Raw genomic sequence first — 144,179 nt, 5'->3', positions numbered from 1 at the left:
CAAAACACTCAGACATGTGAGTAAATTATTATTATCGGGTTTGGATCTGATATATCAGAAGATCAACTGTAAGATAAGTGTAACTCAGCACTATATCCAGCGCCACCACCCCATGATTGATGATCACTGTGGTTCTGGCTTGTGATAACGCCGGCGATAACAGCCGATCATTGCAACCAGTCAATCATTTCCAGTTCATTACAGGCCAATATTACTAGCGATTCTCCATTCTTAGTGATAGAAGTGGGTCCTGAGCAGGGTGCCTCCTCCATGTTATCCAAATGTCCTAACCGGCCTTGCAGACGGGTGTTCGTCCATTTTGTATTGTTTTCGCTTGTAATTTATGTTTTTCTTCTACCAAACAGGCAGCAAGAATCTTCCCCTTCTAAACCTGATGGAGACAAGCAGTGTTTCACTGCTAATTACAGCGAGTCCTCCCCATTGTCAGGTGTGTACAGGTCTATATGACATCCTATCACAGTTTGTGGTCAAAACATGTAATGTGAATGTGCACATAAAGGATCAGAAAATTACTACTTTTTTCTCCCTATAAAGCGATGAGCAGTTCATTCTGTAAAAATCTCCATTCTTTTATGCGTTAAAAGTTCTAAGGGGCCGTTCAGTCTTCTGCCAAACTGACTCAAATCCTGCGCCCACGGCCCCATATGGCCCATACTGACCCCTTTATGGCCTCATTGTTACACTGAGGTTTATGTAACTGATTATAAGGCAACACTGCGGCACATTACAAGTAATGTCATGGTAAGAAGGGACATAGCTCCTTGTCGAGACCCCACATGGCAGGTTTCATATTAATCAGTTCTCTGGGTAATCTAATTCTCACCCCTCTGCTGATGTTATGTATATGTGACATATTTCCCCCATTATGGGGCAATAATCGATTACCGGGGCTACAAGCCACGAGAATAACACCATCCTATAGAACCATACAAAGCTCATCTCTTAGGAGTTTATAATCAACATCTTTTTCTTGTTTTTTATTCGAATTTCCAGTTCAGGGGAAAAGAAAACCGAAAAAACAACAAAAACCAGAGAGAGAAGAAGAAGGGGAAAGGAGAAGAGGTGAGTGTGACAATAAGCCCCATGTTGTGTGGTGTCGGCCGTGGAGCAGATCTGTCAGTGGTGGGATTGTCACATGTATGATGGTGGACAATCCCCCCGTACCTGTGTATGGATGATTCCTCTGCCGTCCGGCCACAGTGACCGCACAGCCGTGTCCTCTGATATGGAGTCCTGTTACTGACATCAGTGTTACGTCTCTTCTCATAGGTTCTCTCTTCCGCCGGGTGATCTCATCCTGCCGGCGTGGACTATCCAGGGCTGCTCACTCCATCCGAGAAAGCTGCTTATTTGGTGTCTGTCACCGCGGCTCCATAAACATCGCGAGGGCAGAAAACCGCCACGTCTAGCACCCTGAGGAAAGTACAGCACATCCACCATCAATGCTGTACCTGTATGGAAGGACTGGCACCATCTACATGTGGCCTCCTGACCAGCAAGGAACATCTGCTGAAGAAGGAGGCTCCTCCAAGAACATCTCCTCGTCCTTCCATGCAATTCTTAATTTAAAAATAAAACTTTTAAATTGATTAATGTCCCTTTGTATTTAATAGAGTCCTCCTGACATTTATGGGGTGTCAGTTGTTTACGACATACATGTCTGATGGGTGGGCTCCAAACAGGAGAACATCTGTTCCATGTCTCCCAGTAATCCTCCAGACCTCGGCCAAAAGTGGAGGAGAGGACCAGTGATTCTGTTACACCTAAAAATGATGGTCAATGTAGGAAAAACATGTTCTGATCCATAGATTTTATCCATAGACTCGGACCCTTTTACCTAAATGTGGCTCGACCTAAGTTTTATGCACAGGAACCAATTGGATTCGGTGCTGGGCGTCCTGGGGAGCCCAGGGTCACATCCCCACTGTGACATAATAAGACCTTCTGTATTCTAGAGACCACCCTTCTCACCAGGGCTGTGGGGTCAGTAAGACAATCTCCACCTATAATAATGACTAATAGAAAATAATTGTGAATATTCAGCAATTTTTGCAGGAAAATCTTTAATATTACACAAGGTATCCCCTGATCCACCGCAGGGAGACAGCTGAGTTCATTTGTTCTAGGTATGTACAGCACCGTTGGTTCCAGCATTCAGATGAATACAATTTTGTTAGCAGTCCTCCAGCTCCCACTCCATGGTAGTGACTATGGTAGGGTCCTCTGGCAAGGTGGAAATGTTGCGGGAGCAACATCCCGAATCTGCCCCTCTCCTGTGCCCGTCCGGAGTGATGTTCCAGCCGGAAGCGCTGTTGCTGAGTGGGGGACGTGAACAATTGTATTTATTTTTAGTTTTTCATTAATTTTTATTCAAATAAGAATGGTAAAATGGGACAGTAAAAAAAGGAAGGAAAAGAGGGGAGAATTAAATACTCAGTGTGGACAGTACTATATAAAAAAAAATTCATAAAAGCACTATGAAATTAATCCCCAAGGATTTTATAACCCCAGTTGGGGGATTAAAATGTGCTACCTGGGGAACAGGCATCAATGTCACCCATCGCTGTATATGTATGAGAGTGCCATTGAAACAAGACGGAATTGGTATGCAGTTGTTAAAAATTAGCAAAAAAGAAGCAAGACAAAAATATATCTCATACCCTACCATAATTATATATAAATGTAAAGCAAAATTGCATAATAAATATAGGGTACTTAGTGAACTATTTTTGATCAAAAAAAGTATACAAGCCGTCCCACCAGCGGCAAGGTGACCCTAAATTGGGACGGTACCTATACTGCCTATATTAAAAACCTTACTGTATATCAAAGTTGAAGTAATGCATATAAAAGGGTAGACAAATAGGACCGGGTCCCAACTCCAGACCACCTAGGCCCGTGGTAAGCTACATATATACCAATCAGCTCAACAAAGGGCATGCCACACCCTTAAATTGCACAGAATGCAAACAAGTCAAAAAACCAAAAAAAAAATTGTTATATGCCTAACTCTAAAAAATGAATATTGTATATATATGTACATACAGTGGGGTAACTATAGTCTGATGGGCCCAGGACCGCGCCCCCCCCCACATCCTGAATAAATATATACAGTGGGTACGGAAAGTATTCAGACCCCTTTAAATGTTTCACTCTTTGTTTCATTGCAGCCATTTTGTAAATTCTAAAAAGTTCATTCTTTTTTCTCATTAAAGTACACTCTGCACCCCATCTTGACTGAAAAAAACAGAAATATAGAAATTTTTGCAAATTTATTAAAAAAGAAAAAAACTGAAATATCACAAGATCATAAGAATTCAGACCCTTTGCTCAGACACTCATATTTAAGTCTCACGCTGTCCATTACCTTGTGATCCTCCTTGAGATGGTTCTACTCCTTCATTGTGTCCAGCTGTGTTTAATTAAACTGATAGTGTGGCACCCCAGGGGTCTGGTTTCCACAGTAACAGCAATGTTATGTCTGAGAGCAGGTGGGAGGTCTCTTGGTCAGGAATCCTATGCATGCCACACCTCCTGCCCAGTCCTGGGAGGGGAAGAACTTCCCCTATATAAACCTGGGGCTGAGGCAGGGTTAGAGAGTTCAGAGGGAGAGTTCAGCCAGGAGGGCTGACAGGGAGCTGTGGCTCCGGCTGGGCCCAGCTCCTGGTCCATGCCAGGAGTAGAGAAGAAGTAGAGACAGAGAAGAGAAGCAGATATAGGAAAGAACATCAGGAGCTCTGTGGGAGCAGTGCTACAAGGAGTCAGGGGCTGGCAGCTGCAGAGCTCGCCCTGACTGAGAAGTTATCACCGGACCCGGAGTCCGAGGCTGTGGGGACTAACTCCTATCCAGCAGCAGAAACCGACTGGCAGGGGATTGCAGGTCCTCTGACCAAGAAACCCGAAGGCACGGTCACACGCGTGGGACCAGCACCGCCGTCGTGGAGCGGAAGCTACTAGAAGGCCCCGAGTCACCGGCCATACGGGTGAGCACCACACGGTACACTCAGGGACGTGGGCTACTTATACCCGCTTCTAGCAAGGTAGCCAGAAGAGTATCGTTAGTTTGGGAGGCCTACAACTCCGCCTGGCCAGGGGAGATCCCATCTGCTCAAGGACTGACCAGGCCCCAATCGCTAGCCAGTACTCCGGGAGGGTCTATCGTTGTCACCAGTAAAGACCCTGAACTACACCGTACCGTCTCTGAGTGGTTCCTGCTACCCCCATCATCCACGTCGGCTGCCCTGAGGCCATACCCCTCCCGTTGGGGGTTATACTATCACGCTACACAATCCTACCACCGGCCTCAGCGGTCTGCCCTGCAGCAGCAGCTCCTTAGCTGTACTCAACGGGTGGCGTAGTCGTCCAACATCTACCGCTAATACAGCGCCACTTAGTCTGACTCCCTGGGCACGGACCGGATCACCGCCACGAGACTACAACCCTCAAGAGATCCGGCTCCGGGTAAGCTCCCGCATGCACAACGCAGCGCGACACAGGTCCAGGGGCGCGTCAATAGGACTTGATTTGGAAAGGCACACACCTGTCTATATAAGACCTCACAGCTCACAGTGCATGTCATACCAAATGAGAATCATGAGCTCAAAGGAACTGCCCAAGGAGCTCAGAGACAGAATTGTGGAAAGGCACAGATCTGGCCAAGGTTACAAAATAATTTCTGCATTACTCAAGGTTCCTAAGAGCACAGTGGCCTCCCTAATCCTTAAATGGAAGAAGTTTGGGACCACCAGAAGTCTTCATAGACTTGGCCGTCCAGCCAAACTGAGCAATCGTGGGAGAAGAGCCTTGGTGAGAGAGGTAAAGAACAAACCCAAGATCACTGTGTCTGAGCTCCAGAGATGCAGTAGGGAGATGGGAGAAAGTTTTACAAAGTCAACTATCACTGCAGCCCTCCACCAGTTTGGCCTTTATGACAGAGTAGCCCGATGGAAGCCTCTCCTCAGTGCAAGACATATGAAAACACGCATAGAAGTTGCTCAAAAACACATGAAGGACTACCAGACTATGAGAAATAAGATTCTCTGGTCTGATGAGATGAAGATAGAACTTTTTGATAACTTTGGTGATAATTCTAAGCGGTATGGGTGGAGAAAACCAGGCACTGCTCATCACCTGCCCAATACAATCCCAACAGTGAAACATGGTGGTGGCAGCATCATGCTATGGGGGTGTTTTTCAGTTGCAGGGATAGGATGACTGGTTGCAATTGAAGGAAACATGAATGCGGCCAAGTACAGAGATATCCTGGATGAAAACCTCTTCCAGAGTGCTCTGGACCTCAGACTTGGCCGAAGGTTCACCTTTCAACAAGACAATGACCCTAATCACACAGCTAAAATAACAAAGGAGTGGCTTGAGAACAACTCTGTGACCATTCTTGACTGGCCCAGCCAGAGCCCTGACCTAAACCCAATTGAGCATCTCTGGAGAGACCTGAAAATGGCTGTCCACCAACGTTCACCATCCAACTTGACGGAACTGGAGAGGATCTGAAAGGAAGAATGACAGAGGATCCCCAAATCCAGGTGTGAAAAACTTGTTGCATCATTCCCAAGAAGATTCATGGCTGTACTAGCTCTAAAGGGGGCTTCTACTCAATACTGAGCAAAGGGTCTGAATACTTATGACCATGTGATATTTAAGTTTTTCTTTCCCCTCTTTCTTTATTTTATCTTTTAGACAATCTTTGATATGTGGCATCATGGCCTTATAGAACTGACTCTCGTTATTTCAATGAGAGGGATGCGATGATACCTGGTCTAGTGAAGGAGACAGTCAGGCAAATGTGCTGACTATGTGGGTCTGTGCGCCGGCCGGCTTTCCGTGTCCCAGTGACATGAGGTGTTGTGGCTATTCTGTAGCCCCCGCTTCTGTCACATGACGCGGATGCTGGCCGGCGTCCGGATCCCAATGGTGACGCACACGTCACTTCCGGTCCCGCGGTCTTTGTGTTCTAGCGGTGTGTGGCATCAGGGCTTATGCCCCGCCCCTCTGCTGTCACATGACGCGGATGCCGGCCGGCGTTCTACCTCCGCAATGACACTGTGCGTTTCAGCGGTGTGTGGCGTTAGGGCTTAAGCCCCGCCCCTCCGCTGTCACATGATGCGGATGTCGGCTGGCGTCCTGGTCTTCGCAGTGACGCTGATATCACTTCCGGTCTTTAAATGTGCCTGGCGCCAATATAAGCAAGTGACAGCGAGGCAGCAAACATGCCCCCTGACGAAGGGAACCACCAAAACGCGCGTCGGGGCTTCTCTGCTCCGCATGTGCCGACCTTAGACGGACCTCTAAATCTTTGACTATTCCCTGACTGTCTTCTGCTGAAGCTTGATATCTCTGGTATGTATATATAGTGACTTAGCAGGTCACTTATGGTTATATCTGGCATATGATAGGGAACGTACACTCAGCAGTATAGAACAGCATGGGTATTCTAGTCCAGTATAGGTGCTGTACTTGAAAATATGTATTGACATATCATCTATGTATGGTGTTACTCCTCAAATACTTAGATAGTCTATATCCGACTTAAATTGTACTGTTTGGTCCTGCATGTGTCCGCCATGTGGAGAGGGTTGTTGCGGGTTTCTATTCCTCATGTGTTTTCCACCCTGATTCCTGCTTTTGTCTGATCATCTATGTACTAATAAATTTTGATGCATATCTTTAAAACCATTGGCTCCTTTTTCGTTGCTTTGTGCGCACCCAATTCAAACGGTTTGCCTCAGTTTTGCAATAGGCATCAACCATAAATTGGTGTGTCAGCTTTCCTGCATTAAGGAACTGGTTAAAGTACCATCACGAATGGCAAAGTGGTATGAATACCATTGAAGTGGAGTCACATTTCCTCGACCAACTGTTTTTTTTAGTTCTGTAGTCCACCCAGAGTCCCCATAAGGGAAAAGCAAAGCGTAGCTCATTGGGTCACAGAGTCTACTCAGAATAGATATATTTTGTAAAATTCCACTTTTTGGATGAATGGTAATGTCACGGTTTTCTGGGGGTGCACCATCTGTGCTGTGGAAAATGGCAGCAATTTCCCCTCTGGCAGTTGGAGCATTGATTCTGCCGGGGTGCATAGTATTTACTTTTTCTCTCACGAAAGTCATGCTATATTCAATTGGCATTCGGTTTTCTAGATTTGCTTTTAGCATTTCTTCTTGTTCAAATTGCAACATATTTTTGTATTCTCTGGAGAAAGGATTGATATCTTCCAGAATTCTTTGTAGATTTTCCATAAGATTACGAATGCATCCACTGTTGGCTGGATTGTGCCGAATCCAGAATATATAACTGGGCGTATGTTGGTGATTCACCTTGGTTAGGGTGCAACGCAGATGTTGCATGGTAAATTTGCCCATGGATTCTGTAACAGAAAGGACCTGATCGCCTGTTAATTGATTGGTCAATTTGTGCGCCCATGGATGCAAAAGCGTTTGCACTATTGTATGATCTTATGTTTTCCATGAAATTCTTGGAGTTTGGTTCTGATCTCTTCATGCAATTAGTAATATAGGGATGCATTCACACTTCTTCCAGTTTGATGGTTCCACTATGACAACAGTTTGTTGCAATTTCATTTTGGAAATGGTTGGCATTACAAAATGAGCATTTGTTGTTCATTGGGCCAAGATAGCATGCCCCAATGTCGTCTTCATTGAAGTTTTCAGTAAGCAAAGCAGTGTTGCGAGATCTTCCGTTTTTACCCCAGCGGGCAGGTTGTTTAGTACGGGCTCCTCTGTGTCTCTCAGCATTGGCGCTGCGATGCTGCTGAAGCTCAGCGTCTGTCACACTCTCTGGGGCTGACCTATGCCTCTATGGGGCAGACCTACGCCTTTCTGGGGCAGACCTATGCCTCTCTGGAGCAGACCTACGCCTCTCTGGGGCAGACCTACGCCTCTCTGGGGCAGACCTATGCCTCTCTGGGGCAGACCTACGCCTCTCTGGGGCAGACCTATGCCTCTCTGGGGCAGACCTACGCCTCTCTGGGGCAGACCTACGCCTCTCTGGGGCAGACCTACGCCTCTCTGGGGTAGACCTATGCCTCTCTGGGGCAGACCTACGCCTCTCTGGGGCAGACCTACGCCTCTCTGGGGCAGACCTATGCCTCTCTGGGGCAGACCTATGCCTCTCTGGGGCAGACCTACGCCTCTCTGGGGCAGACCTATGCCTCTCTGGGGCAGACCTACGCCTCTCTGGGGCAGACCTATGCCTCTCTGGGGCAGACCTACGCCTCTCTGGGGCAGACCTATGCCTCTCTGGGGCAGACCTACGCCTCTCTGGGGCAGACCTATGCCTCTCTGGGGCAGACCTATGCCTCTCAGCGTCAGCGTTGCGCATCTGTTGAGGCTTTTTTGGGTGAGATTATGACGAGCAGCCTTTCTTCTGACAGTATTTTTTTCACGCTGCAATTTAAGGTGCTGTTTTTTACCCCTACTTCTACCAACCTTTTGAGCTTCAGCCCTTGTTGATTTTTTTGCCTGAGTTTCCGCCTCAGAAAGAACTTGCTGGCGTTTGGGGGCCATTATAATGGAATTACGGAACGAATAAGGTTGTAAACTTTAATTAAAATATTTAGCTCTGCTGACGTTTCATAAAGTGGCTGGATTGCTCCGCTGACGTAGTATATATATATATATTCAGCAGAAAGTGGCCGGATTGCTCCGCTGATGTAGTATATATATATATATTCAGTAGAAAGTGGCTGGATTGCTCCGCTGACGTATTATATATATTTATATTCAGTATAAAGTGGCTGGATAGCTCCGCTGACGTATTATATATATTTATATTCAGTATAAAGTGGCCGGATTGCTCTGCTGACGTATTATATATATTTATATTCAGTATAAAGTGGCCGGATTGCTCCGCTGACGTATTATATATATTCAGTAGAAAGTGGCTGGATTGCTCTGCTGACGTATTATATATATTTATATTCAGTATAAAGTGGCCGGATTGCTCCGCTGACGTATTATATATATTCAGTAGAAAGTGGCTGGATTGCTCCGCTGACGTATTATATATATTCAGAGGAAAGTGGCTGGATTGCTCCACTGACGTATTTTATGCAGGATTGCTCCGCTGACGTATTTTGTGCGGGATTGCTCCGCTGACGTATTTTGTGTAGGATTGCTCCGCTGAAGTTTTTTGTGCGGGATTGCTCCGCTGACGTATTTTGTGCGGGATTGCTCCGCTGACGTATTTTGTGCGGGATTGCTCCGCTGACGTTTTTCTGTGCGGGATTGGTCCGCTGACGTATTTTGTGCGGGATTTCTCCGCTGACGTATTTTGTGCGGGATTGCTCCGCTGACGTATTTTGTGCGGGATTGCTCCGCTGACGTTTTTATGTGCGGGATTGGTCCGCTGACGTATTTTGTGCGGGATTGCTCCGCTGACGTTTTTCTGTGCGGGATTGCTCCGCTGACTTATTTTGTGCGGGATTTCTCCGCTGAGGTTTTTTGTGCGGGATTTCTCCACTGATGTTTTTTGTGCGGGATTGCTCCACTGACGTATTTTATGCAGGATTGCTCCGCTGACGTATTTTGTGCGGGATTGCTCCGCTGACGTTTTTCTGTGCGGGATTGGTCCGCTGACGTATTTTGTGCGGGATTGCTCCGCTGACGTTTTTCTGTGCGGGATTGCTCCGCTGACTTATTTTGTGCGGGATTGCTCCGCTGACGTTTTTCTGTGCGGGATTGCTCCGCTGACGTATTTTGTGCGGGATTTCTCCGCTGACGTATTTTGTGCGGGATTGCTCCGCTGACGTATTTTGTGCGGGATTTCTCCGCTGACGATTTTCTGTGCGGGATTGCTCCGCTGACGTATTTTGTGCGGGATTTCTCCGCTGACGATTTTCTGTGCGGGATTGCTCCGCTGACGTATTTTGTGCGGGATTTCTCCGCTGACGTTTTTCTGTGCGGGATTGCTCCGCTGACGTATTTTGTGCGGGATTGCTCCGCTGACGTTTTTCTGTGCGGGATTGCTCCGCTGACGTATTTTGTGCGGGATTTCTCCGCTGACGTATTTTGTGCGGGATTGCTCCGCTGACGTTTTTCTGTGCGGGATTGGTCCGCTGACGTATTTTGTGCGGGATTGCTCCGCTGACGTTTTTCTGTGCGGGATTGCTCCGCTGACTTATTTTGTGCGGGATTTCTCCGCTGATGTTTTTTGTGCGGGATTGCTCCGCTGACGTTTTTTTGTGCGGGATTGCTCCGCTGACGTATTTTGTGCGGGATTCCTCCGCTGACGTATTTTGTGCGGGATTGCTCCGCTGACGTATTTTGTGCGGGATTGCTCCACTGACTTATTTTGTGCGGGATTTCTCCGCTGAAATATTTTGTGTGCGATTGCTCCGCTGACGTATTTTGTGCGGGATTGCTCCGCTGAAATATTTTGTGTGGGATTGCTCCGCTGACGTATTTTGTGCGGGATTGCTCCACTGACGTATTTTGTGTGGGATTGCTCCGCTGAAGTTTTTTGTGCGGGATTGCTCCGCTGACTTATTTTGTGCGGGATTGCTCCGCTGACGTATTTTGTGCGGGATTGCTCCACTGACGTATTTTGTGCGGGATTGCTCCGCTGACGTTTTTCTGTGCGGGATTGGTCCGCTGACGTATTCTGTGCGGGATTGCTCCGCTGACGTTTTTTGTGCGGGATTGCTCCGCTGAGGTTTTTTGTGCGGGATTTCTCCGCTGAGGTTTTTTGTGCGGGATTTCTCCGCTGACTTTTTTTGTGCGGGATTGCTCCGCTGATGTTTTTTGTGCGGGATTGATCCGCTGACGTTTTTTTGTGCGGGATTGCTCCGCTGACGTATTTTGTGGGGGATTGCTCCGCTGACGTATTTTGTGGGGGATTGCTCTACTGACGTATTTTGTGTGGGATTGCTCCGCTGAAGTTTTTTGTGCGGGAATGATCCGCTGACGTATTTTGTGCGGGATTGCTCCGCTGACGTATTTTGTGCGGGATTGCTCCGCTGACGTATTTTGTGCGGGATTGCTCCACTGACGTATTTTGTGCGGGATTGCTCCGCTGACGTTTTTCTGTGCGGGATTGCTCCGCTGACGTATTTTGTGCGGGATTGCTCCGCTGACGTATTCTGTGCGGGATTTGTCCGCTGACGTTTTTTGTGCGGGATTGCTCCGCTGACGTATTTTGTGCGGGATTGCTCCGCTGACGTTTTTCTGTGCGGGATTGCTCCGCTGACGTTTTTCTGTGCGGGATTACTCTGCTGACGTTTTTTGTGCGGGATTGCTCCGCTGACGTTTTTTGTGCGGGATTGATCCGCTGACGTTTTTTGTGCGGGATTGATCCGCTGACGTTTTTTTGTGCGGGATTGGTCCGCTGACTTATTTTGTGCGGGATTGCTCCACTGACAGATTTTGTGCGGGATTGCTCCGCTGATGTTTTTCGTGCGGGATTGCTCCGCTGACGTATTTTGTGCGGGATTGCTCCGCTGACGTATTTTGTGTGGGATTGCTCCGCTGACGTTTTTTGTGCGGGATTGCTCCGCTGACGTATTTTGTGCGGGATTGCTCCGCTGACGTATTTTGTGCGGGATTGCTCCGCTGACGTATTTTGTGTGGGATTGCTCCGCTGACGTTTTTTGTGCGGGATTGCTCCGCTGACGTATTTTGTGCGGGATTGCTCCACTGACAGATTTTGTGCGGGATTGCTCCGCTGACGTATTTTGTGCGGGATTGCTCCGCTGACGTATTTTGTGCGGGATTGCTCCGCTGACGTATTTTGTGCGGGATTGCTCCACTGACGTATTTTGTGCGGGATTGCTCCGCTGACGTTTTTCTGTGCGGGATTGCTCCGCTGACGTATTTTGTGCGGGATTGCTCCGCTGACGTATTTTGTGTGGGATTGCTCCGCTGACGTTTTTTGTGCGGGATTGCTCCGCTGACGTATTTTGTGCGGGATTGCCCCGCTGATGTTTTTCGTGCGGGATTGCTCCGCTGACGTATTTTGTGCGGGATTGCTCCGCTGACGTATTTTGTGCGGGATTGCTCCGCTGACGTATTTTGTGTGGGATTGCTCCACTGACGTTTTTTGTGCGGGATTGCTCCGCTGAAGTTTTTTGTGCGGGATTGCTCCGCTGAGGTTTTTTTGTGCGGGATTGCTCCTCTGAAGTTTTTTGTGCGGGATTGCTCCGCTGACGTATTTTGTGCGGGATTGCTCCACTGACGTATTTTGTGCGGGATTGCTCCACTGACAGATTTTGTGCGGGATTGCTCCGCTGAAGTTTTTTGTGCGGGAATGATCCGCTGACGTATTTTGTGCGGGATTGCTCCGCTGACGTATTTTGTGCGGGATTGCTCCGCTGACGTATTTTGTGCGGGATTGCTCCACTGACGTATTTTGTGCGGGATTGCTCCGCTGACGTTTTTCTGTGCGGGATTGCTCCGCTGACGTATTTTGTGCGGGATTGCTCCGCTGACGTATTCTGTGCGGGATTTGTCCGCTGACGTTTTTTGTGCGGGATTGCTCCGCTGACGTATTTTGTGCGGGATTGCTCCGCTGACGTTTTTCTGTGCGGGATTGCTCCGCTGACGTTTTTCTGTGCGGGATTACTCTGCTGACGTTTTTTGTGCGGGATTGCTCCGCTGACGTTTTTTGTGCGGGATTGATCCGCTGACGTTTTTTGTGCGGGATTGATCCGCTGACGTTTTTTTGTGCGGGATTGGTCCGCTGACTTATTTTGTGCGGGATTGCTCCACTGACAGATTTTGTGCGGGATTGCTCCGCTGATGTTTTTCGTGCGGGATTGCTCCGCTGACGTATTTTGTGCGGGATTGCTCCGCTGACGTATTTTGTGTGGGATTGCTCCGCTGACGTTTTTTGTGCGGGATTGCTCCGCTGACGTATTTTGTGCGGGATTGCTCCGCTGACGTATTTTGTGCGGGATTGCTCCGCTGACGTATTTTGTGTGGGATTGCTCCGCTGACGTTTTTTGTGCGGGATTGCTCCGCTGACGTATTTTGTGCGGGATTGCTCCACTGACAGATTTTGTGCGGGATTGCTCCGCTGACGTATTTTGTGCGGGATTGCTCCGCTGACGTATTTTGTGCGGGATTGCTCCGCTGACGTATTTTGTGCGGGATTGCTCCACTGACGTATTTTGTGCGGGATTGCTCCGCTGACGTTTTTCTGTGCGGGATTGCTCCGCTGACGTATTTTGTGCGGGATTGCTCCGCTGACGTATTTTGTGTGGGATTGCTCCGCTGACGTTTTTTGTGCGGGATTGCTCCGCTGACGTATTTTGTGCGGGATTGCCCCGCTGATGTTTTTCGTGCGGGATTGCTCCGCTGACGTATTTTGTGCGGGATTGCTCCGCTGACGTATTTTGTGCGGGATTGCTCCGCTGACGTATTTTGTGTGGGATTGCTCCACTGACGTTTTTTGTGCGGGATTGCTCCGCTGAAGTTTTTTGTGCGGGATTGCTCCGCTGAGGTTTTTTTGTGCGGGATTGCTCCTCTGAAGTTTTTTGTGCGGGATTGCTCCGCTGACGTATTTTGTGCGGGATTGCTCCACTGACGTATTTTGTGCGGGATTGCTCCACTGACAGATTTTGTGCGGGATTGCTCCGCTGATGTTTTTTGTGCGGGATTGCTCCGCTGACGTTTTTTGTGCGGGATTGCTCCGCTGACGTTTTTTGTGCGGGATTGCTCCGCTGACGTATTCTGTGCGAGATTGCTCCGCTGAGGTATTCTGTGTGGGATTGCTCCGCTGATGTTTTTTGTGCGGTATTGCTCCGCTGACGTTTTTTGTGCGGGATTGCTCCGCTGAAGTTTTTTGTGCGGGATTGCTCCGCTGAGGTTTTTTTGTGCGGGATTGCTCCTCTGAAGTTTTTTGTGCGGGATTGCTCCGCTGAGGTTTTTTGTACGGGATTTCTCCGCTGAGGTTTTTTTGTGCGGAATTGCTCCTCTGAAGTTTTTTGTGCGGGATTGATCCGTTGACGTATTTTGTGCGGGATTGCTCCGCTGACGTATTTTGTGCGGGATTGCTCCGCTGACGTATTTTGTGCGGGATTGCTCCACTGACGTATTTTGTGCGGGATTGCTGCGCTGAGGTTTTTTGTGCGGGATTGCTCCGCTGACGTATTTTGTGCAGGATTGCTCGCTGATGTTTTTTGTGCGGGATTGCTCCGCTGACGTTTTTTGTGCGGGATTTCTCCGCTGAAGTTTTTTGTGCGGGATTGCTCCGCTAAGGTTTTTTGTGCGGGATTGCTCCGCTGACGTATTTTGTGCGGGATTGCTCCGCTGACGTTTTTCTGTGCGGGATTGCTCCGCTGACGTTTTTCTGTGCGGGATTACTCTGCTGACGTATTTTGTGCGGGATTGCTCCGCTGAAGTTTTTTGTGCGGGATTGATCCGCTGACGTTTTTTGTGCGGGATTGATCCGCTGACGTTTTTTTGTGCGGGATTGCTCCGCTGACTTATTTTGTGCGGGATTGCTCCGCTGACGTATTTTGTGCGGGATTGCTCCACTGACAGATTTTGTGCGGGATTGCTCCGCTGATGTTTTTCGTGCGGGATTGCTCCGCTGACGTATTTTGTGCGGGATTGCTCCGCTGACGTATTTTGTGTGGGATTGCTCCGCTGAAGTTTTTTGTGCGGGATTGCTCCGCTGACGTATTTTGCGGGGGATTGCTCCGCTGACGTTTTTTGTGCGGGATTGCTCCGCTGACGTATTTTGTGTGGGATTGCTCCGCTGACGTTTTTTGTGCGGGATTGCTCCACTGACGTTTTTTGTGCGGGATTGCTCCGCTGAGGTTTTTTAGTGCGGGATTGCTCCTCTGAAGTTTTTTGTGCGGGATTGCTCCGCTGAGGTTTTTTGTGCGGGATTGCTCCGCTGACGTATTTTGTGCGGGATTGCTCCACTGACAGATTTTGTGCGGGATTGCTCCGCTGATGTTTTTTGTGCGGGATTGCTCCGCTGACGTATTTTGTGCGGGATTGCTCCGCTGACGTATTCTGTGCGGGATTGCTCCGCTGAGGTATTTTGTGCGGGATTGCTCCGCTGACGTATTTTGTGCGGGATTGCTCCGCTGACGTATTCTGTGCGAGATTGCTCCGCTGAGGTATTTTGTGTGGGATTGCTCCGCTGACGTTTTTTGTGCGGGATTGCTCCACTGACGTTTTTTGTGCGGGATTGCTCCGCTGAGGTTTTTTAGTGCGGGATTGCTCCTCTGAAGTTTTTTGTGCGGGATTGCTCCGCTGAGGTTTTTTGTGCGGGATTGCTCCGCTGACGTTTTTTGTGCGGGATTGCTCCACTGACAGATTTTGTGCGGGATTGCTCCGCTGATGTTTTTTGTGTGGGATTGCTCCGCTGACGTATTTTGTGCGGGATTGCTCCGCTGACGTATTCTGTGCGGGATTGCTCCGCTGAGGTATTTTGTGCGGGATTGCTCCGCTGACGTATTTTGTGCGGGATTGCTCCGCTGACGTATTCTGTGCGAGATTGCTCCGCTGAGGTATTTTGTGTGGGATTGCTCCGCTGACGTTTTTTGTGCGGGATTGCTCCGCTGAAGTTTTTTGTGCGGGATTGCTCCGCTGAGGTTTTTTTGTGCGGGATTGCTCCTCTGAAGTTTTTTGTGCGGGATTGCTCCGCTGAGGTTTTTTGTACGGGATTTCTCCGCTGAGGTTTTTTTGTGCGGAATTGCTCCTCTGAAGTTTTTTGTGCGGGATTGATCCGCTGACGTATTTTGTGCGGGATTGCTCCGCTGACGTATTTTGTGCGGGATTGCTCCGCTGACGTATTTTGTGCGGGATTGCTGCGCTGAGGTTTTTTGTGCGGGATTGCTCCGCTGACGTATTTTGTGCGGGATTGCTCCGCTGACGTTTTTTGTGCGGGATTTCTCCGCTGAAGTTTTTTGTGCGGGATTGCTCCGCTAAGGTTTTTTTGTGCGGGATTGCTCCGCTGAGGTTTTTTGTGCGGGATTGCTCCGCTGAGGTTTTTGTGCGGGATTGCTCTGCTGACGTATTTTGTGCGGAATTGCTCCGCTGAAGTTTTTTGTGCGGGATTGCTCCGCTGAAGTTTTTTGAGCGGGATTGCTCCGCTGAGGTTTTTTTGTGCGGGATTGCTCCACTGACGTATTTTGTGCGGGATTGCTCCGCTGACGTATTTTGTGCGGGATTGCTCCGCTGAGGTTTTTTGTGCAGGATTGCTCCGCTGACGTATTTTGTGCGGGATTGCTCCGCTGACGTATTTTGTGCGGGATTGCTCCGCTGACTGTGTTGGAGTACTCTGATAACTATTCTATATAGTATATATAGATATATATATTTGTATATAGTATCTTCTTTATATATATATAGATATATGTGTAATATATATATCTATATATACTACAAAATGTTTTTGTTTTTTTAAGCTAGAGACTGGAGGCGCTGTGTGACGCAGAAATCTTCTTTTTTTAAAATGGCGGCGAAGTGTGGGGGTGCGTTAGATATTTAAATGATTAGTGATGTCAGAAGAGGGCGGGGGAGAGCACTGACGCCGGATCAGCGCCTGCGCAGACCGCGGTTTCCGGCGCCATCTTGTTGAAGACACCCTTGCAATGTGTCTTCAATAAAACGGCGCCGGAAGTGCGCTATGCGCATGCGCCGGTACCGACGGTGGATCCCGGCCTTCTGCCTGAAGAGATGCCGTGGCAACTGACCTCCCGGATAGGTAAGTTGTTATGGTGCCGGAAATCGCGGTATGCGTTCAGTGCTTATGCGTACCGCGATTTCTGGCGCCACAATCCACATCCTCGTTTAGGATGGGGATGCGTGCCTCTGTGGGGGGTATAGACTCTGCAGGCGCGTCACGCATGCGCAGTCTATCGAGGCTTCGGACAGAGACACGCCTCTGCCGTTATATTATAGATACTGTTGTCCTGAGCTTGGGTTCTTGGTCAATGACATGACAATCTATAATATAATGGGAGATGCGTGTCTCTGTCTGATGCCTTTATAGACTGCGCATGCGCGACGCACAGTCTGGCTTCAGACAGAAGGCCGCATCCAGCTGTTACAGGTAAGAGGAGTGTGTATGGCGCCGGAGATCGCGGTATGCGTAGACACTGAATGCATACCGCGATCTCTGGTGCCATACTTACATACTTACCTGACCAGGAGGAGCGTTGCTCTTCGCCAGAGACCGGGGCAGGAGTGAGGCGTCGGATAGGCGCATGTGCATAGTGCTATCCGGTGCCATTTTACTGAAGACACATTTGCAGTTTGTCTTCAGCAAAATGGCACCGGACAGTGCGGTATGGGCATGCACGTACCCCGGCGCCACACTCCTCCCCCGGCCTCCGGCAGAACAGGGCACAGCAGCGCTGGAGCACAGGGAAGAAAGGTGAGTATAAGTGATTATTTTTTTGCATGTGTGTACAGCGTGAAAGGGATGAGGTGGCCAAACATACCATGACTGGGGGGTGAGGGGGCCACACATACCAGGATTGGGGGGTGAGGGGGCCACACATACCAGGATTGGGGGTGAGGGGGCCACACATACCAGGATTTGGGGGATGAGGGGTACCAAGCTTACCAGGATTGTGGGGTGAGGGGACCATACATACCAGAATTGGGAGGTGAGGGGACCATGTATACCAGGATAAAGGGGTACTACACAAAAAAGGATTGGGGAATGAGGGGTGCCATGCATACCAGAATGAGGGATGGGGTGCCATGTATACCAGGATTGGGGGGTGAGGGCACCACACATACCAGGATTGGGGGTGAGGGGTCCACATATACCAGGATTTGGGGAATGAGGGGTACCAAGCATACCAGGATTGTGGGGAGAGCGGACCATGCATACCAGGATTGGGAGGTGAGGGGAAAATGCATATCAGGATTGCGAGGTGAGGGAACCATACATACCCGGATTGGGGGGTGAAGGGACTATGCATATCAGGATTGGGAGGTGAGGGGACCATGTATACCAGCATTGGGGGGTGAGAGGACCATGCATACCAGTATTAGGGGATGAGGGGTGCCATGCATACCAGAATAGGGATGAGGGGTACCATGTGTACCAGGATAAGGATGAGGGGTGCAATGCATACTAGAATGAGGGATTGGTTGTCATGCATACCAGGTTTCTGGGATGAGGAGGCCATACATAGCAGAATTGGGATGAGGGGTGCCATGCACTCCAGGATGAGGGGTACCATACATACCAGAATAGAGATGAGGGGTACCATGCATAACAGGATGAGGGATGGAGTGCCATGCATACGAGGACGAGGGGTACCATACATACCAGGATAGTGATGAGGGGTACCATGTATACCAGGATTGGGGATGAGGGGCCCATGCTTACCAGGATAGGAATGAGGAGTGCCATGCATACCAGGATAGGGATGAGGAGTGCCTTGCATATCAGGATTGTGGATGACGGAGCCATGCATACCAGGATTGGGGATGAGGCGTAACATGAATACCAGGATTGGGGATGAGGAAACCATGCATACCAGGATTGGGGACGAGGGGTGCCATGCATACCAGGATTGGGGATGAGGGAGCCACGCATACCAGAATTGAGGATGAGAGGTGCTATGCATAATAGGATTGGGGATGAGGGGTGCCATGCATACAAGGATTGGGGATGATGGGTGCCTTGCATACCAGGATTGGGGATAAGGGAGCCATGTATACCAGGATTGGGGATGAGTGGTGCCATGCATAACATTATTGGGGATGAGGGGTGCCATGCATACCAGGATTGGGGATGAGGGAGCCATGCATACCAGGATTGGGGATGAGGGAGCCATGCATACCAGGACTGGGGATGAGTGGTGCCATGCATAACAGGATTGGGGATGAGGGGTGCCACACATACCAGGATTAGGGATGAGGGAGCCATGCATACCAGGATTGGGGATGAGGGAGCCATGCATACCAGGACTGGGGATGAGTGGTGCCATGCATAACAGGATTGGGGATGAGGGGTGCCACACATACCAGGATTAGGGATGAGGGAGCCATGCATACCAGGATTGGGGATGAGGGAGCCATGCATACCAGGATTGGGGATGATGGAGCCATGCATACCAGGATTGGGGATGAGGGAGCCACGCATACCAGGACTGGGGATGTGGGAGCCATGCATACCACGATTGGGGTTGAGGGGAGCCATGCATACCAGGATTGGGGAAGAGGGGGCCATGCAGACCAGGATTGGGGATGAGGGATGCCATGCTTACCAGGATTGAGGATGAAGGATGCTCTGCATACCAGGATTCGGATGAGGGGCCATGCATACCAGGATAGGGATGAGGAGTGCCATGCATACCAGGATGGGGGTGAGGGAGCCATGCATACCAGGATTGAGGATGATTGGTGCCATGCATAACAGGATTGGGGATTAGGGGTGCCATGCATACCAGGATTGGGGATGAGGGATGCCATGCATACCAGGATTGAGGATGAGGGAGCCATGCATACCAAATTGGGGATGAGTGTTGCCATGCATAACAGGATTGGGGTTGAGGGGTGCCATGCAAAACAGGATTGGGGATGAGGGGTGCCATGCATACCAGGATTGGGGGTGAGGGAAAATGCATATCAGGATTGCAAGGTGAGGGGACCATACATACCAGGATTGGGGGGTGAAGGGACTATGCATATCAGGATTGGGGGGTGAGGGGACCATGTATACCAGCATTGGGGGGTGAGAGGACCATGCATACCAGGATTGGGGGTTGAGGGGACCATGCATGCCAGGATTAGGGGATGAGGGGTGCCATGCATACCAGAATAGGAATGCGGGGTGCCATGCATACCAGGATGAGGGATGGGGTGCCATGTATACCAGGATGAGGGGTACCATGCATACCAGAATAGGGATGAGGGGTACCATGCATACCAGGATAAGGATGAGGGGTGCCATGCATACTAGGATGAGGGATTGGGTGTCATGCATACCAGGTTTCTGGGATGAGGAGGCCATACATAGCAGAATTGGGATGAGGGGTGCCATGCACACCAGGATGAGGGGTACCATGCATACCAGAATAGGGATGAGGGGTACCATGCATACCAGGATGAGTGATGGAGTGCCATGCATACGAGGATGAGGGGTGCAATACATACCAGGATAGTGATGAGGGGTACCATGTATACCAGGATTGGGAATGAGGGGCCCATGCTTACCAGGATAGGGATGAGGAGTGCCATGCATACCAAGATAGGGATGAGGAGTGCCTTGCATATCAGGATTGTGGATGACGAAGCCATGCATACCAGGATTGGGGATGAGGGGTACCATGAATACCAGAATTGGGGATGAGGGAGCCATGCATACCAGGATTGGGGTTGAGGGGTGCCATGCATACCAGGATTGGGGAAGAGGGGGCCATGCATACCAGGATTGGGGATGAGGGAGCCATGCATACCAGAATTGGGGGGTGAGGGATGCCATGCATACCAGGATTGAGGATGAAGGGTGCCATGCATACCAGGATTGGGGAAGAGAGGTGCCATGCATACCAGGATGAGGGATGGGGTGCCAGGCATACCAGGATGAGGGGTACCATGCATACCAGAATAGGGATGAGGGGTACCATGCATACCAGGATAAGGATGAGGGGTGCCATGCATACTAGGATGAGGGATTGGTTGTCATGCATACCAGGTTTCTGGGATGAGGAGGCCATACATAGCAGAATTGGGATGAGGGGTGCCATGCACACCAGGATGAGGGGTACCATGCATACCAGAATAGGGATGAGGGGTACCATGCATACCAGGATGAGTGATGGAGTGCCATGCATACGAGGATGAGGGGTGCAATACATACCAGGATAGTGATGAGGGGTACCATGTATACCAGGATTGGGAATGAGGGGCCCATGCTTACCAGGATAGGGATGAGGAGTGCCATGCATACCAAGATAGGGATGAGGAGTGCCTTGCATATCAGGATTGTGGATGACGGAGCCATGCATACCAGGATTGGGGATGAGGGGTACCATGAATACCAGAATTGGGGATGAGGGAGCCATGCATACCAGGATTGGGGTTGAGGGGTGCCATGCATACCAGGATTGGGGAAGAGGGGGCCATGCATACCAGGATTGGGGATGAGGGAGCCATGCATACCAGAATTGGGGGGTGAGGGATGCCATGCATACCAGGATTGGGGATGAAGGGTGCCATGCATACCAGGATTGGGGAAGAGAGGTGCCATGCATACCAGGATTAGGGATGAGGGATGGCATGCATACCAGGATGGGGGTGAGGGAGCCATGCATACCAGGATTGAGGATGAGTGGTGCCATGCATAACAGGATTGGGGATTAGGGGTGCCATGCATACCAGGATTGGGGATGAGGGAGCCATGCATACCAGGATTGGGGATGAGTGAGCCATGCATACCCAGGACTGGGGATGTGGGAGCCATGCATACCAGGATTGGGCATGAGGGTTGCCATGCATACCAGGATTGGGGAAGAGGGGGCCATGCATACCAGGATTGGGGATGAGGGAGCCATGCATACCAGGATTGGGGGGTGAGGGGTGCCATGCATACCAGGATTGGGGATGAAGGGTGCCATGCATAGCAGGATTGGGGATGAGGGGTGCCATGCATACCAGGATTGGGGATGAGGGATGCCATGCATACCAGGATTGGGGATGAGGGGTGCCATGCATACCAGGATTCGGATGAGGGGCCATGCATACCAGCATAGGGATGAGGAGTGCCATGCATACCAGGATGGGAGTGAGGGATGCCATGCATACCAGGATGTGGGTGAGGAGTGCCATGCATACCAGGATGTGGGTGAGGGGCCCATGCATGCAAGGATGAGGGATACCATACGTACCAGGATAAGGATGATAGATGGAGTACCCTGCATACCAGGATTGGGATGAGGAGTACCACACATACTAGGATTGGGGATGAGGGGTGCCACGCATACCAGGATTGGGGATGAGGGATGCCATGATTTCCAGGATTGGAGTTGAGGGGTGCCATGCATACCAGGATTGGGGGTGAGCGGTGCTATGCATACCAGGATTGGGGGTGAGGGGTGCCATGCATACCAGGATGAGGGATACCATACATACCAGGATAGGGATGAGGAGTACCACACATACCAGGAGTGGGAATGACGGGTGCCAGGCATACCACTATTGGGGATGAGGGGTGCCATGCCTTCCAGGATTGGGGGTGAAGGATGCCATACATTACAGGATGGGGGGTGAAGGGTGCCATCTATTACAGGATAGGGATGAAGGGTGCCATGCATACCAGGATAGGGATGAGGGGTGCCATGCATACCATGATAGGGATGAGGGGTGCCATGCATACCAGGATAGGGATGAGGGGTGCCATGCATTACAGGATAGGGATGAGGGGTGCCATGCATACCAAGATAGGGATGAGGGGTGCCATGCATACCAGGATAAAAAGGCGGGGACAGGATTGGGGCAGCACAAATACCAGGAGGGGTGCAGCACATACCAGCCTGGGAGACCATATACCAATAAAAATGCTCGCCACCCGGGAGTAGAACGGGTTCTATATCTAGTCTATAATATAACCTGCGATGCGTGTCTCTGTCTAAAGCCTCGATAGACTGTGCATGCGCGATGCGCAGTCTGGCTCCAAACAGAATCATACATCCAGCCGTTACAGATAAGAGGAGTATATGGCGCCGGAGATCGCGGTATGCGTAGAAACTGAACGCATCCCGCGATCTCCATACATACATACTTACCTGACTGGGGGAAGCGTTGCCACGGCGCCTCTTTTCGCCGAAGTCCGGGGCAGGAGTGAGGCATCGGATCGGCTCATGCGCATAGCGCTATCCGGCGCCATTTTACTGAAGACACATTTGCAGTGTGTCTTCAGCAAAATGGCGCCGGACAGCGCGGTGCTCCAGCGCCGCACTCCTCCCCAGGCCCCTGGCAAAACAGGACGCAGCAGCGCTGGAGCACAGAGAAGAAAGATGAGTATAACTGTTTATTTTTTTTGTATGTGTGTACAGAGTGAAAGGGATGAGGGGGCCACACATACCAGGATTGGTGGTGAGGGGACCATGCATTCCAGGATTGTGGGGCGAGGGGATCATGCATACCAGGATGAGGGGTACCACACATACCAGAATTGGGTGGTGAGGGGACCATGCATACCATGATTGGGGGGTGAGGGGTGCCACACATACCAGGATTGGGGGGTGAGGGGACCATGCATACCAGGATTGGGGGGTGATGGGTACCACACATACCAGGATTGGGGGGTGAGGGGACCATGCATGCCAGGATTGGTGGGTGAGGAAACCATACATACCAGTATTGGGAGGTGAGGGGTACCACACATACCAGGATTGGGGGGTGAGGGGACTATGCATACCAGGATGAGGGCTACCACACATACCATTATTGGGGGATGAGTGGCCCATGCATACCAGGATTGGGAGGTGAGGGGACCATGCATGCCAGGATTGGGGGTTGAGGGGACCATGCATACTAGGATTGGGGGGGTGAGGGGACCATGCAAACCAGGATTGGGGGGTGAGGGGACCATGCATACCAGGATTGGGGGGGTGAGGGGTGTCATGCATACCAGAATAGGGATGAGGGGTACCAAGCATGCTAGGATAGGAATGCGGGGTACCATGCATACCAGGATGAGGTATGGGGTGCCATGCGTACCAGGATGAGGGGTATCTTGCATACCAGGATAAGGATGAGGGGTACCATGCATTCTAGGATGAGGGATTGGGTGCCATGCATACCAGGTTTCTGGGATGAGGATGCCATACATACCTGAATTGGGATGAGGGGTACCAAGCACACCAGGATGAGGGGTACCATACATACCAGGAGAGGGATGAGGGGTACCATGTATGCCAGGATAGGGATAAGGTGTACCATGTATAACATTATTGGGGATGAGGGGCCCATGCATACCAGGATTGGGATGAAGAGTGGCATTCATACCAGGATTGGGAATGAGGGGTGCCATACATACCGGGATTGGGGATAAGGGGTGCCATGCATACCGGGATTGGGGATGAGGGGTGCCATGCATATCGGGATTGGGGATGAGGGGTGCCATGCATACCAGGATTGGGCATGAGGGGTGCCATGCATACCAGGATTGGGCATGAGGGGTGCCATGCATACCAGGATTGGGCATGAGGGGTGCGATGCATACTGGGATTGGGGTTGAGGGGTGCCATGCATACCAGGATTGGGTGGTGAGGGGTACTATGCATACCAGGATTGGGGTTGAGGGGTGCCATGCATACCAGGATAGGGGGATGAGGGGTACCATGCATACCAGGATTGGGGGATGAGGGTTGCCATGCATACCAGGATTGGGGGATGAGGGGGGCCATGCATACCAGGATTGGGGATGAGGGGTGCCATGCATACCAGGATTGGGGAAGAGGGGGGCCAGGCATACCAGGATTGGGGATAAGGGGGGCCATGCATACCAGGATTGGGCATGAGATGTGCCATGCATACCAGGATTGGGCATGAGGGGTGCGATGCATACCGGGATTGGGGTTGAGGGGTGCCATGCATACCAGGATTGGGGTGATGGGTGCCATGCATACCAGGATTGGGGGGTGAGGGGTACTATGCATACCAGGATTGGGGTTGAGGGGTGCCATGCATACCAGGATAGCTGGATGAGGGGTACCATGCATACCAGGATTGGGGGATGAGGATTGCCATGCATACCAGTATTGGGGTATGAGGGGGGCCATGCATAGCAGGATTGGGGATGAGGGGTGCCATGCACACCAGGATTGGGGATGAGGGGGGCCATGCATACCAGGATTGGGGATGAGGGGGCCATGCATGCCAGGATTGGGGATGAGGGGTGCCATGCATACCAGAATGGGGGATGAGGAGAGCCAGGCATACCAGGATTGGGGTAAGCGGTGTCATGCATACCAGGATTGGGGGTGAGGAGTGCCATGCATACCAGGATTGGGGATGAGGGGTGCCATGCATACCAGGATTGGGGTTGAGGTGTGCCATGCATACCAGGATAGGATCGTGGGGACAGGATGGGGGCAGCACAAATACCAGGAGGGGGGAACACATACTCATACGATATATGGGAGACCATATATCAATAAAAATGCTCGCCACCTGGGCTTAGAACGGGTTCAATAGCTAGTATAATAGATTGTTGAATGAATTCCACTTAAAATGTTGGAATTTCTTATATGTGTTATATAGTCATATCTGGTTGCTCTTGGCTTGAGCGCTGTTGCATATCTTTGGGATAGGTCCATACGAGTATGAATATTATTAGTGTATATTATTGATCCATTATTTAACCCTTACTTATATCACTACATAATGTTGACACTTCCACAATGTCCCCTATCACATGTGTGACATCTTCTGTCCTCAGGTTTTCTCCACTTTGCTTCTTCTGATCTTCATCTCTTGTGTCCATGGAAGAGAAGGGCAGGTCCCTGGCGCTGATGGCTGGGAGGCCCCTCTAGTGTCCGGCGGGGGATGTCTCTTCACACCGGACACCACATTTCCTCCACGTGTGAAGGTGGATATGAAGGTCGGCAGTCGGAGTTCTGCACAAGTAATGGCGGACAGTGTGAGGAGCCGCTCCATCTCTCCATGGGAATACAGGTAAATGTACATGGAGTAATGGCAGAAATAATAATAATGATATATAGGGGTCAGCAGGCCGGAGTATGGGGGACTAAACATGGTTACTGCTGTGTCCTGATTTCTCTCATCTCCTTCCACCAGCTCTAATGTGGACAATAACAGATTCCCTGCGGTCATCAGCGAGGCCCGATGTCTCCACCGCGGATGTTTGGACCCGGAGGGTCATGTGGACCTCAGCATGAACTCAGTCCCCATCAGACAGGAGATCCTGGTCCTGCGTGGTGAGATGAGAGGATGTGTCCCACCTATAGGCTGGAGAAGCAGCTGGTGACGGTGGGCTGCACCTGTGTCCGGCCCATCATCCAGTACCTGGAGTAACAGACGCCATTGTCACGGAGCCTCAGCTGTCATGTAGCGTCTTTGTTAGCCCTAGCGACCAATCAGAAATCACGTTTATTTTTCTTGTTTAAATTACAAATGTAAAAGCTGAATTCTAATCGGTTGCTATCGGCAACGAGAGTTCAAGGATTATTTATACAAATGTGGCACCCCAGGGGTCTGGTCTCCACAGTAATAGCAATGTTATGTCTGAGAGCAGGTGGGAGGTCTCTTGGTCAGGAATCCTATGCATGCCACACCTCCTGCCCAGTCCTGGGAGGGGAAGAACTTCCCCTATATAAAGCTGGGGCTGAGGCAGGGTTAGGGAGAAGAAGAGTTGAGAAGAAGAGAAGCAGCTATAGGAAAGAGAGATCAGGAGCTCTGTGGGAGCAGTGCTAAAAGGAATCAGGGGCTAGCAGCTGAAGAGCTCGCCCTGATTGAAGAGTTACCACCGGACCCGGAGTCCGAGGCTGTGGGGATTAACCCAGACCCAGCAGCAGAAACCGCCCGGCAGGGGATTTCAGGTCCTCTGGCCAAGAAACCCGAAGGCACGGTCACACGCATGGGACCAGCACCGCCGTCGTGGAGCGGAAGCCACTAGAAGGCCCCGAGTCACCGGCCATACGGGTGAGCACCACACGGTACACTCAGGGACGTGGGCTACCTTTACCCGCCTCTAGCAAGGAAGCCAGAAGAGTACAATTAGTTGGGGAGGCCTACAACTCTGCCTGGCCAAGGGGGATCCCATCTGCTCAAGGACTGACCAGGCCCCGACCGCTAGCCAGTACTCCGGGAGGGTCTATCTTTGTCACCAGTAAAGACCCTGAACTACACCGCATTGTCTCTGAGTGGTTCCTGCTACCCCCATCATCCACGTCGGCTGCCCTGAGGCCATACCCCTCCCGTTGGGGGTTATACCATCTACGCTGCACTATCCTACCACCGGCCTCAGCGGTCTGCCCTGCAGCGGCAGCTCCATAGCTGCATTCAACGGGTGGCGTAGTCGTGCTACATCTACTGCTAATATACCGCCACTTAGTCTGACTCCCTGGGCACGGACCGGGTCACCGCCACGAGACTACTACCCCCAACAGGCCCGGCTCCGGGTAGTCCCCGCGTGCGCAACGCTACACCAAGTAGGCCCAGGGGTGCGTCAACTTTTGGCGTAGTCGGCAGGATTACGTGCCCGCAACCACCGGGTACTGCGTGCCTGAAAAAGACTGTTTAAACTTACCAGTGGTGAAGATTCCCGCCATCCGTGGAGGTTTCCCGCCATCCGGCGCCATCTTCTACCTTCTTCCCGCCATCCGCGAAGTTTTCCCGCCATCCGGCGCCATCTTCTGCCTTCTTCCCGCCTTCCATGGAGTTTTCCCGCCGTTGGACGCCATCTTGAAGACGCCGCGCGGGAAGAAGAGGGGCGTGGACTCCGAAAGCGCGCGAGAACTGAAGCCCCGCCTCACGTCCGGACGTTGCGTAAGGTCCTGGAAGGAGCCCAGCAGACGCCGACGTCACAGGAGCGCGACGGAAGGTCCTCAACCCTGACGATCCACTGCGGAGCCGCGGCCTACGGAAGAGGATCATCGCAAGGTAGGCCACGGTCCACTAGGGGGGGAGAAAGATGTCGGATACGGAGGAGAGCTTCACTGCCTCAACCCCCGCCAGCGCCAGCGCTGCTGCAGTCATGCCTTTTACCATGCCCTATATCCCGGGAGCAGCCTGGCTACCCCAATACTCAGGAGAGTCACATACCCTGAATGACTTTAGAGAAAAGCTGGATAGCCTCTTCCAGGTGTACCCCCTCACAGAAGAGCAAAAAGTGAGCATCCTGGTGGCCCAACTAACCGGGGCAGCCCAAAGGGAGGTAAAGTCCTGGCCACCTGGGAGGAGGACTGTCGCGGGGATACTAACCCGGCTGAGGGACACCTTTGATACCCGCACCTCAGCCGAGATTAAGCTTAAATTCTATGGGTGCAAGCAGCGAGCACATGAGAGTATAAGGGACTATGCACTAAACCTACAAGAGGCCCTGAGAGCCATTAAGCAGACCGACCCCGACAGCGTGGGAAACGAGGACAGGCTGTTGACCGAACAATTTATAGAGGGACTATATTGCAATGTCCACCGAACCCAGTTGCGGGCCATAGCCTTACAGGATCCTCATCTGGACTTTGCACAGTTCAAGGACAGAGCCATCCGGGTGCTCCGAGAACCGGCACCGGGTGGCGTTGTGACCCACAGGCGCCCAGCTATCACTTACCACCAGGAGGCGGCGCCCTTGTCGGCAGGGCCTGTGGGGGCTGATGCGCAGGCTTTGAACAATGACCCGGCTCCAGACCTGCACCATCAGGTCCAAGAGCTAGCTAAAAGCGTTGCTGCGCTAACCCGAACTGTGCAGTCTTTACAGGTTTCCACTCCAGGGAAGATCCAGCTGGATCCGGACCGGAGGACATCCCGTGGCGTCGACCAAGGAGGACCCCACCGGCCAGAGGAAGACCCAGCGACCGATACAACGAGGACGGACAACCCATCTGCCGCCGCTGCAATCAACTCGGACATATGGCAAGGTACTGTCCTTTAAACTGGCACAACCTGGGGTAGAGGGCCAACCCCCAGGAAAAAGATCACCAGGCCCATCGAGCTGGCGCGACAAATATGTGGGAGGACGTCCAGTCTTGCCTGTGGTACTGGATGGCATTCCTATGAGTGCCCTACTGGACACCGGGTCACAGGTCACCACCATCCCGTACGTGCTCTTCAAGCAGTACTGGAATGACTTGGATATAACCCGCTATCCAGACGACGACTTGAGTATCATCGCCAGTAATGGTCAGCCCGTGCCACAGATCGGATTTAAAGAAATGACCATTAAAATCGGTAGAGTCGAACTGGCAGCACAGGGACTGATCATTGTAGACATTGACAAGCGCGAGAGTCACCCAAAGATAACTCTAGGAACTAATGTGATTGAAAATTGTCTTGCAGAGGTGATTTTCATTTTACAGCAGGTTGCCAAGAACGCCAGCTCCGGCCAGCAGCGAGTGCTCCAGAAAGAGATCCGGGCACTGATGCGACGGCAACAAGTGGAACTCTCCGGCGGTGAGATTGGTAGCGTAAGAATGTGTGACCCTTTCCCTATTGCCATACCCCCGAAAAGTGAAATGATGATTTGGTGCCGGGCAGCTATTGGTCTGAGAGGTAGAGATTACCAGGCCATGGTAGAGCCAGTCTACTCAGACAGTAGGCCCACCATTTTGACAGCCCGGGGGGTAGTTGATGTACGCCATGGGAGGGTACCCGTTCACATAATAAATATTGGGAAAAGGGAAGTATACCTGCCCCGGTATGCTACGCTAGCCAAATTATATACTATCAACCAAAATTCTATACAGTCTGTGGAACCCTTGCCTCCATCTCACCCGGAGGAAGGTAACGGCTCTACGAAAATAATGGAGGATTGGTGTCAGCAACTACATTTGGGTACTGACTCCACTCCCTCCCACCAGAAACAGGGAGTCTACCGGGTGGTTCAAGAGTACGAGAGAGTGTTTAGTAAACACCCGTTAGACTTCGGGCGAGTCAAGGGGGTAGAACACCACATCCCCACGGGAGACCATCCTCCCATAAAAGAGAGGTATCGGCCCGTACCCCCTGCACACTACCAACACGCCAAGGGGATGCTTAGAGACATGAAGGAGGCTGGGGTAATCAGGGATAGCTGTAGCCCCTGGGCAGCTCCACTAGTCTTGGTCAAAAAGAAAGACAACACCATGAGAATGTGTGTAGATTACCGGAAAATTAACCGTATCACACACAAAGATGCGTACCCCTTACCAAGAATAGAGGAGTCTTTGGCTGCTTTAAAATCTGCTAACTTCTTCTCCACCTTGGATCTCACTAGCGGGTACTGGCAGGTTCCTGTAGCAGAGGCGGATCGGGAGAAGACCGCATTCACCACCCCGATGCGACTTAGCGAGTTTACCTGCATGCCGTTTGGACTCTGCAACGCACCAGGAACCTTCCAGCGATTGATGGAGTGCTGTCTGGGACACCGGAACTTTGAGACGGTCCTGTTATACCTGGACGATATCATCGTCTACTCCAAGACCTACGAGGACCACCTGAAGCACCTGGCGGAAGTGTTTGAAGCTCTGGCAAGTTACGGCCTAAAGGTGAAACCTTCCAAGTGTCACCTCCTGAAGCCAAAGTTGCAGTACCTGGGACACGTGGTGAGTGCTGACGGAGTGGCTCCCGACCCTGATAAGATCACCGCAATTAAGGAATGGCCAAGCCCCTCCAGCGTAAAGGAAGTGAGGCAGTTCCTCGGGTTGGTAGGCTACTACCGAAGGTTCATTCCCGGTTTCACCAAAAAGGCAGCTCCTATGCAGGACCTTCTGATAGGCCAGTCCAGGAAGGCCAAGAACCAGAAGCCACCCTTCAGATGGGAGAAGCTGGAAGAAGGGTCCTTCCACCAGCTGAAGATGGCCCTCACGGGGGATGAAATCCTGGCGTACCCTGATTATAGCCAGCCATTTATCCTCTACACCGACGCCAGTAACATCGGGCTAGGAGCCGTACTGTCCCAGATCCAGCAGGGGAAGGAACGGGTAATTGCTTACGCCAGCCGAAAACTGCGACCCACCGAAAGAAACCCTGAGAATTACAGCTCATTTAAGCTAGAGTTCCTGGCAGTGGTGTGGGCAGTCACCGAACGCTTTAAGCACTACCTTGCTGCTTCCCGGTTCACCGTGTACACGGATAACAACCCGTTGACACACCTGGACACGGCAAGACTCGGTGCCCTAGAGCAGAGATGGATGGCCCGCTTGTCCAACTATGAGTTTACAATCAAATACCGGGCAGGACGCTCCAATACCAACGCGGACGCCCTGTCCAGGATGCCGAACCTACCGGACGTAGGGGAAGATTCAGAGGAACTGGAAGAAGTTGAACTCCCCGCGTTCCACCGTCATGGGACTATCCAGTATTCCCACCGTGTAAGGAGTAAGCAATCCGCTACGTTCAACCCATTACCTCATTACAACTGGGCGGAGACGCAAGACAGTGACCCTGCCGTCCGACTGGTAAAGGAGATGCTGACTCGGCCAGATGCACGCCTTGACCCAGACGTTCCGGAGGAAGCCAAGCAACTGTGGGCTGAGAAGAGTCGACTGTTCCTTTACAAGGGGAAGTTGTGCCGCAGAATGGTTAACTCCCGGACGCATGAACTAATCTGGCAAGTAGTGGTGCCAAGAAGAGACGCAGCTATGGTGATGGAGGCATACCACGACGGAGCTGGGCACTTCGGATGGAAGAAGCTGGAGTTCCTGCTGCGCGGGCGGTTCCATTGGGTAGGCATGAGAGGAACCATCGAGAGGTGGTGCAGAGACTGTGGCCCATGCAACCTAAGAAGGAGGGACCGTGCTAGCCAGAAGACTCCCCTGCAGTCCATCATCACCAGACAGCCGTTGGAACTGGTAGCCTTGGATCATGTAAAACTGACCCCAAGCAGAAGTGGCTACGTCTACGCGTTAACCATCGTGGATCACTACTCCCGGTTCTTGGTTGTCGTCCCCGTCAAGGACTTAACGGCTCAAACAGCAGCTAGAGCCTTCCAGCAGCACTTCTGCCGTCCGCACGGATACCCGGAGCAGGTGCTGACGGACCAGGGGCCTGCCTTTGAAGCGGAAGTCTTCCAGGAGTTCTGCACCCTGTATGGCTGCCGGAAGATAAGAACAACACCCTATCACCCGCAAACTAATGGACTTTGTGAGAAAATGAACCAGGTGGTGATAGATCTTCTGAAAACATTGCCCCTGGAAGAACGTAGTCTGTGGCCTGAAAAGCTGCCCGACCTGGTGGACCTATACAACCACATCCCTGTAGGTTCCACCAACTGTACCCCGGCTTACCTAATGAGGGCGAGACCTGGTAAGCTTCCTGTTGATCTGGAGATGGGAGTCCTGACACCCGAGGACACTTCACCAGAAGCAGACTGGGACACAGAGAGGCAGCAGCAGTACCGGAAAGTACAGGAGAGCGTGGAGCGAAGTCTCTGTCAAGCTAGGGAAAGACAGGAGAAAACTTACAACCAGTATGCTCCCGCTGTTCCCCTGGTGCCCGGAGAGCAGGTCTTGAAGAGGAAAAGACGGCTCCACAAGTTGGACGACCAGTGGGAGAAGGACCCGTACACCGTACTGCCCTCAAGCCACGACAACCCAAAGATCTGTACAATCAGTAAAGACGGAGGGGAAACCACGGCCATTGTATCCCGGGATCACCTGAAGAAGTGTCTTGAACAGCTACGGAACCCTGAAGAGGAACAAGAAGACCCTCGACCCGTAGAGGAAAGGGAAGATATGGTTAGTACTGTGCTCGGAGACTTCCCTCGGTCTTGGACTCAAGTCAATGGTGCTGTTGTGGTACCCGTCCTCACGTTCCTCCAACCAGCATCCCAAGTGCCTACGGAGACACAGGTGGAGCTGGAAGAACAGCCGGTCCAGGAGGCAGAAGACCCCACACAAGCAGACCAGGAGAATCAACCCTCTGCTTATAGTGAGCCTGCCATACCCCTAGTGAGCCAAAGAGTCCGTAGACGGCTGCCCAGTTTACCCTTGACAGCTCCTATACCCTGTAGCTCAGGACCAGTCAGCCAGCTCCGTAGGTCCACTAGGGTCACTAGAGGCCAGTTGCCCATACGGTGGAGGATCTAAATGTTCAAGCTATTTTATTAATGTTTATCTGTTTATTGTTGCTTGTGTATAATTATGTGTTTCTAGTTATTTATAGGAGTCTTTGGTGGATTTACCGGGAATCCTTTGTGCATATAGTTGGAGCGTAACCCAGGACGGACTGAAAGACTGTTAAGGACTCGGGGCAGGACAGACCCCTACCTGGTTACGTCTCCCTGTTTTTGGTGAAATGGACACCCTTGTTTTCCTCAAAAGTTACACCCGGTTGCGGACACGCCGTGACCATCCTAATGTTTTTCTTTATTGCGTTGTTTCTGTTTGTAATTTGTTATGTTACAAAAATATGTTTAGTCCCGGAGTACTAACTTTCACTAGGGGGGAATGTGGCACCCCAGGGGTCTGGTCTCCACAGTAATAGCAATGTTATGTCTGAGAGCAGGTGGGAGGTCTCTTGGTCAGGAATCCTATGCATGCCACACCTCCTGCCCAGTCCTGGGAGGGGAAGAACTTCCCCTATATAAAGCTGGGGCTGAGGCAGGGTTAGGGAGAAGAAGAGTTGAGAAGAAGAGAAGCAGCTATAGGAAAGAGAGATCAGGAGCTCTGTGGGAGCAGTGCTAAAAGGAATCAGGGGCTGGCAGCTGAAGAGCTCGCCCTGATTGAAGAGTTACCACCGGACCCGGAGTCCGAGGCTGTGGGGATTAACCCAGACCCAGCAGCAGAAACCGCCCGGCAGGGGATTTCAGGTCCTCTGGCCAAGAAACCCAAAGGCACGGTCACACGCGTGGGACCAGCACCGCCGTCGTGGAGCGGAAGCCACTAGAAGGCCCCGAGTCACCGGCCATACGGGTGAGCACCACACGGTACACTCGGGGACGTGGGCTACCTTTACCCGCCTCTAGCAAGGAAGCCAGAAGAGTACAATTAGTTGGGGAGGCCTACAACTCCGCCTGGCCAAGGGGGATCCCATCTGCTCAAGGACTGACCAGGCCCCGACCGCTAGCCAGTACTCCGGGAGGGTCTATCTTTGTCACCAGTAAAGACCCTGAACTACACCGCATTGTCTCTGAGTGGTTCCTGCTACCCCCATCATCCACGTCGGCTGCCCTGAGGCCATACCCCTCCCGTTGGGGTTTATACCATCTACGCTGCACTATCCTACCACCGGCCTCAGCGGTCTGCCCTGCAGCAGCAGCTCCATAGCTGCATTCAACGGGTGGCGTAGTCGTCCTACATCTACTGCTAATATACCGCCACTTAGTCTGACTCCCTGGGCACGGACCGGGTCACCGCCACGAGACTACTACCCCCAACAGGCCCGGCTCCGGGTAGTCCCCGCGTGCGCAACGCTACACCAAGTAGGCCCAGGGGTGCGTCACAAACAGTGTAGAGAATAATGAAAGTGTTGCCCGTAGCAACCAGTCAGATTCCAGCCATCGATTCCGCACTGCAAGAGGCAAAACGGCAGAAATCTGATTGGTCGTCAGGAGCAGCAGCGACAAGAACTTTGTTATTTTTATAAATCGCTGAGTAATATTATTATAAGACGTATTTCTTGTTTTATAATTGAAATTTTTATTATTATTTGTTGTATTTTTACATAAATGTTTCTCATATTTATACAAATATTTATTACAGAAAATCATTAAAACTATTAGTTAACCTTTGTGTTGTGAGTATATACTGTATATATAGTGGAAAGACAATCCTGGAATCATTTCTAGTTGTTAGAAGATCTTTTACAGTATTTTTTTTTACTTGGTTCCTTAAAATAAAAAATGAAACAAATTTGTAAATCTTGTGTAGTGTATACAGCTCTTATGCAGCCTATGTGTCTCCATGGTTACAGATTAGAATGCGCCTGATTCTTCACTTACTTTCTCTTTCCGGTGCTTTGAGGCTCTTGGAATACAAATATGGTGGTGATCGGAGAACGTAGGAGGAGATTTATTAGAACTAGTGTTTTTTTCACCAAGATTACAGAGGATCTGTCACTTGCTCAAAATTTGAGCTAAATATCTAAACATCCCTGAATTCTCCTGATTCCGACTCTTTTTTTCTGTTTCGTAATAAAAATTAGTAATAATTAACAAAATTTAGATTTTCTCAAATGTCAGGCAGGGTTATATTTGTAATAGAGACCCCCATCTTGGGAGATTGGGGGAGATGGTGAGGCGTGGGCTTCTGATCTTCATTCCCTGGACCCCCAGATAAAGATACTTCTTTTAGATCCTGAATCCGGATTTCTTATAAATACGTAATTATGATTTTTATTGTGTATACAGATATTAATAAATATATTTATAAATCCCCTCACTGATGAGAAGAGCCCGGTGCCCACAGCTCCCTCTTACATACAAGCACTGATGCTCACCCTATGGTTTTACCATCTTCACTGTTGCTAGGCAACTTCCTTATAAGGTGAGAAGCTCCATATAAGATTCCATCACAAGATTCCATGATGACATCACCGCTATTATGACATCAGAATTCACCACCACTACAGTTTCTTTCTTTTTTAATGGTATGATATGAGTGACGATGAATAAATAAATAAATCTTCCATCACTTTTTTATTTTCCTTCTTTTTTGCCGCTCACTGTAGACAAATTAACTTTATTCTGCAGGTTGATACAATTACACAGATATCCAGTTTATTTTGCTGTTTTACTCATTGACCCATAACTTTCATTTTTCTGTTTAGATTTGACCAGGAGCTCAATGGAACGAGCTTCAATATTTATGGGTAACAGTGCGCGGTACATGAGATGTTTTCATCATTTGTTTTTTTTTCTGAGGTGAGAAGAGCAAAAAAAATTGTCTGCAAGAATTGGTGGAATCTTAATTTTTTTTATAGACTAAAAGGATTTTCCGGCCGCTTCCTTCCACATTGGGAGGTGAGTGAGCTGCCGTCTGAGGAACCTACCAAGTCACAGGCATGATGGCGGCCACACTTACACCGTCCCATCATGTATCTGTAGATGTGATGTCATCAGCGCTGTTCACTTCCCAGTATGGAAGTACGCGGCGCTGAACAAACCCTTGAAGATCCCATAGGTCCCAGGTGCACTATGCCATACCGTGCTGCCGCAGACCTGCTGATTTCAGCACTGCAGCGCTGCCATACTCACCACATAATGCTGCCTGGCTGCTGGCTGCTGCGGAGAGCTGTGCACAGACCCCTATCTTGGGAAGCGGATGTGGGGGGAGGTGTGGGCCTCTGAGCTGCAGTCTCTGATCCACCAGTAAATATACTTCTTTTAGCATCTGAATCTGGATTTCTTATAGAAATGATATATTTTTTATTATGTAGAACAGATGTAAATGATTGAATTTAAAACATAAAAATCTCCCCGCTGGTCAGAGGAGTAAAGCCCCCACAGGTCTTTCCTCCATGCCTGCACCTGGTACTGATGCTCAGCCTGTGATGATGCTGCTTGTGTTGCTAGGCAACTAACTTTTATGGAGAGAAGCTCCATATAAGGTAACATCTCAACATTCCGTGATGATATCACTGCTATTATGACATCATAATGCACCAACAATACTTGTGCCAGTGTTTACAGCTACAGTGTCACTTTGACATTCCGGTGTCATTGTTGTTGGTGATTAACTACATAGCTAGTGATTTACTGACTGCGATTTGGATTTATTTGAAATGTCTGAAATTCCTTCAGACAATTTTCAGGTGCTAGCACTGCTGCAGGGGATTCTTACCACCTATGCCCCTGACATTGTGCTACCACTACCCGATGGCGTCCTCAGCTTCACTTACCGACTGGTTATGGAGCTAGTGAGAGACTGCCTGACCAAATACCAGCAAGGTCGTATGAGCTCAGCATATCTTGAGCATTTACAGAAGAACATCAGGACATTGGTGCAACAGGTAAGTAGCAGAAATCTGCACAAAACATATAAAAGTAATAATGATGGAATATAAGTTTATTTACATAAAATTGTTCTTTAGGCCGACAGTAATATAGTATACTGGCTATTGAACCCATTCTACGCCCGGGTGGGGAGCATTTTTACTGGTATATGGTCCCCTATCCTGGTTCATGATCCCCCATTCTGGTCCATGCTCCCCCATCCTCGTCCATGCTCCCCCATCCTCGTCCATGCTCCCCCATCCTGCTTCCTCATCCTGTTATGTGCTTCCCCCTTCCTGGTATATGCTTCCCCATCCTGGTATATGCTCCCCCATCCTGGTATATGCTCCCCTATCCTGTTATGTGCTACCCCATCCTGTTATGTGCTCCTCCATCCTGTTATGTGCTCCCCATCCTGTTGCGTGCTCTGCCATCCTGTTATGTGCTCCCCCATCCTGTTATGTGCTCCCCATCCTGTTGCGTGCTCTGCCATCCTGTTATGTGCTCCACCATCCTGCCCCCCCATCCTGTTATGTGCTCCCCCATCCTATTTTGTGCTGCCCCCATCCTGTTATGTGCTGCCCCCAACCTGTTATGTGCTTCCCCATCCTGTTATGTGCTCCCCATCCTGTTATGTGCTGCCCCTATCCTATGTGCTGCCCCCATCCTGTTAAGTGCTCCCCATCCTGTTATGTGCTCCCCCATCCTGTTAAGTGCTCCCCATCCTGTTATGTGCTCCCCCATCCTGTTATGTGCTCCCCCATCCTGTTATGTGCTCCCCATCCTGTTATGTGCTGCCCTTATCCTATGTGCTGCCCCCATCCTGTTATGTGCTCTTCCATCCTATTATGTGCACCCCATCCTGTTATGTGCTCCCCCATCCTGTTATGTGCTCCCCCATCCTGTTTTGTGCTCCCCCATCTTGCTCCCCCATCCTGTTATGTGCTACCCATCCTACTCACCTTTCCATCGCTCCCCGGAAGCGCGTCACCTGTGTTATTTTCCTGAAATGACAATCGGAATCTGGCTCCATTTTAGTGAAGACACATTTACCGCATGTATTCAACAAAAAGGCGCCAGAGTACTCGCGTGCGCATACAGCGCTGTCCAGTGTCATTTTATTGAAGACACACTGCAAATCTGCTTTCACTAAAATGGCGCCAGATAGCGCGCTATGCACAAGCGCCGATTCCGACGTTGCATTCCTCCCCCGGCCTAGGTATGCGTAGGCTCTGAACGCAGTATGCCTTCAGTGCCTACGCATACTGCGATCTCCAGTGCCATATACTCATCTTATCTGTCACCTGTAATGGCTGGATGCATTCTTCTGTCTGGGGCCAGACTGTGCAGGCGCAGTCTATAGAGGCTTCGGACAGACGGACACATCCCTGATTATATTATAGACAACTGGCACCAAGTCACCAGATATGTAGTAATTGTAGAGTAGATCGCAGGAGTAAAGTGGTGGCATAACCGGCCTCCTCCATGTTCTCTCATGATTTTCCGTTTCTATTTCTTTCCATCTTTATAGTCTGAAGAAAAATCCTCAAGTGGAGAATTGGCCTTTATTATACAACTGGCCCAAAATGTCCTGTATGTACTGGAGCGTCCGGCCGGCTCACTGGAGCGTCTGGTAAGGATCCATCACCTTCTATATCACACGTCCTGGTCTGATCTTCTCCAGATTAGCCGTCATACAGCAGAGGGGCAGATTTATGATGTCAGAGGTGCAGGATATTCTATGCCCGCCTGTCTCTACGGCTGCAGAGGTTGTGTTTCCGTCTCTGTCTCACTCCATCATCACAATCTTCCATCTTGTTAATGCTGCAGTTCTGATAATAGAAGTTATTAGAAAACAGCTGTAGATACAAGTCCCTTACAAATTCATGTGGATTTTCTGGAGGGAGCGGCCGTGTATGGTCCATCCAATACTGAGATTGTCCCGTAGATCCAGGTTTAGTTCTTCCTGCCTTTTGCATAGTCCGTCCAATACTGAGCTTATCCCCTAGGTCCTGGTTTAGTACTTCCTGACTTATGTACAGGTCGTCCCCTTGTCACAAACTAGATAAATCCTATAGGTTTGTTTGTAACCCAAATTTGTATATAAGTTAAAACAGGGTAAAAAAAAAACAATAATTTTTTGCTCGCTGCCCGCCACCCGGTCCTCCTTTTTCCATCATAGTGCACCACATTTCCAGCCTCTTCACTATGGAGCAGGACTTCCAGCCTCATCCTTATGACCTTATGATGAATAGTGACCTCTGGGTCCTGAATGCAGCCGGAAGTCCTAGACTATAGTAAAGAGACCAGAGAAACGGCACATGACAGTGGAAAGGACTGGAGGATGAATATTAGCTTTTTTTTCAACATCAACCCTTTGTATCTTGGAGTCATTTGTAAGTCAGAAGTTCATAAGTCGAGGATGGACTGTATACGGTAATTTAGTATTTGTGAAATGTTATATTAATTGCACATATTAAACCCATCAGGAAACATCAGAAGGTGACTCCGAAGAGGGGGAAAACCTGACTATCCCGGACCCTAATACCAGTCAGCAGGGGCTGAACACTGATCTGATGGAAGGTGAGCAATCATCTAATATTCTTACATTCACCTATCTGGATATTATAGGGAACGGCAGAGAACATGTAGATTTACTCTCCATCCTCTGTATGAGGCCGGTGACGGCTCCGGAGCCCCTTATAGACTATAATGGAGGGGGCGCAGGTAATTCTGCTTCTCTCCTCTGTGCTCTTCTCCATCATGTACAAGGAGGCTCCTAGGTCCCCGATCATGTAATTGTTCTAGGATGAATCAGATCCTGAACAATGGCCATTTATGGTCCAGAATATCCATCTATGGAGGAGCCATAAATATATACGTTGTGTGCAGAATCCCATATACCAGTATTACACCGTGTACAGAGCCCGTCTCATCTCCTTCTTAATATGGATGTTATATATTATGTACTGATATCGTCTAATATGAAAAGTTTCCTCATTATTATAGGAATATCTGTCCCGGCAATTACTGAAGGTGGAATATGTGAGACCCCCGAGGTCCAGGAATCTGTCAGTGTAAGTATCAGCGGAGACGTCTGTGTATGATCAGGTAACGGGGGTGAATTACACATATAATATTATCCCCCATATGACGAGGGGATATCCCTATTCTTCATGTAGATCAGATCTATTGTGTGTGATGGCGGCATTATTATTCCTGCCCCCGCTGTGTGATCTCCTGTCTCCTCCCCTGCAGTACAGTGATGTCTGTGTATGGGGGATATACCCTATATATAATGGTGTCTGTGGGGGTCCGGCATCCACTGATGTTATCTTTCTGCAGATTTTATGCTTTAATGCCATTTCTTATTATTTCTAGGCCTTGATCGGATCATTGAACCCAGGGAGAAATCCTTGTAAGAGCGACTACAAACAGATCAAACAGTTCAGCTGTGGAGCTTTTGGGTGAGCTTGATGTCGGCCTAATATATGTTTTCTAGGGCTCCTTATGACGATCCCTCTGTCTCTGTGCCCGTACAGTGTTACCATAGAGGAATTATTGGGGTCCACATCCCTGTTCTCTAGAGAAGAGCGGATCTGGCATAATTCACATTCGCCTCTTCATGCAGACTTTCCTGGGAAATGTGATTCACGAATTGAATGTCTTTTGTTATGGTCTGGGTTCTCTCCAGACCCCAGAGCCTAATAAATGTAAGATGTAAAAAGTGGACAATAGACTTATACTGACCTCACTGTTCACCTCTCCGACCCCTCTGCTTTTTACCAACATCCGTCCAGTCCTCACCACATCTTCAGATTGCCGCTGCTCACGCTGGGCCAGAACTTCTAGTTTTGAGGAGCTTCAGGAGGATTCTATGCAAGCTCATGAAGATTCCCAACTCCACGACACCGTGACCTTTCATGCGTTTGTGCAGAATCCTCCTAGACCTCCTCAATGCCAGAAGTCCTGTCTCAGCCTTAGACATGTTTGGACTTCTGCACTGGCAGCAGAGATTTGAAAGTGCGGACCAGGCAGTTGAGGCAGAGGGGCCGGAGAGGTGAGGATAAGAATGTGGTTTTTTTTTAACATTTTGAAGGCCTTTTAAGGCTTAGAAAATAGTGTCCACTTGCTCATCATTTTGCTGAATCCATGAGGAAGCAAATTACAAAATAAAATCGCCATTTTGGTGAATCCAGATCTTTGTAAAATATGAGTAGAATTCTATTTCACTGTAATTAATTCTCTCATCTCTTCTGTGCACATCTAATTGTCATTATTCAGTTCATTTACGATGGGGCATGGATGAGGACCTCCCAGTGGAGATCATCTATGTAGCGATGGCAGCTCATCTAGTATTCACCATTAGTACAGGAGATGTGATGAGGTCTATAGACAGACTGTTAGTAAGAATACATTATAAACCACCGATTTTCTTCCTCTACAGAACCGTCCACTTAGTGCGCCAAAAAGACTCCAAACAGTTATACGCCATGAAGAAACTGGACAAGCAGAAGCTGAAAGATCCAGTAAGACTTGAACGGGCCTTTCTAGAGAGGGACATCCTAACATTCGCAGATTGTCCCTTCGTGGCCTCCATGTTGTGCTCCTTTCCAACTACACGTCATCTGTGCATGGTCATGGAGTATGTACCAGGTAGGACATCTCCATCGTATCTATATCCAGCGCTGGTCTGCTCATCTCTAGGACCTTCTCCATAAGCAGAATGTGACCACATAGATGGTTACATGTCCACACTGCTTTTACTATAAGTTATCTGTTATCAACATGCCAGAAAAATGAATTTGTCTGTGAAGGTCTTCAGGGTATGTCCTCACTGAGCATGGCAGAAATCTCCACTATGGAGAAAGGAGGATTTGACTGAATTTTAACAGTTTGCACCATGTTTCCTCAAAAATAACACAGGGTCTATAGTTTTTTGCTGTGAGAGATGGGTTCGTTGTTTTTCAGGGGATGTCTTATTGTTTTCCTCATGCACAACAATCCACATTTATTCTTGAAAAAAATAAACATTTTTTCAAATATAACTATGTCATCAAACACACACACTGCACATACACACACTACATATTCACATGTACAGTTGTGCTCAAAAGTTTACATACCCCGCCAGAATTTTTCCTTTCTTGGCCTTGTTTCAGAGAATATGAATGATAACTTTTTCTCCACTCATGGTTATTGGTTGGGTGAAGCCATTTATTGTCAAACTACTGTGTTTTCTCTTTTTAAATCTTAATGACAACCAAAAACATCCAAATGACCCTGATCAAAAGTTCACATACCCCAGTTCTTAATACCGTGTATTGCCCCCTCTAACATCAATGACAGCTTGAAGTCTTTTGTGGATGAGGTTCTCTATTTTCTCAGATGGTAAAGCTGCCCATTCTTCTGGGCAAAAAGCCTCCAGTTCCTGTAAATTCCTGTGATGTCTTGCATGAAATACTTTCTTGAGATTTCCCCAGAGTGGCTCAATGATATTGAGGTCAGGAGACTGAGATGGCCACTCCAGAACCTTCACTTTGTTCTGCTGTAGCCAATGACAGGTCGACTTGGCCTTGTGTTTTGGATCGTTGTCATGTTGGAACGTCCAAGTACGTCCCATCCGCAGCTTCCGTGCTGATGAGTGCAAATTTGCCTCCAGTATTTGCTGAGTTTGACTATAAATGGCTTCGCCCAACCAATAACCATGAGTGGAGAAAAAGTTTATTTGTGATCATTCATATTCACTGAAACAAGGCCAAGAAAGAAAAATTCTGCCGGGGTATGTAAACTTTTGAGCACAACTGTATACACACAAACGCTGCACATACACACATCACATACATACACATGTATATACACACACAGCAAAGACATAGATACATATGTACATGCACACACAGCACATACATACACATGTTTATACACACATATACTGCACATACAGATGTATATACACACACAGCACATACATACACATGCCTATACACACACAGCACATACATAGATTTGTACATGCACACACAGCACATACATACACATGTATATACACACACAGCACATACATACACATGTATATACACACACAGCACATACATACACATGTTTATACACACATATACTGCACATACAGATGTATATACACACACAGCACATACATAGATACGTACATGCACACAGCACATACATACACATGCCTATACACACACAGCATAAATGATACACAGTAGCCTGCCTCCCCTTCAGTTCATCTAGACTCTCTTGTAGTTAAAGGACCTATGGTCACATCATGGTCACATGACCATGATGTCACCAAAGGTCCTTAAGCAGTCTTAACCTCGGAATAGAAATGTTGGGAGCCCCTAAAGAGTGCGGGCCCTGGGCAACTGCCAAGTCCCCCCCCTCTTAATGCTGGCCCTGACTGTAACTAGGGCTTATTTTTGGAGTAGGACTTATATTTCAAGCATACTCCAAAAATCCTGTAAAATCATGCTAGAGCTTATTTTCGGGGAACCACGGTAGATGAGCATTTCATAGAGAAATGAACCAGAGGCTCGTAGATGAAGCCCAGCTCTGTCTTTTTGTATAGGGTCGCTCTGCAGTATATAGTATACGCTCTACATTGTACAGTACATAAAGCAAAGCCACAAATGAGCAAAAGCTGTACAAATAAATGCAATAAAACAACCCCCTATATAAAAATATGAATCTTTATTAGTCCCATGGAATAAATAACTTAAACTAACAAGGTAACTCATAGAAAAAAGGGATACTAATACGGCCACAAAAGTATAGTGTCTTACAATAAATAAGCGAGATAAATCTATAAATCATAGAAGATGTCAGCAATCTCATAGGATGGGGTAGTATATATAATATATTCTTGTTGATGGTAATATCCAGCCATGAAGGAGAGTGGATAGCTATATTTAAGAAAAAAAGTATGAGTACCGCGCTGCAACAAGCGTTTCATACTCCGTCAGATTATATTACACCATACTATGAGACGGCTGACACCTTCTATCAATTATAGATTTATTTAGGTTATTTATTGTAATATACATAGTATAGCTTCACATTTTTATATGGGACGTTGTTTCCTTGCACTTATTTCTGCAGCTTTTGCACATTTGTGGTTTGGCTTCATAGACATTCAGCGCAGTCCTAGTTACTATTAGGGTATGCTCCATTGTTTTTCTTTTGCATTATTACACAGTATATCTCTATGTGTGACATCCTGCCCCAATGTCTCCGCTTATTTCTCATTCACACGCATCATGTGTAATTTACATTGTAACAAACCCTCTCCTGTCATATTTGCTTTCTCCTGTAGGAGGAGACTGTGGCAGTCTTATGAACATCTATGGACCTTTACCTGTCCCCTTGGCCCGAAAGTACATTGCAGAAACAGTCCTGGCTGTGGAATACCTGCACAGCTTTGGTGTGGTGCACCGAGACCTGAAGCCTGAGAAGTAAGTGCCCCCTCTAGGAGGAACAAAGTTAGAGATTGTCATAAAGTCTATGGGTTATTACTTGGGGCTGACACCGTCTGTTTTTTCACAGCCTCCTGGTATCGGCATCTGGTCATATTAAAGTCACGGACTTCGGACTTTCCAAACTCGGCCTCATGAGACCAACATCAGAAACCTACAAGGCTCCAACCGAGGACGTCACCAGAGAGTTCCGTGATGATGAGGTCGGCTTTACTTACAGGATCTTGTTCTTTACTCTTCTCATCTATTTCTTCTTCTCTGATATCTTCTCATCTAGAAAACGTTTTCCTCTGATGTTATTCGTCACAATTATTTTCTCAGCTCCTCATCTCCTTCTTCTGTTGCTTTCCAGATTGCTGGCTCCCCTGAATACATCGCCCCTGAAGTCATCTTACAGGAAGGCTATGGGCGGCCTGTGGACTGGTGGTCGGTAGGGATCATCCTACACGAATTTCTTCTATTCCGTGTACCATTTCATGGGGATTCCAAATATGACACTTACTGCAGTATATTAAGGGGTAAGTAAAATAATCTGGATGCGGTGTGGTGTCATTGTTATTTGCTTAGATTGGTTCTGTGGTTTAGTTACTTGTTGTGTTAATCCAAAAGATTTTTGTTTTAATAAAGTAAATGAAGAGGTTTTATTTTCTGTAACATTTTCTTTTAATATAACAGATGAGATAACTTGGACATTTGATAATCGCACTCCTCCACCTGATGCTCAGGACATCATCACTGAGCTGCTCAGAAAAGATCCGGCACATAGACTTGGGACAGGTAATGTATATAATAGTATTAATAATGAATTATTACACATCTGTGACCAGATAAATGATCACACCCCTGAGGATCAGCACTGAGGTTCTCTGCTTTATCTGCTTGTTCATTCCCTTTCTTCATGCTCTGACATTGAGCAACAAGTTTTCTTCACATCAGTTCTATTATGTCTTCAGTTCAGAGTAACATAAACTGTTCAGATATGGAGCTGTCTGTCTGATAATGTCTATATCACTTTTTATTGTCTTCCTTTCCCAGGAGGAGCTAAAGAGATCAAAATGCATCCATTCCTATGTGGCATAGACTTTGACAGTCTTCTAAGTATGGAGCCACATTTCATTCCTGACTTTGAGTCAGAAGAGGACACTGGCTACTTTGACCGTAAGTAGAATTAGACGTCATCTGTTGTGTGTCTTGTCTTTCATTATATGTGACAACCAGTCCCCATCATTATTAGTAATAAAATGGTGACTTTCCGTGACCGGGTCTTATACCAATAATCTCTAATAACACTTATACCTTGCAGCTCAATGTAGCAATTATGAACATATTGATTCAGATGAGGGAGACACAAGTGAGGACAATGTCTGGCCAGAAAGCCTGAACTTTATATCATCGTCTCAAAGGCTTTCTAAAGTAAGTGTGACCGGTAAGATCTATAAAACCTATAATTAAAATAAAGTTTAAATAGATATTTATTTTATTTTTCTCTATGTTTTAGCTCTGTTCCACCAATACCAGGGTGATGAACGATGAAGAACTGAAGCCACCTCCAGTGTATTCCCCAGAGAGTGCAAAACACTCAGACATGTGAGTAAATTATTATTATAGGGTTTGGATCTGATATATCAGAAGATCAACTGTAAGATAAGTGTAACTCAGCACTATATCCAGCGCCACCACCCCATGATTGATGATCACTGTGGTTCTGGCTTGTGATAACGCCGGCGATAACAGCCGATCATTGCAACCAGTCAATCATTTCCAACTCATTACAGGCCAATATTACTAGCGATTCTCCATTCTTAGTGATAGAAGTGGGTCCTGAGCAGGGTGCCTCCTCCATGTTATCCAAATGTCCTAACCGGCCTTGCAGACGGGTGTTCTTATTGTTTTTACTTGTAATTTATATGTTTTTCTTCTACCAAACAGGCAGCAAGAATCTTCCCCTTCCAAATCTGATGTAGACAAGCAGTGTTTTACTGCTAAGGACAGCGAGTCCTCCCCATTGTCAGGTGTGTACAGGTCTATATGACATCCTATTACAGCCTATGATCAAAACGTGTAATGTGAACGTGCACATAAAGTATCAGAAAATTACTACTTTTTTCTCCCTATAAAACAATGAGCAGTTCATTCTGTAAAAATCTTCATTCTTTTATGCGTTAAAAGTTATAAGGAGCCTTTTAGTCTTCTGCCAAACTGACCCGAATCCTGCGCCCACGGCCCCATATGGCCCATACTGACCCCTTTATGGCCTCAATGTTACGCTGAGGTTTATATAACTGATTATAAGGCAACACTGCGGCACATTACAAGTAATGTCATGTTAATAAGGGTCACCTGTGTATGGATGATTCCTCTGCCGTCCGGCCACAGTGACCGCACAGCCGTGTCCTCTGACATGGAGTCCTGTTACTGACATCAGTGTTACGTCTCTTCTCATAGGTTCTCTCTTCCGCCGGGTGATCTCATCCTGCCGGCGTGGACTATCCAGGGCTGCTCACTCCATCCGAGAAAGCTGCTTATTTGGTGTCTGTCACCGCGGCTCCATAAACATCGCGAGGGCAGAAAACCGCCACGTCTAGCGCCCTGAGGAAAGTACAGCACATCCACCATCAATGCTGTACCTGTATGGAAGGACTGGCACCATCTACATGTGGCCTCCTGACCAGCAAGGAACATCTGCTGAAGAAGGAGGTTCCTCCAAGAACATCTTCTCGTCCTTCCATGCAATTCTTAATTTAAAAATAAAACTTTCAAATTGATTAATGTCCCTTTGGATTTAATAGACATTTATGGGGCGTCAGTACTATACGTTATACATGTTTGATGGGTGGGCTCCAAACAGGAGAATATCTGTTACCTGTCTCCCATTAATCCTCTAAACCTCAACCAAAAGTGTAGGCGAGGACCAGTGATTCTGTTACACCTAAGAATGACGGTCAATGTAGAAAAAACATGTTCTGATCCATAGATTTTATCCATAGACTTGGACCTTTTTACCTAATATGGCTCTACATAAGTGTTATGCACAGGGACCAGTTGGATTCGGTGCTGGGCGTCCTGGGGAGCCCAGGGGTCACATCCCCACTGTCACATAACCTTCTGTATTCTAGTGATCACTTCTGAGACCACCCTTCTCACTAGGGCTGTGGGGTCAGTAAGACAATCTCCACCTGTAATAATGACTAATAACAAATTTATAACAGCAAATGATAAAGAATATTCAGCAACTTATGCAGGAAAATCATTTATATTACACAATATTAACAACATGGACGGTTTTACATTTTTCTACCTGGAGTAGGGGGCGGTACGTTCCTCTGATTTAGGTGCCTGGTGAATGGTGGGATCTACTTACATAGGACCTCCAGTGTTGATGACTGACCAGTTCATACACAATGCCCCCATAACAGTGTCAGCCACACAGTGCCTCCATAACATTGCCGTTTATGCCATGCTAGCCACATTGTGTGCCATTAGCGCTGTCTTGTCCATTCTGGGCATCACTTTAAGCTACAAGCCAGAGAAGATACATGGGAGCAGTCGATAGCGGGTGCTGACCCGGATCTCACAAGGTCTTCAGGGCAGAGAGTGTGGCACGGCCATCTACATACTGTGGAGCCCGGGCTGCATGTTGCGCTCACGTGGCCTAAATGTCCCTTAGCCCTGGTGCACATTATAGCTCCGGCTCCTCTTCCTCTCAATGACCCAGCGTTTTATATAATAACACAATACGGGCAATACATGAACCAGGAGACATGTCGGAGACCAAATAGATGACCCTGAAAGAGTCATAGCATAGACACACGTAAGTGAAGACATTGGTGGACTTTTTGGCAGTCATTGTCTTGAGTCCTGGATAAGTCTATAGGTCTGGACAATCCCTGCCATGTTCCCCAATCCTCACTTAAGCTTCAGGTTTATCCACGCGTCCTTTATTGGGTTGATTTGGTCAGTGACCCCACCACATTGTTGTTTTTCAGTCCATACTGTGTAGTTTTGGTTTTACAGTCTGAGTTCTCGCTTTGCTGGAAGATAAATCTGCTCACGAGTCGTCACCTGCAGAAGGTTTTCTCCAGGATTTCCCTGCTTTCCTCAGAACCCATTTTACTCCTTACCTTCACACGTCTTCCAGAGCCTGAGACAGAACATGATGCTGCCATATCCTTATTTTAGTATAAGGGTGATCAGTGATGTATCCAGAAGCTCGAGGGCCCAGATGCTAAATCTCCATCAGTTCCTCCAACTGACACAGGTCTTTAGTAGTAATAATCTAGACTCTTTACATATGGGACAAAGGGACCTTTTTGGCTCCCCTAGTCTCTAGGGCACGAAGGAGACAGTAAACCCTGCACTTATTATAGGCAAGCCCCTGGGAGAGGTGGGTTTTTGGTGGTGTGTAGTAATGGACTTACCAAAATCTTTCATCATAGCTTTTTTTATCAGAAAACTGGCGCAATCTGCTTTGAAATGTATTCAAAAAAATTGAGCAAAGAGGAGTTGTACAGAAATATTCCAAGTTTTAAAAATTTTTTTGGCAGTTTGAAGAAACTCCGCCAAATTGGGCAGAGCTAGAGAGGAGCCGGGACTGGATGGGACATAGCTATGTCCACCTGTCAAATTCTGCAAGAGCGTTGGCGTTTCTTCTGCCAGTAATGCTACTTCAGTCCGTGCACAACTTTAGTCTTAATATATCGGCCTCACAGTATTTTATAATGGCCAAAAAACTGATTTTCAGCCATGTCAGAAACTTTCAAGATAATTTATAGTCTCATCCGCCATCTTGTCCGTGTCTTGGAATCCTGAGAATGAGCGCTAGTCTGGGCAATCCAACAATCCCATACATAATGAGGGGTCTGCATACTTGACCTCCACTCCATTCATTATGGAGCCCACATTTGGGATTAGTGGGGTCTTTAGTGATTGGGCCCCAAGCGATCAGTAATTATCCCCTATGGATAAGTGATAACTCACCATCTTGTTCCAAACCTTTAAGGTGAAGGCCCATTTGCCCATCGCCTGTAGAGCGTCACACCGATTCCCTCATATTACGGAGCAGCAGACGTTCTGCCATATTAGATTTCTTTTTATGGAGGAACTTTCCCTAGAAACATTGTATTGGAATCTAAAGAAGAAAAGACGCCTCCATATGAACTTGAGGACACCTGAAGGAGCAGCATGGCCCTACACAATGAGAATATACGGCATGTGTCCTCTGATGATACCAGTATTTTCCACCATAACATGGACCTGTGTAATGGACAAGTAGCTACTACCAAACCCCAAAATCTATTGTAACCAGAGATAACACTATAAAAAAATTAAAGTTGCTTTTATTTTATTATTTAAATAAAAAATTCTTAAGAAATCTTATAAGTTGACAATCAGGCGTCCACCATCCATATTTCCACGTATTCAGTAATAGCTGATGGTTGGTGTGACACATGTGCAGCCCAGAGTCACCACCTCGCCCTCCAGTCTGTAGGAGAAGCTGCAGCCTTTCTGCTCCCGTCGTAGGACCATCACCTCCTGCTGGATGGGGAAGGAGATCAGGTCTGGACTTTCATGGCCATCAGCGTCTACACAAGCAAAAGTCAGACAATCGGCCTCGGCAATGACGACAGGGAACCTGTTGGGATCTGTGCAGAGACTGGGAATAAAAATACACAGTGAGAGAAGCTGTGTAACACCTGGTCCATGTCCGCGCTCCTTGTTCTCATCCTGCAGATTCTCGAGGCTTTTTCTTCAGTCTTCTATAAATCTCCAGTTTCTCCCTCCATACAAGGTTATTCCGGGTGATGTCAGAGCCGCGCCGCGCGCTCTCAGCTTCTCTCCTTCATGTTTAATTCCTAATAACTGCAGCTGCATCTCCCTCCTCCCCTGAAGTCTATTTGGGGACAGGGGAGATTTCTGAACGGTTACTGGGAGCTTGTAGGCAGGAAAAGAAGAACGAGAGGCGGCTAGAAGGTGGGAAGACGTTATTCTCCACTAAAGGGTTATAAAAACATCCCGACAAGCTATTCCCTGCTATTGTAACTCTACTGAAAAGATTATTTTCTTTCTATACTTTACTAGACGTCCTTCTATAGGAGACTCCGGGAATCTTCACCGGACTGTATCACTATTCAGCGCTGCTTGTAATGTGACAGGTTGTGATATTACCTGTATTCCCAGGGGGACAGAGAGCGGGTGGGACCGTCCTCCATCTGCACCGAGCCGTCCATAGAGCTGCTGTCAATCAGACTGGTGTCCACTGTCATACTGGTCGGCAGGCGCCGGTTCCTTCTTCCAGGACATCTCTGTCTGCCCTCTAGAGGGAGCTCTTCACCCCTAGATCCTTCCTGATCATGGGGCAAATCCTCCTCTGGTAGAAAGGCCGACGAGCTGAAGGAGACCAGGACGGCCGCCTGAGAGATAGGGAAAGATGGAGAGAACATGGAGAATGATTCACATCATTGCAAACAGAAGAGGGGAAACTTGTCTTGTGCAGATGACGTTTGCCTTGAAGGGGTTGTCCCCTTTCAGAATAGTGACTATCATGGGCTACAGTGGCTGTAACAAAACAAACTGAGTATTACTCCCCCTCCCTGGGTCTAACTCCAGCTCTCCGCTGCTGCCGGATCTCTGCTGATTGTCTGCAGCACTGACATCACATCGACAACTCTGCAGCCAATCATGGTTGTGTTCAGCTCACTGATTGGTTGCAATGCTGTCAACTTGATGTCAGCACTGCAGACAATCAGCACAGACCAGGCAGTGTCGGAAAGCTGGAGTTAGACCTGGGGAGGGTGAGCAATACTTGGTTTGTTTTCTTTTATATATATATATATATATATATATAAAACAATTTCTTACAACCCCTTTAACAAGGCTGAGTCTATTATCTACCTTTAGAGGGAGAATTACAAATATTATGTGTCCTGTCTCTTTAAGAAATGTAACGTCACCACTAGTGATGGGAGCAGCGGTAAATCAGTGAATAAATGAAATCTTCTCCATCTTTGTGTTATTACCCTTTGTGTTTCATCTCTCACCATCTTCAGGATCTCTGCTTGATGTCAGTGAATGAGGACGGTTCTGTTTCCATTCGGAGGCCGTAATCCTGCACATTGCTGCTCCTGCTCTCAGCGGATACATTGTATCCAGTCTAGAAAATGCTCCTGAGCACAATATATATCAGCCACAATCTAATAGCTTGTTACAATGTATCAGTCTGGGGTTTTGCTCACAGAGCATTGTCTGCACTGGATACAATTGTATCCGCTTCTCGACTAGATACAGACAGGTTTACTGCCTCTGAATGGAAACAGCAGTGTTCTCATTCACTGACAGCAAACTAATATCTTTAGGCTGTGTGCCCACGTAGCATTTTTCAAGCGTATATGCTGCGGAATTTCCGCAGCGTAAACGCTTGAAAAACGCATGTATATCCGCACCCCATGGTCCCCAATGGGATTCCGCAAGTTCTATGCACATGCTGCGGATTTTTCCGCAGTGTTTATGCCGCGTTCAAAAATCCGCAGCATGTCATTTAATTTTGCGTTTCCGCAAGCGGAATTGCCTTTGTCCAATGCATAAAAAACGCAAGGCAATTCCGCATGTGGAAAACGCGTGATAAACGCGCGAAAAATGCGCGATAAACGCGTGCGGAATTCCGCATGCGTTTTTCCGGGAGAGGACTTGCATTTATGCAGCAGAAATTTTCTGCTTCATAAATGCAACGTGGGCACATAGCCTTAAAATTGGGAGCAATTGAAACATAAAGGGTCCAGTTTATCATTTGCATTTTTTTTCTTTTTTTTGTCCTTTGGTTTTCAATGTGCCAAAGTCATCAAAATGGCCCAAACGTTTCATCAACTTTGCGCTAAAATCAAAAAATGCTTTTTACTTTAACCTGTCTTGCAACTTTTTAGCTTAAAAAGTTGAATGTTCTGCTAAAATGTTGCAAAATATGGGCAAGATTTTTTGAAAAGTCACAAATGATAAATCAGATGAAAACATCTGGAAACCCTAAACTCCGCAATGTAGCGAAAAAAAGAAGCGAACAAACAAAAAAAGGACGAAAACATAAAAAAGGGACTGAAACAAAAGGTGTAAATGTTAAGATGAATACGCCACAAACAAAAATAAAAGGTGCTGAACACCAAAAACTCGGCAAAAAACAGTCACCAAAGAATCGGCTCCAAAGTATAATAGAAAGATATAGAACTTTTCATTTATAAACTGTTTTATTAACCCCGAGCTGAAAAATCATTTTAAAATAACTATTTAGGATCAGAGTCCTGCCTTTCTCCTCTTCTGATTTCATAAAAGCATTCAATATAATCTTACCTCTTCATAGAAAAATTCCTTTAACTATTATTTTATCAAATACTTGCAAGTGCTATAAATCATGGAACTTTTTCCAGACTATTGGAATTAACATTTGAATTCTGGATATCATCTCCCTTACTGAACACAATAGTATAACATGGTCCCTATAATACTCACAAGCATAGGCGGATTATAATGAGGTCAATCCGGGCTACCGCCCGGGGCTGCCATGGGGCCCGGGGCTCCCAGGGGCCTGTGGCCGGATTGACCTCATTATAATGTGTGACAGGAGGGCCCGGGAGCCGGAAGATGGAATCTGCTCTGCTGTGTCCCGCGGCGCTGCGAGGATGACTCACCAGGTGCTGACTGTGTAAGTGCAGTAGAGGAGGCTCCGCCCACCTGCTCCGGCCTCCAGCAGAGCACAGAGACCGCTTACAGCATGGCCACTGCTCCCCCTGCCCCCTACCCGGGTCTGAATGTTACCTCTCCGCTCTCCCCCTCCTGCCCAGCAATTACACCGAGAACTCTGCAGTCGGGCCCCAAGAGGAGGGGAGGCTGCCCCACAGGGAAGATGAAAGAACAACCTGCATAATGTACAGAAAGGGTAAGTCCATGTGCAGTGTCTGTTATATATATTATATATATATATATATATATATATATGTGTGTATGTATGTATATGTGTGTGTGTATCTATCTATGTGTATGTATTTGTGGACCATCAGGGGGGCTCACTCTCTGTTGTGGCCCGGGCTGCTTCCCCCGTGCAGGACCGCTGGCACGTCACCTGACATGGCCGTGAGCTGTGTGGCTGTGTCTGGTATTAATGACACGGCTGGGGCGACACTGCGCCTATAATTGTGCTTGTGTATTGCCCCTGCCGCGCCATTACTACCAGACTCAACCGCACAGCGCACGGCCATGTCAGGTGAAGTGCTGGCAATCAAGCAGCGCTAGAGGTCCTACACAGATGCTGTAGAAGCAGCCCAGGCCCCAACGGCGAGTGGGCCCCTCTGAAAGCAGGGCCATGTCTGTGACACGCTGGTGGCCCTGCACTGAGACATGCCTGAGGAGCTGCTGGACAGGACAGTTTTATGTGTTTGTAAGATATGTACGTATGCCTGTATGCATGTGTCTGTGCGCATATCTTGCGTACCATGTGCATGTGTGCGCATATCTGCATATTGTGCGTGCGCACGTGTGCTGGCCCGGCCGCATCACAGCTAGAAGACACGGCCCTGTGCGCGGCAGTGTCTGCTAGCATGACGTCATGCAGTGCGCCCTGCACTGCTTCTTACCACCAGAGAGGAGCTGGACGACTGGAGCCGAGCAGGGGGACGGTGAGTGATGTGTCAGTGTGTGCCGATATCATTGTGTGATATGTCTCTTTATATGTATTTTTCTGTTTCAAATGTGTTTATGGCTATGTGCCCACCATGCAGAAATGCTGCAGATTTTTTCCGCTTCTCCCTGGCAGGAAAAACGCATGCGGATTGTACGTGCTTATTGTGCATGCGCTTTTCCCGCCAGGTAGAAGCGTTTGTCAAGCGTTTTTGCAGCATTCATGCATGCGGGTTATCAAGCACTTTCCTAGAGATTTCAGCATCACTTGGAAAGTGCTTGACAACTTGGTCACACTATATAAATCCATGCAACCGGCAACCGGCATATATAGTGTGACCAAGTAATAGTTATAAAAAAGAATGAGAATGGTAAAAAATAAAGATTATACTTACCTTCCGATGGCCCCCGGTCTCCTCAGCGGTGCGTCCGGTGTCTTCGGCGGATCACGGTGGTGTGAAAGGACCTTTCATGATGTCATTTAGTCATGTGACAGGTCACGCGACAGCCGATGTCAGCTGTCGTGTGACCTGTCACATGACTAAATGACATCATGGCAGGTCCTTTCACACCACCGCGACGCATACAACAGACCGGACGTATCGCTGAAGAGACCGGGGGCCAACGGAAGGTAAGTATAATCTTTATTTTATTTATTTTAAATTCTTTTTTTTACAGGTTCTATGGTACCCGGGTCTGGATGAGAGTCTCCTCTTCTCAAAACCCGGGTACCATCCGCACATTGAGTCGCTTAATATCCGCATGTGCACATGTAGTCATACGGATATTAAGCGATTCAATGCAAGTCAATGGCGGCAATTACACTGCATGTCCGCAAAATGAATGGACATGCTGCGGATTTTTCCGCAATGATAATCCGCATTATCATTAGGATTAGGATTATCATTAGGGACCATGGGGCACGTATTACCAAGAGTTTTTTCAGCGTTTTCGCTGCGGAAATTCCGTGGCAAAAACGCTTGAAAAACGCACAGTGGGAACGCAGCCTATGCGTGTATATATTTGTCTTTGTATATGTCTGTATATGTTTGTTTGTGTGTGTGCGGCCTCCTGCTGTATCTGGGGGGGGCGCCGTGCGGCCTCCGGCTGTATCTGGGGAGGAGCGCCGTGCGGCCTCCGGCTGTATCTGGGGGGGGAGCGCCGTGCGGCCTCCTGCTGTATCTGGGGGGGGAGCGCCGTGCGGCCTCCTGCTGTATCTGGGGGGGGGGCGCCGTGCGGCTTCCTGCTGTATCTGGGGGGGGGGCGCCGTGCGGCCTCCTGCTGTATCTGGGGGGGGGGCCGTGCGGTCTCCGGCTGTATCTGGGGGGGGGGCGCCGTGCGGCCTCCTGCTGTATCTGGGGGGGGGGCGCCGTGCGGCCTCCTGCTGTATCTGGGGGGAGGGGCCGTGCGGTCTCCGGCTGTATCTGGGGGGGGGGGGCGCCGTGCGGCCTCCTGCTGTATCGGGGGGGGGGCGCCGTGCGGCCTCCTGCTGTATCTGGGGGGTGGAGCGCCGTGCGGCCTCCTGCTGTATCTGGGGGGGGCGCCGGGCGGCCTCCTGCTGTATCTGGGGGGGGGGGGGGGGCGTGCGGTCTCCGGCTGTATCTCGATGGGCGCCTTGCAGCCTCCGGCTGTATCGGGGGAGCGCCGTGCTGCCTCCGGCTGTATCTGGGGGGGAGCGCCGTGCTGCCTCCGGCTGTATCTGGGGGGGGAGCGCCGTGCGGCCTCCGGCTGTATCTGGGGGGGGAGCGCCGTGCGGCCTCCGGCTGTATCTGGGGGGGGAGCGCCGTGCGGCCTCCGGCTGTATCTGGGGAGGAGCGCCGTGCGGCCTCCGGCTGTATCTGGGGGGGGAGCGCCGTGCGGCCTCCTGCTGTATCTGGGGGGGGAGCGCCGTGCGGCCTCCTGCTGTATCTGGGGGGGGGGGCGCCGTGCGGCCTCCTGCTGTATCTGCGGGGGGGGCGCCGTGCGGCCTCCTGCTGTATCTGGGGGGGGGGCCGTGCGGTCTCCGGCTGTATCTGGGGGGGGGCGCCGTGCGGCCTCCTGCTGTATCTGGGGGGGGGGGCGCCGTGCGGCCTCCTGCTGTATCTGGGGGGGGGGGCGCCGTGCGGCCTCCTGCTGTACCTGGGGGGGAGGGGCCGTGCGGTCTCCGGCTGTATCTGGGGGGGGGGCGCCGTGCGGCCTCCTGCTGTATCTGGGGGGGGGGCGCCGTGCGGCCTCCTGCTGTATCTGGGGGGGGGAGCGCCGTGCGGCCTCCTGCTGTATCTGGGGGGGGCGCCGGGCGGCCTCCTGCTGTATCTGGGGGGGGGGGGGCGTGCGGTCTCCGGCTGTATCTCGATGGGCGCCTTGCAGCCTCCGGCTGTATCGGGGGAGCGCCGTGCGGCCTCCTGCTGTATCTGGGGGGGCGCCGGGCGGCCTCCTGCTGTATCTGGGGGGGGGGGGGGCCGTGCGGTCTCCGGCTGTATCTCGATGGGCGCCTTGCAGCCTCCGGCTGTATCGGGGGAGCGCCGTGCGGCCTCCTGCTGTATCTGCGGGGAGGGGCCGTGCGGTCTCCTGCTGTATCTGCGGGGGAGCGCCGTGCGGCCTCCTGCTGTATCTGGGGGGGAGCGCCGTGCGGCCTCCTGCTGTGTATAGGAGGATTATGTGAAAGCTCATATTATACAGTATGAGACCCTACATACATAGGGGGATGTCAGCATACTTAATTGTGCTCAATATTAAGTCATACAATTAATATAAAAAAAAAATTATAATTAACCCCTTTCCAACCCTTGCCGTATTAGTACGCACATTTGCGTACCCCCGGTTCAGTGAGGTCTCCGGCGCTGAGCCCGCACTGAACCGAGCACATGTCAGCTGATTCTTACAGCTGACATGTGCCCGCAACAGCCGCGGGTGGAATCGCCATCCACCCGCGGCTGTTAACATGTTAAATGCCGCTGTCAATCTCCGACAGCGACATTAAACGCGCGCTTCTGGGTTGAGCGTCATAAGCCCCGCCCACCGGCGACCCCGTCACGTGATCGCGGGTAACCGATGGGCGTGCATGACAACCCAGGGTCTGCAGCAGACGCCTGTGGTTGTCATGATCTCGTCGCTATGAGCGCCACCTAGTGGTCGGCGCTCATAGCACAGGACCATTTCTGCTATATGCAGGGGATCTGCTGGTCCCCTGTATCTAGCAGAGACGATCAGACAACTGCTGCTTCTAGTCTCCTATGGAGACTATAGAAGCATGCAGTAAGTGAAAAAAAAATGTTTTTAAAAATATAAAAAAAATATAAAAGTTTAAATCACCCCCCTTTTACCCCATTCAAAATAAAATATAAAAAAAAAAAACCCACATACACATATTTGGTATCGCCGCGTTCAGAATCGCCCGATCTATCAATATAAAAAAAGAATTAATCCTATCGGTAAACGGTGTAACGAGAAAAAAATTCTAAACGCCAGAATTACGTTTTTTGGTCGCCGCAAAATTGAAATAAAATGCAATAACGGGCGATCAAAACATCGGATCTACCCCAAAATGTTATCAATAAAAACGTAAGCCCGACGCGCAAAAAATAAGCCCTCACCCAGCCCCAGATCCCGAAAAATGGAGACGCTACAGGTCTCGGAAAATGGCGCTATTTTTTTAAAAAAAAATTTACCAAATTTTTGAATTTTTTTTCACCACTTAAATATAAAATAACCTATACATGTTTGGTGTCTACGAATTTGTAATGATCTGGAGAATAAGAATGGCAAGTCAGTTTTAGCATTCAGTGAAAGTGGTAAAAAAATAAATAAAAAACAACTGTGGTATTGGACTTTTTTTGCAATTTTACTGCACTTGGAATTTTTTTACCGTTTTCCCGTACACGCTATGGTAAAACTAGTAATGGTGTTGAAAAGTACAACTTGTCCCGCAAAAAATAAGCCCTCAGACGGCCATATTGTCCAAAAAATAAAGACGCTATGGCTCTGGGAACAAGGGGAGCAAAAAACGAAAAAGCAAAAACGACAAAACCCAAGGTTGCGAAGGGGTTAATATATTAATATTGTGCAGAATTAATTTCACATGAACTATTACATGATCTATCAAAGGGGGATCATGTGACAAGTCACGTGATACATCAGGTGTGTGTGTGTGGGGGGGGCCCATGCCGTCTAAACTGCCCGGGGCCCTTGCTACTCTTAATCCACCCCTGCTCACAAGGATGAGAGATGTTCTTGTAAGGACCATCCTGCTTCTTCTGGTCGCTCTATATTCCGGTGGATCTCCTGTCTGATCCTTCCATCCCCGTCCCTCTCGCTATTTATACCACTTTTTGCTCCAGGTGGAGTCTCCATATCAGGAATCAGAGTTTTCCTAAAAGTTTCTGTAAGTTCCCGCAGTGTCTGTGACCGGTGAGGAATGGAGGCCGTCACTGTGGACTGTCCGACTCTGCCCTATAATGTCCGATTATAAAAGAGAGAAACCAGCGTCAGATCCCAGCACTTCCCTAAATCACGGCCATCGTTTATCTGAACTCTCCGCTTATCTGGGGCCTCAGAGATAATAACTCACAGCAGTGACGGACCTCGGGGTTTCCTAATATAACTATCCCCCCATCATTGCTTTCCTGTAATGTAACTATTAAAGATGATGAAATGTATTCGACTGGAATTCTCATTGAATTTTGAATTGTACAAAACTCCGTTTTCTCCAGAATATAAGTTTTATTGCATATTCAACATAACGACAGCCGGCTGCAGCCGCCATCTTGCTGAACCATAGAGGGCAAACGGTTACAATAGATTAAAGATATTACAATAGAGACCCCATAATGAGGAAGATTCAATTAGCAGAGAATAACTTTGCGGCAAATCAAATTTCCCTGTAAAATTCTCACATTTTGACAAATAGAAATCCTGGCAGATTCCATCATCTCTAGTAACTTTATATCAATGATTCATGAACTCTGCACTAAAGAAAAACATTTCCTTTATTTTTATTAAAACTTTTTTTTGCCTTTCTTCAGCACAATAAGTTGCACATTTTGCACCCCCCCCCCCGCCCAAAATAAAAAATAAACTAGCATACATAAAATCACTCAAGGGAGGAAGAGGAGAGAGGAGTGACGCGCCCCATGGGCCGTGGGGTACTCGGTAGCCGGGCCGGTCCTGTATTGTCACGGTGGCGGTGACCCGGTCCATGGCCCAGGGCGGTCAAATGAAGAACAGTGAAAGTCAATTTGGGAATAAAGAAAAGGGGAATAAAATTTGTGACGCCACCCGTGGTATGCGGCTATAGGGGGCGCCGCTGCGGTGCAGATCCTCTGGAGCTGATGGTGACGCAGCAGAGATAGTGCAGCTCTCCACCGGCAGAGCTCAGCTCCAGGGCAGGATATAGTGTTTGATGAGGTAGATGTTGGTGTAGTGCAAGGCAGGTGGTGCAGCAATTAGTCAAGGACACAGCGGGTGCAGTCTTCAGGTTTTACTCACAGTTGTCAAGATCCTCCAGGTTACAGCCGCCGAATTATAACCGCCCACGTCGTCCTGTGTCCTCCGGGGAAGTGATCCAGCAGACTCTCAGTTAATTTGGGTGCACTTGAATGGACCCCCTGTGTACCTCTACACAGGGACAGGGGCTGTGCTCTCCCTCAGGAGCAATCTTGCCCTTCCCTAATGAGGTGGTGTAGTGTTGGATGTGAGTGTGTGGGTCCCGGGTAGTGCTCCCTCCTTACCTGAGAGTGGGGTACCACACTTCTGGCTGAGATGCAGTACCCCTGTGGAGACTGAACCACCCGCAGGGGCGCCACAAGTGCATATCTGCAAAACTTTTGTAACTTTTCAGAAAGTCGTAAATGATGAACCAGAAGAAAACATCTGGAAAGGCAAAACCTCACCGGCAACGGAGAACATAAAAACCAACAGATGAAGAAATAAAACAGTGGAGATAAAAAAGGGCAAATGAAAAGATGAATATGGCACAAACAAAAAACAGACCCAAGGCAATGATGAATTGGCTTTATGGGCTTTCTGTTTAATTAGGTGGAAGCAGCAGGACTGTCAGGCTTTCTCCATGAGTCGGGGTGGAGCGGGGAAAGACCGCCGAGCATTCATACGATCATACATAAAGCACTGACACCCCTCATTTATGGTGTTTTATATATTGTTTCCCCAATTAATTATACCCAGAATTACCCCCGTCACACCACTCACACGCCTATAAGGCAGTCTACTACATCTGACATCCCCCGCAGTCCGCAGATGCCCCTCTGAGTATATGGAGTGACAGAACGTCTTCTGCTTCTCACACCTGTTATTACAAGTCCGCGCTCGGGTTTATGACTCTTCTTATCTTCATCAGGGAATATTATTTCTGTGTCCGCTCTGCAGGTTAATTAGTGATTAAGGGATTCCACAGCGGAGATGATCCGGACCTTTCCATTCTCCCAGTGTTTCCCATTACTAAAGATTAGGAAAAATAAATCATAAAAAATACACAAAGTTATTGAAGCCTGAATATCAGGTAATGAACTTTCCAGGAAAGGCCAGAAACAAGTGTGACCCTTATATAATGTGTCCTGGAGTCGGGGTCACAGCCCAGTCCAGCAGCAGAACCGCAGCAGAGCACATCCAGGAGAACAATGGCCGCACCATCCCTGGTAAGAGCAGCGGCCCCTCTCTGATCACCACATCTGGGGTCTATTAATGTTACATTGTTATTTACTAACAGAACAAACGCTACAATGAATCCAGAGCGTTATATATAATATACTGTAATATTACAGGACAGTGAGGTTTCTCCAATGTTCAAGAGGGAATGTTGTTAGAAAGGGTTTGTCGAATTGTGAGACGCATATTACTGCTTAAATATATTGTATTACTTATCATTACAACCAGTATAATACTCCAGAGCTGTATTCATAATTCTCTCCGATTAGTAATGTAATGTATGTACACAGTGACTGTACCAGCAGAATAGTGAGTGCAGCTCTGGAGTATAATACAGGATGTAACTCAGGATCAGTAATGTAATGTATGTACATAGTGACTGCACTGGCAGAATAGTGAGTGCAGCTCTGGAGTATAATACAGGATGTAACTCAGGATCAGTGCAGGATCAGTAATGTAATGTATGTACATAGTGACTGCACTGGCAGAATAGTGAGTGCAGCTCTGCAGTATAATACAGGATGTAAGTCAGGATCAGTGCAGGATCAGTAATGTAATGCATGTACACAGTGACTACACCAGCAGAATAGTGAGTGCAGCTCTGGGGTATAATACAGGATGTAACTCAGGATCAGTAATGTATGTACACAGTGACTGCACTGGCAGAATAGTGAGTGCAGCTCTGGAGTATAACACAGGATGTAACTCAGGATCAGTAATGTAATGTATGTACACAGTGACTGCACCAGCAGAATAGTGTGTGCAGCTCTGGAGTATAATACAGGATGTAACTCAGGATCAGTAATGTAGTGTATGTACCCAGTGACTACACCAGCAGAATAGTGAGTGCAGCTCTGGGGTATAATACAGGATGTAACTCAGGATCAGTAATGTAATGTATGTACACAGTGACTGCTCCAGCCGATTAGTGAGTGCAGCTCTGGAGTATAATACAGGATGTAACTCAGGATCAGTGCAGGATCAGTAATGTAATGTATGTACATAGTGACTGCACTGGCAGAATAGTGAGTGCAGCTCTGGGGTAAAATACAGGATGTAACTCAGGATCAGTAATATAATGTATGTACACAGTGACTGCAGCAGCAGAATAGTGAGTGTAGCTCTGGAGTATAATACAGGAAGTAACTCAGGATCAGTGCAGGATCAGTAATGTAATATATGAACACAGTGACTGCACCAGCAGAATAGTGAGTGCAGCTCTGGACTATAATACAGGATGTAACTCAGGATCAGTAATGTAATATATGTACACAGTGACTGCAGCAGCAGAATAGTGAGTGCAGCTCTGCAGTATAATACAGGATGTAACTCAGGATCAGTAATGTAATGTATGTACACAGTGACTGCACCAGCAGAATAGTGAGTGCAGCTCTGGAGTATAATACAGGATGTAACTCAGGATCAGTACAGGATCAGTAATGTAATGTATGTCCATAGTGACTGCACTGGCAGAATAGTGAGTGCAGCTCTGGAGTATAATACATGATGTAACTCAGGATCAGTGCAGGATCAGTAATGTAATATATGTGCACAGTGACTACACCAGCAGAATAGTGAGTGCAGCTCTGGGGTATAATACAGGATGTAACTCAGGATCAGTAATGTAATGTATGTACACAGTGACTGCACCAGCAGAATAGTGAGTGCAGCTCTGGAGTATAACACAGGATGTAACTCAGGATCAGTGCAGGATCAGTAATGTAATATATGTACACAGTGACTGCACAAGCAGAATAGTGAGTGCAGCTCTGGAGTATAATACAGGATGTAACTCAGGATCAGTAATGTAATGTATGTACATAGTGACTGCACTGGCAGAATAGTGAGTGCAGCTCCGGAGTATAATACAGGATGTATCTCAGGATCAGTACAGGATCAGTAATGTAATGTAATGTTTGTACACAGTGACTGCACCAGCAGAATAGTGAGTGCAGCTCTGGGGTAAGTATAATACAGGATGTAACTCAGGATCAGTAATGTAATGTATGTACACAGTGACTGCTCCAGCAGAATAGTGAGTGCAGCTCTGGAGTAAGTATAATACAGGATGTAACTCAGGATCAGTAATGTAATGTATGCACACAGTGACTCCACCAGCAGCATACTGGGTGCAGCTCTGATCAGCTGCTAGTCAGTGTGGTGATTGCGGGTGTGGTGGCTGCAGATCCTGCTGTGAGCTCCTGATCTCTGAGAAACCAACACCTCTCCACCTGGGGACCTGCTCTCTCTCTTTCCCAGGGAGGGAACGGGTTTCTGGGATGAGTGATGGAGCCAAGTCCCAGGCTTCTGCTTCCCGAACCAGGCCGGCGGGGGGCAGAAGAAACCAGCAACCGGCCTGCACATCAGAGGACTCGGGGGTGAGACGCTGCACCAGGAGTCGCAGCAATGTGGCTCCTACTCTCCCCGGGATTGTGGAGACCCCCAGAAGCCGCAAGGCTTCCAGCATGGAGGAAAAGCCTGACAGCGGCGTGCAAGATGGCGCTCCTTCCGGAGGAAAGCTGAGTGCTCACGGAGGTGAGGCCGACCTCCCTGAGGGGGAATGGGTGCTGCAGGGACCCCGGGAGTCTGTGTCCACCTATGCCTCCCGGGTCATGATCCGCCTCCGTGAGTATGAAGATGCCAGCAAGCTCATCAGGAGGCTCCGGGAGGAGCTGCGCTGCACAAGCGCCAAAGCTGTGGGGGCCTCCAAACCAAGGAAGGCAAAACTCCAAGCCGAGGTAAAAAGACTGAGCAGTGAAATTCAACGCCTGGAACTTAGGAAAGCCACCATCAGGGAGCAGAGTGGTCCTTTCAAAGAAAAACTTATAAATGAAGACCGCTTTAGAGAAATGGCTGATACCAGAGAGCAAAGGCAGATAGGGCTGCAGCCTGAGAGCCAGGTGGATGATGAGAGTGATGATGACCAGCAGCAAGCCCCACCTGGCAGCCTGCAAAGTCACCCGCAGGCCACGTGCAGCGAGCTCCCTGCAGGACAGGCGACAGTGACATCCGGTCGCAGTTCTGCCGGCTCTGGGGAGGACAGTGACAGCAGCGGCCAGGGAGGGGCGCTAATGGCGGAGATTAAGCTCCTGGAGTCCCCAGTGTGCCTCCAAAACTTCCATCTTGGTGACGATCTACCAGAAGAGGCACCTGGGGGCCACAAAAAGGCAAAGAAGACCAAGCCAAAGCTGCAGGAAGCGGTAAGATACGTATATGCCCCCCTCCCTGTACCCCCTGAGTCGGCGGCAGGCTCAGCTCGCTGTATAAGCCCCGTTGCCCAGCCCAGCCCGGGTTCTGCTGTGAATCCGGTGCAAAGGCGCGGGGAGATTACAGAGCGCGGTAGTGAGGCGCAGAGCTCCGTCTCTGCTTGTAGTAGTGGGGACGTAGCAGGAGGTGCATCAGCCGAGAGGCTGGACAGTGAGGGCGGCCCGGCGGCGGGCGTTCCATCAGGCCACGATGCTGTGGTGCGCTCCTCAGTGGGAGGGGGGAGCAGCCCGGTGTCGGGGGCAGCTCCGGTAGCCTCGGTGCCTCTGAATGCTGTTGCCGCTGATCACTTAGTTGAGAAGCGGCGGCAGTGTGAGGGGGCAGTTGGGGCTGAGCGTTCCGGTCCTCCCACGAAAGTGCTATTTTGTGTTGGCGTCGCTGGTCCGGAAGATCCTGATGCTAAAGATCAGCGGCGCCTAACTGCAGCTAGAGATCAGCTGCACATTATACCAAATGCCAAACAGCGGAAATTACCGACCGATGATGTGGAGGGCACACATAAGACCGGGGGTGAGGTCGCCTCCAGTTCTATGGAGGTGACTGAGTCCCTTGTGCCTGATGCGGAGGTCAAAAGGTCATCCACCATTGTTACTCGTCCAGCAGGAATGAATGTGGTGGTGAAGGTGAATGAGGATAATTCATTGTCTAGTGGTGTGGTTGCTGGTTTGGTGGAGGGTGAGATGGAGGTGGGTAATGGTGATACTGTTGGGGCTGATGTGGTCACTGGTCCGGTTGCCCCCCCGGGGGTGGAAACACCTGTCCAGAGTTATGCCAGTGTCACCTCCGGGGCAAATAGGGCATCCTCCTCGTCTCCGGGCTTTGGGGACGGCATGTTGCAAAGGCGCCTTCTGGAGGCTCTAAAGAAGGGGGAGAGATCACTAATGGTAGAGGGTCGAGAGGTTGATCTATCCTTCTGGATAGAGAGGCATGGCCTCGGGGCCTTCCGAGAGCAAAAAGGGGGAGAAACAGTGTGGTCCCTCCCAACAGCCGGGCCAGGCAGTGTGCGTAGGAATGTGGTCCGTCTTCGGTGGAGGGGCAGTGATGCATGTCCGCCAAGGTCTAAAGTTGTGGAGCTCCTGCTGAGGATGGGCTTCAAGGCGATTGACATCTACGCCTTGATACATCCCTATTCCATGCCTGAGTTTGATGTCAGCTTTGTTCGGCCGGAGGGGCTTGAGCTCTTCTGGGCGAATTATGAGTTGGCAAAAAATGAGCCCGGCTGGCGAGACTTTGCCATTCAGGCAGTGTCTCGCCAAAACCAGATCAAGAAAGTGACCGTGATGACTCGTAACGAGTCGTTTTCTTGCTATGACATCATGACGTGGCTTGGACGGTATGGAGAGGTGGTGGAGATGCCAAAGAAAAACCGCGACGAGTTTAGTATCTGGTCAGGGGCCTGGACGTTTATGGTAAAACTTAAGCGTTCAGGTGGTACGGTTGCCCACATTCCATCGTCTGCCTTCCTAGGTAGGGATCGTATCCTGGTCTTCTACCTGGGGCAACCGAAGCTCTGTCACAGGTGCGGCGACCCCACACACTTCAGTGCAAACTGCACCGTGCAGAAATGCGCGTTGTGTGGGGGTGTTGGCCATCTTGCCGCCTCTTGTGTGGAGATTAGGTGCCACCTTTGTGGTGAGTTAGGCCACCCATTCAGCCATTGTCCTCGCTCCTTTGCTAATGCAGTCGAGACCCCGGTGGGAGTAAGCCGTGAGGCCGATTCTGCTGGAGAGGGGACTAGCAGGGGTGGGGGAGCTGAGGGGCCAGGGAAGAAAAGCAATAAAAAGACGCCTGCCCAGCTGAGGCGTCTAGACAAGCGCAGACAGGAGACGGAGAGGGGCGAGCCCCAGACTACCGGGGCAGCGCCTGTCCTGGATGCCAGTGTTGCTGCTGAGGCCCCGAGGGATGATGAGTTGGATGAGGAGGTCAGGAGGATCCACAGGGAGGAAACTGCCTCTGCTTCAGAATCCTCCCATTATGAAAGTATGGATGAGGATAATAAGCGGTGGCTAGAGCACAAGCGTAAGCTCGGCACCAAAAAGAAGAAAAAGAAGGGAGATAAAACATCTTCTCCCGCTCTGACCAAGGTACCTAAGGAAGGTAAAACCGACTCCCCTCTAGTTGGTCTTTCTAACCGGTTCCAAGCCCTTGATAACATCTCTTCCTCTGAGGAGGAGGCTGAGGTTCCGGCTTCAGCGGAGCTTACAGGGGGCGCCGAGTCTCCTCCTCCTGGGGATGCAAGGTCCTTGGGGGGAGGGACTGGCCCATAGTCCAGAGACGAGGACGAAAAAAGAAGGAAAAATGTGGGAATGGACACCTCTGTGTGGTGGAAGGATTCCTCCTCTGAGGCAGAGGATAAGGGGAGTGGGAAGAAGAAAGCCATCTAACTCAATCACCAATGATGGCGGTACCCACTCCGTTGACGCTGGCGTCCATTAATGTCGCCAGCATTAAGTCAAACATGGCTAGATTTGCGGCCTTTGATTTTCTCAGCCGGGTTGAAGCTGACATTTTCTTTTTGCAAGAGACCAGGCTGCCAAATATGGCAGAGGTTTTTATAGCTAAGAGGGAGTGGAGACTCGGGCCCTCCTATTGGTCTCTTGCGGCCGAGCCGTATAGCGGAGTGGCGGTCCTTTTTACCGCACCGGTAGAATGCCGACGGGTTATTGAGTTAGAAATGGGGAGGTGCCTGATATTAGATGTCCTCATGAAGGGACAAGAGCTTCGGCTCATTAACATCTATGGTCCCCAATCTAAATGGGACCGGAAGTGTCTCTTTATGAGGATCAAGCCCTACCTTTTTACAAGTCGGCAGGTCGTCTTTGGAGGGGACTTCAACACTGTCACGAGGCCCCGGGATAGAGGAGGTTCCAGAGACAAGCTGACTTATGATAGCGTCGCCCTTAATAGTATAGCTAGTGAGGCTCGCCTGGTGGATGTCCACATCCGGCACACCGCAGGCCACGAGGGGTTCACCTATCATAGAGGTAACTGTAGGTCCAGGATAGACAGGTTTTATTTAAAGGAGGAAGCCGTCTCTTCAGCAGTATCTGTTGTTGAGGTGGAGTTCTCCGATCACTGTTTGATTTTGTTTTCCCTGAATGTTACAGAGACCCCCCGGATGGGAAGAGGCTTTTGGAGGCTCAATTCGTCTCTCTTGGAAGAAGCGGAGATAAGACAGTCCTTTGAGGATTTTCTTCAGAGCCAGGTACCCTTACTGGATCTTTGTAGTAGTAAGTCAGAGTGGTGGGAGATGTTTAAGAAAAGGGTGGCGAGATTCTTCCGCCAGCTCTCGAGCCTCAGGAGCCTGGACAGGTACCGCCTGTATCAGGGCCTGAGGAGGAAACTCGAGCATCTTGTCTCAACTGGAGGTAGCCGCGAGGAGATCTCCAGAGTGAAATCTTTGCTAATGAGGTGTCAGTATGATAGACATGCATCTTTGGTTTTTGAGAGGGATTACGGGAAGTACCGCTCGCCCGACGCTTATAGAAACTGCAAGATGTCAGTGAATAGTAAAGTTGTTACAGGACTGGTTGACACTGCGGGGTCCTTGAAAAGATCCAGATCAGGGATCCTGGAGGTCGTCAGATCCTTCTACTCGCACCTCTTGGGGAAGAGGGATCTGGATTGGGATGAGATGTCGGCTTTTCTGGCTGAAGCCGTCCCCGAACCAGGGGTAGACCCCTCTCTTGGCGTTTTGACAGAGATGATCAGGGAAGAGGAAGTTAAGTTGGCGATTGAAGGGCTTGCCCTGAAGAAATCTCCCGGTCCGGATGGCTTAACATCTGAATTCTATAAGACCTTTAAGGACGCCTTGGTTCCCCTCTTGACTGAGGTATTCAATGAGTGTCTTTCCTCGGGCACTATGCCAAAGTCAATGAGGAGGTCTGCCCTGATCATCTTGTCAAAGGGTAAGGACCCATCTTGCATTGAGAATTGGCCTCCCATAGCGCTTCTGAATGCAGACAGGAAGGTTTTGGCAAAGGTGCTGTTTAATCGGCTGGTGAAATTTGCACCCCAGCTCCTTTCGGGGGCCCAGCATTGCTCTGTTCCGGGCCGCAGTGCAATTAGTGCTGTACTCTGTGTCCGAGAGGCGGTGGAGCAGGGTAGGGCTGGCCACTGGAAGGGGTACATGCTGTCATTGGACCAGGCAAAAGCGTTTGATCGGGTTAATCATGAGTACCTCTGGTCTGTCCTTCTGAGGTATGGCCTGCCGGGGGGGGTTTGTTGATTGGCTTAAGACCTTGTACTCTGGGGCAGAGAGTTTCCCGCTTGTGAACGGTTGGATTGGCAGCTCTTTTGAGGTTGGGTGTGGTGTTCGCCAGGGTTGTCCCTTGAGCCCGCTACTGTACGTGTTTGCGATTGACCCACTTCTTAGGAGGGTGGAGCGTGGACCGTTGGCTGGGATCGGGATGGACCGGGCAGCACCGGAAGCCACTCTGAGAGTGGTGGCGTATGCCGATGACGTCACCGTTTTTGTTTCCTCTGATGGGGAGGCAGAATGGCTGATGTCAGAGGTAAATCGCTACTCGGAGGCATCCGGGTCTAAGATCAACCGGGATAAGTGTGAGAGTCTCTGGCTGGGAGGAGGAGATCCTGGTTTTGATCTCCCGGACACCCTTCCAGAACCCAAAGTCTCTGCAAAAGTTCTTGGCATCGAATTTGGCCAGGGGGATTACCCCAAACAAAATTGGGACAGCAGGCTAGAGATCGCCACTCAGAAGGTGAACCAATGGAAGGGTTGGTCTTTGACCCTAAGGGAGAGGGTAAACCTGATCAAAACTTACCTGCTCCCTTTGCTGATCTATCTGGGCAGTGTGTGCATCTTGCCAGAGCCTCTCTGGACTCGGGTCTACAGTTTGTTCTTTCAACTGTTATGGGGGAATAGACTGAACCTGGTCAAGAGGGAGGTTACTTACCGTACGAGGAGACTAGGAGGGTTGGGTATGGTCAACCCTGTGGTATTCCTTGTGAATACCTTCATTAAGATCAATATTGCAAACCTCTGGAAAGAGAGGGCTACTCCGTGGGTATTCTCCTGTAAGGGATGGTTTCAGCCTTTCTTCCAGGAATGGGAGACAGGAGGGCAAGTGAAGGATCTCTGCACACCGCATGAACATCTCCCGGCTTACGCTACCGTGGTTCTGAAGGTAATTCGCTGGTGGGGTCTGGGAATGTGGGAGGTCAGGACTCTGCCAAGGAAGCTCCTTGACAAAAGGGTTCTGTTGACCCATTTTCAGAGGCCTCTGGCGCTCAGGGATTGCCCAAGTCGGAATCTTGGGGTGGGTCTGCATCTTTTGAATTCTATCAGGATCCCCTCGAAGGTTTGGGACTTGGCTTGGCGCTGCTTCCATGGGAAACTGTGTGTGAGGAACAATCTGAAGTGTAGGAGCTCTGAGGACAGGAACTGTCCTCGGGAGCATTGTGGTACCATGCTTGAAAGCATGGACCACTTCCTGCTTCGTTGTCCCTTTAACACAGAAGTGTACAACAGGGTGGGCGCCTCCATTGGCTGGCCCCGGCTGGTCGGTCTCTCTTATGCGGAATGGGCCTATGGAGCATTCGGGGACCTGGGTGGTCGGGACCGCTGCACCTTATTTCTAGTTAGCGCAGTGGTTAGGTATCACACGTGGAACGCACGGTGCTTAGTATCGACGCAGCGGAAAATCCTCCCAGTGGACGATGTGTTTAGGACCATACTCGGTGACCTGGTGAAGGTGCGTTCTCTGGAGTATGAGAGACTGGGTACACGGAGGGCAGCTCTCCTCTGGAGGGGCTTTTCTTTTAGTGTGCCCTAGTCTGGTCATCGCCTCTCCTGGTGGTGGGCTGCTGCTGACACCATAGATTTTTGTTTTATTGATCAGTAGACAGTGATGTAGGGCTGCAGGCGCCGAACTTGGGCTTTGTCAGTTGTGGTTATTGTATTGTTTGTTTCTGTATATATTGTATATATGGGTTTGGGTGTAGGTATTAGGTTGGGTGGAGGGAAAAGGGGGGAGGTGGGTTCATCTTGTGGGACACTGGTTATTTGGGTGAAAAACTGGCACTGCCTGATCTGGCCTATGGACGTTGGACTGAGGCATGAGGCGCAGGACCAGCTCTCAGGTCAGTGCCGGGGAGGGACTGGAGGGCTTGAGTGTGGGGGGTTTTGTTTTGTCTTGTATATATTTGTATAGTTAGTATTTATTTTATTTTATTTATTTAAAAAAAAAAAAAAAAAAGAAGAATGTATATATTAGTTTGTATATAATTTGTCGGTTATTGTTTATTATATTGTTATTATTTGTTTGGTAACCGGACCAGATGTCATGGTGTAGGTAGTTATTATTGTGTGTATATGTATAATATGTGTGTGAGGAGAGAGGGAGCGGCTGGACCAGCAGAATAGTGAGTGCAGCTCTGGAGTATAATACAGGATGTAACTCAGGATCAGTAATGTAATGTATGTACACAGTGACTGCACCTGCAGAAAAGTGAGTGCAGCTCTGGACTATAGTACAGGATGTAACTCAGGATCAGTAATGTAATGTATGTACACAGTGACTGCACCTGCAGAAAAGTGAGTGCAGCTCTGGAGTATAATACAGGATGGAACTCTGGATCAGTAATGTAATATATGTACACAGTGACTGAACCAGCAGAATAGTGAGTGCAGCTCTGGAGTATAATACAGGATGTAACTCAGGATCAGTAATGTAATGTATGTACACAGTGACTGCAGCAGCAGAATAGTGAGTGCAGCTCTGCAGTATAATACAGGATGTAACTCAGGATCAGTAATGTAATGTATGTACACAGTGACTGTACCAGCAGAATAGTGAGTACAGCTCTGCAGTATAATACAGGATGTAACTCAGGATCAGTAATGTAATGTATGTACACAGTGACTGCACCAGCAGAATAGTGAGAGCAGCTCTGGAGTATAATACAGGATGTAACGCAGGATCAGTAATGTAATGTATGTACACAGAGACTGCACCAGCAGAATAGTGAATGCAGCTCTGGAGTATAATACAGGATGTAACTCAGGATCAGTACAGGATCAGTAATGTAAAATATGTACACAGTGACTGCACCAGCAGAATAGTGAGTGCAGCTCTGGGGTATACTACAGGATGTAAGTCAGGATCAGTAATGTAATGTATGTACACAGTGACTGCACCAGCAGAATAGTGAGTGCAGCTCTGGAGTATAATACAGGATGTAACTCAGGATCAGTACAGGATCAGCAATGTAATGTCTGTACACAGTGACTGCACCAGCAGAATAGTGAGCGCAGCTCTGGAGTATAATACAGGATGTAACTCAGGATCAGTACAGGATCAGAAATATAATGTATGTACACAGTGACTGCACAAGCAGAATAGTGAATGCAGCTCTGGAGTATAATACAGAATGTAACTCAGGATCAGTAATGTAATGTATGTACACAGTGACTGCACCAGCAGAAAAGTGAGTGCAGCTCTGGAGTATAATACAGGATGTAACTCAGGATCAGTACAGGATCAATAAAGTAATGTATGTACACAGTGACTGCACCAGCAGAATAGTGAGTGCAGCTCTGGAGTATAATACAGGATGTAACTCAGGATCAGTACAGGATCAGTAATGTAATGTATGTACACAGTGACTCCACCAGCAGAATAGTGAGTGCAGCTCAGGAGTATAATACAGGAGGTAACTCAGGATAAGTACAGGATCTGTAATGTAATGTATGTACACAGTGACTGCACCTGCAGAAAAGTGAGTGCAGCTCTGCAGCATAATACAGGCTGTAACTCAGGATCAGTACAGGATCAGCAATGTAATGTCTGTACACAGTGACTGCACCAGCAGAATAGTGAGCGCAGCTCTGGGGTATAATACAGGATGTAACTCAGGATCAGTACAGGATCAGTAATGTAATATATGTACACAATGACTGCACCAGCAGAATAGTGAGTTCAGCTCTGGGGTATAATACATGATGTAGCTCAGGATCAGTAATATAATGTATGTACACATTGACTACACCAGCAGAATAGTGAGTGCAGCTCTGGAGTATAATACAGGATGTAACTCAGGATCAGTACAGGATCAGTAATGTAATGTATGTACACAGTGACTGCACCAGCAGAATAGTGAGCGCAGCTCTGGGGTATAATACATGATGTAGCGCAGGATCAGTAATGTAATGTATGTACACAGTGAATGCACCAGCAGAATAGTGAGCGCAGCTCTGGAGTATAATACAGGATGTAACTCAGGATCAGTACAGGATCAGTAATGTAATGTATGTACACAGTGACTGCACCAGCAGAATAGTGAGTGCAGCTCTGGAGTATAATACAGGAGGTAACTCAGGATAAGTACAGGATCTGTAATGTAATGTATGTACACAGTGACTGCACCTGCAGAAAAGTGAGTGGAGCTCTGCAGCATAATACAGGCTGTAACTCAGGATCAGTACAGGATCAGCAATGTAATGTCTGTACACAGTGACTGCACCAGCAGAATAGTGAGCGCAGCTCTGGGGTATAATACAGGATGTAACTCAGGATCAGTACAGGATCAGTAATGTAATATATGTACACAATGACTGCACCAGCAGAATAGTGAGTGCAGCTCTGGGGTATAATACATGATGTAGCTCAGGATCAGTAATGTAATGTATGTACACAGTGACTACACCAGCAGAATAGTGAGTGCAGCTCTGGAGTATAATACAGGATGTAACTCAGGATCAGTACCGGATCAGTAATGTAATATATGTACACAATGACTGCACCAGCAGAATAGTGAGCGCAGCTCTGGGGTATAATACATGATGTAGCTCAGGATCAGTAATGTAATGTATGTACACAGTGAATGCACCAGCAGAATAGTGAGCGCAGCTCTGGAGTATAATACAGGATGTAACTCAGGATCAGTACAGGATCAGTAATGTAATGTATGTACACAGTGACTGCACCAGCAGAATAGTGAGTGCAGCTCTGGAGTATAATACAGGATGTAACTCAGGATCAGTACAGGATCAGCAATGTAATGTCTGTACACAGTGACTGCACCAGCAGAATAGTGAGCGCAGCACTGGAGTATAATACAGGATGTAACTCAGGATCAGTACAGGATCAGAAATATAATGTATGTACACAGTGACTGCACAAGCAGAATAGTGAATGCAGCTCTGGAGTATAATACAGAATGTAACTCAGGATCAGTAATGTAATGTATGAACACAGTGACTGCACCAGCAGAATAGTGAGTGCAGCTCTGGAGTATAATACAGGATGTAACTCAGGATCAGTACAGGATCAATAAAGTAATGTATGTACACAGTGACTGCACCAGCAGAATAGTGAGTGCAGCTCTGGAGTATAATACAGGATGTAACTCAGGATCAGTACAGGATCAGTAATGTAATGTATGAACACAGTGACTCCACCAGCAGAATAGTGAGTGCAGCTCAGGAGTATAATACAGGAGGTAACTCAGGATAAGTACAGGATCTGTAATGTAGTGTATGTACACAGTGACTGCACCTGCAGAAAAGTGAGTGCAGCTCTGCAGCATAATACAGGCTGTAACTCAGGATCAGTACAGGATCAGCAATGTAATGTCTGTACACAGTGACTGCACCAGCAGAATAGTGAGCGCAGCTCTGGGGTATAATACAGGATGTAACTCAGGATCAGTACAGGATCAGTAATGCAATATATGTACACAATGACTGCACCAGCAGAATAGTGAGTGCAGCTCTGGGGTATAATACATGATGTAGCTCAGGATCAGTAATGTAATGTATGTACACAGTGACTACACCAGCAGAATAGTGAGTGCAGCTCTGGAGTATAATATAGGATGTAACTCAGGATCAGTACAGGATCAGTAATGTAATGTATGTACACAGTGACTGCACCAGCAGAATAGTGAGCGCAGCTCTGGGGTATAATACATGATGTAGCTCAGGATCAGTAATGTAATGTATGTACACAGTGAATGCACCAGCAGAATAGTGAGCGCAGCTCTGGAGTATAATACAGGATGTAACTCAGGATCAGTACAGGATCAATAATGTAATGTATGTACACAGTGACTGCACCTGCAGAAAAGTGAGTGCTGCTCTGGAGTATAATACAGGATGGAACTCAGGATCAGTAATGTAATGTATGTGCACAGTGACTGCACCAGCAGAATAGTGAGTGCAGCTCTGGAGTATAATACAGGATGTAACTCAGGATCAGTGCAGGATCAGTAATGTAATATATGTACACAGTGACTGCACCAGCAGAATAGTGAGTGCAGCTCTGGAGTATAATACAGGATGTAACTCAGGATCAGTAATGTAATGTATGTACACAGTGAATGCACCAGCAGAATAGTGAGTGCAGCTCTGGAGTATAATACAGGATGTAACTCAGGATCAGTAATGTAATGTATGTACACAGTGACTACACCAGCAGTATAGTGAGTGCAGCTCTGGAGTATAATACAGGATGTAACTCAGGATCAGTACAGGATCAGTAATGTAATGTATGTACACAGTGACTGCACCAGCAGAATAGTGAGCGCAGCTCTGGGGTATAATACATGATGTAGCTCAGGATCAGTAATGTAATGTATGTACACAGTGACTGCACCTGCAGAAAAGTGAGTGCTGCTCTGGAGTATAATACAGGATGGAACTCAGGATCAGTAATGTAATGTATGTGCACAGTGACTGCACCAGCAGAATAGTGAGTGCAGCTCTGGAGTATAATACAGGATGTAACTCAGGATCAGTACAGGATCAGTAATGTAATGTATGTACACAGTGACTGCACCAGCAGAATAGTGAATGCAGCTCTGGAGTATAATACAGGATGTAACTCAGGATCAGTACAGGATCAGTAATGTAATGTAAGTACACAGTGACTGCACCTGCAGAAAAGTGAGTGCTGCTCTGGAGTATAATACAGGATGTAACTCAGGATCAGTAATGTAATGTATGTACATAGTGACTGCACTGGCAGAATAGTTAGTGCAGCTCTGGAGTATAATACAGGATGTAACTCAGGATCAGTACAGGATCAGTAATGTAATGTATGTACACAGTGACTGTACCAGTAGAATAGTGAGTGCAGCTCTGGAGTATAATACAGGATGTAACTCAGGATCAGTAATGTAATGTATGTACACAGTGACTACACCAGTAGAATAGTGAGTGCAGCTCTGGAGTATAATACAGGATGTAACTCAGGATCAGTGCAGGATTAGTAATGTAATGTATGTACACAGTGACTGCTCCAGCAGAAAAGTGAGTGCAGCTCTGGAGTATAATACAGGATGTAACTCAGGATCAGTGCAGGATCAATAATGTAATATATGTACACAGTGACTGCACCTGCAGAAAAGTGAGTGCAGCTCTGGAGTATAATACAGGATGGAACTCAGGATCAGCAATGTAATGTATGAACACAGTGACTGCAGCAGCAGAATAGTGAGTGCAGCTCTGCAGTGTAATACAGGATGTAACTCAGGATCAGTAAAGGATCAGTAATGTAATGTATGTACACAGTGACTGCACCAGCAGAATAGTGAGTGCAGCTCTGCAGTATAATACAAGATGTAAATCAGGATCAGTACAGGATCAATAATGTAATATATGTACACAGTGACTGCACCAGCAGAATAGTGAGTGCAGCTCTGGAGTATAATACAGGATGGAACTCAGGATCAGTAATGTAATGTATGTACACAGTGACTGCACCAGCAGAATAGTGAGTGCAGCTCTGGAGTATAATACAGGATGTAACACAGGATCAGTAATGTAATGTATGTACACAGTGACTGCACCAGCAGAATAGTGAGTGCAGCTCTGGAGTATAATACAGGATGTAACTCAAGATCAGTAATGTAATGTATGTACACAGTGACTGCACCAGCAGAATAGTGAGTGCATCTCTGGAGTATAATACAGGATGGAACTCAGGATCAGTAATGTAATGTATGTACACAGTGACTGGACCAGCAGAATAGTGAGTGCAGCTCTGGAGTATAATACAGGATGGAACTCAGGATCAATAATGTAATATATGTACACAGTGACTGCACCTGCAGAAAAGTGAGTGCAGCTCTGGAGTATAATACAGGATGGAACTCAGGATCAGCAATGTAATGTATGAACACAGTGACTGCAGCAGCAGAATAGTGACTGCAGCTCTGCAGTGTAATACAGGATGTAACTCAGGATCAGTAAAGGATCAGTAATGTAATGTATGTACACAGTGACTGTACCAGCAGAATAGTGAGTGCAGCTCTGCAGTATAATACAAGATGTAACTCAGGATCAGTACAGGATCAATAATGTAATATATGTACACAGTGACTGCACCTGCAGAAAAGTGAGTGCAGCTCTGGAGTATAATATAGGATGGAACTCAGGATCAGCAATGTAATGTATGTACACAGTGACTGCACCAGCAGAATAGTGAGTGCAGCTCTGGAGTATAATACAGGATGTAACACAGGATCAGTAATGTAATGTATGTACACAGTGACTGCACTAGCAGAATAGTGAGTGCAGCTCTGGAGTATAATACAGGATGTAACACAGGATCAGTAATGTAATGTATGTACACAGTGACTGGACCAGCAGAATAGTGAGTGCAGCTCTGGAGTATAATACAGGATGGAACTCAGGATCAGTAATGTAGTGGATGTACACAGTGTCTACACCTGCAGAATAGTGAATGCAGCTCTGGAGTATAATACAGGATATAACTCAGGATGAGTACAGGATCAGTAATGTAAAATATGTACACAGTGGCTGCACCAGCAGCATAGTGAGTGCAGCTCTGGGGTATACTACAGGATGTAACTCAGGATCAGTAATGTAATGTATGTACACAGTGACTGCACCAGCAGAATAGTGAGTGCAGCTCTGGAGTATAATACAGGATGTAACTCCGGATCAGTACAGGATCAGAAATGTAATGTCTGTACACAGTGACTGCACCAGCAGAATAGTGAGCGCAGCTCTGGAGTATAATACAGGATGTAACTCAGGATCAGTACAGGATCAGAAATATAATGTATGTACACAGTGACTGCACAAGCAGAATAGTGAATGCAGCTCTGGAGTATAATACAGAATGTAACTCAGGATCAGTAATGTAATGTATGTACACAGTGACTACACCAGCAGAATAGTGAGTGCAGCTCTGGAGTATAATACAGGATGTAACTCAGGATCAGTACAGGATCAGTAATGTAATGTATGTACACAGTGACTGCACCAGCAGAATAGTGAGCGCAGCTCTGGGGTATAATACATGATGTAGCTCAGGATCAGTAATGTAATGTATGTACACAGTGACTGCACCAGCAGAATAGTGAGCGCAGCTCTGGAGTATAATACAGGATGTAACTCAGGATCAGTACAGGATCAGTAATGTAAAGTATGTACACAGTGACTGCACCAGCAGAATAGTGAATGCAGCTCTGGAGTATAATACAGGATGTAACTCAGGATCAGTACAGGATCAGTAATGTAATGTAAGTACACAGTGACTGCACCAGCAGAATAGTGAGTGCAGCTCTGGAGTATAATACAGGATGTAACTCAGGATCAGTGCAGGATCAGTAATGGAATATATGTACACAGTGACTGCACCAGCAGAATAGTGAGTGCAGCTCTGGAGTATAATACAGGATGGAACTCAGGATCAGTAATGTAATGTATGTACACAGTGTCTACACCTGCAGAAAAGTGAGTGCAGCTCTGGAGTATAATACAGGATGTAACTCAGGATCAGTACAGGATCAGTAATGTAATGTATGTACACAGTGACTGCACGAGCAGAATAGTGAGTGCAGCTCTGCAGTATAATACAGGATGTAACTCAGGATCAGTGCAGGATCAGTAATGTAATATATGTACACAGTGACTGCACCTGCAGAAAAGTGAGTGCAGCTCTGGAGTATAATACAGGATGGAACTCAGAATCAGTAATGTAATGTATGTACACAGTGACTGCATCTGCAGAAAAGTGAGTGCAGCTCTGGAGTATAATACAGGATGTAACTCAGGATCAGTGATGTAATGTATGTACACAGTGACTGCACCAGCAGAATAGTGAGTGCAGCACTGCAGTATAATACAGGATGTAACTCCGGATCAGTAAAGGATCAGTAATGTAATGTATGTACACAGTGACTGCTCCAGCAGAAAAGTGAGTGCAGCTCTGGAGCATAATACAGGATGTAACTCAGGATCAGTGCAGGATCAATAATGTAATATATGTACACAGTGACTGCACCTGCAGAAAAGTGAGTGCATCTCTGGAGTATAATACAGGATGGAACTCAGGATCAGCAATGTAATGTATGTACACAGTGACTGCACCAGCAGAATAGTGAGTGCAGCTCTGGAGTATAATACAGGATGTAACACAGGATCAGTAATGTAATGCATGTACACAGTGACTGCGCCAGCAGAATAGTGAGTGCAGCTCTGGAGTATAATACAGGATGTAACTCAAGATCAGTAATGTAATGTATGTACACAGTGACTGCACCAGCAGAATAGTGAGTGCAGCTCTGGAGTATAATACAGGATGGAACTCAGGATCAGTGCAGGATCAATAATGTAATATATGTACACAGTGACTGCACCTGCAGAAAAGTGAGTGCAGCTATGGAGTATAATACAGGATGTAACACAGGATCAGTGCAGGATCAGTAATGTAATGTATGTACACAGTGTCTACACCTGCAGAAAAGTGAGTGCAGCTCTGGAGTATAATACAGGATGTAACTCAGGATCAGTGCAGGATCAATAATGTAATATATGTACACAGTGACTGACTGTATAATACAGGATGTAACACAGGATCAGTAATGTAATGTATGTACACAGTAACTGCACCAGCAGAATAGTGAGTGCAGCTCTGGAGTATAATACAGGATGTAACTCAAGATCAGTAATGTAATGTATGTACACAGTGACTGCGCCAGCAGAATAGTGAGTGCAGCTCTGGAGTATAATACAGGATGTAACTCAAGATCAGTAATGTAATGTATGTACACAGTGACTGCACCAGCAGAATAGTGAGTGCAGCTCTGGAGTATAATACAGGATGGAACTCAGGATCAGTAATGTAATGTATGTACACAGTGTCTACACCTGCAGAAAAGTGAGTGCAGCTCTGGAGTATAATACAGGATGTAACTCAGGATCAGTACAGGATCAGTAATGTAATGTATGTACATAGTGACTGCACCAGCAGAATAGTGAGTGCAGCTCTGGAGTATAATTCAGGATATAACTCAGGATCAGTACAGGATCAGTAATGTAATGTATGTACACAGTGACTGCACCTGCAGAAAAGTGAGTGCAGCTCTGGAGTATAATACAGGATGGAACTCAGGATCAGTAATGTAATGTATGTACACAGTGTCTACACCTGCAGAAAAGTGAGTGCAGCTCTGGAGTATAATACAGGATGTAACTCAGGATCAGTACAGGATCAGTAATGTAATGTATGTACATAGTGACTGCACCAGCAGAATAGTGAGTGCAGCTCTGGAGTATAATTCAGGATATAACTCAGGATCAGTACAGGATCAGTAATGTAATGTATGTACACAGTGACTGCACCTGCAGAAAAGTGAGTGCAGCTCTGGAGTATAATACAGGATGGAACTCAGGATCCGTAATGTAATGTATGTACACAGTGACTGCACCTGCAGAAAAGTGAGTGCAGCTCTGGAGTATAATACAGGATGTAACTCAGAATCAGTACAGGATCAGTAATGTAATGTATGTACATAGTGACTGCACCAGCAGAATAGTGAGTTCAGCTCTGGAGTATAATACAGGATGTAACTCAGGATCAGTAATGTAATGTATGTACACAGTGACTGCACCAGCAGAATAGTGAGTGCAGCACTTGCTTGGGGCCACCACCATTTTATTTGTTATCCTCTGTTATGATACAATGACAATATAATATATTGTTGAATGAATTCCACTTAGAATGTTGGACTTTCTTATATGTGTTATATAGTCATATCTGGTTGCTCTTGGCTTGAGCGCTGTTGCATATCTTTGGGATAGGTCCATACGAGTATGAATATTATTAGTGTATATTATTGATCCATTATTTAACCCTTACTTATATCACTACATAATGTTGACACTTCCACAATGTCCCCTATCACATGTGTGACATCTTCTGTCCTCAGGTTTTCTCCACTTTGCTTCTTCTGATCTTCATCTCTTGTGTCCATGGAGGAGAAGGGCAGGTCCCTGGCGCTGATGGCTGGGAGGCCCCTCTAGTGTCCGGCGGGGGATGTCTCTTCACACCGGACACCACATTTCCTCCACGTGTGAAGGTGGATATGAAGGTCGGCAGTCGGAGTTCTGCACAAGTAATGGCGGACAGTGTGAGGAGCCGCTCCATCTCTCCATGGGAATACAGGTGAATGTACATGGAGTAATGGCAGAAATAATAATAATGATATATGGGGGTCAGCAGGCCGGAGTATGGGGGACTAAACATGGTTACTGCTGTGTCCTGATTTCTCTCATCTCCTTCCACCAGCTCTAATGTGGACAATAACAGATTCCCTGCTTTCATCAGCGAGGCCCGATGTCTCCACCGCGGATGTTTGGACCCGGAGGGTCATGTGGACCTCAGCATGAACTCAGTCCCCATCAGACAGGAGATCCTGGTCCTGCGTGGTGAGATGAGAGGATGTGTCCCACCTATAGGCTGGAGAAGCCGCTGGTGACGGTGGGCTGCACCTGTGTCCGGCCCATCATCCAGTACCTGGAGTAACAGACGCCATTGTCACGGAGCCTCAGCTGTCATGTAGCGTCTTTGTTACCCCTAGCGACCAATCAGAAATCACGTTTATTTATCTCGTGTAAATTACAAATGTAAAAGCTGAATTCTAATCGGTTGCTATCGACAACGAGAGTTCAAGGATTATTTATACAATGTAGAGAATAATGAAAGTGTTGCCCGTAGCAACCAGTCAGATTCCAGCCATCGATTCCGCACTGCAAGAGGCAAAACGGCAGAAATCTGATTGGTCGTCAGGAGCAGCAGCGACAAGAACTTTGTTACTTTTATAAATTGCTGAGTAATATTATTATAAGACGTATTTCTTGTTTTATAATTGAAATATTTATTATCATTTGTTGTATTTTTATATAAATGTTTCTGATATTTATACAAATATTTATTACAGAAAATCATTAAAACTATTAGTTAACTTTTGTGTTGTGAGTATATACTGTATATATAGTGGAAAGACAATCCTGGAATCATTTCTAGTTGTTAGAAGATCTTTTACAGTATTTTTTTTTACTTGGTTCCTTAAAATAAAAAATGAAACAAATTTGTAAATCTTGTGTAGTGTATACAGCTCTTATGCTGCCTATGTGTCTCCATGGTTACAGATTAGAATGCGCCTGATTCTTCACTTACTTTCTCTTTCCGGTGCTTTGAGGCTCTTGGAATACAAATATGGTGGTGATCGGAGAACGTAGGAGGAGATTTATTAGGACTAGTGTTTTATTCACCAAGATTATAGAGGATCTGTCACCTGCTCAAAAAAAAATAGCTAAATATCTAAACATCCCTGAGCTCCACTGATTTCGACTCTTTTTTTCTGTTTTGTAGAAAGAATTAAAAAGAATTAACTTAGAATTTCTCTAATGTCAGGCAGGGTTATTTATAATAGAGACCTGGGTGTGGTGGTGAGTAATAATTAGCGATGAGCGAGCGTGCTCGCAACTGCTCAGTACTCGCCACTCGTCACTGTAATGCTGCAGCCATGTTGGTTGTGGCATTACAGTGATTGGCTGGCCGCACAGCGTCATCAGGTCTATATCAGACCCGGGACCCTATGCCCGTCACAGTCTACCCTTCAGACAGGCAGAGTAGGGAGAGCTGCTGCTGAGCGAGGGAGAGAATTGGCGGTTGATTTAGTCAGGTATTCCACAGCAATATACATCTATACTAACAGTCCTGCTAAGGACTAATCCAGATGCATATATTACTGGTGATAGCAGGAGTTAGGCAGAGTTTGTGGAGAGTGTATACAGCACAATAAATCCATTGAACTTTCTGTCTGCTGCTGTTACTCATATACACAGCCTTAGATAACAGGTTTAATATTCTTTTTGCGCTTAATCCTAATTATTTGGTTGAAAAGCGATATAATACACCACTTTTACTGCTCCATTTGCTTGTTAGCAGCATACAGCCAGATTTGTTTGATTTTAATAGCATTGCTGTATTGTGGAAGCAGAGAAACTTGTCCATCTCAGGTGATACGATGTTACTGCGGTAATAATCCTGACATTTTTGGAAATGTGACAAATATTATACTCCATTTAAAGTCTGTCAGTTGTGTGCTGTTCAAACCTATTCACACTTGGACGCTAACCAATACCATACTATAAGGCCACTGCTTAAAACCGTGGTCATCAGACTTGATCCGATATTACTGCTGTAATAATCCTGACATTTTTGGGAACGTGACAAATATTATACTCCATTTAAAATGGGCAAGGCACGTGGCAAGGGACTGGAAAGAGGACATGATGCTGATGGTGCACGCAGAGGCCGAGGTCGTGGGCAAGCTGAAATTATGCCTGCTGAGGGAGCACTAAAGCACCCATATCATGTCGACCTACCTTCCTGCCCTACTTTGAAGGGGGCCGCGAAACACCACTATTGAAGCCAAAGCAGTGTGAAAAGGTTGTTGGTTGGATAGCAGATAATGTTTCCAGTCAGTTTGCCACCACCACCACCCTGTCTTCCATATGGTCCAGTCTCAGTAGCTGTGAGCCTGGACCGCATATTCCTCACTCTGATCCTCCTTTCTCCCCCCATGCCGAGTGCCTGGAGACAACTGATCCCACACTTGGACACTCTGAAGAGCTGTTCACATTTCCATTTAGGGATTCAGGACTCTCGCCCGGCGCGCTTCAAGCGGGGCAAGAGGAGATCACATGTAGCGATGCCCATGTATTTGAGCAGCTACAGTCACATGAAGGCGATGGTGGGAAAATGCAATTACTGTCGCAAGAGGTGGATGATGATGAGACACAATTGCCAGCAAGTCATCAGGAGGCCCAGGGTGCGTACTTGGAAGACAAGGTGGTGGACAATGAAGTCACTGACCAACCTGGCAAGGTGACATGCATAGCGAGGACAGCAGCACACAGGGGGAGGGAGGTGTAGCACCACAACAGGCAGGAACAAGCAGTGGGGTGGCCACAGACACAAGGCGGGCAACAGTTCTCCGGAACACCAACACGAGGGAAGTTGCCTGTCCAACTGTTAGGTCTTCCATAGTCTGGCACTTTTTTAAAGACTGTCAAGTTAATTCCAAACAGGCCATTTGCAACATCTGCCATGCCAGCATCAGCAGGGGCTGCAAAACTACCAGCCTGACGACCACCAGCATGATCAGGCACATGACAGCAAAGTACCTGACTAATTGGACCAAACGCTAGGGTCCAGAAACAGTTTCTGCGGGGGACACCACTGCCTGTTCTGCTGTTGTGCGTGCACACCAATCCCCTGTCCATGGCGCAGGCAAAGATGCCTCTTTTGCACACTTGCAACAACCACCATCAGTAACCACGTCCACGTCCTTGTCACAACGCAGTGTTCAGTTGTCCCTACTCCAGTCCATTGAATGCAAGGGCAAATATGCAGCTAACGCCCCACAGGCCACAATACTAAACTGCCACATTTTTCAAATGCTTGCACTTGAAATGTTGCCTTTTAGGCTCGTGGAGACAGAATCTTTCGGCAAATTCATGGCGGCGGGTGCCCCTCGGTACTCGGTCCCCAGCCACCACTATTTCTCCCGGTGTGCCGTCCCCGCCTTACACAAGCACGTGTCCCAGAACATTTCACGTGCCCTTACCAACACAGTCACTGGGAAGGTCCACCTAACCACGGGCACGTGGACAAGTGCTTGTGGCCAGAACGGATTGCGGGCCCAGGGTCAACCAGGGTTGCCCTCAGATTCTACAGCTTCTGAAACTCCTCCTCATCAGCCTCCATCTCCGAAATGACCACTTCAGTCGGAGACTGGAAGCACTATAGCACTGCTTCGGCCAAGTGTCAACAGGCACTGCTGAAGCTGATATGCTTAGGTGACAAACTGCCCACCGCTGCAAAGTTGTTGACATCTGTAATAGAGCAGGCAGATCTGTGGCTGTCACTGTTAAACTTACAGCCAGGCAAGATCATGTTTGACAATGACCGGAACATGGTTGTGACTCTGAGGCTTGGCAAACTCGCACACATGCCGTGCCTGGCCCATGTGATCAATCTAATGGTTCAGCGGTTTCTCAAAACCTACACGGATCTGCATGACCTGCTTGTGAAAGAACGCCACGTGTGTGCCCATTTCAGGAAGTCACTTACAGCTTCCCCCACCCTAGCCATACCAACTCACTGACTCGTGTGCGATGTCACTACACGATGGAACTCAATGTTTCATATGTTGGGAAGGATTTGTGAGCAGCAGATGGCAGTTGTTGAGTTCTAGCTTCAACATCCCCATCGGTATTCAGGTCAGCCTCCGCAAATTAGAGCTGATGAGTGGGCCTGGATGTCTGACATCTGTGCCGTACTCTAAAACTTTGAGGACTCCACCAAGATGATGAGCGGCGATGACGCCATAATTAGCATCACCATCCTGCCTCTCTGTCTACTGAAATGCTCTGTGCTCACAATTAAAGAGGAGGCATTGTAGGCGGAGCACGATGAGATGGAGCAAGGAACTATACAAGGTGATGTCACAAAGCCCAGCCTCATCTCATCTCAACATGGATTGGGTGATAATGTGGAAGAGGAGGAGGAACAGGAGCTGTTTTCCTGCACTACAGACGGTACTACGCACACAACAGTCATACCGTTTGTTCAATGTGGATGGCCTGAGGAGAGGGAGAACAAAGAGGAGGACGAGGAGAGCATGGACAGTGGTCCTCTGGGTCAGGACAGGGAAGTCTTGGCTGTTGGCAGTCTGGCACACATAGCTGACTTTATGTTCCACTGCCTTTCCCGTGACCCACGCATTTTGGCAAACAATAATTACTGGTTTGTCACATTTCTGGATCCACGCTACAAGGACATCTTTCTATCTCTCCTTCTCGGGGCAGAGCGGTCTAATAAAATGTTGCAGTACCAGAAGGCCCTTGTTGTAGAATTATTAAAAAAATTCCCATCTGAAAATGCTGGCAGCAAAGGTCACAGTTTGTTGGACAACCAAAGAGTACAGGTGAGGGAGACACAAATACGATGTAGCAGAGGTAGGGGAACACTGTCAAAGGTCTGGGACAGTTTTCTCAGACACTCCCAGTGCCCCTGCCCTGATGCGTGGGGTACTCTGACAAGGAGGAGAAAGTTTTGAAAGATGCTGAAGGAGTACCTTGCCAACTGTACCAACGTCTTCTGTGATTCCTCTGTGCCTTATAACTATTGGGTATCCAAGCTGGACATGAGGCATGAACTGTCTCTCTACGCCTTGGAGGTCCTGGCCTACCCTGCCGCCAGCATTTTATCAGAGCGGGTTTATTGTGCCACTGGGGGTATTATAACTGAAAAGTGCATCTGCCTGTCAACTGAAAATGCTGACAGGCTGACTCTTATCAAAATGAACAAGGGCTGGATTAGGCCAGACTTCTCAACACCACCGGATGATAGCAGCAGAACATAAAGTCAAATTCAGTGTTTTTTGTTGGGGGGGTCTATTCCCATGCGCCTCTTCACACCCAGACATGGGTATACGCTTCCTGATTTTGTCTGTTTTATGTCACCCTCCTCCTTCTCCTTCTCCTCATCATCCATCACCATATCAACAGGGTGACCATCATGCAACACCCACATAATTTTTTTAAAAGGTGTTTAAGTTGCCCGTAGGAAATATTTTTAGGCCTACCTCTAACATTCTGTATGTTATACAGTATTGTCATGTATACCCCCAATGGGTAAATGTTTTTCAGCCCATGCGCTTAGTGCATGGGCATTACCACTGTAGGAGACCCACTCCTTAATAATGGGAACAATTTTTTTAATGAGGACTTCCTCTACGTCTCTTCAAAGGGGTATTTGGTTGCGTCCTAAATTTTCACAGCCTTTGCACTTAGTGCATAGGCATTACCAGTATTGGAGACCCGCTCCTTAATAATGGGAACATTTTTTTTAATGTGGCCCTCTTCTACGTCTGTTCAAAGGGGGTATTGGAGTGCGTCCAAATTTTTGTAAGCCCTTGCAGTCACTGCTCATGCAATAACAGTATAGGAGACCCACTACTTTATAATGGGAACAACAAAGCATAGCCTGCTGATGGCTGTCTAACAATAGTGAGGATCGACTGCTGGCCCTCTAACAATAGTAAGAGCCGCCTAATGGCCTTGTAAATATAGGCTTTGTGACTTTTGACAGTCCCTCCTTCATAAATATAACAGGATTTGTCCGATCATGTCTCACACACCACATGACAAGATAAGGTAGTAAAATGTTAAAATTTCTTTTACTAGTAAATGTATTTTCCACCATTGAAAGCAATGCAAAAGTGCAAAAATGCATCAAAAACGCTACTTGTGAACATAGCCCAAGGTGTGGAGGAGCCATTTTTGTTTTTGGTTATTTATTTTGCCTTATATATAAGTCATTACCCTGGAAAGGATGTTCCTTAACATTTTTTGCAGGAAAATCCATTTTGGTTTCGTAATTGTATGATTTATTGTGAGTCCGTAAAAAAGTGGCATAATACTCTGACAATATTGTTCACAGCAGTGGCCTGGGAGACAGAGATGCTTCCAGGGGTCTTCCCCATGCTGTTCCCATATCATGGCCAATTTATAGGCCCCCTCCAGACCCCGGGGAGGGGGGGGGTGCCGAAAAAATGCTGAAATTTCCCATTGGCTCACATTGAGCTCGCTACTTGGGTTGAGCACCCAAGCATTATGATTTTCTTGACTCGAGCAACGAGCTCCCATGCACTTTAGTGCTTGATCATCACTAGTAATAATATACATTTTACTGTGTATAACAGATATAAATGATTTATCTTAGAACATAAAAATCCCCCCACTGGTCAGAGGAGTAAAGCCCCCACAGCTCTTTCCTCCATGTCTGCATCTGGTACTGATGCTCAGCCTGTAGTACTGCTGCCTTATTTCTTGCTAGGCAACCTCTTTATAAGGTGAGGTGCTCTATATAAGGCAACATCTCAAGATTCCATGATGACATTACTACAAGATTCCATGAATTTACCATCATTACTTATACCAGTGTTTATAGCAGGGCTGTGGAGTCGAGAAGAGAAATGTCCGACTCCTCAATTTCCCAGAGTCCAACTCCCTCATACATAGCTCATGTTTAAGTGATAAATTTACTGCAGTAAAATGGTAACATCAGGCTTTTAATCATCATTATGATACAATAATCAAGCTCTTTTTATAGAACCTGAAATATTTTTATTGGAATACAACATTAAAATAAAAAAAGCGTCAATAAATTGTAAACATGCAATGCACTATGCAGTAAGTGGGAGCAAAAACAGTTTTCAACAGAAACAAACTGAATAACATTTGTGCAGTCTATGAATTTGTTCTAATATTTAAGCTTATTTTCCTTATGTAATGATAATGAAGCTTCTACCCAGACCGTTTTGAATAGATATGATGACATTTTTTACAGAAACAGTTTGAAGGGCTGTGGTTGTTTCTGGACCTAGGTGTGAATAACAGATTTCACTCCTGTAACAATTTATTCGCCCCTTTCTTATATTGATACATTTCTGGGTTCATGTAACAAAAGATAGAACCATAGATGACCTTGTGGTACAAAATTAGTGAAGTGTGTCATTGCAAATGAAAGTTTGGATACTTGGACATCCCCATAAGCAATGATAAAGATTTGCTTTTGGAGTTATTTGTTGTGTATAGTCCCATTCTATATCCCCTTGAGGGGGTCCGGTACGACCTGGGACAAACTTTTAGCCTCTTTTCTAGATACCTGGATGATTGAAGATATTTTTGTGCTTGAACTAAAGAATCCAATATGTTTGAATGAGTTAGATTTGGATCATCCATATTCCATATTTTGTCATTGGAGTTTGTGTTTAGCATTGTCTATAAGGGCATGGAGAAATGTATCATTCAAGGATACTTGTCCTTTCATGACCGTGTACTGCCAACACGGGTTCCATGGATCAACATGCCCCCACCTTCCAGCACTCACCTTCCCCCACCAAATAAAAACACTGCACCTGTATTTCTTTGGATAAATTTGGCCACAGCGGCCATTTTATTAACAAACAACATTAACATATTAACAGTGTTATAAAATAAATAAGAAGGGAGGGTTCTTGGAGTTAAAATTAGATCTGGCATAAATTAAACCGAACTCGAACCACCATATTACCCTCAGCCGTCCATCACCAGCTCAAGGGCACCAAAAGCTCCCAGGGTAAAACCCCGTCCAGAGCCCAAAACCAAATGCCAGATCACCCCGGTTAATCAAGGCACTGCCTGTGATTATCCAATATTCTTTCCACCGACACTTCTGTGCCAACTCCAAGAACCCCACCCCCGCCAAGCCACTGCGACAAACCCTCATAAAACTTTACATGTCCTTTTTTAATATAACCCATCGATAATACACAATAGTAATAACTCCTTTATCTCCTCTTCAGTAAAACCACCCTTTCACCATTAACTTCACAGAATACCAACAGAAAGAAGGGGTGGGTGGGTGGGAACTTTCCCCGCTGACTTCCTTCCTGGACTGACCGTTTTCCCGCACTTTTCCTTATTATATCTCCCCAGCCCCTTCCAATGCCCGCCCCCCCAGGCTTATAACCAATCCGGATATTGGGATTAAAATTACACCCTCCTGGCACATCCCGGTCACGTGGGGCTTCCTTCTAGTTACACTTGCTTCCAGCCCCCTTCTTTATATTCACTTTGGAAAGCCATTGAATGATTTGGGGTCCCAGTCTTGTTTTGTTAGATTAATGATGATGACAGATGTGATATAACTGGCTTATATTTGGATATTTTGCCATAATTTCGTCAATTTGGGCGCCTTGTGTGGTTAGTACCTAGTAGCGCCCCCTTTTGCAAGTATCACAGCTTGTAAACGCTTTTTGTAACCAGACAAAAGTCTTTCAATTCTTGTTTGAGGGATTTTCATCCATTCTTCCTTGGATTATAAGGCTGTGTGCCCACGATGCGTTTTTTAAGCGTTTCCGCAGCAGCAATTCCACCGCAAAACGCTTAACAAACGCTTGGTAGAAGGTCTGCAATGTTCCCCAATGATAATCCGCATGTGCTATGCACGTGCTGTGGAAATTACCGCTGCGGATTATCATTGCGGAAAAATCCACAGCACTACCATTAATTTTGCGTACCGCCATTGACTTGCATTGAATCGCATAATATCCACATGACTACATGTGCACATGCGGATATTAAGCGACTCAATGTGCGGATGGTACCCGGGTCTGGAGAAGAGGAGACTCTCATCCAGACCCGGGTACCATGGTACCTGCAAAAGAATTTAAAATAAAAAATAAACATTATACTCACCTTCTGATGGCCCCCGGTCTCCTTAAAATTCTTTTTAACTATTATCTTGGTCACACTATATAAATCCAAGCCGGTTACATGGATTTATAAAGTGTGAACAAGTTCTCCAGCACTTTTCCAAGTGATGCTAAAATTGCTTGGAAAAGCGCTTGACAACCCGCATGCCAAATCGCATGTGAAAAACGCGGGACATACGCTTGTCCCTGGCAGAAAAAACGCATGTACAATCCGCATGTACAATCCGCATGCGTTTTTTCTGCCAGGGAGATGCAGAAATGCTCAGGAAAAAATCCGGAGCATTTCTGCATCGTGGGCAAATAGCCTTACTCCAGCTCTGTGAGATTCCTGGGTTGTCTTGCATGCACTGCTATTTTGAGGTCGAGCCAAAGATTTTCAATGATGTTCAGATCAGGGGACTGTGAGGGCCATTGTAAAACCTTCAGCTTGCTCCTGTTGAAGTCTATTGTGGATTGTGACATGTGCTTAGGATCATTATCAATTTGTAGAAGCCATCCTCTTTTCAACTTCAGCTTTTTTACAGATGATGTTATGTTGGCATCAAGAATTTGTTGAAATTTCATTTAATTCATTCTTCCCTCTACCCGTGAAATGATCCCCGTGCCATTGGCTGTAACACAGCCCCAAAGCATGATTGATCCACCCCCATGCTTAAGGGTTGGCAAGATGTTCTTTTCCTGAAATTCCGTGCCCTTTTTTCTCCACACAGACCTTTGATCATTGTGGCCAAAGAGTTCTATTTTAACCTCATCGGTCCACAGGACTTGTTTCCAAAATGCATCAGGCTTGTTTAGATGCTCTTTTGCATACTTTTGATGCTGAATTTTATGGTGAGAAGTCGGACGCAGGAGAGGTTTTCTTCTGATGACTCTTCCATGAAGGCCATATTTGTGCAGGTGTCTCTAATCAGTAGAACAATGTATCACAACTCCAAAGTCTGCTAAATCTTTCTGAAGTTTTTTTGCAGTCAGTCAGGGTTCTGATTTGCCTCTCTAGCAACCGTACGAGTGGCTCTTACTGAAATTTTGTTTGGTTTTCCAGACTTTATCTTGACCTCCAATGTTCCTGGTAGCTGCCATTTTTTAATTACAATTCAAACTGAGGAAAGGGCAACTTGAAAACGCTTTGCTATCTTCTTATAGCCTTCTCCTGCTTTGTGGGCCTCCACCATTTTCATTTTCAGAGTGCTAGGCAGCTTCTTAGAAGAACCCATGGCTGCTGGTTTTTGTCACAAGCTTAGAGGAGGTTGGGTTTTTATAAAGCTGGGAAATTTGCATCACCTGGACTTTCCTAACCATGATAATGAACAAGCCATAACCCTAACAGGCTAATTAAGGTCTGAAATCTTGGTCAACAAAGGTATCTGAGCACACAAATCTCCAAGGGTGCCCAAAGTTTTGCATCGGCCCATTTTCCTTTTTGTAATTTTTAAAAAGTAAAAACTGACTATATATATATATATATACTGTATATATATATATATATATATATATATTGCCTAAAATACAAAGGAAATGCGTCATCTTTAACTTTAGGCCTTTTAGAGATCAATTCATCTTCAACTTGCTTAGCTGTTCACTATAACATTAATTTTGACCGGGGGTGGCCCAAACTTTAACATGTCACTGTATATCCCCAAATATTTCAGCGCTGTTTCAATCCAGCAGAACTGGAATCTCTTTGTCCATAGTGGCTTTGAAGGGCTTCTTAATAATAAGGTCTCAGTTTTGTCTATATCTAAGGTGTAACTCAATAGTCCTCCCAGTTCTTCTATTTCTTTAATAAGGAGTGCAGGCAGGGTCATATTCGTAATAGAGACCCCCATCTTGGGAGATTGGGGGGTGGTGAGGCGTGGGCTTCTGATCTTCATTCCCTGGACCCCCCAGATAAAGATACTTCTTTTAGATCCTGAATCCGGATTTCTTATAAATACGTAATTATGATTTTTATTGTGTATACAGATATTAATAAATATATTTATAAATCCCCTCACTGATGAGAAGAGCCCGGTGCCCACAGCTCCCTCTTACATACAAGCACTGATGCTCACCCTATGGTTTTACCATCTTCACTGTTGCTAGGCAACTTCCTTATAAGGTGAGAAGCTCCATATAAGATTCCCTCACAAGATTCCATGATGACATCACCGCTATTATGACATCAGAATTCACCACCACTACAGTTTCTTTCTTTTTTAATGGTATGATATGAGTGACGATGAATAAATAAATAAATCTTCCATCACTTTTTTATTTTCCTTTTTTTTGCCGCTCACTGTAGACAAATTATCTTTATTCTGCAGGTTGATACAATTACACAGATATCCAGTTTATTTTGCTTTTTTAATCATTGACCCATAACTTTCATTTTTCTGCTTAGATTTAGGCAAGAGCTTTTTTTAATGGAACGAGCTACAATATTTATGGGTAACAGTGCGCGGTACATGAGATGTTTTCATCATTTTTTTTTTCTGTAGTGAAAAGAACAAAAAATATTCTACACGGATTTGGTGGAATCTTTATTTCTTTTATAGATTAAAAGTGTTCTCCGGCCGCTTCCTTCCACATTGGGAGGTGAGTGAGCTGCCGTCTGAGGAACCTACCAAGTCACAGGCATGATGGCGGCCACACTTACACCGTCCCATCATGTATCTGTAGACGTGATGTCACCTCCCAGTATGGAAGTAAGCGGCGCTGAACAAACCCTTGAAGATCCCATAGGGGCCATTTATGTCACATGTGGTTGACTACAATCCTTTTGCCTTTGGAGAGAACCACAACTCACCGCATTTCTTGAATTTCTGAAGCTTCCAGGGCATTCTGGGGGTTATAATTCACCAAAGAAGTAGAGTCATTATTTTTTTACCTAGTGACATAGGAGTGGATGCAGGGCTTTTTTTAATAGCTTATTAATGCTTGCCTCTGACACTTGCTTTATTTTTACCTCTGACAATGCTCACTGCCGACAGCCTATAGAGTTGCTGCTTGTGTTGCTAGGCAACTTCCTTTTATGGAGAGAAGCTCCATATATGGTAACATCTCAACATTCCGTGGTGATATTATGACATCATAATGCACCACCATTACTTGTGCCAGTGTTTACAGCTCCAGTGTCACTTTGACATTCCGGTGTCATTGTTGTTGGTGATTAGCTACATAGCTAGTGATTTACTGACTGCGATTTGGATTTATTTGGATTTATTTGAAATGTCTGAAATTCCTTCAGACAATTTTCAGGTGTTGGCACTGCTGCAGGGGATTCTTACCACCTATGCCCCTGACATTGTGCTGCCGCTACCCGATGGCGTCCTCAGCTTCACTTACCGGCTGGTTATGGAGCTGTTGAGAGACTGCCTGACCAAATATCAGCAAGGTCGTATAAGCTCAGCATATCTTGAGCATTTACAGAAGAACATCAGGACATTGGTGCAACAGGTAAGTGGTAGAAATCTGCATAAAACATCGAAAAGTTATAATAACAGAATATAAGTTTATTCACATAAAATAGTTCTTTAGGCCGATAATAATATAATATATAACCGGCACTAAGTCACTAGATATGTAGTAATTGTAGAGCAGATCGCAGGAGTAAAGTGGTGACATAATCGGCCTCCTCCATGTTCTCTCATGATTTTCCTTTTCTATTTATTTCCATCTTTATAGGCTGAAGAAAAATCCACAAGTGGAGAATTGGCCTTTATTATACAACTGGCACAAAATGTCCTGTATGTACTGGAGCGTCCGGCCGGCTCACTGGAGCGTCTGGTAAGGATCCATCACTTTCTATATCACACGTCCTGGTCTAATCTTCTCCAGATTAGCCGTCAAATAGCAGAGTGGCAGATTTATGATGTCAGAGGCGCAGGATGTTCTATGGCAGCCTGTCTCTGCAGCTCAACCCTCTGTAGTGACATTCTGTACTCAGCGATGCAGAGGTTGTGTTTCCACCTCTGTCTCACTTCATCATCACAATCTTCATTCTTCTAAATGCTGCAGTTCTGACAATAGAAGTTATTAGAGAACAGTTGTAGATACAAGTCCCTTATATATTCATGTTGATTTTCTGGAGGGAGCGGTCATGTATAGTCCGTCCAATACTGAGATTGTCCCATAGATCCAGGTTTAGTACTTCGTGCCTTATGTAGAGTCCGTCCAGTAATGAGATTATCCCATAGATCCAGGTTTAGTCCTTCCTGCCTTATGTACAGGCCGTCCTTGGGTTATGAACTAGATATAGCCTATAGTTTTGTTTGTAACCCAAATTTGAATGTAAAATGGAAAGAGTAAAAAAAAACAATAATATTTTGCTCGCTGTCCGCCACCCGGTCCTCTTATTCCATCATAGTGTGCCACATTTCCAGCCTCTTCACTATGGGGCAGGACTTCCTGTCTCGTCCTTATGACCTTATGATGAGCAGTGAAATCTGGGTCCTGAATGTGGCCAGAAGTGCTGCACTATAGTGAAGAGACCGGAGAAGTAGCACATGACATTGGAAAGAAGAGGACTGGACGATAGGTGGTGAGCAGCGGGGCGGCCGGAGAGGAGAGTGGTGAATATTAGCTTTTTTTTTTCATCATCAACCCTTTGTATCTTGGAGTCGTTTGTAAGTCAGATGTTTCTAAGTCGAGGACGGACTGTATACGGTGATTTAGTATTTGTGAAATGCTACATTAATTGTACATATTGTGACGAACAGGAAACATCAGAAGGTGACTCTGAAGAGGGGGAAAACCTGACTATCCCGGACCCTAATACCAGTCAGCAGGGGCTGAACACTGATCTGATGGAAGGTGAGCAATCATCTAATATTCTTACATTCACATATCGAGATATTATAGAGAACGGCAGAGAACATGTAGATTTACTCTCCATCCTCTGTATGAGGCCGGTGACGGCTCCGGAGCCCCTTATAGACTATAATGGAGGGGGCGCAGGTAATTCTGCTTCTCTCCTCTGTGCTCTTCTTTATCATGTACAAGGAGGCTCCTAGGTCCCCGATCATGTAATTGTTCTAGGATGAATCAGATCCTGAACAATGGCCATTTATGGTCCAGAATATCCATCTATGGAGGAGCCATAAATATATACGTTGTGTGCAGAATCCCATATACCAGTATTACACCGTGTACAGAGCCCGTCTCATCTCCTTCTTAATATGGATGTTATATATTATGTACTGATATCGTCTAATACAAAACGTTTCCTCATTATTATAGGAATATCTGTGCCGGCAATTACTGACGGTGGAATATGTGAGACCCCCGAGGTCCAGGAATCTGTCAGTGTAAGTATCAGCGGAGACGTCTGTGTATGATCAGGTAACGGGGGTGAATTACACATATAATATTATCCCCCATATGACGAGGGGATATCCCTATTCTTCTTGTAGATCAGATCTATTGTGTGTGATGGCGGCATTATTATTCCTGCCCCCGCTGTGTGATCTCCCGTCTCCTCCCCTGCAGTACAGTGATGTCTGTGTATGGGGGATATCCCATATACATAATGTTGTCTGTGGGGGTCCGGCATCCACAGATTTTATCTTTCTGCAGATTTTATGCTTTAATGCCATTTCTTATTATTTCTAGGACTTGATCGGATCATTGAACCCAGGGAGAAATCCTTGTAAGAGCGACTACGAACAGATCAAACAGTTCAGCTGTGGAGCTTTTGGGTGAGCTTGATGTCGGCATAATATTCGGTTTCTAGGGCTCCTTATGACGATCCCTCTGTCTCTGTGCCCGTACAGTGTTACCATAGAGGAATTATTGGAGTCCACATCCCTGTTCTCTAGAGAAGAGCGGATCTGGCATAATTCACATTCGCCTTTCGTGCAGACTTTCCTGGGAAATGTGATTGACGTAGAAGATATCACTCGGCAAATGTAATATCTCTTATTACGCTCTGGGTTCTCTCCAGACCCCAGATCTTAATAAATGTAAGGCTATGTGCACACGATGCGTATTTCATGCGTATTTTGTGCGGAAAATTCCGCAGCGTAAACGCATGAATTACGCATGTTAGCCTTCTGCCATGGTCCCCTATGGCATTCCGCAATTGTAATGCCCACGATGCGGAATTTTCCGCAGCGTTTTGTTGTGCGGAAAATTCCGCAGCATGTCAATTCTTTGTGCGTTTACGCATGCGGAATTGCCATCTACAATGCAGTAGAAAACGCAAGGCAATTCCGCATGTGCAAAACGCGCGAATTACGCGCGAAAAACGCATGCCAAATTCTGCATGCGTTTTCCAGGAAAAATGACATGCGGAAATGAAGCGGAAATTTCCGCTTCAAATACGCATCGTGTGCACTTAGCCTTAGATGTACAAAATGGAAAAAATACTCATACTGACCTTACTGCTCAGCTCTCCGACCCCTCCGCTTCTCAGCCTCATCTGTCCGATCCTCACCGCGTCTTCAGATTGCTGCCGCTCACGCTGGGCCAGAACTTCTAGCTTGGAGAAGGTCCAGGAGGATTCTATGCAAGAGCAGGAAGATTTGCAATGTCATGCCACCATGACCTTTTATGCGTTTGTGCAGAATCTTCCTAGACGTCATCAATGCCAGAAGTCCTGTCTCAGCCTTAGACATTTTTTTGGGCTTCAGCACTGGCAGCAGCTTTGAAAGTACAGTGAGGACCAAAAGGTTGAGATAGAGGAGCCAGAGAGGTAAGTGTAAGAGTTTGTTTATTTTTTAACATTTTGACGGACTTTTAAGGTTTAGAAAATAGTAGCCAATGTTCACCATTTTGCCGAATCCATGAGGAAGAGAATTACAAAAATTTCGCCATTTTGGCCAATGCGGATATATGTAAAATTTGAGTAGAATTCTAATCCATTGTATTTTATTCGCTCATCTCTTCTGTGCACATCTAATTGTCATTATTCAATTCATTTACGATGGGGCATGGATGAGGACCTCCCAGTGGAGATCATCTATGTAGCGACGGCAGCTCATCTAGTATTCACCATTAGTACAGGAGATGTGATGAGGTCTATAGACAGACTGTTAGTAAGAATACATTATAAACCACCGATTTTCTTCCTCTTCAGAACCGTCCACTTAGTGCGCCAAAAAGACTCCAAACAGTTATACGCCATGAAGAAACTGGACAAGCAGAAGCTGAAAGATCCAGTAAGACTTGAACGGGCCTTTCTAGAGAGGGACATCCTAACATTCGCAGATTGTCCCTTCGTGGCCTCCATGTTGTGCTCCTTTCCATCCACACGTCATCTGTGCATGGTCATGGAGTATGTACCAGGTAGGACATATCCATCGTATCTATATCCAGCGCTGGTCTGCTCATCTCTAGGACCTTCTCCATAAGCAGAATGTGACCACATAGATGGTTACATGTCCACACTGCTTTTACTATAAGTTATCTGTTAACAACATGCCAGAAAAATGATTATGTGGCAGAAATTTTCACTATAGATAAAGGAGGGTTTGACTGAATTTTTACAGTTTGTACAGGGTTTTTCCAAAAAATAAGACAGGGTCTTATATCAATTTTTTGCTCCAAAAGATGGGTTAGGGCTTATTTTTAGGGGATGCCTTATTGTTTTCTCATGAACAACAATACACATTTATTTAAAAAAAAAAAAAGGACATATTTAAATATAATCATGTCATGACACACACACTGCACATACACAGCTATATACACATATACTGCACATACACAGCTATATACACATATACTGCACATACACAGCTATATACACATATACTGCACATACACAGCTATATACACACACACTGCACATACACAGCTATATACACATATACTGCACATACACAGCTATATACACATATACTGCACATACACAGCTATATACACACATACTGCACATACACAGCTATATACACATATACTGCACATACACAGCTATATACACATATACTGCACATACACAGCTATATACACATATACTGCACATACACAGCTATATACACATATACTGCACATACACAGCTATATACACATATACTGCACATACACAGCTATATACACACACACTGCACATACACAGCTATATACACATATACTGCACATACACAGCTATATACACATATACTGCACATACACAGCTATATACACATATACTGCACATACACAGCTATATACACATATACTGCACATACACAGCTATATATACATATACTGCACATACACATCTATATACACATATACTGCACATACACAGCTATATACACATATACTGCACATACACAGCTATATACACACACACTGCACATACACAGCTATATACACATATACTGCACATACACAGCTATATACACACACACTGCACATACACAGCTATATACACATATACTGCACATACACAGCTATATACACACACACTGCACATACACAGCTATATACACACACACTGCACATACACAGCTATATACACATATACTGCACATACACAGCTATATACACATATACTGCACATACACATCTATATACACATATACTGCACATACACAGCTATAGACACATATACTGCACATACACAGCTATATACACACACACTGCACATACACAGCTATATACACATATACTGCACATACACAGCTATATACACATATACTGCACATACACAGCTATATACACATATACTGCACATACACAGCTATATACACACACACTGCACATACACAGCTATATACACATATACTGCACATACACAGCTATATACACATATACTGCACATACACAGCTATATACACACATACTGCACATACACAGCTATATACACATATACTGCACATACACAGCTATATACACATATACTGCACATACACAGCTATATACACATATACTGCACATACACAGCTATATACACATATACTGCACATACACAGCTATATACACATATACTGCACATACACAGCTATATACACACACACTGCACATACACAGCTATATACACATATACTGCACATACACAGCTATATACACATATACTGCACATACACAGCTATATACACATATACTGCACATACACAGCTATATACACATATACTGCACATACACAGCTATATATACATATACTGCACATACACATCTATATACACATATACTGCACATACACAGCTATATACACATATACTGCACATACACAGCTATATACACACACACTGCACATACACAGCTATATACACATATACTGCACATACACAGCTATATACACACACACTGCACATACACAGCTATATACACATATACTGCACATACACAGCTATATACACACACACTGCACATACACAGCTATATACACACACACTGCACATACACAGCTATATACACATATACTGCACATACACAGCTATATACACATATACTGCACATACACATCTATATACACATATACTGCACATACACAGCTATAGACACATATACTGCACATACACAGCTATATACACACACACTGCACATACACAGCTATATACACATATACTGCACATACACAGCTATATACACATATACTGCACATACACAGCTATATACACATATACTGCACATACACAGCTATATACACACACTGCACATACACAGCTATATACACATATACTGCACATACACAGCTATATACACACACTGCACATACACAGCTATATACACACACACTGCACATACACAGCTATATACACATATACTGCACATACACAGCTATATACACATATACTGCACATACACATCTATATACACATATACTGCACATACACAGCTATATACACATATACTGCACATACACAGCTATATACACATATACTGCACATACACAGCTATATACACACACACTGCACATACACAGCTATATACACATATACTGCACATACACAGCTATATACACACACACTGCACATACACAGCTATATACACACACACTGCACATACACAGCTATATACACATATACTGCACATACACAGCTATATACACATATACTGCACATACACAGCTATATACACACACACTGCACATACACATCTATATACATAGTATAGCTTCACATTTTTATATGGGACGTTGTTTCCTTGCACTTATTTCTGCAGCTTTTGCACATTTGTGGTTTGGCTTCATAGACATTCCGCGCAGTCCTAGTTACTATTAGGGTATGCTCCATTGTTTTTCTTTTGCATTATTACACAGTATATCTCTATGTGTGACATCCTGCCCCAATGTCTCCGCTTATTTCTCATTCACACGCATCATGTGTCATTTACATTGTAACAAACCCTCTCCTGTCATATTTGCTTTCTCCTGTAGGAGGAGACTGTGGCAGTCTTATGAACATCTATGGACCTTTACCTGTCCCCTTGGCCCGAAAGTACATTGCAGAAACAGTCCTGGCTGTGGAATACCTGCACAGCTTTGGTGTGGTGCACCGAGACCTGAAGCCTGAGAAGTAAGTGCCCCCTCTAGGAGGAAGAAATTTAGAGATTGTCATAAAGTCTATGGGTTATTACTTGGGGCTGACACCGTCTGTTTTTTCACAGCCTCCTGGTATCGGCATCTGGTCATATTAAAGTCACGGACTTCGGACTTTCCAAACTCGGCCTCATGAGACCAACATCAGAAACCTACAAGGCTCCAACCGAGGACGTCACCAGAGAGTTCCGTGATGATGAGGTCGGCTTTACTTACAGGATCTTGTTCTTTACTCTTCTCATCTATTTCTTCTTCTCTGATATCTTCTCATCTAGAAAACGTTTTCCTCTGATGTTATTCGTCACAATTATTTTCTCAGCTCCTCATCTCCTTCTTCTGTTGCTTTCCAGATTGCTGGCTCCCCTGAATACATCGCCCCTGAAGTCATCTTACAGGAAGGCTATGGGCGGCCTGTGGACTGGTGGTCGGTAGGGATCATCCTACACGAATTCCTTCTATTCCGTGTACCATTTCATGGGGATTCCAAATATGACACTTACTGCAGTATATTAAGGGGTAAGTAAAATAATCTGAATGCGGAGTGGTGTCATTGTTATTTGCTTAGATTGGTTCTGTGGTTTAGTTACTTGTTGTGTTAATCCAAAAGATTTTTGTTTTAATAAAGTAAATGAAGAGGTTTTATTTTCTGTAACATTTTCTTTTAATATAACAGATGAGATAACTTGGACATTTGATAATCGCACTCCTCCACCTGATGCTCAGGACGTCATCACTGAGCTGCTCAGAAAAGATCCGGCACATAGACTTGGGACAGGTAATGTATATAATAGTATTAATAATGAATTATTACACATCTGTGACCAGACAAATGATCACGCCCCTGAGGATCAGCACTGAGGTTTTCTGCTTTACTTTCAGCAACTTTTCTTCACATCAGCTCTGTTACGTCTTTAGTTCAGAGTAACATAAACTGTTCAGATATGGAGCTGTCTATCTGATAATGTCTAGATCACTTTTTATTGTCTTCCTTTCCCAGGAGGAGCGAAAGAGATCAAAATGCATCCATTCCTATGTGGCATAGACTTTGACAGTCTTCTAAGTAAAGAGCCACATTTCATTCCTAACTTTGAGTCAGAAGAGGACACTGGCTACTTTGACCGTAAGTAGAAGGAGACGTCATCTGCAGAAAGCTTTTGTGTGTCTTGTCTTTCATATTTTGTGACAATCAGTCCCAATCATTTTTAGTGATAAAATGGTGACTTTCCGTGATCGGGTCTCATACTAATAATCTCTAATAACACTTGTGCTTTTCAGCTCAATGTAGCAATTACGAACTTATTGATTCAGATGAGGGGGACACAAGCGAGGATAATGACTGGCCAGAAAGCCTGAACTTTATATCATCGTCTCAAAGGCTTTCTAAAGTAAGTGTGACCGGTAAGATCTATAAAACTTATAATTAAAATAAAGTTTAAATATATATTTATTTTATTTTTCTCTATGTTTTAGCTCTGTTCCACCAATACCAGGGTGATGAACGATGAAGAACTGAAGCCACCTCCAGTGTATTCCCCAGAGAGTGCAAAACACTCAGACATGTGAGTAAATTATTATTATCGGGTTTGGATCTGATATATCAGAAGATCAACTGTAAGATAAGTGTAACTCAGCACTATATCCAGCGCCACCACCCCATGATTGATGATCACTGTGGTTCTGGCTTGTGATAACGCCGGCGATAACAGCCGATCATTGCAACCAGTCAATCATTTCCAGCTCATTACAGGCCAATATTACTAGCGATTCTCCATTCTTACTGATAGAAGTGGGTCCTGAGCAGGGTGCCTCCTCCATGTTATCCAAATGTCCTAACCGGCCTTGCAGACGGGTGTTCGTCCATTTTGTATTGTTTTCGCTTGTAATTTATGTTTTTCTTCTACCAAACAGGCAGCAAGAATCTTCCCCTTCTAAACCTGATGGAGACAAGCAGTGTTTCACTGCTAATTACAGCGAGTCCTCCCCATTGTCAGGTGTGTACAGGTCTATATGACATCCTATCACAGTTTGTGGTCAAAATATGTAATGTGAACGTGCACATAAAGGATCAGAAAATTACTACTTTTTTCTCCCTATAAAGCGATGAGCAGTTCATTCTGTAAAAATCTCCATTCTTTTATGCGTTAAAAGTTCTAAGGGGCCGTTCAGTCTTCTGCCAAACTGACTCAAATCCTGCGCCCACGGCCCCATATGGCCCATACTGACCCCTTTATGGCCTCAATGTTACACTGAGGTTTATGTAACTGATTATAAGGCAACACTGCGGCACATTACAAGTAATGTCATGGTAAGAAGGGACATAGCTCCTTGTCGAGACCCCACATGGCAGGTTTCATATTAATCAGTTCTCTGGGTAATCTAATTCTCACCCCTCTGCTGATGTTATGTATATGTGACATATTTCCCCCATTATGGGGCAATAATCGATTACCGGGGCTACAAGCCACGAGAATAACACCATCCTATAGAACCATACAAAGCTCATCTCTTAGGAGTTTATAATCAACATCTTTTTCTTGTTTTTTATTCGAATTTCCAGTTCAGGGGAAAAGAAAACCGAAAAAACAACAAAAACCAGAGAGAGAAGAAGAAGGGGAAAGGAGAAGAGGTGAGTGTGACAATAAGCCCCATGTTGTGTGGTGTCGGCCGTGGAGCAGATCTGTCAGTGGTGGGATTGTCACATGTATGATGGTGGACAATCCCCCCGTACCTGTGTATGGATGATTCCTCTGCCGTCCGGCCACAGTGACCGCACAGCCGTGTCCTCTGATATGGAGTCCTGTTACTCACATCAGTGTTACGTCTCTTCTCATAGGTTCTCTCTTCCGCCGGGTGATCTCATCCTGCCGGCGTGGACTATCCAGGGCTGCTCACTCCATCCGAGAAAGCTGCTTATTTGGTGTCTGTCACCGCGGCTCCATAAACATCGCGAGGGCAGAAAACCGCCACGTCTAGCACCCTGAGGAAAGTACAGCACATCCACCATCAATGCTGTACCTGTATGGAAGGACTGGCACCATCTACATGTGGCCTCCTGACCAGCAAGGAACATCTGCTGAAGAAGGAGGCTCCTCCAAGAACATCTCCTCGTCCTTCCATGCAATTCTTAATTTAAAAATAAAACTTTTAAATTGATTAATGTCCCTTTGTATTTAATAGAGTCCTCCTGACATTTATGGGGTGTCAGTTGTTTACGACATACATGTCTGATGGGTGGGCTACAAACAGGAGAACATCTGTTCCATGTCTCCCAGTAATCCTCCAGACCTCGGCCAAAAGTGGAGGAGAGGACCAGTGATTCTGTTACACCTAAAAATGATGGTCAATGTAGGAAAAACATGTTCTGATCCATAGATTTTATCCATAGACTCGGACCCTTTTACCTAAATGTGGCTCGACCTAAGTTTTATGCACAGGAACCAATTGGATTCGGTGCTGGGCGTCCTGGGGAGCCCAGGGTCACATGCCCACTGTCACATAATAAGACCTTCTGTATTCTAGAGACCACCCTTCTCACCAGGGCTGTGGGGTCAGTAAGACAATCTCCACCTATAATAATGACTAATAGAAAATAATTGTGAATATTCAGCAATTTTTGCAGGAAAATCTTTAATATTACACAAGGTATCCCCTGATCCACCGCAGGGAGACAGCTGAGTTCATTTGTACTAGGTATGTACAGCACCGTTGGTTCAAGCATTCAGATTAATACAATTTTGTTAGCAGTCCTCCAGCTCCCACTCCATGGTAGTGACTATGGTAGGGTCCTCTGGCAAGGTGGAAATGTTGCGGGAGCAACATCCCGAATCTGCCCCTCTCCTGTGCCCGTCCGGAGTGATGTTCCAGCCGGAAGCGCTGTTGCTGAGTGGGGGACGTGAACAATTGTATTTATTTTTAGTTTTTCATTAATTTTTATTCAAATAAGAATGGTAAAATGGGACAGTAAAAAAAGGAAGGAAAAGAGGGGAGAATTAAATACTCAGTGTGGACAGTACTATATAAAAAAAAATTCATAAAAGCACTATGAAATTAATCCCCAAGGATTTTATAACCCCAGTTGGGGGATTAAAATGTGCTACCTGGGGAACAGGCATCAATGTCACCCATCGCTGTATATGTATGAGAGTGCCATTGAAACAAGACGGAATTGGTATGCAGTTGTTAAAAATTGTTATATGCCTAGCTCTAAAAAATGAATATTGTATATATATGTACATACAGTGGGGTAACTATAGTCTGATGGGCCCGGGACCGCGCCCCCCCCCACATCCTGAATAAATGTATACAGTGGGTACGGAAAGTATTCAGACCCTTTTAAATGTTTCACTCTTTGTTTCATTGCAGCCATTTTGTAAATTCTAAAAAGTTCATTCTTTTTTCTCATTAAAGTACACTCTGCACCCCATCTTGACTGAAAAAAACAGAAATATAGAAATTTTTGCAAATTTATTAAAAAAGAAAAAAACTGAAATATCACAAGATCATAAGAATTCAGACCCTTTGCTCAGACACTCATATTTAAGTCTCACGCTGTCCATTACCTTGTGATCCTCCTTGAGATGGTTCTACTTCTTCATTGTGTCCAGCTGTGTTTAATTAAACTGATAGGACTTGATTTGGAAAGGCACACACCTGTCTATATAAGACCTCACAGCTCACAGTGCATGTCAGACCAAATGAGAATCATGAGCTCAAAGGAACTGCCCAAGGAGCTCAGAGACAGAATTGTGGCAAGGCACAGATCTGGCCAAGGTTACAAAATAATTTCTGCATTACTCAAGGTTCCTAAGAGCACAGTGGCCTCCCTAATCCTTAAATGGAAGAAGTTTGGGACCACCAGAAGTCTTCATAGACTTGGCCGTCCAGCCAAACTGAGCAATCGTGGGAGAAGAGCCTTGGTGAGAGAGGTAAAGAACAAACCCAAGATCACTGTGTCTGAGCTCCAGAGATGCAGTAGGGAGATGGGAGAAAGTTTTACAAAGTCAACTATCACTGCAGCCCTCCACCAGTTTGGCCTTTATGACAGAGTAGCCCGATGGAAGCCTCTCCTCAGTGCAAGACATATGAAAACCCGCATAGAAGTTGCTCAAAAACACATGAAGGACTACCAGACTATGAGAAATAAGATTCTCTGGTCTGATGAGATGAAGATAGAACTTTTTGATAACTTTGGTGATAATTCTAAGCGGTATGGGTGGAGAAAACCAGGCACTGCTCATCACCTGCCCAATACAATCCCAATAGTGAAACATGGTGGTGGCAGCATCATGCTATGGGGGTGTTTGTCAGTTGCAGGGATAGGATGACTGGTTGCAATTGAAGGAAACATGAATGCGGCCAAGTACAGGGATATCCTGGATGAAAACCTCTTCCAGAGTGCTCTGGACCTCAGACTTGGCCGAAGGTTCACCTTTCAACAAGACAATGACCCTAATCACACAGCTAAAATAACAAAGGAGTGGCTTCAGAACAACTCTGTGACCATTCTTGACTGGCCCAGCCAGAGCCCTGACCTAAACCCAATTGAGCATCTCTGGAGAGACCTGAAAATGGCTGTCCACCAACGTTCACCATCCAACTTTACGGAACTGGAGAGGATCTGAAAGGAAGAATGACAGAGGATCCCCAAATCCAGGTGTGAAAAACTTGTTGCATCATTCCCAAGAAGATTCGTGTCTGTACTAGCTCTAAAGGGGGCTTCTACTCAATACTGAGCAAAGGGTCTGAATACTTATGACCATGTGATATTTAAGTTTTTCTTTTTTAATAAATTTGGAAAAATTTCTACATTTCTGGGTCCCCCCCCCCCAGTTCATGTTTTCTTTCCCCTCTTTCTTTATTTTATCTTTTAGACAATCTTTGATATGTGGCATCATGGCCTTATAGAACTGACTCTCGTTATTTCAATGAGAGGGATGCGATGATACCTGGTCTAGTGAAGGAGACAGTCAGGCAAATGTGCTGACTATGTGGGTCTGTGCGCCGGCCGGCTTTCCGTGTCCCAGTGACATGAGGTGTTGTGGCTATTCTGTAGCCCCCGCTTCTGTCACATGACGCGGATGCTGGCCGGCGTCCGGATCCCAATGGTGACGCACACGTCACTTCCGGTCCCGCGGTCTTTGTGTTCTAGCGGTGTGTGGCGTCAGGGCTTATGCCCCGCCCCTCTGCTGCCACATGACGCGGATGCCGGCCGGCGTTCTACCTCCGCAATGACACTGTGTGTTTCAGCGGTGTGTGGCGTTAGGGCTTAAGCCCCGCCCCTCCGCTGTCACATGATGCGGATGTCGGCTGGCGTCCTGGTCTCCGCAGTGACGCTGATATCACTTCCGGTCTTTAAATATGCCTGGCGCCAATATAAGCAAGTGACAGCGAGGCAGCAAACATGCCCCCTGACGAAGGGAACCACCAAAACGCGCGTCGGGGCTTCTCTGCTCCGCATGTGCCGACCTTAGACGGACCTCTAAATCTTTGACTATTCCCTGACTGTCTTCTGCTGAAGCTTGATATCTCTGGTATGTATATATAGTGACTTAGCAGGTCACTTATGGTTATATCTGGCATATGATAGGGAACGTACACTCAGCAGTATAGAACAGCATGGGTATTCTAGTCCAGTATAGGTGCTGTACTTGAAAATATGTATTGACATATCATCTATGTATGGTGTTACTCCTCAAATACTTAGATAGTCTATATCCGACTTAAATTGTACTGTTTGGTCCTGCATGTGTCCGCCATGTGAAGAGGGTTGTTGCGGGTTTCTATTCCTCATGTGTTTTCCACACTGATTCCTGCTTTTGTCTGATCATCTATGTACTAATAAATTTTGATGCATATCTTTAAAACCATTGGCTCCTTTTTCGTTGCTTTGTTTTGGTTGGATTTGCCACTGTATATAAAGCCAAATAAATAACCAAAAGCAAAAATGCACCTCCAGACCTTGGGCTAAGTTCACACTTATCGTTTTTCATGTGTTTTTGCACTTTTGCATTTTTTTCAACGGTGAAAAATGCATTCACCCGCAAATGTCATTTTAACATTTTGCTACCTTATCTGGCCATGTGGTGTGTGAGATATGATCAAACACATCCAGAATGAACACTCATTTCCAGCTGATAATACCATCTAGCACCTGTCCCTATTTTAAAAGCAGCTAACAGCGTTCTCAATAGGGAATAGTTTTTTTCAAGCACGGAGTACAATGCAATAATCCCTGACTAGATGCCTGTAAAACGCTATCCCAACTGATATAGGTCTCCTGTACACGAATCTCAGATAAGAGAGGTAATATACAAGTGCATCTCACTAAATTAGAATATCATCAAAAAGTTAGTTTATTTCAGTTCTTCAATACAAAAAGTGAAACTCATATATTATGTAGAGTCATTACACACAGAGTGATCTATTTCAAGTGTTTATTTCTGTTAATGTTGATGATTATGGCTTGGTCAGTGTGGAGAGGTGGTGGAGATGCCAAATAAAAAACGCAACGAGTTTGGTATCTGGTCAGGGGCCTGGACGTTTATGGTAAAACTTAAGTGTTCAGGTGGTACGGTTGCCCACATTCCATCATCTGCCTTCCTGGGTAGGGATCGTATCCTGGTCTTCTACCTGGGGCAACCAAAGCTCTGTCACAGGTACGGCGACCCTACACACTTCAGTGCAAACTGCACTGTGCAGAAATGTGCGTTGTGTGGGGGTGTCGGTCACCTTGCTGCCTCTTGTGTGGAGATTAGGTGCCACCTGTGTGGTGAGTTAGGTCACCCAGTCAGCCGTTGTCCTCGCTCCTTCGCTAATGCAGTCGAGACCCCGGTGGGAGAAAGCCGTGAGGCCGATTTTGCTGGGGAGAGAACTAGCAGGGGTGGGGGAGCTGAGGGGCCAGGGAAGAAAAACAATAAAAAGATGCCTGCCCAGCTGAGGCGTCTAGACAAGTGCAGACAGGAGAGGGAGCGGGGCGAGCCCCGGGCTACGGGGGCGGCCCCTGTCCTGGATGCCAGTGTTGCTGCTGAGGCCCCGAGGGATGATGAGTTTGATGAGAAGGTCAGGAGGATCCACAGGGAGGAAACCCCCTCTGCCTCAGAATCCTCCCAATATGAAAATATGGATGAGGACAATAAGCGGTGGCTAGAGAACAAGCGTAAGCTCGGCACCAAAAAGAAGAGAAAGAAGGGAGATAAAATATCTTCTCCCGCTCTGACCAAGGTACCTAAGGAAGGTAAAACTGACTCCCCTCTAGTTGGTCTTTCTAACCGCTTCCAAGCCCTTGATAACATCTCTTCCTCAAAAGAGGAGGCTGAGGGTGAGGTTCTGGCTTCGGCGGAGCTTACAGTGGGCGCCGAGTCTCCTTCTCCTGGGGATGCAAGGTCCTTGGGGGGAGGGACTGGCCCAGAGTCCGGAGACAAGGACGAAAAAAGAAGGAAAAATGTGGGAATGGACACCTCTGTATCATTAAAGAGGGGGAAGGATTCCTCCTCTGAGGCAGAGGATAAGGGGAGTGGGAAGAAGAAAGCTATCTAACTCAATCACCAATGATGGCGGTACCCACTCCGTTGACGCTGGTGTCCATTAATGTCGCCAGCATTAAGTCAAATATGGCTAGATTGGCGGCCTTTGATTTTCTCAGCCGGGTTGAAGCTGACGTTTTCTTTTTGCAAGAGACCAGGCTGCCAAATATGGCAGAGGGAGTGGAGACTTGGGCCCTCCTATTGGTCTCTTGCGGCCGAGCCGTATAGCGGAGTGGCGGTCCTTTTTACCGCACCGGTAGAATGCCGACGGGTTATTGAGTTAGAAATGGGGAGGTGCCTGATATTAGATGTCCTCATGAAGGGACAAGAGCTCTGGCTCATTAACATCTATGGTCCCCAATCTAAGTGGGACCGGAAGTGTCTCTTTATGAGAATCAAGCCCTACCTTTTTACGAGTCGGCAGGTCGTCTTTGGAGGGGACTTTAACACTGTCATGAGGCCCCGAGATAGAGGAGGTTCCAGAGACAAGCTGACTTATGATGGCGTCGCCCTTAATAGTGTAGCTAGTGAAGCTCGCCTGGTAGATGTCCACATCCGGCTCACCGCAGTCCACGAGGGGTTCACCTATCATAGAGGTAACTGTAGGTCCAGGATAGACAAGTTTTATTTAAAGGAGGAAGCCGTCTCTTCAGCAGTATCTGCTGTTGAGGTGGAGTTCTCCGATCTCTGTTTGATTTTGTTTTTTCTGAATGTTACAGAGACTCCCCGGATAGGAAGAGGCTTTTGGAGGCTCAATTCGTCTCTCTTGGTAGAAGCGGAGATAAGACAGTCCTTTGAGGATTTTCTTCAGAGCCAGGTACCCTTACTGGATCTTTGTAGTAGTAAGTCAGAGTGGTGGGAGATGTTCAAGAAAAGGGTGGCGAGATTCTTCCGCCAGCTCTCGAGACTCTGGAGCCTGGACAGGTACCACCTGTATCAGGGCCTGAGGAGGAAACTCGAGCATCTTGTCTCAACTGGAGGTAGCCGCGAGGAGATCTCCAGAGTGAAATCTTTGCTAATGAGGTGTCAGTATGATAGACACGCATCTTTGGTTTTTGAGAGGGATTATGGGAAGTACCGCTCGCCAGACCCTTACAGAAACTGCAAGATGTCAGTGAATAGTAAAGTTGTTACAGGACTGGTTGACACTGCGGGGTCCCTGAAAAGATCCAGATCAGGGACCCTGGAGGTCGTCAGATCCTTCTACTCGCACCTCTTGGGGAAGAGGGATCTGGATTGGGATGAGATGTCGGCTTTTCTGGCTGAAGCCGTCCCCGAACCAGGGGTAGACCCCTCTCTTGGCGTTTTGACAGAGATGATCAGGGAAGAGGAAGTTAAGTTGGCGATTGAAGGGCTTGCCCTAAAGAAATCTCCCGGTCCAGATGGCTTAACATCTGAATTCTATAAGACCTTTAAGGACGCCTTGGTTCCCCTGTTGACTGAGGTATTCAATGAATGTCTTTTATCGGGCACTCTGCCAAAATCAATGAGGAGGTCTGCCCTGATTATCTTGTCAAAGGGTAAGGACTCATCTTGCATTGAGAATTGGCGTCCCATAGCGCTTCTCAATGCAGACAGGAAGGTTTTGGCAAAGGTGCTGTTTAATCGGCTGGTGAAATTTGCACCCCGGCTCCTTTCGGGAGCCCAGCATTGCTCTGTTCCGGGCCGCAGTACAATTAGTGTCCGAGAGGCGGTGGAGCAGGGTAGGGCTGGTCACTGGAAGGGGTACATGCTGTCATTGGACCAGGCAAAAGCGTTTGATCTGGTTAATCATGAGTACCTCTGGTCTGTCCTTCTGAGGTATGGCCTGCCGGGGGGGTTTGTTGATTGGCTTAAGACCTTGTACGCTGGGGCAGAGAGTTTCCCGCTTGTGAACGGTTGGATTGGCAGCTCTTTTGAGGTTGGGTGTGGTGTTCGCCAGGGTTGTCCCTTGAGCCCGCTGCTGTACGTGTTTGCAATTGACCCACTTCTTAGGAGGGTGGAGCGTGGACCATTGGCTGGGATCGTGATGGACCGGGCAGCACCGGAAGCCACTCTGAGAGTGGTGGCGTATGCCGATGATGTCACCGTTTTTGTTTCCTCTGATGGGGAGGCAGAGTGGCTGATATCAGAAGTAAATAGCTACTCGGAGGCATCCGGGTCCAAGATCAACCGGGATAAGTGTGAGAGTCTCTGGCTGGGAGGAGGAGATTCTGGTTTTGATCTCCCGGACACCCTTCCAGGACCCAAAGTCTCTGCAAAAGTTCTTGGCATCGAATTTGGCCAGGGGGATTGCCCCAAACAAAATTGGAACAGCAGGCTAGAGATCGCCACTCAGAAGGTGAACCAATGGAAGGGTTGGTCTTTGACCCTAAGGGAAAGGATAAACCTGATCAAAACTTACCTGCTCCCTGTGCTGATCTATCTGGGCAGTGTGTGCATCTTGCCGGAGCCTCTCTGGACTCGGGTCTACAGTTTGTTCTTCCAACTGTTATGGGGGAATAGACTGAACCTGGTCAAGAGGGAGGTTACTTACCATACGAGGAGACTAGGAGGGTTGGGTATGGTGAACCCTGTGGTATTCCTTGTGAATACCTTCATTAAGATCAATATTGCTAACCTCTGGAAAGAGAGGGCTCCCCCGTGGGTATTCTGCTGTAAGGGATGGTTTCAGCCTTTCTTCCAGGAATGGGAGACAGGAGGGCAAGTGAAAGATCTACGCACACCACATTGACATCTACCGGCTTACGCTACTGTGGTTCTGAAGGTAATTCGTCGGTGGGGTCTGGGAATGTGGGAGGTCAGGACTCTGCCAAGGAAGCTCCTTGACAAAAGGGTTCTGTTGACTCATTTTCAGAGGCCTCTGGTGTGCAGGGATTGCCCAAGTCGGGATGTTGGGGTGGGTCTGCATCTTTTGAATTCTATCAGGATCCCTCGAAGTTTTGGGACTTGGCTTGGCGCTGCTTCCATGGGAAACTGTGTGTGAGGGACAATCTGAAGTGTAGGAGCTCTGAGGACAGGAACTGTCCTCGGGAGCATTGTGGTACCATGCTTGAAAGCATGGACCACTTCTTGCTTCGTTGTCCCTTTAACACAGAGGTGTACAACAGGATGGGCGCCTCCATTGACTGGCCCTGGCTGGTCGGTCTCTCTTATGCGGAATTGGCCTATGGAGCATTCGGGGACCTGGGTGGTCGGGACCACTGCACCTTATTTCTAGTTAGCGCAGTGGTTAGGTATCACACGTGGAACGCACGGTGCTTAGTATCGACGCAGGGGAAAATCCTCCCAGTGGACGATGTGTTTAGGACCATACTCGGTGACCTGGTGAAGGTGCGTTCTCTGGAGTATGAGAGACTGGGTACACGGAGGGCCGCTCTCCTCTGGAGGGGCTTTTCTTTTAGTGTGCCCTAGTCTGGTCATCTCCTCTCCTGGTGGTGGGCTGCTGCTGACACCATAGATTTTTGTTTTGATCAGTAGACAGTGATGTAGGGCTGCAGGCACCGAACTTTGGCTTTGTCAGTTGTGGTTATTGTATTGTTTGTTTCTGTATATATTGTATATATGGGTTTGGGTGTAGGTGTTAGGTTGGGTGGAGGGAAAAGGGGGGAGGTGGGTTCATCTTTTGGGACACTGGTTATTTGGGTGAAAAACTGGCACTGCCTGATCTGGCCTATGGACGTTGGACTGAGGCATGAGGCGCAGGACCAGCTCTCAGGTCAGTGCCGGGGAGGGACTGGTGGGCTTGAGTGTGGGGGGTTTTGTTTTGTCTTGTATATATTTGTATAGTTAGTATTTATTTTATTTATTAAAAAAAAAAAAAAAAAGAAGAATGTATATATTAGTTTGTATATAATTTGTCGGTTATTGTTTATTATACTGTTATTATTTGTTTGGTAACTGGACCAGATGTCATGGTGTAGGTAGTTATTATTGTGTATATATGTATAATATGTGTGTGAGGAGAGAGGGAGCGGCTGGACCAGCAGAATAGTGAGTGCAGCTCTGGAGTATAATACAGGATATAACTCAGGATCAGTGCAGGATCAGTAATGTAATGTATGTACACAGTGACTGCACCAGCAGAATAGTGAGTGCAGCTCTGGAGTATAATACAGGAGGTAACTCAGGATCAGTAATGTAATGTATGTACACAGTGACTGCACCAGCAGAATAGTGAGTGCAGCTCTGGAGTATAATACAGGATGTAACTCAGGATCAGTAATGTAATGTATGTACACAGTGACTGCACAAGCAGAATAGTGAGTGCAGCTCTGGAGTATAATACAGGATATAACTCCGGATCAGTAATGTAATGTATGTACACAGTGACTGCACCAGCAGAATAGTGAGTGCAGCTCTGGAGTATAATACAGGATGTAACTCAGGATCAGTAATGTAATGTATGTACACAGTGACTGCACCAGCAGAATAATGAGTGCAGCTCTGGAGTATAATACAGGATGTAACTCAGGATCAGTAATGTAATGTATGTACACAGTGACTGCACCAGCAGAATAGTGAGTGCAGCTCTGGAGTATAATACAGGATATAACTCCGGATCAGTAATGTAATGTATGTACACAGTGACTGCACCAGCAGAATAGTGAGTGCAGCTCTGGAGTATAATACAGGATATAACTCCGGATCAGTAATGTAATTTATGTACACAGTGACTGCACCAGCAGAATAGTGAGTGCAGCTCTGGAGTATTATACAGGATATAATTCAGGATCAGTACAGGATCAGTAATGTAATGTATGTACACAGTGACTGCACCAGCAGAATAGTGAGTGCAGCTCTGGAGTATAATACTGGATGGAACTCAGGATCAGTAATGTAGTGTATGTACACAGTGACTGCACTACCAGAATAGTGAGTGCAGCTCTGGGGTATAATACAGGATTTAACTCAGGATCAGTACAGGATCAGTAATGTAATGTATGTACACAGTGGCTGCACCAGCAGAATAGTGAGTGCAGCTCTGGAGTATAATACAGGATGTAACTCAGGATCAGAACCGGATCAGTAATGTAATGTATGTGCACAGTGACTGCACCAGCAGAATAGTGAGTGCAGCTCTGGAGTATAATACAGGATGTAACTCAGGATCAGTACAGGATCAGTAATGTAATGTATGTACACAGAGACTGCACAAGCAGAATAGTGAGTGCAGCTCTGGAGTATAATACAGGATGTAACTCAGGATCAGAACCGGATCAGTAATGTAATGTATGTGCACAGTGACTGCACCAGCAGAATAGTGAGTGCAGCTCTGGAGTATAATACAGGATGGAACTCAGGATCAGTAATGTAATGTATGTACACAGCGACTGCACTAGCAGAATAGTGAGTGCAGCTCTGGAGTATAATACAGGATGGAACTCAGGATCAGTAATGTAATGTATGTACACAGTGACTGCACTAGCAGAATAGTGAGTGCAGCTCTGGAGTATAATACAGGATGTAACTCAGGATCAGTACAGGATCAGTAATGTAATATATGTACACAGTGGCCGCACCAGCAGAATAGTGAGTGCAGCTCTGGAGTATAATACAGGATGTAACTCAGGATCAGTACAGGATCAGTAATGTAATGTATGTACACAGTGACTGCACCAGCAGAATAGTGAGTGCAGCTCTGGAGTATAATACAGGATGTAACTCAGGATCAGAACCGGATCAGTAATGTAATGTATGTGCAAAGTGACTGCACCAGCAGAATAGTGAGTGCAGCTCTGGAGTATAATACAGGATATAACTCAGGATCAGTGCAGCATCAGTAATGTAATGTATGTACACAGTGACTCCACCAGCAGAATAGTGAGTGCAGCTCTGAAGTATAATACAGGATGTATCTGAGGATCAGTAGAGGGTCATTAATGTAATGTATGTGCACAGTGACTGCACCAGCAGAATAGTGAGTGCAGCTCTGGAGTATAATACAGGATGTAAGTCAGGATCAGTACAGGACCAGTAATGTAATATATGTACACAGTGACTGCACAAGCAGAATAGTGAGTGCAGCTCTGGATTATAAAACAGGATGTAACTCAGGATCAGTAATGTAATGTATGTACACAGTGACTCCACCAGCAGAATAGTGTGAGCAGCTCTGGATTATAATAGAGGATGTAACTCAGGATCAGTAATATTATGTATGTACACAGTGACCCCACGAGCAGAATAGTGAGTGCAGCTCTGGAGTATAATAAAGGAAGTAACTGAGGATGAGTAGAGGATCAGTAATGTAATGGATGTGCACAGTGACTGCACCAGTAGAATAGTGAGTGCAGCTCTGGAATATAATACAGTATGTAAGTCAGGATCAGTACAGGACCAGTAATGTAATGTTTGTGCACAGTGACTGCACCAGCAGAATAGAGAGTGCAGCTCTGGATTATAATACAAGATGTAACTCAGGATCAGTAATGTAATGTATGTACACAGTGACTGCACCAGCAGAATAGTGAGTGCTGCTCTGGAGTATAATACAGGATGTAACTCAGGATCAGTACAGGATCAATAATGTAATGTATGTACACAGTGACTGCACCAGCAGAATAGTGAGTGCTGCTCTGGAGTATAATACAGGATGTAACTCAGGATCAGTACAGGATCAGTAATGTAATGTATGTACACAGTGACTGCACCAAGCAAAATAGTGAGTGCAGCTCTGGATTATAATACAAGATGTAACTCAGGATGAGTAATGTAATGTATGTACACAGTGACTGCACCAGCAGAATAGTGAGAGCAGCTCTGGAGTATAATACAGGATGTAACTGAGGATCAGTAGAGGATCAGTAATGTAATGTATGTACACATTGACTGCACCAGCAGAATAGTGAGTGCAGCTCTGGAGTATAATACAGGATGCAAGTCAGGATAAGTACAAGATCAGTAATGTAATATATGTACACAGTGACTGCACCAGCAGAATAGTGAGTACAGCTCAGGATTATTATACAGGATGTAACTCAGGATCAGTACAGGATCAGTAATGTAATGTATGTACACAGTGACTGCACCAGCAGAATAGTGAGTGCAGCTCTGGAGTATAATACAGGATGGAACTCAGGATCAGTAATGTAATGTATGTACACAGTGACTGCACGAGCAGAATAGTGAGTGCAGCTCTGGGGTATAATAAGGGATGTAACTCAGGATCAGTACAGGATCAGTAATGTAATATATGTACACAGTGGTGCACCAGCAGAATAGTGAGTGCAGCTCTGGAGTATAATACAGGATGTAACTCAGGATCAGTACAGGATCAGTAATGTAATGTATGTACACAGTGACTGCACCAGCAGAATTGTGAGTGCAGCTCTGGAGTATAATACAGGATGTAACTAAGGATCAGAACCGGATCAGTAATGTAATGTATGTGCACAGTGACTGCACCAGCAGAATAGTGAGTGCAGCTCTGGAGTATAATACAGGATGGAACTCAGTATCAGTAATGTAATGTATGTACACAGTGACTGCACTAGCAGAATAGTGAGTGCAGCTCTGGAGTATAATACAGGATGTAACTCAGGATCAGTACAGGATCAGTAATGTAATATATGTACACAGTGGCTGCACCAGCAGAATAGTGAGTGCAGCTCTGGAGTATAATACAGGATGTAACTCAGGATCAGTACAGGATCAGTAATGTAATGTATGTACACAGTGACTGCACCAGCAGAATAGTGAGTGCAGCTCTGGAGTATAATACAGGATGTAACTCAGGATCAGTACAGGATCAGTAATGTAATGTGTGTACACAGTGACTGCACCAGCAGAATAGTGAGTGCAGCTCTGGATTATAATACAGGATGTAACTCAGGATAAGTAATGTAATGTATGTACACAGTGACTGCACCAGCAGAATAGTGAGTGCAGCTCTGGAGTATAATACATGATGTAACTCAGGATCAGCACAGGATCAGTAATGTATGTACACAGTGACTGCACCAGCAGAATAGTGAGTGCAGCTCTGGAGTATAATACAGGATGTAACTCAGGATCAGCACAGGATCAGTAATGTAATGTATGTACACAGTGACTGCACCAGCAGAATAGTGAGTGCAGCTCTGGAGTATAATACAGGATGTAACTCAGGATCAGTACAGAATCAGTAATGTAATGTATGTACACAGTGACTGCACCAGCAGAATAGTGAGTGCAGCTCTGGAGTATAATACAGGATGTAACTCAGGATCAGTACAGGATCAGTAATATAATGTATGTACACAGTGGCTGCACCAGCAGAATAGTGAGTGCAGCTCTGGAGTATAATACAGGATGTAACTCAGGATCAGAACCGGATCAGTAATGTAATGTATGTGCACAGTGACTGCACCAGCAGAATAGTGAGTGCAGCTCTGGAGTATAATACAGGATGTAACTCAGGATCAGTACAGGATCAGTAATGTAATGTATGTACACAGAGACTGCACAAGCAGAATAGTGAGTGCAGCTCTGGAGTATAATACAGGATGTAACTCAGGATCAGAACCGGATCAGTAATGTAATGTATGTGCACAGTGACTGCACCAGCAGAATAGTGAGTGCAGCTCTGGAGTATAATACAGGATGGAACTCAGGATCAGTAATGTAATGTATGTACACAGCGACTGCACTAGCAGAATAGTGAGTGCAGCTCTGGAGTATAATACAGGATGGAACTCAGGATCAGTAATGTAATGTATGTACACAGTGACTGCACTAGCAGAATAGTGAGTGCAGCTCTGGAGTATAATACAGGATGTAACTCAGGATCAGTACAGGATCAGTAATGTAATATATGTACACAGTGGCCGCACCAGCAGAATAGTGAGTGCAGCTCTGGAGTATAATACAGGATGTAACTCAGGATCAGTACAGGATCAGTAATGTAATGTATGTACACAGTGACTGCACCAGCAGAATAGTGAGTGCAGCTCTGGAGTATAATACAGGATGTAACTCAGGATCAGAACCGGATCAGTAATGTAATGTATGTGCAAAGTGACTGCACCAGCAGAATAGTGAGTGCAGCTCTGGAGTATAATACAGGATATAACTCAGGATCAGTGCAGCATCAGTAATGTAATGTATGTACACAGTGACTCCACCAGCAGAATAGTGAGTGCAGCTCTGAAGTATAATACAGGATGTATCTGAGGATCAGTAGAGGGTCATTAATGTAATGTATGTGCACAGTGACTGCACCAGCAGAATAGTGAGTGCAGCTCTGGAGTATAATACAGGATGTAAGTCAGGATCAGTACAGGACCAGTAATGTAATATATGTACACAGTGACTGCACAAGCAGAATAGTGAGTGCAGCTCTGGATTATAAAACAGGATGTAACTCAGGATCAGTAATGTAATGTATGTACACAGTGACTCCACCAGCAGAATAGTGTGAGCAGCTCTGGATTATAATAGAGGATGTAACTCAGGATCAGTAATATTATGTATGTACACAGTGACCCCACGAGCAGAATAGTGAGTGCAGCTCTGGAGTATAATAAAGGAAGTAACTGAGGATGAGTAGAGGATCAGTAATGTAATGGATGTGCACAGTGACTGCACCAGTAGAATAGTGAGTGCAGCTCTGGAATATAATACAGTATGTAAGTCAGGATCAGTACAGGACCAGTAATGTAATGTTTGTGCACAGTGACTGCACCAGCAGAATAGAGAGTGCAGCTCTGGATTATAATACAAGATGTAACTCAGGATCAGTAATGTAATGTATGTACACAGTGACTGCACCAGCAGAATAGTGAGTGCTGCTCTGGAGTATAATACAGGATGTAACTCAGGATCAGTACAGGATCAATAATGTAATGTATGTACACAGTTACTGCACCAGCAGAATAGTGAGTGCTGCTCTGGAGTATAATACAGGATGTAACTCAGGATCAGTACAGGATCAGTAATGTAATGTATGTACACAGTGACTGCACCAAGCAAAATAGTGAGTGCAGCTCTGGATTATAATACAAGATGTAACTCAGGATGAGTAATGTAATGTATGTACACAGTGACTGCACCAGCAGAATAGTGAGAGCAGCTCTGGAGTATAATACAGGATGTAACTGAGGATCAGTAGAGGATCAGTAATGTAATGTATGTACACAGTGACTGCACCAGCAGAATAGTGAGTGCAGCTCTGGAGTATAATACAGGATGCAAGTCAGGATAAGTACAAGATCAGTAATGTAATATATGTACACAGTGACTGCACCAGCAGAATAGTGAGTACAGCTCAGGATTATTATACAGGATGTAACTCAGGATCAGTACAGGATCAGTAATGTAATGTATGTACACAGTGACTGCACCAGCAGAATAGTGAGTGCAGCTCTGGAGTATAATACAGGATGGAACTCAGGATCAGTAATGTAATGTATGTACACAGTGACTGCACGAGCAGAATAGTGAGTGCAGCTCTGGGGTATAATAAGGGATGTAACTCAGGATCAGTACAGGATCAGTAATGTAATATATGTACACAGTGGTGCACCAGCAGAATAGTGAGTGCAGCTCTGGAGTATAATACAGGATGTAACTCAGGATCAGTACAGGATCAGTAATGTAATGTATGTACACAGTGACTGCACCAGCAGAATTGTGAGTGCAGCTCTGGAGTATAATACAGGATGTAACTAAGGATCAGAACCGGATCAGTAATGTAATGTATGTGCACAGTGACTGCACCAGCAGAATAGTGAGTGCAGCTCTGGAGTATAATACAGGATGGAACTCAGTATCAGTAATGTAATGTATGTACACAGTGACTGCACTAGCAGAATAGTGAGTGCAGCTCTGGAGTATAATACAGGATGTAACTCAGGATCAGTACAGGATCAGTAATGTAATATATGTACACAGTGGCTGCACCAGCAGAATAGTGAGTGCAGCTCTGGAGTATAATACAGGATGTAACTCAGGATCAGTACAGGATCAGTAATGTAATGTATGTACACAGTGACTGCACCAGCAGAATAGTGAGTGCAGCTCTGGAGTATAATACAGGATGTAACTCAGGATCAGTACAGGATCAGTAATGTAATGTGTGTACACAGTGACTGCACCAGCAGAATAGTGAGTGCAGCTCTGGATTATAATACAGGATGTAACTCAGGATAAGTAATGTAATGTATGTACACAGTGACTGCACCAGCAGAATAGTGAGTGCAGCTCTGGAGTATAATATATGATGTAACTCAGGATCAGCACAGGATCAGTAATGTATGTACACAGTGACTGCACCAGCAGAATAGTGAGTGCAGCTCTGGAGTATAATACAGGATGTAACTCAGGATCAGCACAGGATCAGTAATGTAATGTATGTACACAGTGACTGCACCAGCAGAATAGTGAGTGCAGCTCTGGAGTATAATACAGGATGTAACTCAGGATCAGTACAGAATCAGTAATGTAATGTATGTACACAGTGACTGCACCAGCAGAATAGTGAGTGCAGCTCTGGAGTATAATACAGGATGTAACTCAGGATCAGTACAGGATCAGTAATATAATGTATGTACACAGTGACTGCACCAGCAGAATAGTGAGTGCAGCTCTGGAGTATAATACAGGATGTAACTCAGGATCAGCACAGGATTAGTAATGTAATGTATGTACACAGTGACTGCACCAGCAGAATAGTGAGTGCAGCTCTGGAGTATAATACAGGATGTAACTCAGGATCAGTATAGGATCAGTAATGTAATGTATGTGCACAGTGACTGCACCAGCAGAATAGTGAGAGCAGCTCTGGAGTATAATACAGTATATAACGCAGGATCAGTAATGTAATGTATGTACACAGAGAATGCACTAGCAGAATAGTGAGTGCAGCTCTGGAGTATAATACAGGATATAACTGAGGATCAGTAATGTAATGTATGTGCACAGTGACTGAACAAGCAGAATAGTGAGTGCAGCTCTGGAGTATAATACAGGATGCAAGTCAGGATCAGTACAAGATCAGTAATGTAATATATGTACACAGTGACTGCACCAGCAGAATAGTGAGTACAGCTCATGATTATAATACAGGATGTAACTCAGGATCAGAAATGTAATGTATGTACGCAGTGACTGCACCAGCAGAATAGTGAGTGCAGCTCTGGAGTATAATATAGGATGTAACTCAGGATCAGTAATGTAATGTATGTACACAGTGACTGCACCAGCAGAATAGTGAGTGCAGCTCTGGAGTATAATACAGGATGGAACTCAGGATCAGTAGTATAATGTATGTACACAGTGACTGCACTAGCAGAATAGTGAGTGCAGCTCTGGGGTATAATAAGGGATGTAACTCAGGATCAGTACAGGATCAGTAATGTAATATATGTACACAGTGGCTGCACCAGCAGAATAGTGAGTGCAGCTCTGGAGTATAATACATGATGTAACTCAGGATCAGTACAGGATCAGTAATGTAATGTATGTACACAGTGACTGCACCAGCAGAATAGTGAGTGCAGCTCTGGAGTATAATACAGGATGTAACTCAGGATCAGAACCGGATCACTAATGTAATGTATGTGCACAGTGACTGCACCAGCAGAATAGTGAGTGCAGCTCTGGAGTATAATACAGGATGGAACTCAGGATCAGTAATGTAATGTATGTTCACAGTGACTGCACTAGCAGAATAGTGAGTGCAGCTCTGGAGTATAATACAGGATGGAACTCAGGATCAGTAATGTAATGTATGTACACAGTGACTGCACTAGCAGAATAGTGAGTGCAGCTCTGGAGTATAATACAGGATGTAACTCAGGATCAGTACAGGATCAATAACGTAATATATGTACACAGTGGCTGCACCAGCAGAACAGTGAGTGCAGCTCTGGAGTATAATACAGGATGTAACTCAGGATCAGTACAGGATCAGTAATGTAATGTATGTACACAGTGACTGCACCAGCAGAATAGTGAGTGCAGCTCTGGAGTATAATACAGGATGTAACTCAGGATCAGAAACGGATCAGTAATGTAATGCATGTGCACAGTGACTGCACCAGCAGAATAGTGAGTGCAGCTCTGAAGTATAATACAGGATGTATCTGAGGATCAGTAGAGGGTCAGTAATGTAATGTATGTGCACAGTGACTGCACCAGCAGAATAGTGAGTGCAGCTCTGGAGTATAATACAGGATATAACTCAGGATCAGTGCAGGATCAGTAATGTAATGTATGTACACAGTGACTCCACCAGCAGAATAGTGAGTGCAGCTCTGAAGTATAATACAGGATGTATCTGAGGATCAGTAGAGGGTCAGTAATGTAATGTATGTGCACAGTGACTGCACCAGCAGAATAGTGAGTGCAGCTCTGGAGTATAATACAGGATGTAAGTCAGGATAAGTACAGGATCAGTAATGTAATATATGTACACAGTGACTGCACAAGCAGAATAGTGAGTGCAGCTCTGGAGTATAATACAGGATGTAACTCAGGATCAGTACAGGATCAGTAATGTAATTGTATGTACACAGTGACTGCACCAGCAGAATAGTGAGTACAGCTCTGGAGTATAATACAGGATGGAACTCAGGATCAGTAATGTAATGTATGTACACAGTGACTGCACCAGCAGAATAGTGAGTTCAGCTCTCGAGTATAATACAGGATGTAACTCAGGATCAGTAATGCATGTACACAGTGACTGCACCAGCAGAATAGTGAGTGCAGCTCTGGAGTATAATACAGGATGTATCTCAGGATCAGTAATGTAATGTATGTACACAGTGACTCCACCAGCAGAATAGTGTGAGCAGCTCTGGATTATAATAGAGGATGTAACTCAGGATCAGTAATATTATGTATGTACACAGCGACCCCACGAGCAGAATAGTGAGCGCAGCTCTGGAGTATAATAAAGGAAGTAACTGAGGATGAGTAGAGGATCAGTAATGTAATGTATGTGCACAGTGACTGCACCAGCAGAATAGTGAGTGCAGCTCTGGAGTATAATACAGTATGTAAGTCAGGATCAGTACAGGATTAGTAATGTAATGTATGTGCACAGTGACTGCACCAGCAGAATAGAGAGTGCAGCTCTGGATTATAATACAAGATGTAACTCAGGATCAGTAATGTAATGTATGTACACATTGACTGCACCAGCAGAATAGTGAGTGCTGCTCTGGAGTATAATACACGATGTAACTCAGGATCAGTACAGGATCAATAATGTAATGTATGTACACAGTGACTGCACCAGCAGAATAGTGAGTGCAGCTCTGGAGTATAATACAGGATGTAACTCAGGATCAGAACCGGATCAGTAATGTAATGTATGTGCAAAGTGACTGCACCAGCAGAATAGTGAGTGCAGCTCTGGAGTATAATACAGGATGGAACTCAGGATCAGTAATGTAATGTATGTACACAGTGACTGCACTAGCAGAATAGTGAGTGCAGCTCTGGAGTATAATACAGGATGGAACTCAGGATCAGTAATGTAATGTATGTACACAGTGACTGCACTAGCAGAATAGTGAGTGCAGCTCTGGAGTATAATACAGGATGTAACTCAGGATCAGTACAGGATCAGTAATGTAATATATGTACACAGTGGCTGCACCAGCAGAATAGTGATTGCAGCTCTGGAGTATAATACAGGATGTAACTCAGGATCAGTACAGGATCAGTAATGTAATGTATGTACACAGTGACTGCACCAGCAGAATAGTGAGTGCAGCTCTGGAGTATAATACAGGATGTATCTCAGGATCAGTAATGTAATGTATGTACACAGTGACTCCACCAGCAGAATAGTGTGAGCAGCTCTGGATTATAATAGAGGATGTAACTCAGGATCAGTAATATTATGTATGTACACAGCGACCCCACGAGCAGAATAGTGAGCGCAGCTCTGGAGTATAATAAAGGAAGTAACTGAGGATGAGTAGAGGATCAGTAATGTAATGTATGTGCACAGTGACTGCACCAGCAGAATAGTGAGTGCAGCTCTGGATTATAATACAGTATGTAAGTCAGGATCAGTACAGGATCAGTAATGTAATGTATGTGCACAGTGACTGCACCAGCAGAATAGAGAGTGCAGCTCTGGATTATAATACAAGATGTAACTCAGGATCAGTAATGTAATGTATGTACACATTGACTGCACCAGCAGAATAGTGAGTGCTGCTCTGGAGTATAATACACGATGTAACTCAGGATCAGTACAGGATCAATAATGTAATGTATGTACACAGTGACTGCACCAGCAGAATAGTGAGTGCAGCTCTGGAATATAATACAGGATGTAACTCAGGATGAGTAATGTAATGTATGTACACAGTGACTGCAGCAGCAGAATAGTGAGTGCAGCTCTGGAGTATAATACAGGATGGAACTCAGGATCAGTAGTGTAATGTATGTGCACAGTGACAGCACTAGCAGAATAGTGAGTGCAGCTCTGGGGTATAATAAGGGATGTAACTCAGGATCAGTACAGGATCAGTAATGTAATATATGTACACAGTGGCTGCACCAGCAGAATAGTGAGTGCAGCTCTGGAGTATAATACATGATGTAACTCAGGATCAGTACAGGATCAGTAATGTAATGTATGTACACAGTGACTGCACCAGCAGAATAGTGAGTGCAGCTCTGGAATATAATACAGGATGTAACTCAGGATCAGAACCGGTTCAGTAATGTAATGTATGTGCACAGTGACTGCACCAGCAGAATAGTGAGTGCAGCTCTGGAGTATAATACAGGATGGAACTCAGGATCAGTAATGTAATATATGTACACAGTGACTGCACTAGCAGAATAGTAAGTGCAGCTCTGGAGTATAATACAGGATGGAACTCAGGATCAGTAATGTAATGTATGTACACAGTGACTGCACTAGCAGAATAGTGAGTGCAGCTCTGGAGTATAATACAGGATGTAACTCAGGATCAGTACAGGATCAGTAATGTAATATATGTACACAGTGGCTGCACCAGCAGAATAGTGAGTGCAGCTCTGGAGTATAATACAGGATGGAACTCAGGAACAGAACCGGATCAGTAATGTAATGTATGTGCACAGTGACTGCACCAGCAGAATAGTGAGTGCAGCTCTGGAGTATAATACAGGATATAACTCAGGATCAGTGCAGGATCAGTAATGTAATGTATGTACACAGTGACTCCACCAGCAGAATAGTGAGTGCAGCTCTGAAGTATAATACAGGATGTATCTGAGGATCAGTAGAGGGTCAGTAATGTAATGTATGTGCACAGTGACTGCACCAGCAGAATAGTGAGTGCAGCTCTGGAGTATAATACAGGATGTAAGTCAGGATCAGTACAGGATCAGTAATGTAATATATGTACACAGTGACTGCACAAGCAGAATAGTGAGTGCAGCTCTGGATTATAAAACAGGATGTAACTCAGGATCAGTAATGTAATTGTATGTACACAGTGACTGCACCAGCAGAATAGTGAGTGCAGCTCTGGAGTATAATATAGGATGTAACTCAGGATCAGTACAGGATCAGTAATGTAATGTATGTACACAGTGACTGCACCAGCAGAATAGTGAGTACAGCTCTGGAGTATAATACAGGATGGAACTCAGGATCAGTAATGTAATGTATGTACACAGTGACTGCACCAGCAGAATAGTGAGTTCAGCTCTCGAGTATAATACAGGATGTAACTCAGGATCAGTAATGTATGTACACAGTGACTGCACCAGCAGAATAGTGAGTGCAGCTCTGGAGTATAATACAGGATGTATCTCAGGATCAGTAATGTAATGTATGTACACAGTGACTGCACCAGCAGAATAGTGTGTGCAGCTATGGATTATAATAGAGGATGTAACTCAGGATCAGTAATATTATGTATGTACACAGTGACCCCACGAGCAGAATAGTGAGTGCAGCTCTGGAGTATAATAAAGGAAGTAACTGAGGATGAGTAGAGGATCAGTAATGTAATGTATGTGCACAGTGACTGCACCAGCAGAATAGTGAGTGCAGCTCTGGAGTATAATACAGTATGTAAGTCAGGATCAGTACAGGATCAGTAATGTAATGTATGTGCACAGTGACTGCACCAGCAGAATAGAGAGTGCAGCTCTGGATTATAATACAAGATGTAACTCAGGATCAGTAATGTAATGTATGTACACAGTGACTGAACCAGCAGAATAGTGAGTGCTGCTCTGGAGTATAATACAGGATGTAACTCAGGATCAGTACAGGATCAATAATGTAATGTATGTACACAGTGACTGCACCAGCAGAATAGTGAGTGCAGCTCTGGAGTATAATACAGGATGTAACTCAGGATCAGTACAGAATCAGTAATGTAATGTATGTACACAGTGACTGCACCAGCAGAATAGTGAGTGCAGCTCTGGAGTATAATACAGGATGTAACTCAGGATCAGTACAGGATCAGTAATGTAATGTATGTGCACAGTGACTGCACCAACAGAATAGTGAGAGCAGCTCTGGAGTATAATACAGTATATAACTCAGGATCAGTAATGTAATGTATGTACACAGAGAATGCACTAGCAGAATAGTGAGTGCAGCTCTGGAGTATAATACAGGATATAACTGAGGATCAGTAATGTAATGTATGTGCACAGTGACTGAACAAGCAGAATAGTGAGTGCAGCTCTGGAGTATAATACAGGATGCAAGTCAGGATCAGTACAAGATCAGTAATGTAATATATGTACACAGTGACTGCACCAGCAGAATAGTGAGTACAGCTCATGATTATAATACAGGATGTAACTCAGGATCAGAAATGTAATGTATGTACACAGTGACTGCACCAGCAGAATAGTGAGTGCAGCTCTGGAGTATAATATAGGATGTAACTCAGGATCAGTAATGTAATGTATGTACACAGTGACTGCACCAGCAGAATAGTGAGTGCAGCTCTGGAGTATAATACAGGATGGAACTCAGGATCAGTAGTATAATGTATGTACACAGTGGCTGCACCAGCAGAATAGTGAGTGCAGTTCTGGAGTATAATACATGATGTAACTCAGGATCAGTACAGGATCAGTAATGTAATGTATGTACACAGTGACTGCACCAGCAGAATAGTGAGTGCAGCTCTGGAGTATAATACAGGATGTAACTCAGGATCAGAACCGGATCAGTAATGTAATGTATGTGCACAGTGACTGCACCAGCAGAATAGTGAGTGCAGCTCTGGAGTATAATACAGGATGGAACTCAGGATCAGTAATGTAATGTATGTTCACAGTGACTGCACTAGCAGAATAGTGAGTGCAGCTCTGGAGTATAATACAGGATGGAACTCAGGATCAGTAATGTAATGTATGTACACAGTGACTGCACTAGCAGAATAGTGAGTGCAGCTCTGGAGTATAATACAGGATGTAACTCAGGATCAGTACAGGATCAATAATGTAATATATGTACACAGTGGCTGCACCAGCAGAACAGTGAGTGCAGCTCTGGAGTATAATACAGGATGTAACTCAGGATCAGTGCAGGATCAGTAATGTAATGTATGTACACAGTGACTCCACCAGCAGAATAGTGAGTGCAGCTCTGAAGTATAATAGAGGATGTATCTGAGGATCAGTAGAGGGTCAGTAATGTAATGTATGTGCACAGTGACTGCACCAGCAGAATAGTGAGTGCAGCTCTGGAGTATAATACAGGATGTAAGTCAGGATCAGTACAGGATCAGTAATGTAATATATGTACACAGTGACTGCACAAGCAGAATAGTGAGTGCAGCTCTGGAGTATAATACAGGATGTAACTCAGGATCAGTACAGGATCAGTAATGTAATTGTATGTACACAGTGACTGCACCAGCAGAATAGTGAGTACAGCTCTGGAGTATAATACAGGATGGAACTCAGGATCAGTAATGTAATGTATGTACACAGTGACTGCACAAGCAGAATAGTGAGTTCAGCTCTCGAGTATAATACAGGATGTAACTCAGGATCAGTAATGTATGTACACAGTGACTGCACCAGCAGAATAGTGAGTGCAGCTCTGGAGTATTATACAGGATGTATCTCAGGATCAGTAATGTAATGTATGTACACAGTGACTCCACCAGCAGAATAGTGTGAGCAGCTCTGGATTATAATAGAGGATGTAACTCAGGATCAGTAATATTATGTATGTACACAGTGACCCCACGAGCAGAATAGTGAGCGCAGCTCTGGAGTATAATAAAGGAAGTAACTGAGGATGAGTAGAGGATCAGTAATGTAATGTATGTGCACAGTGACTGCACCAGCAGAATAGTGAGTGCAGCTCTGGAGTATAATACAGTATGTAAGTCAGGATCAGTACAGGATCAGTAATGTAATGTATGTGCACAGTGACTGCACCAGCAGAATAGAGAGTGCAGCTCTGGATTATAATACAAGATGTAACTCAGGATCAGTAATGTAATGTATGTACAAAGTGACTGCACCAGCAGAATAGTGAGTGCAGCTCTGGATTATAATACAGGATGGAACTCAGGATCAGTAGTGTAATGTATGTGCACAGTGACAGCACTAGCAGAATAGTGAGTGAAGCTCTGGGTTATAATACAGGATGTAACTCAGGATCAGTACAGGATCAGTAATGTAATATATGTACACAGTGGCTGCACCAGCAGAATAGTGAGTGCAGCTCTGGAGTATAATACATGATGTAACTCAGGATCAGTACAGGATCAGTAATGTAATGTATGTACACAGTGACTGCACCAGCAGAATAGTGAGTGCAGCTCTGGAATATAATACAGGATGTAACTCAGGATCAGAACCGGATCAGTAATGTAATGTATGTGCACAGTGACTGCACCAGCAGAATAGTGAGTGCAGCTCTGGAGTATAATACAGGATGTAACTCAGGATCAGTACAGGATCAGTAATGTAATATATGTACACAGTGGCTGCACCAGCAGAATAGTGAGTGCAGCTCTGGAGTATAATACAGGATGGAACTCAGGAACAGAACCGGATCAGTAATGTATTGTATGTGCACAGTGACTGCACCAGCAGAATAGTGAGTGCAGCTCTGGAGTATAATACAGGATATAACTCAGGATCAGTGCAGGATCAGTAATGTAATGTATGTACACAGTGACTCCACCAGCAGAATAGTGAGTGCAGCTCTGAAGTATAATACAGGATGTATCTGAGGATCAGTAGAGGGTCAGTAATGTAATGTATGTGCACAGTGACTGCACCAGCAGAATAGTGAGTGCAGCTCTGGAGTATAATACAGGATGTAAGTCAGGATCAGTACAGGATCAGTAATGTAATATATGTACACAGTGACTGCACAAGCAGAATAGTGAGTGCAGCTCTGGAGTATAATACAGGATGTAACTCAGGATCAGTACAGGATCAGTAATGTAATTGTATGTACACAGTGACTGCACCAGCAGAATAGTGAGTACAGCTCTGGAGTATAATACAGGATGGAACGCAGGATCAGTAATGTAATGTATGTACACAGTGACTGCACAAGCAGAATAGTGAGTTCAGCTCTCGAGTATAATACAGGATGTAACTCAGGATCAGTAATGTATGTACACAGTGACTGCACCAGCAGAATAGTGAGTGCAGCTCTGGAGTATTATACAGGATGTATCTCAGGATCAGTAATGTAATGTATGTACACAGTGACTCCACCAGCAGAATAGTGTGAGCAGCTCTGGATTATAATAGAGGATGTAACTCAGGATCAGTAATATTATGTATGTACACAGTGACCCCACGAGCAGAATAGTGAGCGCAGCTCTGGAGTATAATAAAGGAAGTAACTGAGGATGAGTAGAGGATCAGTAATGTAATGTATGTGCACAGTGACTGCACCAGCAGAATAGTGAGTGCAGCTCTGGAGTATAATACAGTATGTAAGTCAGGATCAGTACAGGATCAGTAATGTAATGTATGTGCACAGTGACTGCACCAGCAGAATAGAGAGTGCAGCTCTGGATTATAATACAAGATGTAACTCAGGATCAGTAATGTAATGTATGTACACAGTGACTGCACCAGCAGAATAGTGAGTGCAGCTCTGGATTATAATACAAGATGTAACTCAGGATGAGTAATGTAATGTATGTACACAGTGACTGCAGCAGCAGAATAGTGAGTGCAGCTCTGGAGTATAATACAGGATGGAACTCAGGATCAGTAGTGTAATGTATGTGCACAGTGACAGCACTAGCAGAATAGTGAGTGAAGCTCTGGGTTATAATAAGGGATGTAACTCAGGATCAGTACAGGATCAGTAATGTAATATATGTACACAGTGGCTGCACCAGCAGAATAGTGAGTGCAGCTCTGGAGTATAATACATGATGTAACTCAGGATCAGTACAGGATCAGTAATGTAATGTATGTACACAGTGACTGCACCAGCAGAATAGTGAGTGCAGCTCTGGAATATAATACAGGATGTAACTCAGGATCAGAACCGGATCAGTAATGTAATGTATGTGCACAGTGACTGCACCAGCAGAATAGTGAGTGCAGCTCTGGAGTATAATACAGGATGTAACTCAGGATCAGTACAGGATCAGTAATGTAATATATGTACACAGTGACTGCACCAGCAGAATAGTGAGTACAGCTCTGGAGTATAATACAGGATGGAACTCAGGAACAGGACCGGATCAGTAATGTATTGTATGTGCACAGTGACTGCACCAGCAGAATAGTGAGTGCAGCTCTGGAGTATAATACAGGATATAACTCAGGATCAGTGCAGGATCAGTAATGTAATGTATGTACACAGTGACTCCACCAGCAGAATAGTGAGTGCAGCTCTGAAGTATAATACAGGATGTATCTGAGGATCAGTAGAGGGTCAGTAATGTAATGTATGTGCACAGTGACTGCACCAGCAGAATAGTGAGTGCAGCTCTGGAGTATAATACAGGATGTAACTCAGGATCAGTACAGGATCAGTAATGTAATATATGTACACAGTGACTGCACAAGCAGAATAGTGAGTGCAGCTCTGGATTATAAAACAGGATGTAACTCAGGATCAGTAATGTAATGTATGTACACAGTGACTGCACCAGCAGAATAGTGAGTGCAGCTCTGGAGTATAATATAGGATGTAACTCAGGATCAGTACAGGATCAGTAATGTAATGTATGTACACAGTGACTGCACCAGCAGAATAGTGAGTACAGCTCTGGAGTATAATACAGGATGGAACTCAGGATCAGTAATGTAATGTATGTACACAGTGACTGTGACGCGCCCCTGGGCCTGTGTCGCGCTGCGTTGCGCACGCGGGAGCTTACCCGGAGCTGGATCTGTTTAGGGTTGTAGTCTCGTGGCGGTGACCCGGTCCGTGCCCAGGGAGTCAAACTGGACGGCAGTCTGTTAGCGGTAGAAAATGGTTGATGACTACGCCACCCGTTGAATGCAGCCAGGGGGCTGCTGCTGCAGGGCAGACCGCTGAGGCCGGTGGAAGGATGGTGCAGCGTGATAGTATAACCCCCAACGGGAGGGGTATGGCCTCAGGGCAGCCGACGTGGATGATGGGGGTAGCAGGAACCACTCAGAGACGGTATGGTAGCGTTCAGGGTCTTTACTGGTAACAACGATAGACCCTCCCGGAGTACTTGCTAGCGAACGGGGCCTGGTCAGTCCTTGAGCAGATGGGATCTCCCCTGGCCAGGCGTAGTTGTAGGCCTCCCAAGCTGACTGTACTCTTCTGGCTACCTTGCTAGAAGCTGATGTAAGTAGCCCACGTCCCTGAGTGTACCGTGTGGTGCTCACCCGTATGGCCGGTGACTCGGGGCCTTCTAATGGCTTCCGCTCCACGATGGCGGTGCTGGTCCCACGCGTGTGACCGGGCCTTCGGGCTTCTGGGCCAGGGGACCTGAAATCCCCTGCCTGACGGATTCTGCTGCTGGGTAGAAGTTAGTCCCCACAGCCTCGGACTCCGGGTCCGGTAAAGAATCTTCTTAGTCAGGGCGAGCTCTTTAGCTGCCAGCCCCTGACTCCTTGTGACTCTGCTGCTTCCTATGCTGCTCTTGTCTCTACTCTTCCTGGACTCACTAACCCTGCCTCAGCCCCGGGTTTATACAGGGGAAGTTCTTCCCCTCCCAAGGCTGGGCAGGAGGTGTGGCATGCACAGGATCCCTGACCAAAGGACCTCCCACCTGCTCTCAGACGTAATATCTCTATCACTGTGACAACCAGACCCCTGGGGTGTCACACTCCCCCCTAGTGAAATTTAGTACTCCGGGACTAAACACTTTTTAGAAAAATATAACAAGGTATATCAAAGAACAATAAAATACAATAAGGAAACACAATAAGATGGTCACGGATGTCCACAACCGGGTGCAGTCTTTGAAGAAAAGCAAAGGTGTCCATTTCACCAACACAGGGAGACGTAACCAGGTAGGGGTCTGTCCTACCCCGAGTCCTTAACAGTCTCTAGTCCATCCTGGGTTACGCTCCAACTATATACAAAGGATTCCCGGTAAATCCACCGAAGACTCCTAAAAACAACTAGAAACACAAAATTACACACAAGCAACAATAAACAGGTAAACATTGTAAAACAACTTAAACATTTAGATCCTCCAACGTGCGGGTAACTGGCCTCTAGTGGCCCTAGTGGACCTACGGAGCTGACTGTCTGGCCCTGAACTACAGGGTGTAGGAGCTGTCAAGGGTAAACTGGGCAGCTGTCTACCGGCTCTTTGTCTCACTAGGGGTACGGCAGGCTCACTATAAGCAGAGGGTGGATTCTCCTGTTCCGCTTGGGTGGAGTCTTCTGCCTCCTGGACCGGCTGCTCTTCCAGCTCTACCCGTTGCTCCGTAGGTTCTTGGGATGATGGTTGGAGGAAGGTGAGTACGGGTACCACAACTGCACCATTGACTTGAGTCCAAGACCGAGGGAAGTCCCCGAGCACGGTACTAACCATATCTTCCCTTTCTTCCACGGGTCGATGGTCTTCCTGTTCCTCCTCAGGGTTCCTCAGTTGTTCGGGGCACTTCTTCAGGTGGTCCCGGGATACAATCGCTGTGGTTTCCCCTCCGTCTTTACTGATGGTACAGACCTTCGGGTTCTCGTGGCTTGAGGGCAGTACGGTGTACGGGTCCTTCTCCCACTGGTCGTCCAACTTGTGGAGCCGTCTCTTCCTCTTCAAGACCTGCTCTCCGGGTACCAGGGGAACAGCGGGAGCATACTGGTTGTAAGTCTTCTCTTGTCTTTCCCTAGCCTGACAGAGACTTCGCTCCACACTCTCCTGTACTTTCCGGTACTGCTGCTGCCTCTCTGTGTCCCAGTCTGTTTCTGGTGAAGTGTCCTCGGGCGTCAGGACTCCCATTTCCAGGTCAACAGGTAACTTACCAGGTCTTGCCCTCATTAGGTAAGCCGGGGTACAGTTGGTGGAACCTACCGGGATGTGGTTGTATAGGTCCACCAGATCGGGCAACTTCTCAGGCCACAGACTGCGTTCTTCCAGGGGCAACGTTTTTAGAAGATCCATTACCACCTGGTTCATTTTCTCACAAAGTCCATTAGTTTGCGGATGGTAGGGTGTCGTCCTTATCTTCCGGCAGCCATACAGATTGCAGAATTCCTGGAAGACCTCCGCTTCAAAGGCAGGTCCCTGGTCCGTCAGCACTTGGTCCGGGTACCCGTGTGGACGGCAAAAGTGCTGCTGGAAGGCTCTAGCTGCTGTTCGAGCCGTTAAGTCCTTGACGGGGACGACAACCAGAAACCGGGAGTAATGATCCACGATGGTTAACGCGTAGACGTAGCCACTTCTGCTGGGGGTCAGTTTTACATGATCCAAGGCTACCAGTTCCAACGGTTGCCGGGTGACGATGGACTGCAGGGGAGTCTTCTGGCTGGCCCGGTCCTTCCTTCTCAGATTGCACGGGCCACAGTCTCTGCACCACTTCTCGATGGTTCCCCTCATGCCTACCCAGTGGAACCGCTCGCGCAGCAGGAACTCCAGCTTTTTCCACCCGAAGTGTCCAGCTCCGTCGTGGTATGCCTCCATCACCATGGCTGCGTCTCTTCGTGGCACCACTACTTGCCAGAGTAGTTCATGCGTCCTGGAGTTAACCATTCTGCGGCACAACTTCCCCTTGTAAAGGAACAGTCGACTCTTCTCTGCCCATAGTTGTTTGGCTTCCTCTGGAGCGTCTGATTCCAGGCTAGCCTCCGGGCGAGTCAGCATCTCCTTCACCAGTCGGACGGCAGGGTCGCTGTCTTGCGTTTCCGCCCAGTTGTAGTGAGGTAAGGGGTTCAACGTAGCAGCCTGCTTACTCCTTACCCGGTGGGAATACTGGATAGTCCCATGACGGTGGAACGCAGGGAGTTCAACTTCTTCCAGTCCCTCCGGATCTTCTCCTCCGTCCGGCAGGTTGGGCATCCTGGACAGGGCGTCCGCGTTGGTATTGGAGCGCCCTGCCCGGTATTTAATTGTGAACTCGTAGTTGGACAGACGGGCCATCCACCTCTGCTCCAGGGCACCGAGTCTTGCCGTGTCCAGGTGTGTCAGCGGGTTGTTATCCGTGTATACGGTGAACCGGGAAGAAGCGAGGTAATGCTTAAAGCGCTCGGTGACTGCCCATACCACGGCCAGGAACTCTAGCTTAAATGAGCTATAATTCTCGGGATTCCTTTCAGTGGGTCGCAGTTTTCGGCTGGCATAGGCGATTACTCGCTCTTTCCCCTGCTGAATCTGGGACAGTACGGCTCCTAGCCCGACGTTACTGGCGTCGGTGTAGAGGATGAAGGGCTGGCTATAGTCTGGATACGCCAAGATTTCATCCCCCGTGAGGGCCATCTTCAGCTGGCGGAAGGACTCTTCCTCTAGCTCTTCCCATTTGAAGGGCGGCTTCTGGTTCTTGGCCTTCCGGGACTGGCCTATCAGGAGGTCCTGCATAGGCGCCGCCTTTTTGGTGAAACCGGGAATAAACCTTCGGTAGTAGCCTACCAACCCTAGGAACTGCCGCACTTCTTTTACGCTGGAAGGGCTTGGCCATCCTTTGATTGCGGTGATCTTATCGGGGTCGGGAGCCACTCCGTCAGCGCTCACCACGTGTCCCAGGTATTGCACCTTTGGTTTCAGGAGGTGACACTTGGAGGGTTTCACCTTTAGGCCGTAACTCGCCAGAGCTTCGAACACCTCCGCCAGGTGTTTCAGGTGGTCCTCATAAGTTTTTGAGTATACGATGACATCGTCCAGGTACAACAGGACCGTCTCGAAGTTTCTGTGGCCCAGACAGCACTCCATTAATCGTTGGAAGGTTCCTGGGGCGTTGCAGAGTCCGAACGGCATGCAGGTGAACTCGCTAAGTCCCATCGGGGTGGTGAATGCGGTCTTCTCCCGGTCCGCCTCTGCTACAGGAACCTGCCAGTACCCGCTAGTGAGATCCAAGGTAGAGAAGAAGTTAGCAGATCTTAAAGCAGCCAATGACTCCTCTATCCTTGGTAAGGGGTACGCATCCTTGTGTGTGATACGGTTGATTTTCCGGTAATCTACACACATCCTCATGGTGTTGTCTTTCTTTTTGACTAAAACTAGTGGGGCTGCCCAGGGGCTACAGCTATCCCGGATTACCCCAGCCTCCTTCATGTCTCTAAGCATCCCCTTGGCGTGTTGGTAATGTGCAGGGGGTACGGGTCGATACCTCTCTTTTATGGGAGGATGATCTCCCGTGGGGATGCGGTGTTCTACCCCCTTGACTCGCCCGAAGTCTAACGGGTGTTTACTAAACACTCTCTCATACTCTTGAACCACCCGATAGACTCCTTGTTTCTGGTGTGAGGGAGTGGAGTCAGTACCCAGATGTAGTTGCTGACACCAGTCCTCCATGTCTTTCTTAGAGCCGTTACCTTCCTCCGGGTGAGATGGAGGCAAGGGTTCCACAAATTGTATAGAATTTTGATTAGTGGTATATAATTTGGCTAGCGTGGCATACCGGGGCAGGTACACTTCCCTCTCCCCGATATTTATTATGCGAACGGGCACCCTCCCATGGCGTACATTGACCACCCCCCGTGCTGTCAAAATGGTGGGCCTACTATCTGAGTAAACTGGTTCTACCATTGCCTGGTAATCTCTACCTCTCAGACCAATAGCTGCCCGGCACCAAATCATCATTTCACTTTTTGGGGGCATGGCAATAGGAAAAGGGTCACACATTCTTACGCTACCAATCTCACCGCCGGAGAGTTCCACTTGTTGCCGTTGCATCAGTGCCCGGATCTCTTTCTGGAGCACCCGCTGCTCGCCGGAGCTGGCATTCTTGGCAACCTGCTGTAAAAGGAAAATCACCTCTGCAAGACAATTTTCAATTACATTAGTTCCTAGAGTTATCTTTGGGTGACTCTCATGTTTGTCAATGTCTACAATGATCAGTCCCTGTGCGGCCAGTTCGACTCTACCAATTTTGATGGTCACCTCTTTAAATCCGATCTGTGGCACGGGCTGACCATTGCTGGCGATGATACTCAAGTCGTCGTCAGGGTAGCGGGTAATATCCGAGTCATTCCAGTACTGCTTGAAGAGCACGTACGGGATGGTGGTGACCTGTGACCCGGTGTCCAGTAGGGCACTCATGGGAATGCCATCCAGTACCACAGGCAAGACTGGACTTCCTCCCACATATCTGTCGCGCCAGTTCGATGGGCCTGGTGATCTTTTTCCTGGGGGTTGGCCCTCTACCCCAGGTTGTGCCCGTTTAAAGAACAGTACCTTTCCATATGTCCGGGTTGATTGCAGCGGCGGCAGATGGGTCGTCCGTCCTCGCTGTATCGGTCACTGGGTCTTCCTCTGGCCGGTGGGGTCCTCCTTGGTCGACGCCACGGGATGTCCTCCGGTCCGGATGCCAGCTGGATCTTCCCTGGAGTGGAAACCTGTAAAGACTGCACAGTTCGGGTTAGCGCAGCAACGCTCTTAACTAGCTCTTGGACCTGATGGTGTAGGTCTGGAGCCGGGTCATTGTCCAAAGCCTGCGCATCAGCTCCCACAGGCCCTGCCGACAAGGGCGCCGCCTCCTGGTGGTAAGTAATAGCTGGGCGCCTGTGGGTCACAACGCCACCCGGTGCTGGTTCTCGGAGCACCCGGATAGCTCTATCCTTGAACTGTGCAAAGTCCAGATGGGGATCCTGTAAGGCCATTGCCCGCAACTGGGTTCGGTGGGCATTGCAATATAAACCCTCTATAAATTGTTCAGTCAACAGCCTGTCCTCGTTTCCCACCCCATCAGGGTCGGTCTGCTTTATGGCCCTCAGGGCCTCTTGTAGGTTTAGTGCATAGTCCCTTATACTCTCATGCGCTCGCTGCTTGCACCCGTAGAATCTAAGCTTGATCTCGGCTGAGGTGCGGGTATCGAAGGTGTCCCTCAGCCGGGTTAGTATCTCTGCGACAGTCCTCCTCCCAGGTGGCCAAGATTTTACTTCTCTTTTGGCTGCCCCGATTAGTTGGGCCACCAGGATGCTCACTTTTTGCTCTTCTGTGAGGGGGTACACCTGGAAGAGGCTATCCAGCTTTTCTCTAAAGTCATGCAGGGTATGTGACTCCCCTGAGTACTGGGGTAGCCAAGCTGCTCCCGGGATATATGGCATGGTGAAGGGCATAACTGCAGCAGCGGTGGCGCTGGCGGGGGTCGAGGTAGTGAAGCTCTCCTCCGTATCCGACATCTTCCTCCCCCCTAGTGGACCGTGGCCTACCTTGCGATGATCCTCTTCCGTAGGCCGCGGCTCCGCAGTGGATCGTCAGGGTTGAGGACCTTCCGTCGCGCTCCTGTGACGTCGGCGTCTGCTGGGCTCCTTCCAGGACCTTACGCAACGTCCGGACGTGAGGCGGGGCTTCAGTTCTCGCGCGCTTTCGGAGTCCACGCCCCTCTTCTTCCCGCGCGGCGTCCTCAAGATGGCGTCCAATGGCGGGAAAACTCCACGGATGGCGGGAAGAAGGCTGAAGATGGCGCCGGATGGCGGGAAACTTCACCGATGGCGGGAAGAAGGCTGAAGATGGCGCCGGATGGCGGGAATCTTCACCGATGGCGGGAATCTTCACCACTGGTAAGTTTGAACAGTCTTTGCTTTTCAGGCACGCAGTACCCGGTGGTTGCGGGCACGTGATCCTGCCGACTACGCCAAAGTTGACGCGCCCCTGGGCCTGTGTCGCGCTGCGTTGCGCACGCGGGAGCTTACCCGGAGCTGGATCTGTTTAGGGTTGTAGTCTCGTGGCGGTGACCCGGTCCGTGCCCAGGGAGTCAAACTGGACGGCAGTCTGTTAGCGGTAGAAAATGGTTGATGACTACGCCACCCGTTGAATGCAGCCAGGGGGCTGCTGCTGCAGGGCAGACCGCTGAGGCCGGTGGAAGGATGGTGCAGCGTGATAGTATAACCCCCAACGGGAGGGGTATGGCCTCAGGGCAGCCGACGTGGATGATGGGGGTAGCAGGAACCACTCAGAGACGGTATGGTAGCGTTCAGGGTCTTTACTGGTAACAACGATAGACCCTCCCGGAGTACTTGCTAGCGAACGGGGCCTGGTCAGTCCTTGAGCAGATGGGATCTCCCCTGGCCAGGCGTAGTTGTAGGCCTCCCAAGCTGACTGTACTCTTCTGGCTACCTTGCTAGAAGCTGATGTAAGTAGCCCACGTCCCTGAGTGTACCGTGTGGTGCTCACCCGTATGGCCGGTGACTCGGGGCCTTCTAATGGCTTCCGCTCCACGATGGCGGTGCTGGTCCCACGCGTGTGACCGGGCCTTCGGGCTTCTGGGCCAGGGGACCTGAAATCCCCTGCCTGACGGATTCTGCTGCTGGGTAGAAGTTAGTCCCCACAGCCTCGGACTCCGGGTCCGGTAAAGAATCTTCTTAGTCAGGGCGAGCTCTTTAGCTGCCAGCCCCTGACTCCTTGTGACTCTGCTGCTTCCTATGCTGCTCTTGTCTCTACTCTTCCTGGACTCACTAACCCTGCCTCAGCCCCGGGTTTATACAGGGGAAGTTCTTCCCCTCCCAAGGCTGGGCAGGAGGTGTGGCATGCACAGGATCCCTGACCAAAGGACCTCCCACCTGCTCTCAGACGTAATATCTCTATCACTGTGACAACCAGACCCCTGGGGTGTCACAACTGCACCAGCAGAATACTGAGTTCAGCTCTCGAGTATAATACAGGATGTAACTCAGGATCAGTAATGTATGTACACAGTGACTGCACCAGCAGAATAGTGAGTGCAGCTCTGGAGTATAATACAGGATGTATCTCAGGATCAGTAATGTAATGTATGTACACAGTGACTGCTCCAGCAGAATAGTGTGTGCAGCTCTGGATTATAATAGAGGATGTAACTCAGGATCAGTAATATTATATATGTACACAGTGACCCCACGAGCAGAATAGTGAGTGCAGCTCTGGAGTATAATAAAGGAAGTAACTGAGGATGAGTAGAGGATCAGTAATGTAATGTATGTGCACAGTGACTGCACCAGCGGAATAGTGAGTGCAGCTCTGGAGTATAATACAGTATGTAAGTCAGGATCAGTACAGGATCAGTAATGTAATGTATGTGCACAGTGACTGCACCAGCAGAATAGAGAGTGCAGCTCTGGATTATAATACAAGATGTAACTCAGGATCAGTAATGTAATGTATGTACACAGTGACTGAACCAGCAGAATAGTGAGTACTGCTCTGGAGTATAATACAGGATGTAACTCAGGATCAGTACAGGATCAATAATGTAATGTATGTGCACAGTGACTGCACCAGCAGAATAGTGAGTGCAGCTCTGGATTATAATACAAGATGTAACTCAGGATGAGTAATGTAATGTATGTACACAGTGACTGCACCAGCAGAATAGTGAGTACAGCTCTGGAGTATAATACAGGATGTAACTCAGGATCAGTAATGTAATGTATGTACACAGTGACTGCACCAGCAGAATAGTGAGAGCAGCTATGGAGTATAATACAGTATATAACTCAGGATCAGTGCAGGATCAGTAATGTAATGTATGTACACAGTGACTCCACCAGCAGAATAGTGAGTGCAGCTCTGGAGTATAATACAGGATGTAACTGAGGATCAGTAGAGGATCAGTAATGTAATGTACGTGCACAGTGACTGCACAAGCAGAATAGTGAGTGCAGCTCTGGAGTATAATACAGGATGCAAGTCAGGATAAGTACAAGATTAGTAATGTAATATATGTACACAGTGACTGCACCAGCAGAATAGTGAGTACAGCTCAGGATTATAATACAGGATGTAACTCAGGATCAGTAATGTAATGTATGCACACAGTGACTGCACCAGCAGAATAGTGAGTGCAGCTCTGGAGTATAATATACGATGTAACTCAGGATCAGTACAGGATCAGTAATGTAATGTATGTACACAGTGACTGCACCAGCAGAATAGTGAGTGCAGCTCTGGAGTATAATACAGGATGGAACTCAGGATCAGTAATGTAATGTATGTACACAGTGACTGCACTAGCAGAATAGTGAGTGCAGCTCTGGGGTATAATAAGTGATGTAACTCAGGATCAGTACAGGATCAGTAATGTAATATATGTACACAGTGGTGCACCAGCAGAATAGTGAGTGCAGCTCTGGAGTATAATACAGGATGTAACTCAGGATCAGAACCGGATCAGTAATGTAATGTATGTGCACAGTGACTGCACCAGCAGAATAGTGAGTGCAGCTCTGGAGTATAATACAGGATGGAACTCAGGATCAGTAATGTAATGTATGTACAAAGCGACTGCACTAGCAGAATAGTGAGTGCAGCTCTGGAGTATAATACAGGATGGAACTCAGGATCAGTAATGTAATGTATGTACACAGCGACTGCACTAGCAGAATAGTGAGTGCAGCTCTGGAGTATAATACAGGATAAAACTCAGGATCAGTACAGGATCAGTAATGTAATATATGTACACAGTGGCTGCACCAGCAGAACAGTGATTGCAGCTCTGGAGTATAATACAGGATGTAACTCAGGATCAGTACAGGATCAGTAATGTAATGTATGTACACAGTGACTGCACCAGCAGAATAGTGAGTGCAGCTCTGGAGTATAATACAGGATGTAACTCAGGATCAGAACCGGATCAGTAATGTAATGTATGTGCACAGTGACTGCACCAGCAGAATAGTGAGTGCAGCTCTGGAGTATAATACAGGATATAACTCAGGATCAGTGCAGGATCAGTAATGTAATGTATGTACACAGTGACTCCACCAGCAGAATAGTGAGTGCAGCTCTGAAGTATAATACAAGATGTATCTGAGGATCAGTAGAGGGTCAGTAATGTAATGTATGTGCACAGTGACTGCACCAGCAGAATAGTGAGTGCAGCTCTGGAGTATAATACAGTATGTAAGTCAGGATCAGTACAGGATCAGTAATGTAATGTATGTGCACAGTGACTGCACCAGCAGAATAGAGAGTGCAGCTCTGGATTATAATACAAGATGTAACTCAGGATCAGTAATGTAATGTATGTACACAGTGACTGAACCAGCAGAATAGTGAGTGCTGCTCTGGAGTATAATACAGGATGTAACTCAGGATCAGTACAGGATCAATAATGTAATGTATGTACACAGTGACTGCACCAGCAGAATAGTGAGTGCAGCTCTGGAGTATAATACAGGATGTAACTCAGGATCAGTACAGAATCAGTAATGTAATGTATGTACACAGTGACTGCACCAGCAGAATAGTGAGTGCAGCTCTGGAGTATAATACAGGATGCAACTCAGGATCAGTACAGGATCAGTAATATAATGTATGTACACAGTGACTGCACCAGCAGAATAGTGAGTGCAGCTCTGGAGTATAATACAGGATGTAACTCAGGATCAGCACAGGATTAGTAATGTAATGTATGTACACAGTGACTGCACCAGCAGAATAGTGAGTGCAGCTCTGGAGTATAATACAGGATGTAACTCAGGATCAGTACAGGATCAGTAATGTAATGTATGTGCACAGTGACTGCACCAGCAGAATAGTGAGAGCAGCTCTGGAGTATAATACAGTATATAACTCAGGATCAGTAATGTAATGTATGTACACAGAGAATGCACTAGCAGAATAGTGAGTGCAGCTCTGGAGTATAATACAGGATATAACTGAGGATCAGTAATGTAATGTATGTGCACAGTGACTGAACAAGCAGAATAGTGAGTGCAGCTCTGGAGTATAATACAGGATGCAAGTCAGGATCAGTAAAAGATCAGTAATGTAATATATGTACACAGTGACTGCACCAGCAGAATAGTGAGTACAGCTCATGATTATAATACAGGATGTAACTCAGGATCAGAAATGTAATGTATGTACACAGTGACTGCACCAGCAGAATAGTGAGTGCAGCTCTGGAGTATAATATAGGATGTAACTCAGGATCAGTAATGTAATGTATGTACACAGTGACTGCACCAGCAGAATAGTGAGTGCAGCTCTGGAGTATAATACAGGATGGAACTCAGGATCAGTAGTATAATGTATGTACACAGTGACTGCACTAGCAGAATAGTGAGTGCAGCTCTGGGGTATAATAAGGGATGTAACTCAGGATCAGTACAGGATCAGTAATGTAATATATGTACACAGTGGCTGCACCAACAGAATAGTGAGTGCAGCTCTGGAGTATAATACATGATGTAACTCAGGATCAGTACAGGATCAGTAATGTAATGTATGTACACAGTGACTGCACCAGCAGAATAGTGAGTGCAGCTCTGGAGTATAATACAGGATGTAACTCAGGATCAGAACCGGATCAGTAATGTAATGTATGTGCACAGTGACTGCACCAGCAGAATAGTGAGTGCAGCTCTGGAGTATAATACAGGATGGAACTCAGGATCAGTAATGTAATGTATGTTCACAGTGACTGCACTAGCAGAATAGTGAGTGCAGCTCTGGAGTATAATACAGGATGGAACTCAGGATCAGTAATGTAATGTATGTGCACAGTGACTGCACTAGCAGAATAGTGAGTGCAGCTCTGGAGTATAATACAGGATGTAACTCAGGATCAGTACAGGATCAATAATGTAATATATGTACACAGTGGCTGCACCAGCAGAACAGTGAGTGCAGCTCTGGAGTATAATACAGGATGTAACTCAGGATCAGTACAGGATCAGTAATGTAATGTATGTACACAGTGACTGCACCAGCAGAATAGTGAGTGCAGCTCTGGAGTATAATACAGGATATAACTCAGGATCAGTGCAGGATCAGTAATGTAATGTATGTACACAGTGACTCCACCAGCAGAATAGTGAGTGCAGCTCTGAAGTATAATACAAGATGTACCTGAGGATCAGTAGAGGGTCAGTAATGTAATGTATGTGCACAGTGACTGCACCAGCAGAATAGTGAGTGCAGCTCTGGAGTATAATACAGGATGTAAGTCAGGATCAGTACAGGATCAGTAATGTAATATATGTACACAGTGACTGCACAAGCAGAATAGTGAGTGCAGCTCTGGATTATAAAACAGGATGTAACTCTGGATCAGTAATGTAATGTATGTACACAGTGACTGCACCAGCAGAATAGTGAGTGCAGCTCTGGAGTATAATATAGGATGTAACTCAGGATCAGTACAGGATCAGCAATGTAATGTATGTACACAGTGACTGCACCAGCAGAATAGTGAGTACAGCTCTGGAGTATAATACAGGATGTATCTCAGGATCAGTAATGTAATGTATGTACACAGTGACTGCACCAGCAGAATATTGTGTGCAGCTCTGGATTATAATAGAGGATGTGACTCAGGATCAGTAATATTATGTATGTACACAGTGACCCCACGAGCAGAATAGTGAGTGCAGCTCTGGAGTATAATAAAGGAAGTAACTGAGGATGAGTAGAGGATCAGTAATGTAATGTATGTGCACAGTGACTGCACCAGCAGAATAGTGAGTGCAGCTCTGGAGTATAATACAGTATGTAAGTCAGGATCAGTACAGGATCAGTAATGTAATGTATGTGCACAGTGACTGCACCCGCAGAATAGAGAGTGCAGCTCTGGATTATAATACAAGATGTAACTCAGGATCAGTAATGTAATGTATGTACACAGTGACTGAACCAGCAGAATAGTGAGTGCTGCTCTGGAGTATAATACAGGATGTAACTCAGGATCAGTACAGGATCAATAATGTAATGTATGTACACAGTGACTGCACCAGCAGAATAGTGAGTGCAGCTCTGGAGTATAATACAGGATGTAACTCAGGATCAGTACAGAATCAGTAATGTAATGTATGTACACAGTGACTGCACCAGCAGAATAGTGAGTGCAGCTCTGGAGTATAATACAGGATGCAACTCAGGATCAGTACAGGATCAGTAATATAATGTATGTACACAGTGACTGCACCAGCAGAATAGTGAGTGCAGCTCTGGAGTATAATACAGGATGTAACTCAGGATCAGCACAGGATTAGTAATGTAATGTATGTACACAGTGACTGCACCAGCAGAATAGTGAGTGCAGCTCTGGAGTATAATACAGGATGTAACTCAGGATCAGTACAGGATCAGTAATGTAATGTATGTACACAGTGACTGCACCAGCAGAATAGTGAGTGCAGCTCTGGAGTATAATACAGGATGTAACTCAGGATCAGAAACGGATCAGTAATGTAATGCATGTGCACAGTGACTGCACCAGCAGAATAGTGAGTGCAGCTCTGGAGTATAATACAGGATATAACTCAGGATCAGTGCAGGATCAGTAATGTAATGTATGTACACAGTGACTCCACCAGCAGAATAGTGAGTGCAGCTCTGAAGTATAATACAGGATGTATCTGAGGATCAGTAGAGGGTCAGTAATGTAATGTATGTGCACAGTGACTGCACCAGCAGAATAGTGAGTGCAGCTCTGGAGTATAATACAGGATGTAAGTCAGGATCAGTACAGGATCAGTAATGTAATATATGTACACAGTGACTGCACAAGCAGAATAGTGAGTGCAGCTCTGGA

Source organism: Phyllobates terribilis, unplaced genomic scaffold (assembly GCF_046119375.1).
Source record: "Phyllobates terribilis strain yellow unplaced genomic scaffold, ASM4611937v1 Scaffold_339__1_contigs__length_2057567, whole genome shotgun sequence".
Taxonomy (NCBI): Eukaryota; Metazoa; Chordata; class Amphibia; order Anura; family Dendrobatidae; genus Phyllobates; species Phyllobates terribilis.
This window is presented reverse-complemented; position numbering follows the sequence as displayed.